This window comes from Zychaea mexicana (genome assembly GCF_025766255.1).
Source record: "Zychaea mexicana strain RSA 1403 chromosome Unknown BDB00scaffold_9, whole genome shotgun sequence".
In the NCBI taxonomy this organism is placed as follows: domain Eukaryota; kingdom Fungi; phylum Mucoromycota; class Mucoromycetes; order Mucorales; family Lichtheimiaceae; genus Zychaea; species Zychaea mexicana.
Genome location: NW_026516672.1, coordinates 584,529 through 697,752, shown reverse-complemented (window position 1 = coordinate 697,752; position 113,224 = coordinate 584,529). Strand labels below are relative to the sequence as shown.

The window sequence follows — 113,224 nt, the reverse complement described above, 5'->3', positions numbered from 1 at the left end:
TGATACCTGGTAGCAGCTGGGTAACACTGGGGTCTATCATCGTCCCTCTCTTGGTTTGCGTAGAGTTCTTTATTTTTTCTTTGATACACTTTTCTCAAGGGTGGAGCCCAAGCCTACGTCCTTGGAGGAAGGCCCGAGTAAGTTAATATAGTGGCACAAATGTGGCGAAGTAGGGATGTTTGGAAAGAACTCTGTGTAAAGATGATTGTATATTTTGCGTGTAACTAGTTTAATAAGTTTTTCAAAATGTGTACTAGATCCACACTATATGTATAGCTGATAGCGCGAATACCCCTTCGCTGGAGAAGCTTATGATGTACGAATGAAAACCAGCTTCGGCAGTTATTGGGAGTATGTCTGAACAGAGCAGGTCGCGTATACAACAAACTTATGATATACAAACAAAGAATTTATAAAGTACGACAATAAGCAGCGGTGGCTATAATCTAGTGCATTGATCGATCGTTACTATATTCCATCATTCGGACTGCTCATTAGAGCATCTGCAACAGTGATTTTAAAAAAATGTTGGGAAGACTTTCAATGAAACTCTGTGCGGCGTTCTATCCCTAGATCGCTTTCATAGGAGCCGCCGAAAATTCGCGTTGAGGAATTTCGGGTTTCACATTGTCCCGCACCAGAAACGCGAACACCCATTATCAACCTGAGATAAATACTCAACTGGACACATCCAGATGTATACACCAACAAACATCACTTTTTCCATATTTATATATGATCCTATAGGAATTAAAATTTAGCTGACCTAAAGTATGAGATAGCAGAAAGATGATGTGTATAGTAAAAGAAAAGTAGTTGCTCTAGAACCATCATTAGATGATTAACAAACGCGAAAGAGTGTATGGAGTCTGAATTTTTTTGACCCTGGAAAGAAGTGGCTTGGGTGTTTTCTTCCTCTTCCCTGCTCTTTCTCCAACTCTTTTTTTTATTAATTGCAGAATGAACTCTGGACATCGTAACCAACCGAACTCTACTTTACCAACTGTCACTGAAGCACTTAGTGCTGGCAATTTTGACTACAACAACAACTATCTTTGCAAGAGATGCTGCAGTGAGAAGCCTGGAATGGATTTCAGTGGTAATACTAGACCGTATAGAACCTGTGTGGCCTGCCGTACTAGAGACACTCCACCCGAAATTGTTCCGTTGGATGACATGGTAATGTTGGACTCTTTATATGATTATTATCCTGCTGCAGATGATACAGTAAGTACATATATGTATTTTAAATTTTTTCCACTAAATTCTTGATCATTTACTACATGGTATGTAGAACGATCATTTCTATTGTTATGTAATGGTTGAACTGTATATGGAATCGATATCGATTGATCAATTGATCGAGCGAATCTTGGATGAGGTGATCAGTTGCAATGGGCATCGATATATGCTGAAGAACGAGGGGGCCCCTGAGCAAGCATTCAATCTAACCCTGATTGGAATGCGCTGGCCTCTGCATTTGCTTCTGCAAGTTCCGAAGACAGAAAAATCACGTCCAACACCGTCTCAATGGATTCGCCAGAGAGCAAAGCGCATAAGCTTTCATCAGAAGACAAAAAATTGATAACAGCAATGTACAAAAGATTGGATGAAGAAAGAATGTGGCGTCTGAGTATGGGGACAATTGTCGAAAAGCAAATGGAGAAAGTTGCAGCGATGTGCAATCATGAACAGTAAGTAATGATAGCGTTTTCTTCCACTACGCTATAACCTTGTGCTCGGTATATCTTAACTTTGCTTTGCATTTGTTTAGCTTATCTCACTCGCTCATTTTGGATCCGCAAGACAATGTTTGGGCCCTTGTCTTCACTGAGAAGGAGATCCAAGAAATAAAAAGTCATCAAGCACCGAAGCTGAAGACCATGCCTGATGAAATGAACGAATACATTGCCAAATATAAAGGTTTAGTAAGTTGGCCACGATCAACTTCATTCTCAACGCTAGAAACCAGCTGTTATAAAGCGAGCTTGATTGCTGACTCATTTCGCTCTATACATTTTTGATAGGTCGAACTAGAGGCAATTGAAGAAGTTAATGCCCAACACAGGTTCAGTCGATTGAAAGAACCATACTTGCATTGGATGAGCACGTCCATTGCCAAAGTACTCGACTTGCTTTATTATAATTATCTTGGTAAAGAGCGTAGTGAATCCGATCTACTGAAACATGTGTGGACCATCATCGACTGCTGCTTCTACCATGATACCATCGATGTCTTCTCGTAAGTTCAGCTTATATGCATGAAGGGCATTGAGGGCGGTGATATAGAACAGTCAGCTCATAAATATCTATTATAGCGGGGAGCAGAAAAGCAAGAGCACGAACAACCGAGTCAACAATGACCGTTCAGTAGCAGCACAAGAGCCATGCCAACGCAGAAAAGTTGGTTCAAAAACTGACTTATTGTTTGCCACTGACGTCGTTGAGCTTGGAACTGCGGAAGCCGGAAAAGACACTGATATCAATAGCACAAAGATGATATCAGAATCCGGGTTTAAAACACCCAAAGTCCTAAAGGACATGTTGTATCATATGGTGAAGGAAACACCAGCAAAACTCTGAGCGGTGCGAACATGTAGGTTCACTCTTGCCGGTAAGTTTTTTAGCTAGCTAGTATTCAACTGATCAAAGTATTGTAAGATTACACTCTTGCTCAACGGTTTTTGTATGCTAGGTACAGCATTGATGGCACACATCCTTGATTGTCCAGCTGGCTATGTGTGTCGCGTCAACTCTCTTGATCGATGGTTATATTTTCCAAGCAGTGAAAGTGACTTTGTCACACGTATCGCCGCGCTATTTAAGATCATCTGGAATGTGAAAGAGATGTTGAAAGACGTCGTTAAAAATATCAACAGCACCGATATCGATTTTTCTTTTGGCATCTCGCCTTCCAGTATCATGATACCACCCTGTTTCACGCCCACCAACAGTAAGCGCAAGGCAACAGGAAGCTCGTCCACAAACATGTCACTAAAGAAACCCAAATCTACCGTTTAATCCTCATACCTCCTGTATATACCTTCATCCCATATGTCTTTAAAACTTCTCCTCTATTATATAACTGCCTGTATATATATTCATCCAGTATGTCTTCAAACTTCTTCTCTATATATGACCTCCTTATTATGTTTATGCCACTATTTTCATTAAAAGTTTGCTTGATTATCTTTGTTTGTACAGTGAACCCCCGCTTTTTGCAACAGCGGGAATACTGTCAAAAAAGTTGCAAAATCTGGGATCTGCAAAATGTGAATATGTTGCATAAGTGGGATCGATAAGCTGGCAATCACATCTTTCCTTATTTAGTTTAAAGCTCTTAAATAATAGAATACAATAAGAAGTTAGGTAAGTGTCGTCTATCATCTGAACAAATTGTTGTGAGCTTCCTTAATTTAGAATAGAAATCAGGGCCTTTTTTTGTTTAGCGTTGCACCAACAGGGATAGTGCTACTCTTCGGCATCATACGTGCTGCAGCACTGAACAAAAACAACAATAAACACTGCATCTTTTGTTATAAGCAGTACGTGCCAAGCTTTTCCTTACTTCACTAAAAGAGCAGTTAGATGATGTGCTGCCTGCTACTACATGGTTTAATGTTGTACTGTAGTCACATAACAAGAATGTATGTACATACTCTGAAGAATTCTGGTATGTTCTAATGATGTGATGATCTACTCATAGGTCCGGAGGAACCAGTTAGTAACTATGTAGCATGGTACAGATTACTTAGCAACGCCTTGACTGTAATGACTTCTCTCCATGGTGATAAGCATGACGAGAGGCATCTTCTTGCAAGTTGTGTTTGTAGTAAAGGCTGATAAATAATAAAAAAGATTGTCATAAGTCATGTAAAGGCTCATATAAAAGATGAAATCCAGTTAGTGATAGACAGGGTCATAGATGTCAGTTCTGTACTTTTACCTATACGTAAAAATGTGTATAATCAGGAATGCTACGCCTGTTCTTAACAAACGTTTGTCGGATGAGCTCCAATTATGAGCGGTAGAACAGTCGAGTTTATAGTTACATAAGCGTGATATATATTGTAACAACGTAGAAAAAGTGGGAAGTATATTCCATGTCTTTCTTTCTAAGGAAAATAGATTGATATGACTTTAAGTAATCTTTAAATGATCACATTCTTATTCTGGTTGAGTACTGTATAAATAAGATACATTAGCGTGGTAAAAGAACTCACATCCAATGTTTGAGAGAGTATTGCGCTTGGTCGGGGAGCTGATAACAACGCTGTTGCCGAAATACTCAAAACGTATGCATCTGGAAGAATGGCGCAAGCGTGTAGAAACGAAAAACTTCGTTCTTTAACTGCCAACAACGAATGTAAAGATTTGTCTGTGAGTAAATGACTTGCCTTTTCTCTGACATATGTAGCCTTTGTTTTTAAGAATAATATATCGGTGGCATGGTGGCACCCAATGTCCACCGTTCACATAAGGTTATTAAGCCGCAAACTGGCCCCATGCACATTCAGAAAACTGGTGAATCCTAGCAGCTACTACTAAGACTGACAGTCCAGTGTTCTTTCGTTTGGGCGAGCATTATGTCAACTTCTTGACGCGGCTCATCATAGCCCTTTAATAAAACACTTTCAACTAATACTGAATGTGACGTGATAGGTGACAACACAGGTCAAGGGCACACTTTAAGCTCAGCAAGACGACCAAACGAATTTCGTCCCGAGTTGTAGACACCGGATCCTCATTCTGCTATCCCGCCATGCCCCATCACCTCGTCCGGACTCCAGTGTGGCGATCATCAGCACCTTATTTACTCGAGCATTATTAATACCTATATGATCGTAACACATATGATATAATTATCGGCAGATTCTTTCTCTCCTCCGCTGCCACTTTTTATCCTCCCCTCGGTCTCTTTTATGTATCATAGTCATGTTGTTCTTTGTAACAAGCATAAACATCAACATTCAAGTACATTCCTGCGTGTCTCTCTCGACCTTTCGAATCCTTTAATTTTCTCTTTCAAAAACAATAACTGCCACTTTCTTTCGTGTATATTTGTATAGGAAAGAAAATACTAATATGTCTCCTATATAAATATAAGGAGTCAAGATTTTCCTGATAGCTGGCTGAGAAGCTCTGTACAGTCGACTTGTAAACCGCATAGGATAATTCCGAAATGTTGTCATGTATTATTCCACTACTTGGACTAGCTATCAGCAGTAGGCGGGAGAACACGGTTCTTACATGATTCATCTACTTTGCTAAGGCTTCACACAGTTTAGCAGTGGAGGAGTTAAGTACTTTAATTTCATTTCCTTTGTTAGTAGAAGTAAAGAGTAATAGTAAAAAATGGTATTTATGGAAAAAAAACTTTAAAAATGATGGACATGTGTGAAGAAAGAGTGAGAAGAGAAAGAGATAGAAGAAAACGTGCAAGATTTATGCTTTTGTTCGGACGCGATAATTGACACACTTGTCCACATCCGGTAATCCTTCCACCATCTCGATAACCAAAGGATTAGAGAATCCATAATACTCTGGCCCTGAAATGGCATTTGCAGATTCTCTATGTCGGACCTCGTTGGCTCGTTTAATCACTAATGCCCAAGCACCTGTTGGTGTGCGTGCAGACATCTCTTCATCTGGAGCATCCGCAGCTCGAATTGTAAACTACATAAATGTTTTTTTTACCAATTTGAGCTACCCTAGTATTCTTTTTTGTAGCGAAAATTAAGGTAATCGTGATTTCAGTATATAGTTTACCAATGGAGTTTCTCCACCATCCTGAACTTTGCAAGTGTATGTTGTTTGATTTCTAGGATCCACCATGCTCATGTAAGTTCTGTTTAAAACATCAGCAGTGGATCAGTAAGTACATATTTCGTTCGAGATATACGATAAACAGATCATCTGCATCATCGTTTTCTCTACCTTTCAACACAGTAGCCGACGGGCCAAATATATCGCTCGCTATGGAATGATGTACGATCATACACGACCTTGCCAAGTTCTAAAACGTTCAATGAAGCGATCTGGAAAGGAAGTATCACACTTCCGTTCTCGTCTCGTGGTACCTCGATTGGTTTTCGTCGTGATGATGCTGCTCGTTTCAGTTTGGGCGCAGGCTCCACTTTGACTGCACAACCACACAAGCGTATCATGCGTTAGTTCCTGATTCACTTTCATTTTTCTTTACACATATGTAACGCAATATAATTCACTTTTTCTTTTACCCATTTCTTCATCTTCATCCAAAAGTTGATCTTCTTCATCTTCGTCTTCCACTCCTGCTCCTTCAATATCTGCTTCTTCAATCTCTTCGTCTTCGTCATCCTGACTCGTTTCCATAGCATCACCATTGGTTGCTTGGCTATCGTTGGATTTGGCTTGCATAAGGCGTCTATATAAAGAAGAACAGTTTCGTTGATACTTTCTGTATTCTCCATGAAGTATGGCTATTTGCTTTTACTTTTTCTCCTTTTTTAGTGCTTGCACTTTACGGTTGGCACGGTCTACCGATAACTGGGCCGACTTGTGTTTCTATATATTGCAGATAAAACGATAAGCATGTGTATAATATATGTGAGTGTCAAAAACTATCTACTGTCCCATTCATTTGATGCCAAAAACAAACATACTGCAATGAATTCGAGAATTTTTCGTTTCATTCGTCTGTATTTCCGTAAACGATCGTCTTGCCAATTGCCATCAGTCTGAATGGCGACATCGACACCATGTTGAACTGTCATTTTGTAATTCAGTAACGGTACTTTTTTTTGACGCGCTTCCCGACGCGAGAAAAAAGATTTCGAATGGAGCGTACCCCGACCCAACAATCACCTAAGAGCAAGTCCAGCGGACTCGCTAAATCACCAATTTCGCTAAATTTAACAGAAAATAATAGCTAGTTGACACTCCAGCGGACTCGCTAAAAGAACTTGTAAAATTAAAGGATAGCTATTGTCGGACACAAAGTCTGTCAAAGTTGACAGACTTTGATAGACTCGCTAAAGATTTTTCTTGTGAGTCCGCTATTGCTAGTCAGCAATAGCTAGTCCGCTGTAAAAATTGACTCGCCAAAAGAATAATTGGGATAGCGAGTGGTGAAAATAGAGGAAAATTTAGCGAGTCCGCTGGACTTGCTCTAATTGTTTCAGATTGGCTAATTTCACGCCTCACATGCAATTTGATATGCTTATACACACATACTCTGCTTCGGTGAAATCACTTTCTAATATGCGTATCACTAGCACCCGCAGGTTCAGCTGGTATGAGCATATAGTCAGTGACAGCTCGTGATTAAGGAAGATGACCTATATAACGTGAGCATAGTAGTAAATGGATGTAATATGGCACCTGCCTTCTTTTCTTCAGTGTTTATTGCTCACTAGAGTGAAACTTTTATTGTTGGAAGTGCCAGAACAACTATTTACTAGTAAAGCATCGAGAGAGACCATCTAGTTGATAAGCACATTATCAATTTATATCCCTTTCCAAAAAAAGCAAATTGAAATCGACAAGCTTCGTCTTCGACCAAAGCTTCGGCATCAAGTCTTGATATTGTCCAGCTTGAAACAAGGTATTTCTTGAAGTGGCAGTTGAATAAAGGGTGATTTTATTTATAGTGATGCTGTCATAATTAAGAACAGTAGTTGCGTTTGATGGTGAATACTTGCTTGCTTATGTTGATCCAGAAAAAAAGATTTCGGATACGGCCATGTATTGGTACATCATTCATTGTCTTACGAGTTTCTGAGTAAACAGCTTGTGTTGAGTAAACAGTTGGATCACAATTTACTCGGATCGATCATTCGTGCCTTTGTTACGGTACTCTAGTGGTCTGCTATTCAGGTGATACATGATCGTTAATCATTCTTGGATATCTGCAGGATCACGGGCCAATAAGGAAGAAATAAGTAGTAGCAAAGTTTAACTAGTGATGCGCTAGTTTCACTTATCAATTATTGTCAATGATTTTGAGCTGTTCGAGTTGGTACAATACAACCTGTTGTAGTGGAAAATTCGTAGCTGCAATAATAAAAGCATTACTTCAGATCAAAACACCTAATTTTTGCCTCTCCAAGTTCAATCTCCCTCGCACCCTCATTGGGTTAGTCACCAATGCCTCACGGCAAGTGCTTTCGCCGCCTTAGCAACTGCTTCCACCGTATTAGCAAATGCTTTTGCCGCATTAGCATTTAACAACCCAATAATACCATTGCCAGAGACAAAAGGGCACCAATTAGTATAAAGAACCTTTCTCTTTTCATTCAATAGCACTTCAGCTCATATCTTATCCTTTTCTTTTACAACGTTTCATCATAATAAAGCAATCTCTTAACTGCTGGTTTTTCGTACGTAAACATTCCCGAATCTTGAACTCCCACTTCCCATCAGAATAGCTTTGATAGCTTATTTAAGGCCCATAAATTGCCTTTTCCCTTTTATTCACACTTCATTTGCGTCGTATCCAGAATCTAGCCGCCACTCTACAATACCATACTTTTATTCAATAGGTAAAAGGAATCTTTAAATTGACTGTCTTTGATCCATGGTGTCCAAATTCATATACATAGCATAAATTTACCCAACAAACCCAAGCTCAAACTATGTGGGTTCTATGTCGCTTCGTAGTCGAAATGGACATGACACAAAAGTGCAGCTGAAACGTACTGTTTGACAACAAACAATGGTGGGGTGGTACGCTGATTTTGACGGATGCTAAAGGGCGCGTAGGCACGTCTTCTCGACCCGGAGCGTCCGTTGATTGGGTGAGCTCCCCATTTGCCCGTTCTCTAAGTTTAGGCTTTCTCTCACTTTGCACTATCTCGCCTTTTTTCCCTTTCCCTTTTTCTTTCCAGAAACGATTCCGTTCTTTTTCGATTGAACAATGGAAAGTTTTTTTTCGCCGTCGAATGCTGCTGTCTATGGTAAGCTTTTATTTTCTCTTTCTTTTTTTATTATATAACATAGAAACAACAGTTTTTAATATTTGTTGGGGGAGAGCCTTCGGTGTAATTGTGGTCGTTAAGAAGAATTCCTGAAGCGATTCACCTTTTGCTAGTGTTATAACTATTGTGTTCTGTTTCATTGTCATAAAAAAATAACTAAAATTAGATGACGACTCGCAGACGACGACGACCAGCAGCTCATTGCAGAGCTGGATCAGCTGGTTCTGTTCATTGACAGGACACGAATATTATGCCGAAGTACCAGACGATTTCATTGAAGACGATTTCAACTTGACGGGGTTATCAGCACTTGTGCCATATTACAATGAAGCGTTGGAAATGATCTTGGATGTGGAACCAGAGGAAATCTCGGACGAGGACGAACGGGCAGACGAGCCGACGGAAGAAGAACAGGAAGAGGAGGAAGATGATGGGTTTTGGAAAGAAAATACGGCAGTTGTGTCGCGCGGCGGCGGCAGCGAACGGAGGGATCGTGTTCATCCAAGCGTCGTCGAGCCTTATGCCGCCATGTTGTATGGACTAATCCATCAACGCTATCTACTGACACGTAATGGTCTGCGCTTGATGGCTGAACGTTATGCTGCAGAACAGTTTGGTTTTTGTCCTCGTGTTTATTGTGGTCGCTGCCCAGTCATCCCGTGCGGTCGCTATGATGAAGCCGGACGCGAAAGCGTACGCCTCTATTGCCCGCGTTGCATGGATCTGTATAATCCGCCTAGCTCTATATTCCAAAATGTCGATGGTAACAACTACTTGGAGAACTTATTTCTTATCTCCCTCTCGATCTATCCCTCTTATTCTCTCCCACGCTTTCCCTATACTCTCCACAGCCCCTTGGATGCAAGGACCCTTTCTCTCGTTATTTAATCTATCACTTCTTGATACAGCATATACTCATACGATATATTTTGACATTTATAGGCGCTCATTTTGGTACGACGTATGCCCATCTACTCTTCCAATCATTCTATGAGCTGGTGCCGGCTCCACGAGCAAGCATCTATCAACCACGAATCTTTGGATTCCGGGTAAACGAGCGATCACGGGTAGGGCCACGCATGCAATGGCTACGGATGCGTCCCCCAGAGTATCTGACGGATGCTGACGACGGGGAAGATGACGACGATGACCATGTGGATATAGAAGATGTGGGCGAGGAAGAAGACGAGCCAGTATTTACACATGATGTGGTGGGTAAGGTAGAAATGCAATTGGATGTTGCCATCGTCTGCTGATACACTCTGTTGTTGTTTTTCATCCCCTATTATTATTACTTGTTTTTATGTTAGCCATCGCAGGCGGTGGAGCAGCAGCAGCAGCACCAACAACAACGGCAACAGCGAGATGATGACCGACTTACTCGGTTGACCCATCAAATTGAAGGCTGGCGAATGAGGGATTCGGGTCTGAATAGTTTCTTTCGACGGTGGATCTGATGGGTTGCTTTATGCTCTCTTCCACTCTTTTGTCTTCTTTTTTCTCTCTCTTTCTCAAGTACGCCACATATCCCCGTTCTCCCCACACATACGCAACACTTTTTACATATTCACACACATATAACCTTTTTTCTTCCTTTTTAAAACTTCCAACCTCCTTTATAACGTACCTATACTTTTGTTTTTTCTTTCTTTCTTGCCCTCTCCCTTTATCTCCCCCCGACAAGAGGATGTATAATATAGCGCTATTTCCCAACTACCACAGCCAATAACGCACCTACCAAGTGCTGCGAAATGTACAGGATCCTTGCTAAATGGTATTATCAAATAAATAGTTCCATCATCACTGATTTGTCATATCAGAACGTCCTTTGCGGAAAAGGGCGAGGTGTTGAATGAACAGAAGAAATGTCGGCTATGTAACATTGTTGTATCTAAACATGGTTATTTATATACTTGTATAGGCATACATGTAGCTGGTACAACCAATTTATATTATACATGCGCAAAAAACGAAAGAAGGAATCATCAGTATCATAATGATTATCCATGCACTTTCTTATGTTCCTTTGACTAAACAATAATAAGCAAGAAAGCGGTATTATGTAATAATAACATTGTTGACTACTACGCTTAGCATGTAGACGATCAGATTAGGCCACAGTAACTGTCACGAAAGTTATCAAGTATAACCTCCAAGCTATCAAAATTTTTAAAAATATCAGCCATGGAATTGGATCTAGGTGTCGGTTTGATAAAGAAGGCATATCTAGACTTATTAGTAAACATTCCCACCTAGGAAAGCGAGCTATGTATGAGATTGAAACAATGAAAGAAGTAAAATGAGTAGCTCATTTTAATTTCACCTAGAAGGTGGTGATACATCTGTCGTCAACATTTGCAGAAACACTCGTCAGCCGTGTGTTGAAAGAAGTGTGTAAATATGTAAGTACATGTCTAACCTAGTTGATTGGCAAGGTTATGAATGTGTTTGCGAAAGCATGCTGTCTTTGTACTTATTAGTAAACGCTAATGAAAGTTGGGATCCTTCACCTCTTCTAATATTATAAGCGTTTTTAGAATACGATAATAGAACAAATATGATTGTACTACAGAAGTTTCCGAGAAGCATCATGTAGTAATGATTAGACTCATAGTAGTTATTGAAGTAAGGTTATACTGTACATTATTGAATAACAGCTCTATTATGATCATTTAACTGACTTAATGCCTTGTTTCTTTCTCGGGGTTCTTGCCGAGTCAAGGATAGAAGACTGCGTTATCAGAACGTATTTTACTAGCAGTAACTGATCATTTCTTTGTTTTGTAAAGTTCAGTATCAATGCTTAACGCCAATGATTGCAGAGAGAGATGCTATAGTACCGGTAAGAATCCAAACCAGGCCTATTTACTTGATTTAATCGGTCACACCCTTCATCTTTTTCATTGTATTCTAATCGGCTCACACATAGAACTTATATACCAATCAAAATCTACATCACTATACCTTTTCTGTATGCATTATATAGTATATGGCTGGCCCTCTGTTTTTACCTCGCGTAATTCATATGGATGTGTTTATGATTCAAATCGATCATCGCTTCTTTTGCTACTAGAGCGATACAAAAAGGTCCACATGAGCGATCTGCAATAATCATTCCTCATTTGGTCTCTTTTCAAAGCATGCACAGTATGCAGTTGATAGTTACAACTTACAATACATCCGACGTCGTTCATGTGTGCACATGTAAGTACGCGTAAGTGACGCTAATTAGTACTACACAACAATAGTTCGTGGCCGAGTAGAGAAAACGTCACTTTATGAATGTATTTCTCGTTTGCACCCCTTCCCTTCGTCTCCTTAATGAGATGATGGCATGCTAATTATCTGAAAAGTAGAAGCCCGAGCAAGTAAAGTTTTTTTTTAGTTCGCTGAAATGATTATCCCTTTTAGCGCTAAATGGTAGAACGAACCCTTCTTTAATACTGATTTCTGGATGACTCAACACTTGGTAAAACATCAGTACATAGCAGTACCGAGCGAGTCACCTGTCGTTGTCGTTGTTGTCGGTGAGTCGGAGGCTGGTTGTATCATATCCGCATCCATCCTTCCCCCTTTCCTCTCTCGTATGTCAGGTCTCCCTTTAATTCGCTGCCACAATCGGCAATAGCAAATTAATTTGTGGGCTTTTTTTGTGTTCTCGTCCCTTTCCTCTCCTGACCTATTAATTATTTATCTCTGACTGTCTTTTTTCCTATATCTTCTACTCTCCTTTTCTTTTTTCCCTTTCTATTCAATGAGCTTGGCGACATGAGCACAATGACACCGAGCAAAGACGAACCAATTTTACCACCTACCGAGGAACAACAACAACAGCAAGTAACAGAAGTAGCAGCAGCAGAAGACGATCAGGCATTGTCTACCGTTGCCATTGCCGTCATTTGCGTTTGTGTCGTTGTTGGCGTAGCTCTATTAGTGGGCTTTATTTTGATACTACGCCGCATGCGACGAAGACGTAACGCGCACAATGCTGGATTCGTTACGTTTGACGACGCACAATCATGGCAAAAAGCATCCATGTCCTTTAGTGGCGAGCATCAGCACCACTATCACCCGCCACCACCACCAGAAACACACGACCTTGTATTCAACTCAATATTGGAGCACCCCCCACGAGCGCCTGCTTCTTCGCATCAGACCAGTAGCAAAAACAGCAACTCCTTGTCCACGACAAGCATGATGTTTGAAGACGGGTACGAGAAGTCAGAAGAAGACGATAAGATTCTCATGTCGCTGGCTCGACAGAAGGATTGGACTCAACTGTATCGCCCATTAACGCCTTCTCAACTCGAACAACAACAACGTCCGCATCGCATTTCAAACAGCTCATCGTATCATGTCTGGTGAAGAACTATAGTTCTTCTCCGCTGTCAATCTACCTTCGCCCCCCACCCCTTTGTCCTCTTCTTCATGTACCATAGCCCATCATCACATGTTCCATTTTAACAATCATTCCCAGTCCTCTCGCCCTTTCCGTGTATCCTTTCGATTACTTCCGCTCTCATTGTATATAACTCTTTCTTTTTGTTCTCTCCCTCGTGCCCCTTGTGTTCCTCGTGTGATTGAATAATCTGTCAAAAACAAACAAACGAACAATAAGAGTTTCCTTTTTAGCTCCATTTTCTTTGTTCAAGTGCCGCATCATCTTTTTTTTTTTTTTTTGCTTGCGTTCATTTTCTCCTTTTATACTACGCTGTATAGTATTACACACTGTACACGTTGTACATTCTAAAATGGCCGACCAAGATGATTCACTATGGCAGCCTGTAACCCATGGCAACCGTGGTAGTGACCAAAGAGCAGTGTCATCACAACAACAACAACAATGGTCACAACGAGAAGTTCCGCGATGGCAACATATCCGAACACCAGCCGAGCAACAGGATACTGAAAACTCGCTTCGTGCCTTAGGTACTATGAATACTACTTGGTAATAGCAAATAATAATAATAGTAATAGTAGTCATAAACTGCCCGTGCTCATAAAACCGGGAGCGTCCCTCTTCATTTATCCCGCTTCTCTTTGCAAGAATCAATGTTGGCACGGCTGAAGTCAAGACCAGTGAGAACGAGACCCACACAAGAATCATCAACGTTTATCCAGGAGCAACAAGAAGCATGGCACGACGATGATGATTCTTCTATCGATGCATCCTCAGTAAGAGAAGGAGAAGATGCAATGACAGCAGCAGAAGAGGATCATGAAGGACTTTATTTACTATGGAGGGAACGTGCCCAAAGTGGAAGTCAAGAAGAGGCATCCTTACTGGATAAAGCGCTTCAACGTCAAAAACTAGAGCAGGAGTATACATGGCCATGGACCCTGGCCTGGATCCCTCGGTGTTGTTCATGCTGTCTCGGCTCCTCTTCATCATCGTCTTAAAATGGGTCTTGTTATTGGCTATTCCCTTCATGGTGCTGCTGTTGCTGTTGCTGTTGCTGTTGGTGAGATTCCCACAATTGCGATTCCAAAAATATTCTTGTCGATTCTTTCTCGCTACTACTGCTACTGTTACTATTACATACACATTACATCCAATATAATAGAACAATGGATATTGACATTAGCCCTGTCCGGTGACTACGTGTGCATGTAATAAGGGGGCTGGACTGGATTGGGTGAATGGGAATAGTAAATACCTTGCAGATCGAAACAGGGGCTTACCCGTTCGTGCCGTCATCGCCGCCGTTGCCGTCGTTGTCGACGGTGTTGTTGTCGTGGTCGGTAAAGAGAAGATTGCAAATGAGAGCAGGATGATCTGATATTTTGGCACAGGTTAATGTTAAATGCTGGGTCCGCTGTACTTGTTAATTCTCTGTGCACATCCCCACCTCTCCTCTCTTCTTCGATGTGGTCCCGTTCACTCTTTTTTTTTTTTACTCCACCCAAACTTCCGATCCGGAACTAACACAGCTCATGCGATATCCTTTCCGTTATCACCTTCCCCCTTGAATCTGTTCCAACTTACCATAAGGACCATACTCGTAGTCGCAGAAGACTTTTGTTGATCAAATGCAAGCGTTAGTGATTTTACGCGAGATTCTAGTTCGGACACTTGAGCCTTGAGGGCCTCGTTTTGTTCTTCCAGTGCAGTGACATGCTCTCGTTTTCGTTTGCGGGACAAAAGTGCTGCAGCTCGGTTTTTGATCAGCCGTTCCTGTCGCTTGGCCAGTGCGGCTGCTGCCTTTTCGTCCTCGCTAAGACGGCTACTGCCACTGTTGTTGCTAAAATTATTAATGTTACAGTTGTTTTTGCTTTTGATGTTCTTGTTGTTGCTGCTGCTGCTGCTGCTGCCGTCGTTGCTGCCTTTGTCGGAGGTGCTAGTATTCATATTGTTGTCAGCTGGTTCAGGGGTCGCTATCGACCTTGTCGGCAGTGGATTAGGGAGAGAGTCTGTTGTTGGCGTGTTGCTTCTGGCTGTTGCGATCAAAGATACCGTTGCTGTATTAGGCGCAGCCACCATCGGTGCAGGTGCAATAGCTTGTGTGGTAGCAGACGATGGACTGATTTCGCGTTTCTTGCGACCTCGTTTCCTTTTTGGTCGTGGAGATATGGAAGTTCTTTCCTGTTGTTGAAGAGAAGCCGATGAGATCAACTGTTGCTCCTGTTCCTGCTGTTGTTGTTGTACGACAGATGTGTTAAATGGCTGGAAGTAGGGCACAAGTGGCGACTGTTGCTGATGGTGGGTTGGGTGGTGATGGGCGTGTTGCATGGATGGTGGTGGCAAAGATGCAAACAACTCTGGTGGTGGTGGAGGTAACGGTAAACATGAAGAAGATGACATCCCCCTTGTAGCATAATAGGATGGATCAATTCCAGTTGCTGCTGCTAGTGATGCTGTAGGGACAGATGAAAACACTGTTCCCCCATGCTGATGTCTTGCTGCTGCTGCTGCTGCTGCTACAGCGGCAAAATAATTACAGGACCAGATGCTATTGTCATCTTCATCCACGCCCGTAGGTGTAAGAACGATGCTATCATTGCTGCCTTTTCGAGGGCTAGAGGTGCTGCTGTTGTCCGAACATGATGATGAAGAGGTATTGGACATACAGTCCGTGTTCAAATACGACATGAACAGATCCTCTTGATCTTGCTGTTGCTGCGTTGCCGGTTCAGACTTGATACGTGGTGAATAATCCATGGGAGTATAGATTAGTAGGTTGGTATATACAAAAGAGAGAAAAAGAGAGAGAAATAAGGGGTGAAAAGAGACTTTTTCTTATTCTTTTGAGAGCTGTCAGAAAAAAGTTTTATTTAAAAGGGGGTAGGACCAAACAGTTATGCAGGACATCGTCCGAATTGGTGCATATATTGAGAGTATTTTGTTCAGTTTCCTCTGGAATTCATCAAAATCACCCAAAAGCGAAGAGAGTCAGCATCTGGCAACATCATATCACGACGATCACATACACACAGGTACGTACCTACCCCACGCATTACAGATGTATCATTGTGTTGTCGTTATCACATATGCTCGTTAGTTTGCAACAGCATGTGGCGGTATGTCTGGCATGTTTCACGAATGGATCGAAGCGATGTCTTGAGTTCTGTAAGCATAGGCGACTGTGTTTGTGTTCGTGATTGATCTACAATCCAAGCAGTCTTGTCCTTGTACGCACTACATGGGTTAAGTAAATTACATGATTATGATGAAGTATGGTATGGTTTGGAGTCATCCATTATATATGTTTGTGTTAAGAATTGCATATATAATAAGTCGCTATATGGGTGCATATTAATCAGGGGGGCGTATGTGTCGTGTTCCATGTACTTTTTTCTAATCTTATATTCGCTAATATACTCAGCACCGTCTCTTTTCTTTGATGAAAACAGGTATTCACCAGGGATTCATGAAAAAAAAGGATACACGCATGACGCTTGTGGATCATTGTGATGTGTTGCAAATTTGAGACCAAACGTGTTACAAACCACATAGATATCCTGGACGCAGAATTCAATCACCAGATCTTCTTTGAGCGGTGGCGTAAAATGCTGTAATTAATAAAGGTTAGACCAGACGATTAGCTTTTGTTCACACACAACACTTACACAGCATCTTTATAGAAACAGAAGCAGAAAAGCTCGAATGGCTATTTATACTTTACTTTAGGGTGGCAAACCTTATACGGGAACAATTCGGTTTCGCTGGGATATTCAAATGTAAGCCTCGCTCGATCTGTATACTGACGTACTGTCTCAAGCAGCTGGAGCAAAGAGGTTAGCAAGCAGTTATAGAATACTAGTACTTCCATGCGGTTGTATTAGTAGTGTGCAGTGTGTAGCAGCATTGTTTATGAGAATGTCATGCTATCATCACAGCCCGCACTACTGCTGTTATTCTTTTTAAGCTCACAATGACAATACATACTTCGACCATGGTTTGTTTTGTCAACAAGGACGGTGTTGTGGACATGATACATTCGGCAGCCAATATCATGTAATTATTGCCTTGCTGAATTTGTTCAAGGAAATATGGATAGGCTGGAGTGATCATCGCCTTGGACTGGGTGTCTTGATGATTAGCCAACCGCACCGTGAGTTCCTGCACAAACAGTTATTTCTTTTAATCGATGCTCCCACACGTAGAGGCAATCACACCCCCTTTTTTTATTGCAAGACGGCGCACACTTTAGCATTTTCCTCGTCTAAATGTCTATTTACGTGCATACGCATATACAACACACGCTTAAACGAAGAAAAACATACTGCTTTTGTGATATACGGGCCGCTCAACGAGATGTATCCCTTCAGCGACTCGTTTCTAACAAAATGCGTAGTGTACCATGCCATATGCAAGATTAGTAAATTTGAGTGTTCTGTACGGGGCGCTAACAGCCACCGGAATGCAATTGATCCGAGAAAATCAAAATCAAGGGACAGCTACTACATGACAGGTTGCTTACTTGGTAGATGACAGTGGCAAAGAATCGGTTTTACCTGGAAAAATAGTAAATGCCGATGATCGCACACAGATCAAACAAAAGGAAACGCCTTCTGTCTATCTCACCCTGTCTCTCTACATGTGTATCTCTCTTTCGCTCTCTCTCTCTCTCTCTCTCTCTCAAGACTCTTACTTTGTTTTGACAGAATGTTTAAGCTCGTCTGATATTTTCGGGGAGAGAGACGATGTTGATATACGAAGATAACAAGCAAGGCGGATCGTTAAAAACGCTTCTTTCCTTTACTTCTCAGCTAAACTTGGCAAAAACTTACCTCCAACTGGGATTTTAAACGTTCAAGTACAGACGGCATAATGTCATTCAAAAGCCATTGTTCTTGCAACATCTGTGGGGATTCACACGAGGATTGGGATTAGGTAGTAATGGGAAACAATTGAGCACCAGAGTAGACCAATAACTGGTCAGTAGTGTATGTTATGCTTTCGTCACGTAGTACGCGTGTGGCTATCTTATTTATTTATTTTTACCGTTGTAGTAGTAGCAGTATCGCACTTTGTCTTTCGGGGCATGATGATGATTAGAACTATAATAGCGGGCGAATAAAGAAACAATTAAATGCAGTGAGGTGATTGGTAGTAGTAGCACAAGTGCGAGCGTGGGTGTGATGCGCTTTCATTATTCGCAGTCTAATGGAAATAATCCCCAAGTATGGTTTTATGATTTAGTGTGCACCTCCTTTTTTTACATTCGTACACAGGTTCAGCAAACATTACAGCAGCAGCAACATGATGAATCATGCAGCATAATTACTCGTTAACCTTAGTCACGGTGTCCTATATATATGTAGTAAATGATAATAATGATAATTGCCTTTATATTCTTCGTTGTTTAAGCAGCAAACAATTTTCGAATCATATCTCTTTCTTTTGCAACTTGAACCCTTACTCTCGTTTTCTCTCTCCTATCTAGTGTACTTCACGGATATCAAGACCAATATGTCCTATCAACTGCTAAACCGACCCAATGCAGCAGTAGCAGATACCAGCAATAACAGCGAACAGGAGAAGCGGTTACTATCCAGCAATGGAAGTAATGCAGACTTATTATCTGCCGAAGAAGAATCCCGCATTCCACATCGGCACCATAACCATCATCACAGTCTCAAAGGTCATGTTGAAGAACATTTCTCGAGACCCGAGCTTGTACGTGATTGTATTCTCGGGTTATCCGACGGACTAACTGTCCCTTTCGCTCTCGCAGCCGGTCTGTCGAGCTTGGGTGACAGTCGTATTGTGATTTTCGGTGGATTAGCTGGTAAGTGAATAACACAGATGAGATTGAGATGGTATTAGAATCTCTTCTTACTCGACCAACCATCACAGGAATATGCTAATCGAGACTCGTGCCAACTCTTTTTTAGAGCTGGTCTCAGGTGCCATTTCTATGGGTCTTGGTGGTTATTTGGCAGCAAAATCAGATGCAGACCATTATATTACCGAGCGACAACGAGAAGGTAATGCATCCAAGCAAAAAAGTTCTCGGGAAACACATGTTTTTTTTATAAATAGTCGGTTTTGACGGGAGTCTTATGATATACATGTAATACTTACTGAGATCTTTCTAGAGCGAGAAGTGGAACTATATCCTGATGAAGAGGAAGAAGAAATCGTCGAGCTGTTCGAGCCCTATGGCTTAGACCGTGAATCAATGGAGCCGATGCTGGCACGGTTCAGAGAAAACACACAGAAGTTTGTTGATTTCATGATGAAGTTTGAGTTGAACTTGGAAATGCCAGACCCTCACCGGAGCTGGGTAAATGTTTTCTCCTTCTTGTTTAGATTAAACACATGAAACATATTTTAGTTTTGTAACCAATATTGGAATGAAACCACCCCTCTAATAGATTTCGGCAGCGACAATTGGGTTATCCTATCTGTTTGGCGGCTTGATTCCGCTTCTTCCGTATATCATCATCGTGGACACTACAGACGCCTTATTCTCATCTATTGTGGTGACATCCATGACATTGTTTGCATTCGGCTATATCAAGAGCATCTATCTAAGACCTGCCCAAGCAGTCATGGGCGCTTTCCAGACGCTGGCAATCGGCGCTGTTGCAGCGGGGTGTAGTTATGGTATTGTTGCACTTGTCAACTCAACCAATGCACCCGCTTCTTCTGGAGTACCTTCTTACGGTGCATCTGTCTCTTTTCACTAAATTTTTTAAAATTGTAAAGTAGTAATCAAATAAAAAATACAAAACAAAACAGACAAAAATCAATACCACTCTTTCCAGCTCTTGCTATACCGCGCGCCCTGCCCTGCAGCCGATAGACAGCAAACTTTTTGCCACATGTAGTACAAATGGTTTTGCGTCGATCCTAAAGTCTTGGCAGCAGTGCCCCAAAACGGTAAAAGTCATCTCCGCATTGCGCTTCTACAGCAACAGCCTTTTTGTTTCGTTCCTCTTTTCTTTCATACAGCACTTACCACCTTCATTATACTTTCTTTCTTTTCTTTCATATCCATTCCTCTCCTTTCTTGAACATACATATACACTCCTCGTACACTTAATATAATATACATAATAAAAGAAGGCTCTTATGTCTCTGAGCTGGCGACGACGACGAAAACCATGGCCGACTTTTTTACTACTTCTCGCAATCGCCATTAGCGCACGGTCATTAATAACAATAGCAGCAGCAACGGCATCACGACCATCACCAATAGCAATGGCAACGCCCTCTACGTTCTGTGTGCATCATCAACATTCTACCAGCAGAATCCGGCACGCGATCCGACCCTGTCCCGAGCGATCTCATAAACGACGGGATTCGCAACCACAGCAAGAATCAGAAGCCAAAATGGTAATCAACTATACATGTCATGCAAGTAACGACGATGAGTGTGCCAAAGTACAAAGTTTGCTCGCCAAAGCAAGCGAAATCATCACATCCGTTCTCAAGTTTGAGACTCCGGTACATGTCAATGCTTCGTACTTGCCGTTTTGCCAGAAACTCGGGCAATGTCAAGATTCCAGCGGCACGGTTAGCACAGGTATGTAGAGACAGTGCATTGTTGCTGTGGAGCGAGGAAGGTTTTACAACACGGCTGCTACCATCACTACTTAAAATTGAACTATAATTTATATGCTAGAATACTTACCTGAGTCGTAAATTAAATTAGGACAAGCATATCCATCAGTATCCTATCTTATGCAAGAAGAAAACAGCATCAGAATGTATCCACAGGCATTGCTTAAGCAATACACCAACTTATCCGCCCAGGTCGACTGGTACGAATATGACATGAATGCACAATTCAATAGCGAGATTGATTGGTACTTTGAGGTATGTACAAATTCAAATTTTTATTGTTTATATTGTTCTTCTTCCTCGCTTGCCGAAATAACATTATCATCACCATCAACAGGATGACGCAAATTCGATCGATAAAGATAAAACCGATCTATTATTGACCATAATTCACGAACTTATACATGGCTTGGGCTTTGTCAGTGCATGGAGCGACGACACGCATGAGCGCTTTTCCATCTACGATCCAGAAATGAAAAAGTTCTTGACGCCAATGCCGCTGGATCCACCGAACGAACTACCCGATGTCAGTGCAGCTGTGAATTCTGAATCTGGCGTACAACCATTCTGGGGTTTCGTCGATTTCCCACTGGACAAGTTCTTTTACGCCCATAACAAAGTGCACTTGGCAGGTGTCACAAAGCTACTAAATCAATGGGGCGACGGCAACGTCATGTTTGCTACAATCCTTGACATGGTCAATGCATGGGTAGGCGATACTAATTTTCGCGAGCAAGCCGAAAAATTGTATCGAAGTGCTACCACGCGGGGTGACATAACCATTGTGATCGACGACGAGCAAGTCATGGTCATGGAAACATCCCTAGCTCCTTTTCAAGATGGATCATCCTTGACACATGCAGATGAATCGGCCTATGCTAGCACAGCCGATTATTTAATGTGTTATAGCGCCATGCGTGGCGTCAGCTTAGCAGACTTGTCGAAAATCCACAAATTGGGACCGATAGGCCCATCGCTCGTCCGTATCATGGCTGCCATGGGTTACCATATCCAATCTTCGTATAATAATGGCTCCATTCCACAAACCGTTCAGTCAAATATCACATTCTGGGTACCGCCGATTGATCTAGTCGGCACATCCACCAATCCTTCACCTGCTGTCAGCGTTAATGCCAACGGCCCTGCTCATATACCCTCTGCATCTGCCACCCCTTCTTCATCTTCTTCATTGTTATCTGCTTGTTGTACCGAGCTACCGCTGCTGCTCTGCCTATTCTCAACCTTTGTATTTTTTTCTGTTTCTAATAGTCACTCCTCTCTCGCTCCCTTAATTCCATAATCATCCATCGTTTGTACTTTAATTGTTTTTGTGCTTTGTAATATATTGCGGGAATTTTTCTTGGCTATGATGACTTAGCACTGCTCTTTTCCGCAATTCCTTATTTACATGGTTTGTTTTTCTGACGTCGTCAGTTTCAAATATACAGCTCCAAAACCACATCACTATTTTGGTACCAATAGCTTGTACACGTAGCAAAAATGGTGGGCTTGGCTCCCCAAACCAGTAAAATAAGGAAGGACTACAGAAATTCCACTGTTTGCATAATAAATGTCTAAAACGAGGAAATATCTTTATATGATCTTCATTCATTTGTTATTAAGGAAACGTAGATGCTTCCATCGCACGTGGTACTAAGTAGTATATTCTATAAGCCAGATCAATTGACATACATATTTGATCTATACTCGTGATAATCGAGTAGGACCTTTACAACAATCATGTGAAATGATATGCTACCCAGAGAAAGGATTATAGACACACTCTCAACAGCTTTACTGCAGAGGTGCTGGGATTCTTCTTTCGCTATTGTATTCCCACTGTCTCGCTAACTAGGACACCATACCAAACTTTTTTTAATAGTAGTATATCAACGTTGATATATAAGCGAAGTATCTCAAAGAAAGCGAGAGGAGCTCTTTTTCATCAGAAAAAGCAGTACAGCATGTACAAGCAGCTTTTTTGATATGACCAATTACAACTACTTGTAGTGTGATTGATATTCTATTAGAATCATTTGCCATTAAAGAAGTTGCCTCAAGCGTTGACGTTGCCAACGACCGTAGTTGGAGGGCTCTTAGCTTAAGACGACTGGTAGAAATCAGAGAAAATTGAATGCCTGTTGAGAACAGCCCACAGCTCATTGAAAGCCCCCTGATCAAGATGAAGTTCCCAAAGCATAATATAAGAAGATAATCGCTTTATATATACAGCCTTTAAAACGCTGTGTCTAGCTTTAGCTTACTTATTGGTGTATTGTAGGCTATGATACCATCAAAATTGATAGCGAAAAAGATGTATTAAGAATCAGAGGAGAGTTAAAAGCGCCAGAGTATGAGATTATAATATACCATAATCTGAAGCGTAATATTGAGTGAGCTTGTGTTTAGCTAATATCTCAAAGCTTTGGAGGATCTACGTGGCGCCTTGTAGAATATATAAAATACAACTTATCCTACATTGAGTAAGCACCGCTATAAATCATCTGTATGTGCAAAAACCTCAGAGCTATCCAAGAACACTGCTAACCCAGCGAGCTTCTGTGATAGGATAGTTCTCCTGACCATTGAGAGTCGCTCTATCGACGTTGTGTCTTAGAAGGTCTTCCTGGACGACGCCATTACATTTGAAATAAACTGGTAAGTTGCAGGGATGTCTTTTTTTTTTGGATCATGCCAGTTTTTATGCGCGACGAAAAGCACGCTACGATCTTGATCCAGGTTTCAAGGCATATAAATGGGACACGATATATCGACACGTGGAAGCCAAACAAGGTTTATACACATTCGAAGACATAATCCACTCCTCTGCCTGAGTACCGTCATGACGAACTTCTCACATTAATGCGCCTCGCGCTGTTTTTTTTTTGGCACAGTGTGACGAATTATGAAAATAAATATGGGAGCAATATCGGTATATAATACTAGGCTAAAGTACCGTTTTCTTAATGTTGTTTAAGTGGCACTCTTGCTGCTCTACAGTAGCAGCAACGCGTTGAGGCCGAAAAGTCTTTGATGGAAAAGGTGTTGCCAGTGTGCGTACTACAAATCGTGCAAGCGATAAGGTCGACATCGGAGAGAGTGAAGAGAAGGCAAGTTTAGATTGTAGATTTGCGAGCTACACGGACTGTATGTGGGCATAGGTTAGCTGGACGTGGTTGAGCCACAGCTAATTAAGCAGGACCTTTGCTAGGGCAAGATCACAAGAAGTGCTCATCCAAATAAAGAAAAGATGGTTTCTGTGCTCTTTAATATGTTCCAAAATACTCGGATACAGAAAACGGAAACATCTGCTTTCCATCTTTATCGAAATGAAATGGCCCGTAGCATTTTCGACAGAAGAAGCACGGTGATGAACCACTCATCATGTCGTCAGTCGTCATGAACCTTGTTTTAAGATCACAGTTAATCATTTCTTGTAGTAAGGTCCGTGCAACTTTTAAAAACACAGATACTTACTCTGCTGGGTATACTGAGCACATGGAACACTTGAAACGCATGTACTGTGAATTAAATGTCGTATAAGGATACTCGGAGCGCTTTTTGGGATCTTGACTACATTGCATTCTACGTTTTATACATCAACGTTATCATCGATTTTAGCTTATCCCTTGGATGATGTTGCAGAAAAAGTAGTAGAAACAGACGAGTTCATCTTATGTAAGTACTTACCGGACATCACGAACCATGATCACGTGTTGACATCCGTCTTGATGCAAAAATTGGTATGGATGATTGATTCTGATCTGCAACTCTTCAAACGTAACATCTTCCATCGATTGCCGGGTATATTCTGCAAGTCCCTCCTGCTTGTATCGCTCGTTTTCCATGACCCATTTCCGTATGGGCTCGCTATAATCAGGTTCAGCGTCCAATCCAGCCTTTTCAGCACGCGTATCGACGTAAAACACATCTTCAATAAAAAGATAACTGGCAGACAGTTTCGTGTTGATTGTGTTGAGTATTGCCCCTTCTGTTTCCTTGTCTTTCCGGTTGCGATTCGCTGCAAAGTCCTTCATGCAATAAATGGCGTCACGAAGCTCGGTTAGTTTCTGGGAGCCCAATACATTGAATTCGCGAACGCGGCGGTCAGCTTTTCGCGGATGATAAATAGCAATCGTAAGAATGACTTCGTTAGTCAAGTCTATTTCCTGTTCTTGTTCTTCGCTTTCCGGTCCATTGATTCCTCCAATTTCATCAACATCGTCGTCGTCGTCGTCGTCGTCATCATCCGAAAAATCGTCTGTCTGGGCTCGTTTGCCCTTTGCCTTTTTCTGTTTCTTTGTCTTTTTATTTTCTTTGCTATCGTTGATCTTGTGCTAGATCCATAGGAGTAGTGATTGTGTGTAAGAGTCGAGAAATAGTATCGAAAGAAAAGACATGTATATGCTGGAAAAAGCAAGAGCATACCTTCACTCTGTTAAAGCTTGCATAATTAAGTGGAACTCGTTGTCTTGGAAGCAAGTCCACAATATGTGCAGGACTAGCAAAAAGAACCCTTATCTTTAGTTTCTTCCTCACTCAGGATATTCGCATGTTCGCCAAAGAAAACATAGTGATTGACCCTACTTACTTCAAGGATTGTAGCGGACTCGTCTTGATCTGCTCTGCCATATCCATATATAAACGTGTCAACTGAGTTTTCGGAATATCAGGATTATCCAAGTCTTGCGGTTGCTCAAATGTTACATCCCGATCAACAGCCGTATGAAAATCGTCCTCCTCCTCTTCTAATTCTTCGGCTGCATTCGCTTCTCCAAAACTTGTCGAGTTACTTTCTTGTGGCTTTAATCCAGGAAGCACTAGTTCAGGATGTAAAATGCGGGTAAGCCGACTCATGCCTTCTGTATCTAAAAGCGTGGATGACGACGACGGCGAAGACGAATTTGACGACAATTGTTGCAGCTGTCGTGATACAGTTGGTGATGTTGACAGTGATCCGGTTGGCGTTGTAGTGCTGGGCGTAAAATAAGGCGTCTGTGTGTTAAGTGTTGTATAGTTGGAATATAGCTCGTGCAATGCACCCGGTGCATTGTTCTGTGCCACGAACTTGCGTCGTTTAGGAACAATTGGATTAATATATTTGTGGTTGCCGACATCATCGTTTTTTTCCATTTCTTGCAATAACCGTTCGTCTTCTTCCAGTAGCGTTCGATTCGGCATAACATCTTTGGCTTGTGGTTTTTTGGTAACGATCTGATCTTCCTCGGTTCGAATGCGTCGTCGCAGCCAGGAATTAACTTCAGTTTCTTTGTACCGTTTCAGTAGTTCGAATAAGGTCGTATCGTCAAAGAATTTAGACGCGCTTTTCAAACATTCTACATCGAACCTATCAATCATATCACAAGTGAAACTTGCATGAGTTCAATCGCAAGACGAATCTTTTGCCTGAAGTCACTGTTAGAAAAAAGAAATACTGACAATGCTTCATCGACCACGGCATTGAGCATTTCAACATCAATGTACGCTTTTTCGTGCTGTTCTTGTTGTTTAATGAGTTCAATATGGCTACGTTTAAATTCGCCTACATCGATCTTTGACATTTTTTTGAGTTGCAAAAGAAACACCTGTAGAATTTCTCGCTCTCTGCGTACAAAAAGAAACTTCTGGCGAATCGGATTCTAATCCGGCCTTTTCACATATGCATTCGTGTGTATAAACTCACTCCAAATTGGTTTGAAAATTCTAGACAGCCATGACGTTTGTTTCCATGGTAGTCATTGAAAGCTATGTTGTTTATCATCTAATCATGCGCTTGCTTCCAAGAGAAAAGAAACCACTTGGTATATGTACTACTACTCTGTTGCCTCCTTGCACGGGGATCATTGAAGTTTTCAATCTATGCATATTACGGAACGAAAATCGTCTATTTGCTCATGATGATTAGCTCAAAGTTTATTCACCATTTGAACTATTGGAGTATTACTCAAGCAATCTGTTATACTTAATTTGACATTATCATGACTATGCATAAAGTCATGTACTCTTTGTATTGTGATGGTGCTTATAAACTCCTGGTCCCGCTTGTGATCAATAGGTTCATTGAACACAAGAAACTCTAGCTTTTTAACGTGCCGAAGCACAGTTCGTAGTGTTGTCGAAGGGCAGCCATGCACGGCTAAAAATATTATATCAGGGGGAAAACACAGTACTGTTTCCACTACAGGTGCGCCAAGCCAAGCGGAATTAAATGGTCGTTCGCATGGACCGTGTCACTTGTACCTGTTTTAAAAATTCGACTGCTATTAGCTCCTGTTACTATCAGGAGAATGCACCTGTCAAACATAAGGGCGTCTGTCACTGTACCAAAAAAGTTGTGAGATTAAGCATGGTCATTATCAATAATATTGTTTGTCCCTCGCTTGCCCTTTTCAACGGCGAAAGAATCAGCTTCCCTCTTTCCCATCGGAAAGTTGTTTCTAAATATAAGGAGAAGCTGTTGAAGGAGAGCAACAGAGAAGAAAGGAAGAAATCTACGCGTTGTACAAGCTGCTCCGAGCTTTTTTTCGACATAAAGTATATGCACAGGAACAAGTACACTTAGAAAATCTGCTGCTCTTCTTACCGAGCACTAAGAATATGAGGATAAAAGTTGGTCTGTAAAGTTTCAATTGCAGAACGTTTCGAGAGATTACAGTATATCTTGATATGCTATGTAGCATGATTTAGTACACTCAAAAGTTTTCCTTGTTACCAAAGAATATGTGAAGAATAGTTAAATATACTCATCATTAAACTCAACCTCAAGAGGTTACGTTAAGTGCATGACCATAGAGAAGCAAGAGTATATTTTATATGAACTAGAGCTGTAGGACGCTAAGTAAGGTTTCAAAGAAGAAGATTGATGCTATTGAGGTCTCTGTTTAGGGTGTCAACGTTAAGGATAGGCTGGCTGTAGTGTCAACTCGTCTCGGAATAATGGCTCTTGCCAAGTTATTTAGACCTTCAGAAAGCAGAGAATTAATACTTTTTGCTAGCTTTTTAATTCATTACATGAGGAATATAAGACAAATCTCTTCAGCGACTGCTCAACCCAAGCCGATAGATGTTTTATAGCTGAATTGCTTAGATTTAGTTGAATAAAACAAAGAATAATGAGAGATAAGCACTAAACTAGAGATGCAAAAATGAAGTGTCAATGGAATGGCTTTTAATGATGAGAATGAGTAACATTATATAAGGAGAGGAGGGGAGAGAAAGGACAGATATGGACAAATATGCAAAAAAAAGTTAGTTATAAGGGGAGGAGGCTAGGGGAGAGGAGAGAGAAGAACAAATAATAATAATAATAGAATATATCAATAAATTATATATATATAATAATTAATATAATTCGAAATTTGATATAGAAATTCTATAAATCTTTTTTTCATTATATGTTTATAGTTTTATAATATTGAATTTAGAGAAAAAAACTATTTTATTTTTAAAATTTTTTTTACCATTTAAATAAAAAGATATCAAAAATATATTGTTCATAGTGAATGAAAAATTAGAAAGTAAATAATAAATCTTTTATTAATTGAAACCAGCACAACGGTAGTGAGCACACCTTCCTAACATGACGAGCTTGCTGACGAGATGTTCTTGATTTTGAAATAAAAAGGTGTAAGTTGCAGGTAGATGGCAAGCTTATACGAGTATAAACTAAATTAAAACTTTTCTTTTTAAATTATAATTAAATATATAATTGTTAATTATTAATAATTTATCAGAGAGGACAGACATAGACAGATATACAAAGGAAAGTTAGTTGTGAAGTTCTTCAGAGGGTCGCTTTTTCTTTGTTGTCTGCAACACGCCATCTGATCGTCAAGTAGGCCAGCAGGGTCTCTCCTTTTTCCTTTTGTCCTTTTTTTAAGTTGAGTAGCTTTGATTTTGTCGGCAACGATGACAGCAAGAGTTTTGGCTTGTAAGAGACAATGAAAGAGGACAGGGAACGAACCAAGATCAGATTGTTGGGACATGACATGATATTGTAGCTTCCAATTTGAATCATGCGGTATAATACTTGAGCCTTCATAGTGCCAACTAGTCTTGGACCAATGGTTGTTGCCAAGCTATTTGGACCCTCGAAAGCAGTTTACAAGACAATTTTCTTCAGCGACCGCCCAACCCAAGCCGATAGACGTTTTATACTGTAGCTGAGTTGTTTAGGTTAAGTTGATGGTACAGGAGTAACTTGAACCTTGGAGAGTTGGAAGCCTTCTTCCGTCACACTGAACAACTTTTTTCAGTCTCTTCCTCTTTTCTCTCTGTTCCTTACCAACCTCGTCTCCTTTATTTACACTTATACCAATACTTTAAATAAACACCTAACATGCGCCTGCGCATGTTGTTGGTCCTTTTCTTCCTGCTCGTGCTTCTGGGCATTCTTGGGTTTGCTCCCATTGATTTGCAAGGCAAGATCAACGACAAGGTTCTCCATTACTTTGCTTTCACGATCCTCGCCATCTGCCTATACTTCTTGTGGGATCTGTCGTATAAACGAAACCTAATATTGGCAGGCATCGTCCTGTACTCCTTTGCCATTATAAGCGAATGTGTTCAAGGGCTTTTACCGGTAAGAGACGAGTAAACGGGTTTTTTTCCTTGTTACGATTATCCTTATAGTTGTCATTACAGCTTTGGAATAAAACTATGACATCTACTTTTTACAAAAAATCGTTACTTACATATGCATGGTATTTTCTATTTGCCTAATGATAATTATCATCCAACTTTTACTGTTATACAGTACCGTACGTTCGATGGATACGATATCTTGGCTAATGTGTTGGGCGGCTCAACAGGTCTGTTGAGTGCGTTTTTAATTGATTATTTCTTTACTTCTCGGCAAGAGCACAAGCGGCGATGGGGTGGCAAACGAGAAGCCGAATACCAACGAGCATTAATGGACGAAATGGATTTGGGCGAAGAGGAAATAGAGAGCGATGATGATCGATATAATAACCATGTCGACGAGGAACGACGACGCATGCTGCCGTGAAAAATGATCTTGAAATAAGTACATACTAGTAATCAATAATTATAATCGTATCAATACCCCCTTCCACACACACACACACACACACACACACAAATAGTACCACCTTAGTTTATCAATCGTAATATTTAATAAAATCGTGTAATAAAACCGTAACTACAGAAGATCAAACACAAATGCACAAAGGGGATGAATATAAAAGAAAAAGCGGTGGTATAGATAGGTCGAAAGACGAGGTCAGCGGCGAAAATGGGCTGGAGCTGTCCCTGTTGAATTGCAACAATGCTTAACATCAGTAAGCAATGGTGATGACAATATAGTACCTACTGGTATATCCAGAATTATCTTTGGGTGCGAAGTTACGATAATCGAACCGTATAAACATCTATATACATAAGTAAGAACAATGCATAGTCACATTGCTTGCATAGCAACGAGGAAAAACACATACCATGATCAGCTTTCGACAACTCATGCAGTGTAAGATGAAACCATGCTTTACTGTCTGGGAACAGCGCACACAGTAATGCTGTCCCTTCTAATCACAAAAACTCTCCCCCATACATATACCGCAAAGAGTGGTAAGTGCATCTTCTCACGGAGAATGTACAAACGAGTACACGTCTATCCCATCATTGGCAGACCTTCTAACATAAATTTTTTACAAAGAGTATGCCTTTATTCGTAGGAATCATGGAGCTGTAGGCCCCGCCGGTAACTGAGGCTTGTGGAAAACAAGGGAGGGCGACCTCCCTTGGTTTTGATGAATGCAGGACCCCAAACAAGCCGGTCGTTTACAAGCAGCGTTAGACAAACTTGCATTCTATTATTTTTTTACAATAAGCTCTATTGATTTTGCTTTGTTTACACTTTCACTCTTGTAAAAGATGTGCCTCGACATGTGTTTGTAGTTTTTCTGAACAAGGGCTGATCGATTGACTACCATACAGTAATAAGCGTGACTTTCCTAATAATTAATACGGTCTTTGCACTTGATCGTTGCTGGCATTACTGTTACTGATGATGCTTTCTCTCTAAATCATTCACGAAACGAGTGCTTTGTGCCTTCCTAGCATGCTTTCATGAACCGTTCGATTCTTTTGCTTCCTGGCTATTCAACTAAAAAAGCTGGTAACAGTAAACTGTTTCGCACAGATCACCTTGCATGTACGGGGATCAGCACACATATTCCACGATTTATCGCAGCTTATTGGTGTGTAAACAGTATGTATACACACGCCAGGTTATTGACACAGTAAATGGGGCCATAGCTACTTCGCGGCAACGATCAGTGCATGCACAAAAGAGTGCTTACGCGTTTCCTATCTTTGGTATATCATACCAGAAGCCGAGTATAAGGAGGTAATATGTAGCATAGCAGATTATTCTTCATGAGACAGCTGTTATTGTAAGCGTTAGGTACCGTTATCGACCACATCATACATAGCGGCTAGATTATACGCTTACTACATGTTCCTCACTTACATGTCTTATTATTATAGCTATGGGTACTACCACCAGTGATAGTAAACGTTGTGAGTGTCCTAAGAGTGCTGCAGGGCTATAGACATAGACTTGTAGGTTAGCTCCATTGCAACGTATGTACCAATGCGAGTGTAACAATCACAACCCGGAACTGTCGGAAATGGCTCAATCCTGCACGTCGGATCTTGCGGGCCGGTCAATTGACTGGTTGGCTAACTTGGTTGAGCGCCGAGACTTTTTAAGAGAAAGAAGAGTGAGGAGTATGTGTAACAAGTACAAGGGCCAAAAGAAAAAAGAAAGTTCTCTCTTTTTTTGTTTTTTATCTCTTTTCCTCCTCCTCTCTTCCAATTCGTTCGAATTGTTACATGGACTTTTCAAACCTGATAGATCTGTCAAGTCTACAAAATCGCACGGACACTCCTGTTGGGACTTCCAAGTTTCCGTTCGACCTTTGTCCTGGAATCTTTGCTTGCAATGACCATCCACTTCCGGGCACACCTTTGTACAATTCGAAATCGGTGACCGGACTTCCTGCACAGCTTGTTCTTTGCGGTTCCGTAGGACTTTTATGTTTTCTGACCTTTTGCTTTGCACGAACTCGGTACGAAACAACTGAATCAAATTGAAAAGGACGTGTGTGTTCTTTACTTAGTATTCTCTTCCTTGTTTCTTTTATAACTATATTAGATGGATGTCAATGTACTCGCCCCGACTACGCATGAAAAAGTAAATGGATGAAGATGATGTCGATGCTCGAAATGTACACAGGGCAATCGAGGGAACACAAACTGGTTAATCACTCGTAACGATAAAATGCATTATCTAGACATGCACCAGCAAAGCTGCCAACGTCGTTTCTGGGATGGATATGGCCAGTAATCAAAACTCCGCACTCTGTCGTGTTGGAGAAAGTGGGTCTTGATGCCGTCGTCGTAAGTCTCTTCAAGGTGGTCACAGATGTACACGCTTATCGAGTCGGTCATCTAACAAAGAGAATCTCTGCGGATTGCGTGGAGGGTAGATGCTTCAATTTCTTTTGATGGGTGTTAAATTATTTGGTTTATGCGGCTTTTTTGGCACCGTCGTGCTGCTGCCTGTCAGCCGCATGGGCGGCGATCTACTGGGCAATTCGACCGATCCGGAAACCCCAGAAGAAGACGAACAAGAGATTTCGTACTACTCGCCCTCTTATCTATGGGTGTACCTCTTTTTCACATACTTTTTCTGCTTTGCGACGTTTTATTTTACGTTTCTCAATTATCGCGACTACGTTCGACTACGACGCCAATTCCTGCTGCGAGTAGCAAAGAAACTGCCATCACGCACCGTGCTGGTTACTGGCATTCCACAACATCTCCGCTCAGATCGCCAGCTTGCCACCTATTTCGAGCAACTGGGCATTGGTGTGGTAGAGTCTGTGCACGTTGTTCGTCACGTCGATCGTTTGATGGACTATATCAAGGAACGTGCGATGTACCTGCGGTTACTGGAGAGTGCGTATACAAAATACTGGGGCAACCCGTGCAAGGATACATCGTATGATCCAGAGCAACTGCTAAGCGAAGCTGAACGGGACAATTCTTTACTGAAGCCAGTCGATTGGGCACCGGATACTTTGGCGAACACCAAAGCAACTACGACTATAACAGCGTCAGGTAGTAGTCATAGCAACGGCGGATCTAGCACAGCACTGCCGTCGTATAGCAACCACACGAACAACAGCAAAAAACAGAAACGTCCCATGATACGGCCTGGTTTTATGGGACTCTTGGGCAAGCCTGTCGATGCCATTGAATATTACACAAAGAAATACAACGAAATAGACGAGATTGTACAAAAGGCACGCAAACACGGCAAGTTCGTTCCTACCAGTGTTGGTTTTGTCACTTTTGAGCATAGTGTTAGCGCAGTAAGTCTCTACCAAAAGCTATATCATTAATTTTTGAGGACCCATCATGACTAATCACCGTTTTTTTTTGACATTCTAAATTTATGCAATATTAGTGTGTTGCTGCTCAGGTGCTCATAGACTCGACGCCGTTCCGATTACATGCAGAATTGGCTGCAGAGCCACGTAATGTGCTGTGGGAGAATATCGCAATGCACGGACGCGAGCGGACGATCCGCAAAGTAGTGATCTTCTGTATCTTGATGTTCCTCGTCTTTTTCTGGGTTTTTCCAATATCCTACTTTTCGGCACTGACCAGTGAACGATCGCTACAAAACTATTTCCCTTGGTTGATGGATTTGGCGTCCAAAAACAAGATACTCCATCAGATTGTTGTGGGTTTCTTACCAACCCTCGCTGTGGTTGTGTTTATGGCTATTCTGCCCGTCATTGTGAATGGTAAAAACCATCTTTCTTTTTTAGTCGTACCCGAGTTCAGGGCTGCCGATTACTCATGTTTTTAATATTTGATAGTCCTCAGTGTCATTGAAGGATTTCAATCCAGAAGCGAAGCAGAGGAGTCCAGTTTCAGCAAGTATGTGATATGACACCTGTGTATAGGGTGAAAGGAGACTAATGTGCAAGAAAACATTTCCATAGGCACTTTTTCTTTTTGTTGTTCAATCTACTGCTCGTATTTACAGTCACAAGCACGCTTTTTAAGACACTGACGGATATGATCGAGGATCCCAAGCAGATCGCTAATATACTCGCATCCAGTTTGGGACAGGTGTGTAAAATTGCAACGCTAAGATATAATGGATAACATGCAACCGAAACTGACAGACACACGCGCACTTGTTACACTCTAGGTCGCACCATTTTTCGTCAACTACACCGTGCTGCAATGTTTGATGTTGTAAGTATTATCTCATATTATCTCCGGTTGTTTTGCACATCGATTTTATTCATGCGACTTTGCTTTAGGCTCCCATTGCAAATGCTACAAATAGGTGCTGTGATTCTCCAATTGTTCTGGCGCTTGCTTTGCAGAACCCCTCGTGATTATGCAGAAGTGTCGGCACCACGCATGTTCAACTACGGCTGGGGCTATCCTGCGCCAGTGTTTATGTTTATTGTACTGCTAGTCTATTCAACAAGTGCACCAATCATTCTTATCTTTGGTACGCTGTACTATTGCTTCGCCTACGTCGTATTCAAATATCAGCTCCTTTATGGTAGGCACTGGGTTGGAAAGAGAGAATCGGTGGTGGGTAAAGGTAATATTTATACGTTTTTTGGGTCCTTTCACTAACATAACAATACAATAAGTATTCTTTCATCCATACGAAGTCGCCGGACGCATGTGGCCGCGCATCTTTTCCCGTATCATCATCGGTCTACTGCTCTTTGAGACCATGTCTAGCGGATTATTTTTGCTTCGAAAAGCGTATCCGCTCGCTGTCTTGTGCTGGCCTCTGATACTAATAACTATTGTTTTTAAACTGACCATGGACGCTGCCTACCTGCGCAGCACACGTGTGTTACCCCTCCAGTTACTCACCCAACGACTCGGCATTGCCGAGACCACCGTGGTCGATACGCCCACCGTAGTGGCTCCACCACCCAATGGCAGTAACAATGTTGACCCACAACCTTCGACGTCCGAGCGAAGCACACGGCTCTCCTTTGCCCGCGATCTTCCTAACCGAACGACGCTTCGAAGACGGCGTACAGTTCTGGATCAAGACGATTATGTTGCAGCGCCTACGGTTCACACTGATTACCGTCAGCCGCCCATGACGCTTGTGGACGGCATTCTCAACAAGGGTATGAAGAAATACGGTCATCCAGCACTGCAAGGGCAATTGCCGCACCTCTGGTTACCTGTGTCAGCCAAGAGTTATCGACGCTCAAGTCATTATTCTGAAGATACCACGAAACCTGTGCGATTCATGTCAAATGGTAGTGTATGCAGCAGTCCTATTTCGCCTTTTGCCGAGCCTTCATTGTTGTCTTTTAATGAAGTAGATGAGAACAACGAGCGTCAACCGTTGCTATATTCGACGTCCCCTCAAAATGGTGTTCCTGTGCAGCAGCAGCAACAGCAACAGCAACAGCTCGGAGAAGAAGCCCTGATAGAGGACGAGGAAGCAAGTAGCGTGGATTCATCCTCCTCCGAAGAAGACGAAACGGCAGCCCGTGCAATGTATTATCATCATCCGGAGCGACGGTCTCGTGCGGTTTTACCCAATAGCTTCAGCAGCTACAATAGCAGGAATAACTACGGAGCAGTTTAAAAAGAATACCCCCTCCTAGCTTTTTGCAGTATGAGAATATGTGCTATACCCATTAGGTGCAACTATCACTGCAGTAGGAATACCGAACCTACTATAACCTATTTTCGACAACAGAAAACAAAGCACAAACTGTAAACAATGTTATATCTTATGTATCACCATCGATCAAGTTGTCTTTTATCCTCCGATGTATTGAATTTTGAGAATTTGTGTGTATACGTATGATTTTCGGATTTGTAAGGAGAAGATTTGTTCAACAAAAAGCTACCAATAAGCGATATAGACAATCAGATACCGCTCATAAAATGTGCGTATGTACAACTCACTCTAATTCATGGATGGCCAAGACTAGAAGGTTGTACTTCGTCTGTTCATGAAGAAGTAACTCCATCATGATAAATGATCCAAAATAAGTTCAAGCAGCGTCATAGACTGCATATATATATATATATATATGATGTAAAGAATAGAAATAAAATAACATGCTAGCTGAAATAGATCAGCGACATAATAGAGTGATGAGGAGGAGAGGGGCGATGACAATGCGTGATTGACACCTCCTTAGGCAATTGTGGATTTCCAGCCTATCGCAAGCTATGCATTGATATTAAGACGAGGAGCAAGGTAACTCAGCGAGTCCGTAAGTCCGAAATGAAGTTCCGTGAAAATCAGAAGCTGCATGCTACATGGTCGTGTAGTATGTAGATATGCCTAATAAATGATGCCTTTGACAAAGAACATACATCTATGTGCTATATATAAAAGTAATGATCCTTTTAATTGTACGCTTGCAGAAAAGATGAATGAAAACAACGGCGTGCGGGATGGCCTTGAATTGAATCATCCATTATATCAGGACTTTCTATAATATCATAACATAGCAATGGCTAGACATGGTGTCACGTACTACCATTCAAAGAGGAAAGCAAAAGTCTTTGAACGACGCATATAAGATTTGACTAACGTGTAGGATATGGCAACAGTGCACACGTACCAGTCTCAACAAAAAGCACTTGCTTCTCCTGCATTTGTGACCCGACGAGGGGAAGCTGTGATTGGATTTGATTTTGAGTATAGCCCTCACATGCACTTTACCAAGTATGATAACAGCGAGGGTGGATTCATGCAGCTAGTGCAGCGCTGGTGCTACGTTGACGACGACACAATACACGCTTACTGTTACCAGCGAGATGCAACAATGCAAAAGGAAAGGGTTATTAATATATTGACAAAGAAGACGACATAGTGTGGTGCTGCGTGGCAGGTCATATCTTTTAGGCCTCTTCTGCACCTCATAAAAGAGAGACGGAAAAGGGAAAGGAGAGGGGGCAGGAGCCATAGAAAAGAGGGAGAAGGGACATTTTCAGATGGAAATATATGGGGAAACCGAAGACGAGTGTGTGTCCTATGAGCCGAGTGAGCCTACACTCCGCAAGAGAAAACGTTGGACAGCACACCACATACCATCACACAGCACACATCCTCTGTAAAACTTGAAATGCCTTGTCTCCCTCAACCACACCCATACACACTGCACCTACACACTTGCACTCACACCTTTATCCATCCAACCAACCCCCCCTTTAAACCAGTAAGCTCTTTTTCCCTCTTTCTCCTTTTGCAATTACCTACTCTCTTTCTCTGTTTCTTTTCCTTTCCCTTCTGCTTTCCTCAACTCTTGCTACGATCCACGTTCTCTTCCTTCATATCTCTACTTATCCACGCTTCCTTTTTACGACTTCCAATGACATCTGCCGTACGCGGTGGTGCTCCCCACTGGCAACAACAGCACCACCATCATCATAATCATAATCATCACCACAACCGATGGGAGGACAACGGATATCGCGAAATCCATATTGACGACGACGACAACAACAACAACATAAATGATAGCGACACCGGCAACTACATCATCGATCACGGACGGCGACCTGTTGAACGAGACATTGGGGAAGAGGAAGAAGAAGAGGATGACATGATTATTGAAGACGCCTCGTCCATGTCCTCTTCTCCCAGTATCCCTGACGAGAATATCAATTTCGACCTTGTTTATGCGCTCCACACGTTTGTTGCTACCGTCGAAGGACAGGCGTCGGTTGTCAAGGGCGATGCATTGATTCTAATGGAAGACACCAACATTTACTGGTGGCTCGTCGAAGTGCTGAAAACCCGTGAAGTCGGTTATATTCCAGCAGAGAACATTGAGGTATATATATAGTGTACAATTCAGCCGAGCCAGAAAAAGAAAACAAGTTTGGGAAAATGTCAAAATGAAAAACGTGCAACTTAACATCAAAAATTATGCTTTTTTATGCGGCTATTTGTTTAGACACCATATGAACGACTAGCACGTCTGAACAAGCATCGAAACGTGGAAATCACGTCGCCTTCTGAAGCAAACGAGTTTATTCCTCGCGAGAGAAAGTCACACAAAAATGTGACCATTGCAACAGGCGCAAGTGCTACGCGAGTCATTCATTACGAAGTCGAGTCAGAAGACGAGGAAGAGGTTGGATACGAAGATGGCGCTGACGAAGAGGAAGACGAGGATGAAGAGGATGACGATGCGTTTGAAGATGCGCATCAGGATATCACGGATACTCCGGGCCATCACAGCCACAGCCACGACCATCTCCTCCATACATCATCTGTACAACAGCAGCATGAGCCTCGTCATCACTACCACAACCACCATCAGCGGTCAGATCAGGACGACAACGTTCATAATCCGAGTTTGTTGGCCGTACCTGAAGCAGCGGAGCCAGCAGAAGAACTTCGGGTGTTTGCAGGCAACATTGGTCAGGCGCCACTTTTCCAGACATTCTCAATCGACCTTTCCACCACCGCCGATGTGTTGGTCCAAGAGGCTGCGATCCGGTTCGACCTGCACAATCGACCAGAGTACGCCGAAGGCACTATTGAATACTACATTGCTGTGCAAGGCTTGGATGGTGGTATGTTCTTCTCACGCATCTTTTACACATACACATGCACTCGTCTGCACTGTGCAAGTGTCTAATTTCCTCCCCGCTGTGATAGATGATTACGTGCTGGCACCTCAAGATAAACCGCTTTCCATTTTCAAGACCTTGACAGCGCCGTTGACTACACCGATGCCTTCTGTGTCACACATCCGTCGGACATCACCCCAACAGCAACAGCAACAACAGCAACAGCAACAGCAGCACCAGCAGCAACAGCCGGGAATAGGAGCTGCTGCTTCTGCCGCCGGTACCTCCTCGTCATCTGCCAAAAACGAGGGGCGCTCGTCACGCCGGGCCAGATCCAGCAGTTTTAGCAACTACGAGCAAACATCCTACGACGAGGACTCTGTGATCCGTTTCTACCTTCATCGACGCATCAAGCGTGCAAACGAGCAGGAGGGCATATTCTACATTAAGGTCTCCCTGTATCCGGACGAAGGCGGCAGCAGCCCCAGTATGCCACCTGCTAGCACCAATGCGCCGGCTTTTACGACGAATCCTACACCGCCTTCTACGGGCAAGAAGAAGAAGCTGATGGCGAGTCGTCAACAAGAGATTGACCGCATCGACAAGATTATGGCTGTCAAGCAGGAGCAACAGATCGGCTCAGTGATCGCCATGGCTCTGGAAAAATTCCACGTGCCTGACGCCGAAGCTGAAGGATATTACCCCCAGCAGCAGCAGCAGCAGCAAATGACGATGGGTCCAACCGACCGGTGCTTGACCAAGTACCGCATGTCGGTCCGAGCAAACGGGATCGAAACACGCTTGGATCCTCGCGACCACATGGCCTCAGCGCTTCATAAACAGCAGGCACATGGGCCAGTGACAAGCGACCTCTTGTTTATTCTGCGCAGGACAGATGACTCGCATCATCAACAGCAGCAACAGCAACAGCAGCAGCAGCACGATCATCCACCTCCTTTGCTGTCACCCGTGGGAGGCAACAAGTTTAACCACCACCACCACCACCGCGGCGACAGCAATGACTTTGTGATGCCCGAAGAGCGACGGCCTAGCATCCTCGACATTTTAATGGACTCGCCACGCTCGACTGAGCCCCGGCGACCCAGCTTCATGAACTCACCCACGACGCCAGTAGACGATCGCCGCCCATCGATCCCCAGCAGCCTGGCCAGCAACACTACAGCGGCTACTACCAATAATACCACTGCGAATAGTCAGGAACGCAAATCATCCCTGACCCCATCCTGTCAGCAAGGAGCGAGCAGTAGCTCGCTGTCCCCTCCGCCTATTTCTGGATTTCGACGGACTTCGGTCATGTCTGGAACCGGCTCTGTCTATTCTGACTGCGCTTCTGCTGCTTCTGCTGCCCATCCTGGCTCTACGACCATGGACCATTCTTCCAGCTGGGACGGCGTTGCTTCTTCCCCTTCTTCCTACATTGCCCGCTCTGCCTCACTCCAACCCGGTGACACTGCTTCCACTGCCGCACAACAAGCCATGCAACGCTCCACCACCACCACCAACAACAACAACAACAACAACAGCAACAGCAACGCCAGCAGAAAGGAAAGCTCGTTCAAGCAACAGCTCAAACGTCTTGTCGGCTGGGGCTCCAAGAGCAAAAAGACACCTCCACCGCCGCTCGAGTCGCCAAGCAGTAGCAGTCTGCATATGATGCAACAGAACGGATCGTCGCTCAGTGTCAAGCCCACCCCGTCGTCGCCATTCTTGGATAACACAGCGTCACAAGTCAGTATCGTCTCTGCGCCCCCGACTCCACTTACGCCTACGCCTGGCAAGAACAATGCCTCTTCGTCCTCCTTGCCAGGTGTCCACAACAAGGCCCTGTCACCGAGACGGGCCGACCATCCACTGCCATCGACTCCTGTCGAGCGATCGCAGACACCAGCCTCGTCGGCGCCGTTCTCGCCTGTTGTTGCTGCGGCTGCTTCTGCAAGCGGTTCAAGTATGATTGATCCAGCAGTGGCCGAAGAAAGTCAGGTATCGTCCCTCTCTTCACTCTCGTCAGACGACGAGGATGACGACGAAGTCGACGTTGGTAAAGAGCCTGTCGATCTCAGTGATGATTCAGATGAGGACTCTCTAAGTGACGAGGACGACGAAGACGACGACCCTCCCAAGCCTCCACCTAAGCAGCAAAACAGTGAACAGGTCTCGGACATCCAAGCGCAGTACACCATGTGGATGGACAGCCAGCGATCGGACCAACCAGGTGAATCCAGACGGGCCAGCAAAACGGAATGTGAACCTCCCGAACAGCAACCACAGCAACAACCACAGCAGCAACCACAGCAACAGCAACAGCAGCAGCAACAAGAAATTACTTCGTCACCGTCTTCCACATTAACAGCATCAAGCGGCACAGCCACCTCACTCGCATCGACTTCATGTACTAGCAGTAATAACAATACCAAAGCAATAACTACAACTACAACTAATGATAAAGTGGCCGACGAGAGCAAACCCGCACCACCTCCTGTTGCTACGGCTGCGTCTGCTCCGGGTGCTCCCCAACAACCAACGAAGCCCTCATCAGACGTAGACGACCTGTTTCTACTGGTGACACGCGGCGTCGATTTTCTGCAGAGCCGAGAGAGTTCTAAATGGGAAGACGAAGGTGGCTACGAGTTCCATCCATGGAATCGACCCGACGGATCCTTTGCAGTACGCAAGAAATCCCAAGTCACCCTTGTTGCAGAGGAGGCAGCATCAATACAGCAACAAGCTACTGCTGAGCAGTCATCGTCCACGTCTGCTACAGAATCCTCATCTGAGGAAGATGCAGCACAAGAGGATACATCTTCATCAACTACTGCCAATAGTAAACAAACCGAACAAGAAAACGGATCACAAAAAGAACGATCAAATAGTACAAGTAGTAAACTATCATCCACGCGACAGCAGCAGCAAATGGGACGACGTCCTGGGGCTGCTACTGCTACTGCAACTGCTACTGCAACTGCAGTCTCAGCACCGGCACCCAATGAAGCTTATATTGATGAGGTAAGGCAGTTTTGATCTTTGGACTGTGTATCTTTTATCGTATTCTGATATATTTTTTCCACTTCGTTTCAATAGCAGGAGCTCCAGCGCATTGTTGCCGCCCACATTGTCTTTTGATCTACATATACCGCCACTTCATTCTTCTCTGATATCTCCCTTCTTCATCCGAGCTTGATTTATACTAATATTACAATTTTTTATACCAAAAAATTCCCAAACAACCTACAGTTCTACTACACTAACATATAAAATAAATATTACCATCGAGTGCAATATGATTATTGATGTGATTACAAGTATGGATTCGTTCCGTGTCGTCGTTCCTCGACGAAATCCTATCGTCTCTATACTTGTTAATATTAGGCTTCTCGTTCGCCACCCCATCGCCGTCTGCGTTCTCATCGAAAAGAGCGAAAAAAAATCGCACTTAACATGTTGGCCAAGTTATAGTGTCTAGTAATAAAGATTCGAAAGATGTCTTTTGATACAGACAGGGAGATAGAGAGATATATGACATGCATATGTAAGTAATTATCTTTTTAAGGAGTAACAAGCTCTAAAGTTCTAACTCCAAAGTTGTAATGACAACCACAAGGACTGTCACAGCAAGGAATGTTAACAGAGACTCAATATTCTCTTATACTTTGAAGACGTTGGATTCATTCGCTTTTAGTGACACTGGTATTCAGGACGATGTCCGCCAATAGCAGGTTTCTGTTATAACGATTTACTGAAGGATCGTAATGGAGGACCTTTGTGCAGTGTGAATCAATGGGAGTGAATCCAACATTGCCCAAAGCAGGGAGCAGGGAGAAAAGGACCAACAAAAGGCGCAGGCGCATATTTAAGTAGTTTATTAGGGCTTTGCCATAAGTGAATTAAAGGGGTAGAGAAAAGGTGGTTTCATTACGCTAGCCAGTTTTAGCCTGTGAAACTGTTGATTTGCATTTACCCTGACTGAGCGCTGAAAACGTGATGGTAGTTCAGACGTATAAGCATCGCCCTAGAGGAGCTTTCTGGAGATGATAATGAAGGATAGTTTTCAAGTACGGCAAGGTATATAAGTGCGTATGTATTTAGAGAGATTTACGATGGTGAGAAATTTCCAGTAAAAATATAAACTGTAAATAGTGTGTATAGTATGGACTTAAAACAGGCGTGGTAAAGAAAACTCTATGTATGAGGATTAATGTGATCTGGAAGGCCTTATCTAAAGGCCGTATGTAATCAAAGAAGTACATCAGTAGGTAGGTGCTCACGACTTGCAGCTGGTCATGCCCAAAATGAACGTTGTGTTCTATTTGGACCTAGAAGTAAGGTTCACATTGACACCAGTGGCATTTTTGAGATGGAAAAGTGATAACGCGCTCGAAGTCTAAATTGGGACATTCTTGGACAATTACTGTTGCTTTTGCCGTAGTATTCAGTTCAGGTAGTGGAAAAAAATGGGCGTATATATCATCCGAGTTTACTTCAGGAAATTCAGGGTGGTACGAACGGCATCGTTTCCTTGGTATAGGTTCAATAGCCTATGTATATCCTATATACAGTATAGCGATTTTTTCTGTGAATGTAGCCCAAAGTACACCAAATGAATTGTGTTCCTGTGAGCAAGTAGCGTGCTGTGCCCTGATCGTCCAATAGCTGACATCGTTGGTGGCTTGAATTACATACTTGACGTGCCGTACCTCTTCTTCGTCCAAATATTGAAAGATGTCATCGATATGATTCTTGTCCAGTCCATCTGAATCGTCTTGGTCGTGTAGCTTTAGGGAGCAGTGATAGCCATCGTCGATTGCTAGTTGTGAGACACGCCGTTGTACGGTCAAGAGTACAGTGTGATTGCGAATCCCGTGTCGCTTCAATTTCGGGTTGAAAAGTGTTTTAGCATGAGCGATAATGTGGAAACCCATGTCATATTGCTCACCTTCTATGACCACATTACCAGTAGTAAGCGGGTCAGCCCATGGATGTCGCAGCATGTAAGAGGAAGTTGGGCTTCATACTCCTCGTAATAGAAAAATACGCCCGAGATTTTTCTGTACCATCAACCGTAAAAACGCGTCTGTGTCGGGCTGATAAGCTAAACTTAATTGTCTGGCCTTTATACCCGGCGTGATTTAGAGTTTTGGTATAGATTAAAAAAGAGGTCTAATAAAGCGAGAGAACAGGGACAATACAACGGCTCACATTCTCAATATCACACCAGCTTAACCTAGCCCTCTCAGTCAATGAGGTCGAAATTATTATCGAGTGAAGCGCATTAAACCTGACTGAGAAAAGAAGAAAAAGCGATGGCATATAGTTGAGGCATATATAACTGTTATCAAACAAGAACTTACCGTGCATGGCACGGATCCCTATTTTTACATTTGCTAAACAGATGACCAGAAAGCGTAATAGTTTTCAAGTATCAGCGCGCATAATAAGTATTGAGGAGATTGATAGCGTGTTTGCATGTTTAGCAAAGAAAGAGATGTATAATACACGCATGTTGAGAAAAGACATTGAGGAAGCTCAGTGACACTATCATCAACAAGTGCAAGCATAGACAGCTCTAGAGTTACTTTCCAATGGTTTACTTTTCAGCTCTATATCAGACCGGATTGATGGGTAATGAGACGTGTAGTCGACTTTGCTACGTATTTAAGACCGTCCAAATATTCAAGTAAGCAGTCCATATCAAATGATCCTAAAGCGATGGATGACCAACATTATCGACCTCTTGCTTATATACTTTGATAAGCCAGCACAATATGTGGGTTTGAATCTCACAGTCTTAACCCGCAAATATCTTTCCATCTGCTGTAGCTTGTAGTAGCAGCAAGAATCCACTCGGATTGTAACGCCCCTTCATGATCCCTCTCGCACATGTATTGTTGATAGCAGAGTTATGTTCATATCTTCCATAAAAATGTCCTTTTAGATCCACAATCATCATTTTCACGTGTCTGCATTAACTATCGGGTTGTTGAAACACCGCCTAGTCACTACTGCATACACGTCCACAATCCGTATTTACAGCCTCGCCTATATTCCAATGAAAGAGACTTCTCCAAGTTTCAAGAGAAGGGTGGGAAATAAGCCTTGTGGGGTCTGTACGACCTGGCCGTCAATTACTCGGCGTTTGATTGATGATGACGACGGAGGATGCAGAAATAAAATAGATGACTCGTGTGAAACCCTAACAAAGTCCGAAAAAAAATATATACTCGTAAGCTTTGTTCCAGACAGGATATTTATACGATATTAGAAAGTTGGTCGACAGCATACATCAACTATCTGTATATATTATAAGCGTTTGCTTGTGTATTGTTCCTGGAGGGAGGGAAAATGGAGAGCTTCCCATCCTCGACTGTCCGTATGCTTGTAATATATATGATATCTATTTTCGTTTCTTGTTTTGATGACAAAAAGAGTGGAGAGAACACCAACAATAGTACACAGGAAGAGAAAGGGGTGATGATGATTAAAAATAGCAGCAGCAGCAGCAGCAGTGGTAGTAGTAGTAGTAGTAGTAGTAGAGGAACTTTTGAATTCTTGTCGTCTGTCTTGCTTCCTTGCTCTTTCTACACTCGGGTGCACTCCATATGTGTCTTCTTTGGATCCATTGGTAACGCGCAGAAGAAGCCCAGCTTTTGCATTTGCGAGAACATTTGTGTATCTAGCATATCATTAACATAGAGAGTGAATATGCCGTGATGTCTTTTGGCAAGAGCTCATCTCCACTTTGCTCCCCTGCCATCCCTCGCTCCAAACAAACAAAGACCCTTACACTCCAGGTTCAACTTCAAGCACTCCTCTTGACCATTGGGCAACTGGCGGCAGATCTGGCCTTTGTACTGGTCGATGTTGTAGCTGTTTTGCGGTGCAACTTCGACAAACTTATTGATGCGTTCGAGCTCGTTACTTGTGTCAGACATGATATTGTATCTCGATCCCGTAATAGAAAAAAAAAAGAAAAGTAAAAAATGGAAAGTAGAAGAAAAACCAGTGTATACCCCGCCACACGCGGGGGCCCCAAAGGTGGATCGTTAGAAAAGTCACGGAACGCGACGTCATTGCATGAAGCAAAAAAGGAAGGCAGATCCCCCCCCACCCACACAGCAAGGTTTTATGCGGCTCACCTTTGTTTCCGTGATGATTGTTGATAAAAACATTCGAGTCGATTCATCATCGCTTATTATCAGTACTAGAACTTTTGTTGTCAGTAGCGCACTTCCTGCATTACTTTAAATTGACGCTAATATAGATAGCATTGCTGCGTTTACGCTGTTAGCGACTTTTTAAAAGGTCACAAGCAGGATTTACACAGAATCGATGCAATCCTAGTGTCTCGAATAATAATTGGGTTGAAGGAATATAGTTCGCGTGCTCAATTATATTCGCAAATAACAAGTAGTCTGGGGAAAGAAGGATGGTATGGTTGTTTTACCTTTAACAACGAAATGATCGAGTAGCCTAGCAACACTCGTTGTCATGATTATCCACTCAGTACGGAAAAAACATACATGGTACTTTAAAAACTGTTTCCAGTGAATCGAACAAAGAAGCTGTCAAAACTTGCTTAAAAGTATAATGTTGCCTTTGCTTGTACAATGTTCACACATTCCATTGCTATTAAATCCACTCAAACTAAAGAGTTATTTTCTTTTTTAAGTAGAAAAAGGTAACATTAGAATACGCCACCTTTATTATATCGATGTATTAGGCTTGTTTTGAACAAGTGTATACAGCAAACAGAGAACAGTCGTGGCCTCACAGCATAATGGTACGAAGGCACCAAACCTGTGAGCCAATGAAATTTCAACTGGCAATTTTTGTGACAGCGACCCGGTTGCCCTAAACAACTTGCTTATCCAGGGTGCCACTACTTCTAACCGAACACCTCCATTCCGCCAACTAAATGTTCTTCACACGTCCATTGCTTCAAGCCGCCAAGAAGGTACATGGAGTTAAACAACTTTAATTACTTATAAGCTGCTCTTAGGAAAGCCGAACCATTAACATTGTCTACAAAATACTTGCATCAATGAATAATTAGGCCACCACTGGCTTGACCGGCATTTCTGTTCACCCCAACCCACGCCCACACCTTATCCAAACATACAACAAGACGCTTGAAGCTCTGTCACGTCTTCCTACACACGCTGTCTACCGCCAGTCTACAGAATCACTCACTCAACACCGCTTGGCTGTCATCGAAGCCACTGAGGACGTTACGCAAATCGAAGAAGCAATCAACAATGGTCAAATTGAAGAACTGATTATTCAAGCCGAAGACGAACTCAAGCTGATTGGCAAGATGGAGGAATGGAAGCCATGGGAGCCACTTGAAGTGCCCATTCCTAAGGGCCAGTGGCAATACAACAGAGAATAGATTTATCATTACAACTATAATAAAAAATAGCCGGGACTATATATACATTACAATTTATAGGATGGGACAAACGCGTATAGATGTAGATAAATGTTCTTTATTCCATTTGTTCCAAGGTAGTTGCAATATCACGCCAGATGTCGGCGCCCTATATTTATAAAAACAAATCCATCAAAGTCGAGATTGTTAATATTATCATCAACCATCACTTGAAAACGAACCACATATAATCCCGGATTTGCCATGTTTTTGTCCTACATACCCGTTGGAAAAATTCAACCTTGGATTCTGTATAATTCCCAAGTGCAACGCGCATTTCTTCCGCCTTGCTTCGAGCAAGAAATTCATCTTCGCGTCTGACTTGTTCAGAAAATGCAGTAGAGACCTCATGTGTCTGTTCAATGGCGTCTTGAAGCTAAAAGGTCCGTAAACTCAGTTTTTCTTTCCGGGGCTAATCCATACGGTTCCAACTATGACCATTCCTTCCTTGTCTCGCTTAAGTCTTTTTACCTCACGAATACGATCGTCTAGCCGAAGGACTTTCTCGCGTTTTATCTTGTCAGCATCCGCCCCGCGGACTTCGTTGATTTTACCAGTAAAGTATCCTGCAATATTATATGCGCCGTCACCTGATCGTGGATGGAGTGTCCGTTCGCGTTCAGCAATGGTCTGTTGAAGATAATCCGATAGTTCTTCAAAGTCAAGTTGCTTTTGATCGCGTAATTTCAATACGCCCTAGCATTTTGAATACAGGAAACCATTTCTATTAAGTATACAATTATACATATTGTGCATTTGAAGAATGTTACAGAGTTTACCTTCATCACGCTATAATATGACATGTAGTCATGGATTTCACCAAGCCATAAGCCATCATGCGTGTTCTGCAACAACACAACCACAAACATTAGAAATAATATTGTTTGACTCTTACACAAGATCAAAGACTCAACTTACCATCTTTTTCATTTCATTCGAGTATTCATCCAACAAAGCAGCAAATTTGGAAAGTGGTAACTCTATATCTGCTTCATGCTTCACTAACCCACGAACACTTTGAGCAAACTCATCGTAATCGTGACTCAGCTCTGCATTAGTCAACAGAGAAGAGAGAGAGGAACGAGCATTCTTTAGATTTCTTTTGATAGTCAAAAACGATCCATTGATTATTTTCTAGATACTATACCATCAGTCCGTTTGTTCGTCCGCGCAAGTGTCTTTTCAAGCAGGTTCAAATTCTCTTCAAGACGGTCGGTACGTTCTCTCATTTGGACAAAATGTTCGTCTCGTTTACGGATTTTGACGAATGCATTTAGTAAGGAATCTCCGATGGTATCAATCACGGTTTCTTGTCCTTCGCGTAGTGCACGAGCTGAGGCATCATTCTAACACATCACACGCATAATGTTGTAAGATATGAAATTATATCACGACCTAATATTATTAGGGGGCAGCTATTTTTCTCATAACACGACTAAACGCCAAGTTGTAACTTACAAAATCTGAAGATTCCAAAAACTTGACAAAGAATTCGGATCGTCGTAGAATGGGATGCCGAGCGATACGTTGTAAGAATCTTTGAAGGCTATATTAAATTATATCCACTCTGACTTTAGTAACCAAAAACAGCATAAATTTCATGCAAAGGATAAGATATATAGAGTTTTCTGTTTTATACCTTATCCGTCGTCGCTCAACAAAATCTGAACCGAACCGATCTCCTTTCACATACTCTGGTAACAAAATATGAAGAGAGACAAAGGTTCATTTTCCTGTACTGCTACAACATGCAACATCTATACTAGAATCGATCATGACTTACCCATTCGATGCTTATCAGGAAGAGGAGGAACAAAACAAGCTGGATAATGGGTATATAAGACATTGTAGAGCCAAACGAAGTCCTGGAATCTTCTGCGAAACGATGATTTCTATGAATAAAGTGTTAGCTTCGAGATCATGAATCGCCACAGCCTTTCCTTGCCATTATACCCTCCCCCTCTCCATTTCTTATAAACATACCGCAGAAGCAATGCAATATGTGATATAAGCTCCTTCATTCTCTTTACGGGGATCGACTACAAGAATACTTTTCCAATTCAAATCGTTGTTGGTCGCAGAGGTTTCTCCTTCTGTTGCTGTTATAGTGGCAGTAGTAGGCGTAGCTGACGACGACGACGACGACGAAGCAGCAGTCGCTCGATCTGGGTTGAAGTAATACGTCGAGTTGTTTGTAGTGTAGTTATTTGTTGTCGGCTTATTAACGTCGCTAAGACCAAGATCGAGCGGATCGTCCGAAATGTCGACATTAACGTGTGCTGCTTCCTCTTCCTCTTCTTTTTCTTCTTCTTCCTCTTCACGCACAAACAAGGTACTCTGTAGGGGTTATTCGATAGAAATATATGAGTGTACATATCCTTATTGTTATTGTTTCCAAAATGGTTGGCTGGAACGAACAATGTCGAAACAAAAGATATGAATACCTTTTTCAATTCTTCCGGTTCGTTTGATAATGCTTGGCTTAAAGTCTTGTCCATATCTGAAAGTGGGTCGAGGATTGCTGGGTCATGATCAAGTGTTGCGGTAGACTGGTGTAAGCTCTTGGCATTGTTTTTGTTATTATCTTGCATGTCCCAGGTAACATTATTAAATTCTTCTGAATCTGTCATGGTTTTTTTCTTTTGAAATGTACGCACACACACACACACACACAAAGAAAGTAGGGTAAAATAGGAAAGTTGCAGTATAATGTGCGCTGCGCAGGAACTCTCTTTCTCTTCCTCTCAGCCAAGCATTAATTTACCAGCTGTTTCTTGTCACACGGTTCAAATTCCACACTACGTAAGTCTGGTCTTGCCTAAAAAAGACGACAAAACAACAGGCTTATGTAGGCTATTCTCAAAAAGTGTCTGTATCTGATCATAGCGTTTAAAATAGTGAATACAAGAGAATTGGCAAATTAAGACGGCTGCATTATATATGGACAAGAGCATAAATATCTATGCACGACGGAACGCTAAGTGCAGCATAAAGAGCAATACAATGCCCAATGCGCCGTCAGAAGTAAATAAAGTGGTATACAGCGCTCCACTCTGCAAGTGTCCCTACAAACAATTTGAAATTAAATAAATTATGTAATGCTTGATGTTGATCAACAACAATTCAGCTAAAGACATCACAACTACACTCTGCTGTTGTACTCTGTGAGCATACATACTGTACATAATGTGCTTTTCACCTTTGATAATAATGGTTTGATAAAAAAAACCCCCCGGGATAGGTTTCTCGGGTACATCATGTGGGAAGCAATGTGGGATTTCCGTATTATTGAAAGTTGTTGTTGTATAATATTTGTAGGGTAATGTACTGATGTTGTGTTTTGATGATGCGTGAAGAAATGAAAAGGAAGAAAATGGTGTGTGTGTGTGTATGTGTGAAGCAAGAAGTGGTTGGATAAGTACTTGTTATCGTTGTGTGTAAATAATAGTAGTAATATTAGCAATATCCTAACAAACAAGAAAAAAGCTGATAAAAGGCAGGTTTATATTATAATAGCAAAAGAGGCTTTCTCTCTATACGAGTGCAAAAGCGGCCGTAGCAGCAGCGATAGAGACACAGAAGAAAGGAACCGAGAATGACGAGGAGGGAGTCGTCTTAACAGCGCTGGCAGCAAAGATACTTTTGGAACCGTCAACTGAAGCTCCATCACCCAAAGAACTGCCGCTCGTTTTACCCCCTGTGCCCGTGCTAGGCGAATTGGCAGCTGCGGCCGACCGAATCTCAATGGGCACCTCCAACTCCGTGTTGGTTGACTTGTCCTTAAAAACGACATTGTACTTGCCAGGCCTGACAGTCTGAGGAATCTTGAAATTGATCGAATGTTCATAGTAGGTCATATTGCCCGCATGCTTTGCGGAGGCTTCGGTCTTGGATACATCAGCGTTTTCGGCGATAGTGATATCTTGTTGTTGCTGGGTCGAATTGCCGCTGGCGACAGTTGTTCCTGATGACGAAGATGACGATAGTGATGATCCTGTTGCCGAAGCGACTGCAGCTGGGGCGGCAACTGCAGAAGGTTCTGCTTTTGCATCCCCAGCGCCAGTCCTAGAAGCTGGCGAAACAGCACTAGCATCGGTGGATACAGCCTTAAGGACGATTTGCAATTTAAGAGCTGTGTATAGTAATGATAGGTTAGCATTCTTGTTTCTTGCATTTTCTCTTTTTTCTTCTCACACACTCTGTCTCGTGCTTGTAATAGCTGGTACATCAAAATCAGTATTAGGGGAAGAAATGATTACATGAGCTGTCAACGTCGGAGAAGAGACGATAAGTGCAAGGAAGAATTTGATCTACGACATATGGGCCATCTGTTACCGGGCTAGTAACATTGTAATTCCTTGTTGGTGCTGTTACTTGTGCTGAAACACACTGCATTGACAGCAAAGCAAATGCAAGGAAAGCGACGGATTTCATCATCAAGATTATTATGCAGAGAAGAGAGCCGAGAGAAAAAGGATGAAGAAGAGAAGAAGGGGATGAGAGACTTCTTTTGATATTTAAAGCTTTTACTCTTTTTCTCCATCCATAGATGAGTTGAGAAAAAGGAGCATAAGAGTACCAACAAATTTGGGAAATAGGGGATCACCCCGTGTGTATGTGTATGTGTTCAGTCATGTAGTATATATGTTTTGACCCTGGTCTTTTACAGCTATCATCATCATCGTCCATGTACAATGAACTTCTTGTTGGCCGCCTGCTTCTCTCTTTCAATATTCAGTAAGTAGTGAAAACAACTAACGAGCGAGGGAGAGAAAGAGAGTGTGTATAGAGAAAAAGAAGACTATTTTACGCCCAGCTGCGGCCGAGAACCCTACATTCAAAAAAGAATAACTATGCGGTGGTATTATGGAGAACCAGCACCCCCTGGGTAGTAGACATATACACCAGCTGTGTTTGCTGATGATGGTTCACTCTGAAGCAAAGTTCCTTCTCTTACTTTTTAAAAGTCAGGAAGATTAGACAGGTTGGGGTGATTGTTGTAGAGAAGAGTTCTTCATTGTTATCAGAAGTACGTCGTCTGGCTATCGTCATCATACAGATAATATGTATTGTATAGATAGTTGTCCTTGCTGATAAGTATAAATATAAGCTGAGTGGCCCGTGTGTTTTTATCTCTCTCTCTCTCTCCAAAAAAAAGAGAGGGCCACTGCTGCTTGGTTAGCCGCACTCGCTAATAGCCAGATTCTGCTATGACCCGATGTTATAAGCAGTCAACATTTCAAAGTATGCATGTGCATGCTGCAGTATAGTCACAGTGTGCAGTTCTAAAACCGGAGCCATTTCTATATCCAAACGCCATCTATCATAACAAGACATGTATAGAAAAACAAGAAATCTTTTATACGTGTAGTGTTTACAACCGTGGCTGAATTGTAACAAGTATATAAGCAGAACAATCAAGCATTGTTGGCAACACAACAACAACAACAACAGTTATATAGAGCATTTACAGAACGAAACAACAGTACAGTTTCTTGGAGTAACAATGCTGATACGTATAGAATATTTGTACTTTTCTATCCGGATACTGGAATAACAAACACTTGCTATTGTCATTGCGCCATTCTTAGCCGATCAAAGTGTTGTCGAAGCGAATAGGAAGACCACAACATGGTATCGTGGCTGATCTGTGGGAAACCCAGCAACACGGAAAGTAGACCTTCCAAAGTCCGAGACAGAATGAAAAAATACTCAGCATTTGCTTTTCGGGTCGCACACCGTGTATATCTGTCGTTTATCGCCAGGCAGTAATTTTCCCGCGCATGGCTAATACCACCATTCTTACGCGACGTAGAACAGACGGTAGTGCGGGGTGGTGACCACAAATTGTCAAAATACCTTCCGTGGGTTGAGTGGCTCCTAGGATACCGCGTCTCTTTTAGGAACCTAGCCGAGGGAAGTTATTCTAAATGCGCAGATCAATTTAAATAGGAACGTAAGCTACCAGCGGCGATTGTCTAGTTGATAGGCCGTGTCGGGCACTGAAAAAAAGCAAACACTGCTTGCCATTATCTATCAAAGAGAAAAAAAAAAATATTTTCAGGTCGCTGGCCTTTTTTATTTATAGGACAGCCTTTCTCTCTCCTTTCCCTCCTTTTTTTCTGCAACTTGTCTTTGACTTCTAATTCTCTTTCTCTTTCTCTCTCTATTTCTTTTCCACCGTCAAAAGAAAACACAAAAAAACTCGACATTCCATGAGCAGCAGCAGGGCAGCAAAGCAGGTCTTCAAGTCATTACCATCGCTTCCAGGCCTGCCTACGACAACATGCACCAAAGCACGTTGCGCCAGTTCAGTCCGCTCCTTGTCCGCTCGCTCTCGCCATCGACCTCAAATCGTCCTTACATGCTTCCGCAAAACTCATCAGACACGTCTCTACTATGATTATGCCATTCACCGCCAACAAACAGCCACGCCACTGCCTTCAATCCCTCCTTCCTCTTATTATCACAACCAACTTCCTTTCTTTGACTTTTTCGCCGCCACAAAACCGAAGCCCTCTTATCTTTTTGCATCTGGTGCGACCGGCTTTGCAAAGCGCGGTCGCCCTCAACACAACCATTATGATCCTACTGCTCCTTCTGACTCGTATTATCAAAGCGTCCAGGTCGGTGAAGATGCATACTTTGTCCGTTCGGATGCCCTTGGCGTAGCAGATGGCGTAGGCGGCTGGGCGGGAACTCTTGGTAAAATATCTTTTTTCTTCGCCCGGAATTTTCCGTCATTTCCCTTTTGCATTTTTCTTGTGTAACTCAACTAACAAAACGCCCTGTCGTTTCATTATACTGCTGGTATAGGCGCCAACCCAGCATTGTACTCTAGAAAGCTCATGCACCATGCCCATTCTGAGCTGGAGCGCTTCGATAATGTGGATGACGATTGTTTTGCGCACTATGACGAAGCCCACCCTGTCGATATCCTCCAGCGCAGCTACGACCTCTCCCTACGGGAAGCCCGTCGTGAGGGGGTGATCGGCTCGTCCACTGCATGTGTTGCCCTCCTGCGTAACGATGAGCTGCGCGTGGCCAATCTCGGTGATTGTGGCATCTCAGTCATCCGTCAGAACAGCTACATCTTCCGTAACGAAGAGCAACAGCATGCCTTTAACTTTCCATACCAGCTGGGCACCAACTCGCCTGATAAACCTAAGGATGCTCAGGTAAAATCAGCTACTCATATGCTCTCCTTGCCGATAAAAGATGCAGGATAGCAATTAACACCATCGATTCTATAGACCTTCGATATCAAGGTTGAAAAGGGCGACATTGTAATTCTTGGCACGGATGGCCTGTTTGACAATCTGTTTGACAAGGAAATACTGGCGATCGTTAAAGCCCACGTGAACGCATATACCATTCCTGGCTCTGGCCAGCGTCCACCACGGCTCCTCAACTTCAACCCGCAAAAGCTCTCTGACGCACTGGCTGCTCGTGCCCGTGTTGTCAGCGAAGACCGTCGCAACTTGGACAGTCCCTTCCAGACACAAGCAATCAACGAAGGATATTTCCACCAAGGGGGCAAATCCGATGATATCAGTGTCGTTGTTGCCGTAATCAATGACAGCGAGGACTCTCCCGACCGTCGACTTTAATTTACACTCGCCACACCTCACCGCACCTCACCACGACATATCTTAATTATTATGGGAAACGGCTCTTCTTGTCTTCCTGGACCTAATCTTCATCCCTCCCTCTTCTGCTTCTAATCCTATAATCACTCACCCAAAACCACTCTTACTCGCATGCATTCTCATTCAACATACACCCCATCTCAGTACATACTCTTCTTATCATTACTCAACTTCATTATTTTGCATATTTATTTTTCTCCCTATTAAAACTACTAGTAAAATGACTTTTTTTATGGTTAAACCTGTTTTACTCTGAAAACGTCCTATGATCTACTTTAGATTGGGGGATCCAAAGCCATGCGGGCCCAGTAGCGTTGCTGGATCAAAGCCTTTTTGAAGCCTTCAGTAAGTGCCGATGCATGTTGACCGACCAACACACCCTCCTTTTCACCGCCTTCGACCTTGGCGAGCTTGAGTAACTCGGCACCCGCACCAGAGGCGCCAACGGGCTTGCAGTGACGGAAGGCATCAAGGACAAACACGACGGGCTCATCGTAAGGGAAAGAGCTCTGCTTTGAAGTCAACTTCTTGATCGCCTCCGCACCATCAGGCACATAAACTGCGTCATAAAGCACTGAGCTTGCAGTGGTGTATGTTTGCGTGATCTCGAGACCGTCCACATTGCCCAAAGCCGGACCGACATATTCGACATAGGCCCCTTCCTTTTTCAAAAAGTCATACATGTCCGAAGCATCCTTGGCGTCTGTGCCAGGTGCCGTAAGAATGGCAACGGTCTTGGTTCTGATGTGGGGAGGATGGGGTCGTTCCTCAATGGATAAGCCGACGGACTTGTGACCTGGGTTGTCGGCGACCTTGTCGGGCAACGGGACATTGACGGCAAATGCCACGCGACGAGCCAAGCTGTTGTCCACATGGTTGAGGACATCGATCATGCGCTTACGGACGCCCAAGTCAATGGATTTGCCGACTTCGAAGCGCAAGCCATCGACGGTCTGTTGCTTCTCATAATCCGTCAACGAGTTCCAGTAGATCTGGGCGTGCGAGTAATGGTCTTCAACCGTAGGCACTTGCTCGCGGATCTTGGTGACGCCGTCTATCTTTTCAGGATACTCCATGTAGCCGCCTTGGGATGGCTCAGCAATCTCGGGTGCGTTACCCTGGAGATGGTTCGGATAGTATGTCACATCGCCCTTGTGGATCGTTGACTGCATGAATCCGTCGCGCTGGTTGTTGTGGACGGCATTCACAGGACGGTTGATGGGCAGCTGCATAAAGTTGGCAGAATTCATACGATTCAATTGGGTGTCTACATAACTCATCAAACGGCCTTGCAGCAAAGAGTCGTTGGTAAAGCCTATGCCGCGCACCACATTGGATACGCAAAAGGTGACTTGTTCCGTCTCGGCGAAGAAGTTATCAACGTTGCGGTTCAACGTCATCTTGCCCAAGGGAGTTACAGGCACGACTGACTCGGGCACAATCTTGGTCGGGTCGAGCAAGTATGGATGCTTGTCTGCATCTTCTTCTTTGATAATTTGCACGCCCAACTCGTACTCGGGATAGTCGCCCTTTTCAATGGCTGTGTAGAGATCCGTACGGTGGAAGTCAATGTTCTTGCCTTGGATCTTTTGGGCTTCGTCCCACAAGAGGTTGGAAAGACCCTGCAATGGCTTCCAGTGGAACTTGACGAATACTGCCTTGCCTTGTTCGTTGATCAAGCGGAAACTGTATACCATGGTATGGCCAACAACTGCTTAATAAAATGAATAGATGACTTTGTTATGTAGGCACTTACGTGTGGACACCAAAACCATCTACTTGACGGAAACTCTTGGTAAGACCACGACCACTCAAAGCCCAAAGGACAGTGTGGACCGTTTCGGGGAAGCTGCAATAATAGTCAGTGTATAAAGCTCTACGCAGACTTCTAGTTTTCGGAGAAAACCCCTACCTTCCAAAAAAGTCATAAGCAGTGTCATGAGCAGTACCGGCTTGAGGGACTTCAGTACTTGCGTGGGGCTTGCCAGAATGGATGATCTAAAATTGATGTTAACAAACAATAGTCAGTAAGTGGCGGTAGACAAAGGATTATAAAAATAGCCTTATGCTGACTTACATCAGGGAACTTGATGGCATCTATTGTTGTTATTAAAACAGACAACATTCATGCATGAGTTCTCTCTCTCTCTCTCTGTGAGATTAAGTTGCTGTATCACTTAATGAAAAATAGATTACTTTACCATGCACGAAGAACGGAGCAATGACGTTGCCAACTAATTAGTTTTAACAAAAAGACGGAAAATTTCCGTCATCGTCAATGTGAGCTCAAGATGAAATCAATCCTTGTTTTTGAAACAAAACGAGCCGAGACAATGGTTTTATTTGCTTCTTACCCAAGTCAAAGAGACCCTCATCGGTGTAGAAACGGGTGGCAAAACCACGGACATCTCTGACAGTATCGGGCGAACCACGCGAGCCCAACACCGTTGAAAAACGCACAAAGACGGGCGTCTTCTTTCCCGTATTGCGCAAGAAGTCGGAGGCAGTCAAGTCAGACCAGTCCTTGTACGCTTCAAAAAAACCATGGGCGCCAACACCACGAGCATGCACAACACGTTCTGGGATTCTTTCGTGATCTATATGATATAGAAGATGGCATGACCATGAGTTTCTTTCTCTCTCTCTATATATGTATATCAGCGTGGCTGAAAGGCTCTAGTATTCAGTTCTTACCAAAGTGCATTATTTTCTCGCGGAAGGCAAAATCTTGCAACAAGGCTGGCCCTTGACACCCGGCTTTAAGCGTGTTTCTGTTGTCAGCCTTGGTGCCAAAGCTGGTGGTCTCTTGAGTGTTCTTGTGGTCAATCGAGAATGCTTCGAATCGCTTTCTGACAGCCTCTTCACCGCTGCCACATTTCTTGGCTGTGTCGTTTTGAAAAGCAGCTTGATCACACATTATTCACTTTATAGTTTTTGTTATAGAGAGAGAGGTAAGAAGTAGTAGTGCAAGTTGTCTAGAAGAGGAAGAAGGATAAAAGGCTCTGGAGTGGAACATGAATGAGCGCCTCTTTTATACGGCGAGCTCATAAAAACAAGGTGAATCAAGTCAGGTTAAGGTGAATAAATGATGACGTTTTGCTGCATCCTCAAGAGGGATGTTTAAGCATAGATTCTATCATGCTGATAATGACGACAACGATGATGATGATGGCTATAATGTACATAGCAGCGAGTTGCTGTCGTCGTCGTCGTCGTCGTCGTCGTCGCAACATCCGCGTTTGTCATCTTGGCAACCGCATTTATCACCATGGGTACTACTGCATAACAGATGAGGCTATGTATTTCCAAAGTTAGTAATGACATGGAATGTGTCTGGAACCATGATGATTCAGCGAGGTGAAAAACAAGACAAACACGTCGGCGGATTTGGGAACACACACCTTCTCGAGTGAAGCGCGACATCCAGGCACAATAACTTATTTCGTTCCCGACGATCCTCTTTTAGTGAAATGCAACGCTATTGGCCGACAGGCTATTTTTACAAATTTAAAGCCTTTCCCTGTTTCGTTGTGTACCTTTGTGCTTTCTCGAAACCAGCCCTTTTCTCCCTTTTACTTTTATTTTTTCAAGTGTTTAAAACATATGCACCATGTCGAGCAGCTTTCCACCACATCCGCCTCCGCATGAAGGCATTCCCAACAGTGAAGCCAACTTTAGAGAGAGTCATCACCAACACCAGCAACAGCAGCAGCCTCAGCCCGCGCCGTCAAAGACAATAACCCGAACAAAGACAGTAAAGAACAATTTGGGCAATGCAGGCAATAAGATGCGCGGTCTTTTTGGAAAAAAGCAACATAAAGACACGGACAATGGGCATAAAGTGGCGGGTCCACGCGAAGAGCCTCGCTCATTTTCTTCAGCAAACAGCCAACGCGGTTGGGATCGGGCATCCATCCCGGCATCGTTACAGGAGGATCCACTCGACCGCCCAGCCTCGCAGGCTACTTCGTACTATGGCGAAAGAAGTGGCGGGCTTGTGGATAGCAGTAATGGTAGGTTATACATATATTGTTCGTACGACAGGGGAAGGTTATTATTTTTGGGGGGAGGTCCAGAAGCGAAAGTATAATCAAGCAGGGACAAGCGTCATATAGCGAAAAAGCAAGAGTGAAAGAGGGGGGGGGTTAGAGGACGAGTAGCCCACCTTCTCTTTTTTTGCCTTCTCCTTCTCCCTTTCTCATCAGTTTGCTCATCCAACTTCCCTAATACCTCTTTTCCATAGTTCGTTTAGACGATAATTCACCCGAACCTCGACCTTCATCAGTTCTCGACATGTTAGCAGCTGCAACAGATGATGCCCGACCCTTGGATCCCACAGCAGCAGCCGATGACCTGCACAATCACTACAACAGCGAAGACCTGTCGCCCGAAGCCCAAGAGCTTTTGCGCGAATTAGAGCAAGTGAATCAAGCCATTGCCCGGATGCAAAAGGAAGTTATGGCCGAAGCTGAAAAGAAGCAAGGCTTACAGTTCCAGCTTGAAGAAACCAAACGTCAGGTTCAGACACAAGAGCAAGAATATGCTCAGATCGAACATCGATTCTTTGATCACACACGCGCTATTCGAGCCACGGACGACGATCTTTCCACTATCCGCGATACGTTCAAGCTGTTGAAATACTCGATCGCGCGCATTATCATGACCCTCAACAAGAAGGCCGACAAGCAGACGGCAACAGACAAGTTCGCACACAAATGGCCTCATCTCGGTGTCACCGAGCTTGAGCCGTCGCATATCAACTTGTTGGCAGAAAAGCTGGTCCACGAGCACTTGGTACAGCATATCTTCCGATGTCCGTTGTATCCTGGTCTGGAAATCAACGATGCCTATGAGTCGGTAACGCAGTGGCTCACTGCCCACGGCTCCGAGTTCCCGGTGCGTCTTCGACAGCAACTGGCTGCCATTGTGGCCAAGAGTGGAAAGGACACAGAATTGTATCAGGCGGGCCAGGTTGAAAGAAAAAAGGTTATTGATTTGATCTACAACGATCTGGCCGACGTTTACGAACCCTTCTTGCGCGAAAACGACGCCAGTGTGGATGAGGAGAAGCGCTATTATGCCAAGGTGACCGATATTGTAGACAAGGCAATGAAGTTGGCTATTGCTATGCGTGGACAGGAGGTTGATATTTCGACGCTGGATACCAAGGAAGGCGAAGAAGAGTTTGATGAAGAAACCATGGTGGATGTCAAGGGCAAGACTTCCGGAATTGTCCGATTCTGCATTTGCCCTGCGTTTGTGGGAGGTGACGGAGAACATGGCTTCCTCGAAAAAGGCAAGGTCGTCATTGCCTAGACGCATATACAGACACACATACACAGAACTACGTCCCTCCGCCTCTTATAATAACTCTGCTATCACACACACACACACACACCATTAGCACACGTCCCCACATATAAGCTTTCCTCCTCTCTCCAGACTCCTACTACGTTTAGTCTTTTTTATTCCTCTCTCAACAGACCGCATAGCTCAGAATCTTCCATTTATTAACGTATACTCCAACTCCTCTTCTTTCTCGTTCTATCTCATATCTATATCCTACTTTGTACCAAAAAGAAACACGACCAACCTCCTTTGTAATGTATTTTTTTCTCTCTCTCGCCCCCTTTTTTTGGAATTTTGATGATGCACATGGATTTTGTGTCGCATATTTATTATAGGCCTCTGTACCACAAACAACAACTGCTCTAATTGAATTATGAGCTCTCCGTATTGAAGACTTTGGTAATATACAATGGTATTAGCTGCCGGTTCTGCTTATTGCTTGGCGCTACAGTTTCCGTCCTTCGATGATAGTTTGCATGTAGTCTGGTAGTCTTTGGCAATCAACTAGAAGAAGCTCGTGGCGATGACATACTCTAGGGGGACACAAAACGTGCTCCAGTGAGAAGCGTGTACGACTTCGTTCCTAGATTTTCGCCTGCTTATTGTTATGTTCTGGTCTCCTGCTTATCGATACAGACTATTATTTTCTGCAGACCTAGCACACAACGGTGAACCGCTGTTCTGTAATGCTTCTTGACAAGTTTGCGTGTCTGGTCATATCGCATAACAAAAGCATTACTTTTTTTTCTCACTTGATCGTAGTTTCGAGTGAAATACATACATACATACATACAAGTACGCGTTGATACAACAGAATGTAATGTGCTCTATCAACTACGGATGTTCCGGTACATATGCTCTAAGAGGAGCTCAGTTGGTTGAAGTGCCTTTTGGGATCTTGTACATTCACACGAGACTAGATGCTAAAAGACAGTCAATAAAGCTTCCGTGTTTCGATCCCACATAACCTTTTCATCTGGACCAGTCATCCTAACAAACGTTTGTCATCGGCTCATAATATGATTCAGTTGGTATGGAAGCAGAATGCATAAAGGATGGAGACTCTATAATCAAACTTCTGAAGCCCGTTTATCGCATCTCTTGCCTTCTCTTCTTCTTTACGAATACCACAAGCATTCTTTTCAATCAAAATGCACATACAAAGAAACTGCACTTTCCTTGTTTTTCAAGCAAGGCAATCATCCTTTGATGCCAAGGAATAGGTCTGCTGTCGTGATCATCTTCTCCAAGCTGCCGTTTCTCATAGTCATGTTCGTCCTCTTTTGTTGCCCTTGTTGCTGTCAAGTTTGCCTGTGCCTACTACTATGGTATAATGTGCCATCATCGTATAGCACTAAACGGTAAATGCAACGTTCCAAAAACACTTGCTTCCCTCATACTTACTCTTTACCCTTACTTCCTTCCGATCCCCACTTAGCTCAACTTTCAACAAGCTTCCTGATTGTTCCTTTATTCTTCTTCTCTCATCATATCTCAAGGGCTAGGTTGATTATCCTGCTCCTTGGCATCTAATATCAGTCTTACCCGTCTTTCAACCTGCAAATTCTCAGCAAAGGAAGGAGTGGGCTGGAAAGAAAAGGGGGATGGATTATTGGATGGACAGTGGCGATTACACGAAACGGACGGCGGTCTCCAATGCTTCACAGCTGGTGTAAGGATTGACAGTGAATACGTGCTTCTACTGGTTGGTGTTGAAATTAGGATGGTGATGGCTTCAGTGGCTGTGATATGAGAGAGAGTTTGTCAAAAATGCTGAATGTTTTGTTTCTTTGTTCTATAGTTCATAAGACTTCTATCGGGATGCTTTATAATTGGCTCGCCTTCTGTTTCTAATACCTTGCTTATTTGAAAAAATGCGCTTGTTCTTTTTGTTGGATTGGATGGGGCGGATTGGGGGGCGCGGTCAATGGTTGAGGGCTTATGTATTCATTCCCACTATAAGACTTTTACTATAGTCATTATTCTGTTCGTGCAAGACTCTATTCTATGAATGGTCATTATCTATTCAAGGCTTGGCACACCAGCTCCTCTGGTCAGTACACATGGTACACACTCGTGGTTTCTCTCTTTCCTTTTTGTTCTCTACCACCATGAGTCGCTAGTCCATGCCGGACAATCAAGACCGCACGGCCTTTACCAAGGCATCAATACGGAGTACAGACCACCAAGCCAGCAAGATCTGCATCAAACTATGGACATTCAAGAAGGAAGACAACCCTAAAGAATCGTCAGACAATACCATATGTACCGTCCCATAAGAATCATCCATCGCTGGCTATTCGCCGGACCAAACACGCTGTCCTGACCTTCTCGGAACAAGATCAGTTTCTGGATGTATGTTATAATACTGGGTTAAGCGGACAGCATGCTCTGGTAACCCCAGGGATGTCAGTTCTCCAAAAAAAAAAGCTCGTTCGTCATTTATCGTTCAGATCGCGCTCTTCAATTAGCAGCCTCAAAGCTCAAATCAATCCTATTGTACTCAAAAGAGAGGGACAGCGTGTGCATAGTAAAGTTTATTCTGATCGTAAAATAAATGGCGCGTGTGAGCATTTAACAGAGGGTGTCTAGAAGCTTGATGAGCTAAAATCTTGACCGAAAACAATCGAAAAAGGTTTGTGGTGGTGCGGATATCAAAAGTTAATTGTAAGCGGTCAAGTGTGAAAGGTCGATGGGTATGGCTAATTGAAAGCACCAGTTAGCACTATATCACATCACTACTTATATCACACAGTACATTGAAACATTCTGCAGAAAGCTTCACTTACAACAGCCAGTTTCTGCTCCTGTGGGGTATCGTCGCAGCTTTTTTTCGAATGGTGGAGGTGGTGGGAAATCCTTTTGCGAATGGAAAGTCCATTTGCCCGCTTCGGTTTGTGGAGGCTCGGGAATCTCGACGTCAAAGGAGGCATACGTTGACTGAACAGGAATCGTGCTCAATCGCAAGTGTGGGGATTCCATGTTGCTTCCACTGGCGTTGTTGTTCGTAGCAGGTGAAGAAGGTGGAGGAGTTCCTCGTGTGGGAGGTGGTGGTGGTACTGAGCGCCGCATGGCTCGTCGTTGATAAAATAAAATGCGAGAGAGAGAAACGATTTAAAGCACCCAGCAGCCTGCCAAATAAAAAACCACTAAAATAGCAAATAGGCAGCACTCCGACCCTGAACGACTCGAACACACTTGTCTGGTTTTAGGTTAAAACAATATGGAGAATGTGCTTCAGTGGGATGAGAACAAGGTGAACAAATGGTTGGCATCAATAGGATACTCGGCTTATGAAAAGCAATTCAAAGGTATTTCTGTTATCGAACCCCATTGTTTATATTAAAATGGCTCACTCAGTTGCTGTTTTCTCGCAAAATAGAACACGGCATCACTGGAGATGTTTTAATCAATCTTGATCACGAAACGCTCAAGGATTTATCCATGCACTCGGTTGGACAGCGAATGGACATTCTTAAACACATATATACCCTCAAAGCCCTTTGGCGCATACCGTTAAACGAATGGGATTACGTTCCTCCGAGTAAGTCATATTGTTATTATTTTGTAAGAAAAAAACGTTCTAAGTGTATTAATTTGTAACTTAAACCCGAAACAAACGGACGATAGCTGTTTTATATGAAAATGTAACATATCACTGAGCATATTTTGTTTGAATAACTTGTTGTGGATACTCATTAATATGTATGTTGTCTATGTGGAACGGCATTCAATACGCATATAGGATTGGCTCGGACAAAACGGGATGGCTGATTATCGAAAAATCGAGGCTGCATTTCAAGAACGAGGTGAGTAATCCATGCCTCAGGCGTGAGGAAGAATCACATACTCATGTGTATGTCTATCCTAGATGGACATTTAAAACAACTTACCGAAGACTTCGGCCGAGTGACTTATGAATTACACCGACTACGTGAAGAAATGAATCGAATGTTCAAGGATAAAAAGGTAACAAGAATAAAAGAAAGAAGAGTTGCCTTGGAGCGAATAATACTACGATCAAGCGATTTATGAATGATTCAATGGTTATACAGCCTCTTCCTACGTTTGAGATCGACAAATCACCTTCGACACCGCCTATCATGCAAAAAAGCCACTCTCATTTTGTAAATGGCGTGCAGCACAAGTCAGGGCACCTGCTGACTCCTCCTACTTCAACGTTACACGCAGCAACAGACTATTTCAACAATGGCGCCACATCTTCTTCCTCGTCACACCACGACAAATCATCCTGTTCAAGAACCCCGAGCGACGAGGTAATTGACATTCCTTCAGCGCTGTGATTTGACAAAAGTTGGTCATTTGTGTTTATCATTTTTTACGCAGCCTCATCATCAGCTCAAATACTCGCCGAGCGTGACGATAAACGATGGCGGCGCTATCAAAGTATACGGCGAGAAGTTATCCAACAGCTCCAAAGTCGAGCTAGAGTCATCCAAAAATGTACGGCTTTTGCTAGATGATCCGTGCTCCAAAGTTATCACTTCTGCGTTGAAAAAATATAACGTCATGGACGACTGGCAGCAGTATTCCTTGTGGATCCAGTACGGTAGTCATGATAACATGCAAGGTAACCTGTTGCTAGTTTTATAATCTTCCGTGTCTGCAACGACTCTTATTGAGAATGCTTGTAGAACGAGCGTTGGGATACGATGAAAAACCGCTAAGGATATCGCAAAAATTAAAGGAGGCGAAACAAAATCCGGTATTTGTGTTGAAGCATGTAAAGGATAACAAGCCATTCATTCCATCACAAGCGCAATCAACAGCGTTTACGTCACCACGACCAGCGCCACGGCCAACACCTCCATCATACATTGTCGACGACGACCAGCATAGCCACAGCAGCAACGCGCGATCTGCTCATCCTCAACATAGCACCAGTAGTGGAAGCAATAGTAGCAAAAAAGGGCAATTGGATCATCCAAAGACAGCGATCACGTACGGTCGCGTCGAATATGAAGTAGTTGTCCCCGTCATGTCATCCTCTATATCTACGCCCACGCCCTCGACTTCGTCAGCAACAAACACACCACCTTCGTCATCCACTACTACGGCCACTAATAATACTCTGACAAACTCATCCGAAACATCTTCTTCACAAGCACCATCAGCACCAGCACCAGCACCTACGACCAATACTCCATCCGCCACCACAACAGTGACCCCGCCAGCTGTCAAGCGCGCGGGTACTATAAATAGAAAACCTTCGGATAATTTTCTTAGTGAACTTGGCCTCGAGAGCGGTATAGCCAACGCAATCTACACAATCATGATGGACCAGAATAATAATCAAAACGACAAATGATCTCTCTATACAAAGCATCATTTGGACTATATATATTTTATACATTGTCAACGTAATTTTGTCTATGCTATTTTTGGAAACTACTATCGATACACACAGAGAGAGAGTGTGTCGTTGCTATTATGCAACGCACGACAGCGATAGCAGGGGTTTCAGATTTCGAAAACCTCGAACTATAAAAAATACCAATGCCATAGCAATTGACTCGTTCTTGGTTCATTTCTCTTCAACGTTATGTCATTTCAACCTGGTACGAGCACGGCCACAGGCGCAGCAGCAGCAGCTGATGAAAGCAAGCTTCGCTCCCTTGCCCAACTTATGAAGACGAAACGCATTCGCATTGGTGAGAAGGAAGCCAATGATGCGAAAGAGTTACTCAAGAAGCTTTTCTCGGCTCAAAGTGACGACGAGCGACAAACCTATGCCCAGCAAGCGGCTGAGTATGCCAACAACTATGGTGTGCGCGCACTCAAGACCTGCCACTTGTATAGCGCTGTGTCGTCCGAGCTGTTTGCTAAAAAGATCAAGTCACCGCAAGTTCTTGCAGCCATGGACACCGTCAACTTTTTGATCGATTCAAACGACGTGCTTCATGGCCAACTCGAGCCACATTTGGCCACCTTGATTGCTCCTCTCTTGGACCTTCAAGGCGACAAGCAGCAAAAGACCAAGGATACGGCTGTAGAGCTTGCCATGAGACTGGTAACACATCTAAATCCCACGGCAACCCGACCCATCATTCATGTCTGTTTTGGTGGTCTTGAAAACTCGCGCAAGTGGCCGACAAAGATGCTATCCTTGAAAATCATCGAGGAGCTTGCCCAGAAAAATCCCATGCAATTGCTGGCGTGTATTCCAGACATCATCCCGATCGTGTCCGACTGCATGTGGGACACCAAGGCTGAGGTCAAGAAGGCCGCAACAAAGTGCATGAGCACCTGCTGTAATCTCTTGGATAACAAGGATATTGAACGATTCATCCCCGCTGTGATCGAGTGTATCAACCATCCAGACAATGTACCAGAAACAATTCACCAGCTCGGTGCGACTACATTTGTTCAAGAAGTCGATGCTGCCACGCTCGCACTCATGGTACCCTTGCTTGCTCGTGGCTTACGCGAGCGACAAACAGCTATCAAGCGCAAATCGGCCGTGATCATCGACAACATGAGTAAGCTCGTCGACGACCCAGATGTGGCCGCACCTTTCTTGCCTGTTCTTCTCCCTGCTTTGGACAATGTCAAGGATGTTGTCGCTGATCCCGAATGCCGTAGTCAGGTGGAAAAGGCTTTGGCCACTCTGAAACGCGTCGGTGGTGGCGAACAGACTGTATTGAGTATCACAGAAAAGCGCGACAAGGTGACAAAGACATTGGATCACTTGATGCCAACCAAGCTTGATGGTTTTTGGGCACCTGTACGAAAGTACATGGTCGAGCTCGCTGTGGCATTGTCTTTAGCCAAGGATTTTAGCAAGAAATCGTGGGTGGATGCGATCGCTCCTCATGCTGGCACGTGGCTACTCGTTTCTGGTCGTGAGTCCGGTGACTGGGGAGAGGAACAAGAAAAGGAATCCGAAAAGCTCGCTTTAGCTGCGTTGTCACATTGCGAAGAGGCGGTCGCAGTACATACCGGCGAAGAAGAAGACGACGACGAAGGCGAAGAGCTGTGCAACTGCGAATTCTCCCTTGCCTACGGTGCCAAAATTCTGCTGAACCGCACTGCATTGAAGCTCAAGCGAGGCCGTCGCTACGGTTTATGTGGGCCCAACGGATGCGGCAAGTCAACGTTGATGCGTGCGATTGCAAACGAACAGCTGGAAGGCTTTCCTCCCAAGTCGGTATTGAAAACCGTGTATGTCGAACATGACATTGATGGCTCCGAAGCCGATACTGGGCTGGTCGACTTTATTGCCCAATCCAAGGGCGTCGAATACAGCAACAAGGATGAGATTGCCAAGATTTTGAGAGACTACGGTTTTAGCGAAGACATGGTCAAGTACCAAAACATTGGCTCGCTCTCTGGTGGCTGGAAGATGAAGCTTGCTCTGGCGCGTGCTATGCTTATGAATGCTGATATTCTGTTGCTGGACGAGCCAACCAACCACTTGGACGTTGTCAATGTCGCGTGGCTTGAAAACTATTTGCTCGGACTCAAGCATGTCACATCCATCATTGTATCCCACGACTCTGGTTTCTTGGATCATGTCTGCTCGGACATTATTCACTACGAAGGAAACTACAAGCTCAAGCGCTACAAGGGCAACTTATCTGAATTCGTAAAAAAAGTGCCTCGCGCTCAGTCGTATTACTCGCTTGAAGCTGCACAGATTACTTTCCGGTTCCCTGAACCAGGTTATCTCGAAGGTGTTAAGACCAAGGAACGTGCTATTCTCAAGATGAAGGATGTCGACTTTCAGTATCCTGGTAGCTCGCGCAAGCAGCTCAAAAACATCACCATGCAATGCTCACTTTCGAGCCGTGTTGCTGTCATCGGTCCCAACGGCGCCGGCAAGTCTACGCTGATCAAGCTGCTGACGGGCGAAGTCGAGCCTCAGAGCGGTACTGTCTGGAAGCATCCCAACTTGCGCATTGCCTATGTCGCCCAGCACGCCTTCCACCACATTGAAAAGCATTTGGATATCACTCCTAATGAATATATCCAGTGGCGTTATGCTACCGGTGAAGACCGTGAAGAACTCGAAAAGGTCGATCGTGTCGTCACCGAAGAGGAGGAGAAGCAAATGTCACAAGCGTTCGTGATCGATGGTGAAAAGCGCGTGGTGGAAGAAATTGTGGGTCGGCGCAAGCTGAAGCAGAGCTACGAGTACGAAGTCCATTGGGTTGGCAAGTCGTCTATTGAAAACAGCTGGATCCCGCGCAATCGACTCGAGGCCATGGGTTTCGGTAAAAAGATTGCAGAGGTCGATGCTCAAGAAGCCCACAAGATGGGCTTGACTCGACCTTTGACTGCTAAGGAAATTGAAAAACACTTGACCGAAGTCGGCTTGGAGCCAGAGTTTGCCACTCACTCGCGTATTCGTGGTCTTTCGGGTGGACAAAAGGTCAAGCTCGTGATAGGTGCTGCCATGTGGAACAGACCACATATGCTGGTGTTGGACGAACCGACCAACTACCTGGACCGTGAATCACTGGGTGCGCTGGCAAGTGCGATTCGCGAGTACGGCGGCGGTGTCGTGATTGTTACTCACAACCGAGAGTTCTCAGAGGCACTTTGTTCTGAAGTATGGAAGGTTGACGATGGTAATCTTGTCGCTTCCGGACACAATTGGGTATCCGGTCAAGGTACAACAGTAGTCAAGGAAGAAGAGCAAGAGGATATGGTCGATGCTCAAGGAAATACAATCAAGGCTGTCAAGAAGAAGGAGAAGTTGAGCTCCAAAGAACTGCGTAAAAAGAAGAAGGAGCGTATGGAGCGCAGAAAGCGCGGTGAAGAAGTGTATTCGGATGAAGACGAGTGGTAAACTTGTCTCTGTCATCCATTTGTTCCTTACTATGTTTCAATACTACATACTGTTCTCTTTCGCTTTGTTGCTCTTTCCATTTAATGCGAAAAAAATTTGTTATAATAAATTCTATTAATCATTCAATTTATCTGTACATATCATGCATAGTTAGTGTATGTAATTGCTGGAAAACGTAAATGCATACTGTAACGGATCCGGAAGATGATGCATGGTGGCGTTTTACACATGAATTTTACGCTTAAGTCTTCTTCAACCGAAATGATGGCATATCCTGAACTCCGCTACCTGCGCAATCCACAATTCTCCTTGAACCGATCCGTGCATTAAGTACTCCGGTTTCCTTGAGATGTACAATAGTACCCCATTTGGTGTATTTCGACATAATGGACCTGTATTAGAATAAGTTTATAAAGGAGACTACTTTCGCACATAATATAATCAATACAAAGGCAAAGATATATACTCACATAAAACGATGGGGAGGTACTTAAGTAGCAGCAGCACGTTATGGAGTAACGTAAACTTACCAACGCATTGGTACATAGAGAAAAATACATTTTACCCTTTCTTCAAATATGCGCAGAAGCCATATAACAAGTCTTTAGGTCCATCCGCCTGAAATGATAGGGGTTTGATAATTAATTATAGCTATTACAGTATCACCTACTATCACAGGTGCTCAGTGCCGAAAAAAGTGCTGCAGGGAATGCAGCATAGGATGAGAAAAAATCGATAGAAGAATTCTGAGGATGCTTCTCTAACAGTTGTAAGAAATCAACATTACTGCAGCTACCCACAACTAAATACTATATCTCTACGAAAAAAAAAAAGATTCAAAAGGGCAGCGAGCGACAGAAAGGGGTGGGGTTCAAGGGAGCGAGATGAACCTTAATATACTGCATGATCCGGTACCTGCTAAAACTGATGATAAGATTCATCGCATTCCTTTCGAAACAAGATCGGCGATACACACTCTGCCGTGACATGCTTATAGTCAGACATGAAAGCCGTCAAGTAAAACAATTCTGTTGCACACAATCTATACATACATCATGCGATTTTTACAGCGGGTTTCTATTTTGATGTCTCAAATCGTCTGATCCAATGCACTGATTGATTATACGCACGTTTTTGCTGATGTATCTCCTTGAGATAAATATGAGAGGAGTGTCTGGATCCTCTCCGGAATTTACTGCTTCCTGCATGCCGTTTTCCATCATCATGCACATATTCAGCCATCGCTTACATCCAGCAAAACCTTGACGATCTTAGTTTCACTATCAACATCAAAAACGATCAATCATAATATGTGCTCTGATATCTGCTAAACCATTTTTGCATACTGGAGTATATGATTGACAGCTGAATACACCAATATCAGCATAATTATCAGACGACAGTATTATTTACGTCAAAGAGAGCTTTCCCCGAAATTTGAATGGCGTATGTGCATATTACTTAACCCAATCCAGCTTCCCCTAATTGGAATCCCTGGCTAGAAAAACTGTACCCGCAAATAGAACTCTTCGGTTTCTTTTTATTCATAATGCTGCTGGCCACTTCCTTAATGATGATAAGTATACAGCATGTACAATGAATTGCTGCATAGCAGTGCGGAATACAGACACACTAGATCCCGCTTGTTTAAGGAATCAGCTATAAAAGCAAGGGTCATTTTCTTGTTTCTTTCCCGAGAATAATATACGGCTACTACCATAACTACTATCATCACACTAAACCGCACATTACATTAAACATGCACCGCCTCATTTCTCTATCAATTGCAGCTCTCATGCTTTCCTCGGCCATGACGGCCTATGCACTACCTACTACCCGGGGATGTGGATCGTCCGCCGATCAATCATGCACCCAAGGCGGTGTTTCCAAATCAGCATCAATCGTTCAGAGCAATCTTCAACAACAATCTGCTTCTCTAACTGGCGCCTCGCAAACGCTGTACAAGAGGCGGGCACATGACGAGGCTGATGAAAACGAACGGGATGAAAATGAAAAAGACGAGGACGAGAATGAGAAAGATGAAAACGAGGCTGATGAAGATGAAAGGGACGAGAACGAGGATGAAGAAGACGAGGATGAGAGGGATTAACACTGATGTGTATCTACATAGAGAAAGTCTCATGCTATAACTAATTATCTATCTACTTGCTGTCTCAATGGTGTGCATGCTGCGATTGATGTAAATATTCTCTTCAATAAATATAAATTACACATACATATAATAGAAAAACAAACATCATCATCAGCAATCTGTGTCGACTTTTTTACAATTCAGATGGATGATGTAATGATATCACTAGCAATATTAGTGCGCTAGCTTATATGAATATCGAATGAATCTGCCTGGATAATGCAAAACATGCAGTGCGACTTTTGTAAACACAACATACAGTACGATTTTAGTCCTTTTCGCTACACACAGTACAGTTACCGTCCAATTTTTGTCACTGATCAAGTATAAATGTGTCTCCTGTGTTTCCGGCGACCCAGTGCTCTTCCATCTACTGTATCCCGACTTCCCGCTTTTATTGCATTTCTTAACAGTACTTCTCTTGTATTTGGGTCTTGGTCCTCTAAAAAAATGTGTCTCCTGATCTATCTTTTCCAAAGCTGGATTTCGATGTCTTTGCTGTAGTAAAAATAGGTGTTTGGTTTTCTCAGAGATGGATGATAAGTGTTAGGAGTTAAAAACTGCTGCGGTTTGAAACAAGGAGTATGGATGATGAAAAATTTGTCGCCTAACTGATAGATAAGAGATAAATACGCATAAATACACACTTTGTAGTCTTTGCCGAAAAAGAAGCGCGAAAAGGAAAATGTGTGAATGAACCTTTTCTGTCGAGGGGCTGTCTAGAGCAAAATTACCAGTGCATATATTCTGTAAGCGACATCACTGCTGTTTATAAGTACGCTCTTTATGCAACAAACACATAGTGAAAAATTGCTTGATGAAAAGAAAATCGTTCAAATATACAATAGACGAAGAGCGGTGGCCCCACTCATAAATAATTTCTAAAATTTCTATGCCAACTCCCTACCTACACTCTCAATTCTGTCAGTGTACACTCAATAAATACACATGTGGCTGCTCAAGATGATACACACAACCTTCAAAGATTTAAGCCTATTAAGTGAAGCTTTGCCTATTGGTACTTTTAAAACTTCTAGCAAAACGCAAAAGGATGGTAATTTCCACCATACCCTTCATAATCATTTCTTTATCATATATATTTCTTCATGAATAGCTGCCTATTTTTCTAATATAGCCTAGGCTTTCAATATTATATAGTTTGACACGAAGACGTTTCATCTTTTGTCCCTCGACATGCACGTTCTCCTTTATCTGCTTTCACTTCTGCTGCCTCTACTGCCTCTGCTGTCTCTTCTGTCCCTTAGCTTTATACATGATGCAGCAGCAATAAGGAGAGAAAACATGTTTGGCTCAAGTATGTATTGCACTAACCTTATTTGTCTCTCCCTTTATGTACTCTTAAGAAGCACGGAGAAGTGAAAAGGGGTAGGCGGTCCGGGAGGTGGGGGTGGGGGAGAACAGAGCTCAAGAGAGAATGGGGAAACTCTTCACAAAGTATTATTTGCTGATAACATTCTATTGTGTTTTGCGGCGAGTATATAAAAGCCTGACACTTCTAAGTAGCTTTGCTTTTTCTTCTTCACTACAAAAAACATTTCCTCATCCATAATGCGTTTTTTACTCTCAGTAGCTGCTTTGGCGCTTTTCTCTGCAACTTTGGTTCTTGCTGAATCATCCGGTAACTATCTCCAAAAAACATCCCCCTTCTTGCCTTTTTCTCTGACAGAAAGCTCGCGTAAATGATTACTAACACAATACCCGACAATTATTGCTCATTAATTTGTAATAGCTAATGGTCAGGCCCCCAATACTGAAAAGGCTGCCGTAGCCGGAGGACACGATGCCGGTCTTGGTGCAGTCAAGGCTCAAGCTGTTGTTGGCAACGTTCAAGGTTTGGGTGGAGGTAAAAGTACCTCTGCTAAAGAGAAGAGACGCGAGGAAGAAGATGGAGAAGAGCATCGTGAATCAGATGAGCCAGATCACGACGACCATGGCGATCGGCAAGAAGAATTGGAAGATAAACTCGAAGATGATCCTTAAATAACTAGAAGAGAGAACGCAATGTAATTTCTTCAAGCCCTTTTTCCGTTTTACGATCCCCCTCCATCAAGTTTTATACCTCTGCTATTATTTGGACTGGACAAGAATAATGTTATAAATTTTTACAAGTTTATGACTGTTTAATCAGAGATCATATCATACATGGATTTTTGAATCTGCTGTTTGATAAAGAAAGGCGTAATAATACTAAAGCTCAAATGTCGAGTTGGTCATAAGTGAAGATTGAATATGATATTCAATAGTACTTAAAAAAAGCTATCTAAAAAGCTTTGTCTAGCAAACAGTTTTTCTTGAAGCTTGTCGCGTAACTCTCATAGCTTAGAAGGGAAACTTTGTGTAATCTCTTCATGTCCATCGCAGGCCAAGAAACATGAAACAGTATCAACATGATGAATTTTTTCTCTGGTCTTCAATGGTACTGCTAGGCGGCAAGCAGTCGCTGTTTCACCGGATGCTTCTTGGTCTTCCATTGTCTATTCATTTAGTGTATCTTTATCTATCGTGTATGTGGAGAAAAGGTCAATTCGGCCAGGTTAATGTATTGGATAACAGGCTATGTGAATTACGTGATTCATCATGAGAATCAAGTAGAATAGAATATTGAAAAAAAGGTCAATCCAACCAGAAAATGTATCAGATATTAGGCTATGTGAATTACATGATCCATATGGTGACAATTTCATGAGCGTTGGTAATCCGCTTAACATCAAGATGTGTCTGGATAAAGAAATATCCGTACATGGGAGTTTGTCCTAGCATCCGTTAACTTTCACAATCCTTTATTTTCACCAACAAATCGGGAATTTATAGTTTGAAATTAACGGGGGTCGACTGTACATCAGAAACGTATAGTTAGAGGGTTTCAGCAACATGTTAATTTTAAAACGAAGCATACGGTGTGTCATACATATGAGAGACGATACCATGAGCAAAACTGATAGCTTAAATAAGCAATGGCAGAAGCTCCTGTCTATATTTTTATGCCTAAATAACGAACAGTAGATTATGATCTTGGTACAATAGATTTGTGTAGTGAATGTTCTTAAATTAAACTACAGTACTGCACTGTACTACATTTCATTGCTCATATATAACAAGAACCGAACACTAGCTCAAGCTTGGAAATATGCAATAACGTCGTAACCTGTGCTGCTACCATATCGTGTGACTCTGGCATCATCACTCATTATAGTTCTTGCAGAATACACAATAGGTAAACATGCTCGTCGCCTTTATATACGGCATATATACACGTGGATATCCTGACGCCGTCGGGACATAATCAAATAAGATACAATGTTTGTTTAGTAAATGATAATACTAAAACAATCGCTAAACCCATTGTTTGTTTGGTAACCGTCCCTGTTTTTACCTTTTAAAAACACATGTACATATGTAGCATTATTAGCAGTACATATAGAAAGTCAGCATATGAAAGAACAGTGATTCTACTCTCATGTCATAGCTTTGTTGATAGCATACTTGTCATATATGACATGTGCCATGCGATTTATGGAAGTCGAGATCACAGATTAGTTCTCCAAACCACATGGAACTTCTGCATGATCAAGATATACTTGTTGTCTTCCAGGGGTGGGATTGTATTCTTGTATGATACTATTGGCTGTTTGTTTATCATTCTCAAGTTGGAAAGTGAAATGCACACAATACCAGTAGAGCGGGCATATTCTAGGATGAATAGTAGGCTTTTTCATACATCCGATTCAAAGCAAAAAGGAGTGCTTTTTATCTTTGCCTTCTTCAGCAATCACATTAGGAAAAAATATTCGAAAAATATTCAAATATGCATAAAAGTATTCAGAAAATATTCTAATGTGCAGAAAATATATAAAAATATTAAAATATATCAGATTATTCAAAGCGAGTGGTCAGGAAGAGGCGAAAATTTTCTTGAGTGCCTGACGCGTTTCTTCGTTTTTCGTTTTGCGTCTTTCTTTTCTCCTTTGTCCCCAAACAATTCCTACCCAATCAACGCCTCATACAACGTGCAACCATGTCGCAACCAAACGATCAATCTTTAACTTTGTTTACCACCTTTATGGCTACTATTGCGGATTTCAAAACAGCCGTTCTTCAAGAATCCCAAAAACAACAGAACATGATTAGCGACCTACAAGCAAAGCTTGAGGTTATTGATGACCGTGTGCATTCCTTGCAGTACAGCGTTGATGCATTGCGCAATCAGTGGCAAGAAGAAATTCCTGGACTAAACGCGGCCGCATTCACTGATTAGCCAATTTACCCACGCGCCAACTCGGATGACAAACCGATGGTGAATCTCACCATCTAAAGAACAGTAGAGCGTCCACTTAACTCGAAAGATGCGCCCCGTCAATTCTCGTGGGACCTATACGAAATTCTTGGCGAAAAAGTGCTCAAGGAACAGTGGAATCCGTCGCATCTTGCAATTTTAAAAAAAAATATTGTTCCTTTTGTTAACGCCCAAGCTGTCAACATGCGCACCAAGCATAATCTATTAGAAACAACAACTTGGTCAGACTTATTCAAACTTCAGCAACGCCAAGCAATTATATTCCTGGAGGATTCTGTAAAGGACGAGTTTCCCTGGTGTGCTTGCACCGGTTACTGGGGTGCAAGACTGATTATGGTGCGCTCCTTCCAGAACACTAAGCAAGGTAAAGATATAACTCTATTTTTTACAATACACCGCTCCTTTCATTCATTTCGTTATATTTCCTGCAATATTGTACAGTTGATTAATTAAATATAACAGCCACGACTGGGAACATCACAGCTCATCTTATCAAAATAGCTCGGCTTTGACATCAGAACAAGACCAAGATGGAGTTGAGAGGTAGGCTTTTATCTTAAATATTTGAGAGTAACTAATTTGATGTAAGCGGCAGTTCATATGACATCAGCATCAACCACAATGTGAATGATAAACATGATCAACAAGAGGAAATTGAGGACGTGAACGAATATGAAGAGCTGCATCTTGGTGCAGACATGTCAAGGGAAGAGGAGGATACACCATTGAAGTTGCGTCGCCAAAAAGGACGGCAAGAACCACAACAACAACAACAACAACAACAACAACAACAACAACAACAACAACGACAACGACAACGACAACGACAACGACAACGACAGCAACGATCAACTGATCTACAGACCGCTGTGATGGGTATAAGGAAGCATGCTAGTAGTGTGGAGGGATCTGAAGGTAAACTTTGCAATGTTAGCTTTTATACTTGCTTGTTTAAACCAAACACCGTACAAATTCAAAATACATGTAGCGCAAGCTACCCCACCTAAGAAACAGCGTGGACGAACCGCGAGAGAAACTATTCCCGAGCAGAACAGCTCAGCAACAAAGAGACGCCCTGGACGTCCTGAAAAGCGCGTGTTTTAGGGTCATATAATTGAAAGTATATGTTTAGTAGCAGTATTTGGTTATGATGTTGTAATCTGCGTTTGCGTTTTGATAAACACTTATTCAATAAAATTGGCTCGTATGGTGGATCATTACAACAGACTCTTTTGCTTCAATATATATACAAAGAACTTATTTGAATAATCAAAAATATTCGTCCTGAGTTTCATAAATATTCGAAAAATATTCATATTTCGTGCATTTTGAATATAATATTTCCTGAATACTTTTCGAATATTTTTTTTCTAATGTGAATAAGCAGGTAATTAGAGAATAAAACATCCATGCAGCTCAAGTTTGCGGACATCCGAAGAGAATAATACACTGGATTTGAGAAAACAGGGTTCCTATGATCGAAACTTTAACGTCGATGAACAAAGGAAAACGCATTTCTTCGTTTACTCTATTTCGCAGCATACAGTAAGAAGATCAGTCTCTCTTAACCTACCCGGAAAGGAGTAATAACATGACTGCACACCTAACTGAGAATATGGCTTAAAAAGTTGTTTAAGGGCTCGCGTGTTAGCACAGGAACCGAGGAGCCGAGAACATTTCATGTAGAAAATAATTGTATATAGATTTTAACATATCCGTGTTGTCGAGGGACTGGTGGTGGTGATGACAATTTTCCATGTCACTCATTATTCCACGCGCCATAAGCGGGAACATCAAGCGGCTGGTGCTAGGAAAAGGTATTGGTTGGAAAAAAATAATGACCCAGCTGCAGATCTTGCGATGAATAATTGTCAATCTCAAATTAACAAAGTCATGGGTTTCAAAATAGCGGTTCCCTTTTGATCTGCACTCTTTCTTGATGCTTTCTTCTCCTATGTAACAGAGAGTGCCGATTCCCCTGAAAGGCAGGGTTTCTTTATTCTCTTAAATCTTTTACAGTTGTGGTGCCTTGTCTGGCCCCTCCTCTCTAATCGAGACACACCACGAGAAAGCCCTCATGAATAAACTACATATTTACGTAATACATGGAGCATATGCATCTCTGATTTCAGGTACAATACATAAATAAGCCTGTATATAAAAGACCAAACTGTCCATTAGTGGATAGGTAATTTCAATCAACACAACGACAATAAAACTCTCCAACCCTTAAAATTACAGTCTGCAAAAATTGCTAGGAAAAAACCTCATCTTTTAACCCGAAGAAGACAGAATGCCACCAACTGTTATAACCATCAAACCTTTGAATCTCGAGGGTGGGCAATGGTAACAAGCTTCTGTAAATCTATATTGATTGATTTTACAAAGATTATTGTAACTAACGTGTCCTGTAACAATAGTGCCTGGTGCGGAAAGTATGGCCACAAGCGACCGAGTTGCCCGTTTCTCAAATAAAATGCTCAATTGTGCTTTTCTTCGTTTTACACGAAAATCGAAGAGGTGTATTCAGATATATCATACCCAGCCACAATAACTTTTGCATACTTGCTCGATCGCATTCTTCCTCTGCTATATTCAATAACCCATCTCAACACTTACTTCACTGAAGCTCATCTAGATATTACGCCGCCTATGAATCTCTTTTTCGTTATCGATATCGCTTGCACATTTTGTTCATTTTTTTATGCTTTCATTCACTGATCCAGCCACATATCTCCTGCTGACATTCCACATACAAATATACACAGTCATACACACATACACACATACACATTTCCACCAGCACCATTCATTTCGATACTTCGACTTGGTTTCTTTTTTTAGGAAACATTTTTCATTTGTTCTATGCTTTTATATATTGTTTGTCCCTTATTCCAATCACTTGCATGCATTCTCTACTACTATAATAGCAATAATCGTATTATCTTTAAACATCTGCATCAGTTGATTGCTTCTTCTCGTCTTTTTTTAGCGAGTTTATACAATATTGATCTAGAGTCGCTGCAAGATCATATTACCATTTTATGATTTTGCATATTTTCCAACGATGGGTGATGGTAATCACGATGAGACCCAGTAACGAAAAAGAATGAAAGAGCAAGGCATACGGCTCAGATGTCATGCGAGCAGGTCGAGAGTATCACACTCTGAGGCTTTGTAGAATCCATTGTTGAATTTTGTCCATGGGGCTTGTTTCAGTGGTAGCATCGACACAAAGTTAGTAAGGTTCTTCTACATTAAAATCCTTATGGTTTTCTGTACTCCTGCAAGAACTTGCGCTCTACCACATATCGATGCATCTTAGATAGCATGTAATATATTCTGTCTCTACAATGACCACTAGTATCATTTTCCTCTGAGTGATCGATAAAGTCATCAGCAACAGGGGTATCTTCCGCACGCCGCGATGGTCATCACCCGTGCAGGCATTGCAGTACTGACAAGTCCGCTGGGATCTGAGGAGTCGTTGTCGCGTGGTTGGCGGCGACGCATGTGAAGTGCAAACTGTTGTATGTACATATTTTGACATCAATTTATAGCGCGTTATACCTTTCATAAATCTTATCCATTAACGTTTTTTGTCATGATCCATGTTGTTTTTAAAGAGCACCTTAATGGCACTATCGCAACGATAAACATAGCTGCACTCATAGTTTATGTATGGTATGAAATATTCGTATACGCGCAGTATGCTGCAAACTACGGAGAGCGTCTTTCTATAGACAGACAGATTGATCTAGTCATCATGTCACTAAAACTGAGTTGATTGCCGATTATGAACAGCGGAGGTTAAGAACAGTTTCGAGACGCACGACTATAACAGCGGAGCACACGACGCTTGTCCCTTTCCTTAACTTCTTAACACCTCAGCATCTGCTCTGTCCGCATTCTTTAAGTTGTTATTTTAAGGCGTTGGGTACGTGTTTTCTATACTAGAGCTCTTTCATCTGCTCGAATTTCGCTTGTAATTCTAACATATCCTTTTGTCCTGATTCGTGTTTATGTATACAACTGTTTTATTAGTGTTTTCGAGATGCAGATGCTTACCAAGGTAATGATGACAACAAATTCAGTTAACCAGTTCCAACATCACGAACTATGGAAAGCCTGTTTTTGCTTTTCAGGGATTTGCGTTTGCCTCAACAGATTCTGATTACCTTAAAAAAGAGTCTGAGAGTTTAAAAGGCTACGCTGGGACTGGAAGGCGTCAGGAGAAAACATCAGTTTCAAAATATAGTTTATGCGTTACTTGGAATATTGACAAGAGCTTTTCTATAGTTCGAAAGCAAAAGTAATAGATGTAAAGGGCTCGCGTTCCACCCTAAGCGACCATGGATTTTAGCCTCCTTGCATAACGGCTCAATCCAGCTATGGGACTATCGGATGGGGACGCTGTTGGAACGTTTTGACGAACACGATGGTATATACACAACATGTATTTTTGGAAGCTTTCCTTATATGTATTTTTGGACGTGGATATTAAACAAGGCTTTCTGTCTTATAGGACCTGTGCGCGGTATTGCATTTCATCCAACACAGCCGCTGTTTGTATCTGGTGGCGACGACTACAAAATCAAAGTCTGGAACTACAAAACGCGTCGTTGCTTATTTACGTTGAACGGGCACTTGGATTATGTCAGAACTGTCTTTTTCCATCCTGAGCATCCATGGATCATTTCGGCCTCTGATGATCAGACAATCCGTATTTGGAACTGGCAATCTAGAAGCTGTATCGCCATTTTGACAGGTCATAACCATTATGTCATGTGCGCGCAATTCCATCCCAAGAATGATCTTGTTGTATCAGCTTCGATGGATCAGACCGTGCGTGTGTGGGATATTTCAGGTATATAGCAAAGAGAACAATACCAGAGGAGATTAAGGAGTGGATTGATCAATATGTGTCAATGAAAGAGCTGGTTCATTGACAAGTAGAATGTCCTTTATAGGTTTGCGCAAAAAGAATCAGGCACCAACGGCAATGACTTTCGAAGATCCATTTTCGCGACAAAATCCACAGAGTGATTTATTTGGATCAACTGATGTGATGGTGAAATATGTGCTTGAAGGACATGATCATGGTGTGAACTGGGCTTCGTTCCATCCCACTTTGCCTCTCATTGTGTCAGCTGGGGATGATCGTCAAGTAAAGCTTTGGCGTATGAGTGGTAAATATCGGATGTGTATGATATCAAGGAGATTGACATAGGGTGCTGATTTTCTTTTATACAGAAACCAAGGCTTGGGAAGTAGATAGCTGCCGCGGTCACTTCAGCAATGTTTCTAGCGCTATTTTCCATCCACGTCACGAGCTCATTTTGTCTAATGGCGAGGATAAGTCTATTCGCGTCTGGGATATGACGAAGCGCACGGCCATTGCAACTTTTCGTAGAGATCACGATCGGTTTTGGGCTCTCACATCGCATCCCGAACTCAACCTGTTCGCAGCAGGTCACGATAACGGTTTGATTGTTTTTAAACTTGAACGCGAACGACCAGCCCACCAAGTCCATCAAACCCAACTGTATTATATTAAGGATAAAATCCTCCATGTGCACGATCTTGCTAGCAGCGCTGATCAAGAGATTCTGAGCGTACGCAAGTTGGGATCGCAATACGTCAACCCACGCACTCTTTCATATAACCCAGCTGAACGTGCGGTGCTTGTCACTTCGGTATGTCGAAACATGCATGTGATAACCACCCCAAAGCGGAATGATACACGTTCAATTGCTTACAAGAGGTGTACATACTCTCACTATATAGTCTCAAGATGGTGGTATCTACGAACTTTTCCCGCTGCCAAAAAATCTGTCTGGTAGTCTCAAGGAACCTGCTGATGAATCGAAGCGTGGAACAGGCCACGCCGCACTCTTTATCGCAAGAAACCGATTTGCCGTTTTGGATACTCTTAATCAGCAAATACAAATCCGCGATTTGACCAACACTGTGACAAAATCATTCAAAACTCCTGGTCCCGTCGCCGAAATTTTCTACGCAGGCGCTAACAGCCTATTGATGTCTACACCCACATCAGTCATCTTATTCGATATTCAACAAAGACGCACCGTCGCGGAACTTCCAGTCGGATCTGTCAAATACGTCGTTTGGTCTCAGGATATGTCAATGGTTGCATTGCTAAACAAGCATAGTACGTCGAAAAAAATGTCTTGATGTCTAATAAGGATGTTTATGGTAATACTTGCGATTCTTTTGATTAGCTATTACGCTCGCCGATAAGAACTTGAAGCAAGCATGCCAAATTCATGAAACGATTCGCATCAAGAGCGGCACATGGGACGACTCTGGTGTCTTAATCTATTGCACCTTAAATCATATTAAATACGCGCTTCCACAAGGGTAGGTTTTACAGAGAACATCTGTTTAGATTGAAACGATACTAATATGGCTCTAAATTAGCGACAATGGTATTATTCGCACTTTGGATCAACCCGTATACCTTACCCGTATCAAGGGCAAAACACTTTTCATCCTGGATCGTGACGGTAATTCTAGAAGCATGACTATTGATCCCACTGAATACCGCTTTAAGCTTGCTTTGGTCAAGAAGCAATACGAAGAAGTATTGCACATCATCCGTAATTCAAACTTGGTTGGCCAAGCTATTATTGCTTATCTACAGAAGAAGGGCTATCCAGAGGTGAGAAACATTTATGAACAATTGTGTCATATGCAGCAGTAACCTCGCTAACGCTAGATTTCTGTAGATCGCACTCCACTTTGTTAGAGACAATCAGACACGGTTCGAACTTGCTTTGGAATGTGGTAATCTGGACATCGCTTTAGAGACCGCACAGGCTTTGGACAAGGCAGAGTGCTGGACTAAGCTCGGCTCTGAAGCTTTGAGACAGGGCAACTATAAGGTATGAAAAAGATATTGTTTTATAATCGAATCTTGATACTAACATGAAATAATAGGTTGTTGAGATGGCATACCAACGAACCAAGAGCTATGATAGTCTTTCGTTCCTATACCTTACTTCCGGTAACGAAACCAATTTGCGCCAAATGCTGAAAATTGCCGAACTACGCGAAGACCCGATGTCTAGATTCCAAAACGCCCTTTACTTGGGCGATTACCCAGAACGTGCACGCTTGCTCAAGGATGTGGATCAATGTATGTGGATGCTTCATTTAAAAAACTGTTAACCAGTGTAACTGACTTACAAATCACAGTGCCTCTTGCGTATCTCACCGCCAAATCGCGTGGTCTCACTGAAGAGGCCGAAGCCATTCTTGCTGCTGCAGGCAAAACTGAGAGCGACATCTCACTACCAGTAACACCAGCTGATCTACCCTCTCCTCCTAAGCCCGTTGTTCAGCTAGAGGATCCAAATTGGCCATTGCTGACCGTTTCAAAGAGCTTCTTCGAGGGTGCTTTTGCCAAGGAACAAAATGGAGCAGTCAACTCCGTGGCAGCGCCTTCTTTCTCTTACGATGAAGGAGACATTGAAGAAGCTGGTGGAGCATGGGGTGACGACGATAACGACGACTTTGGTATAACTTCAACAAGCAAACAGGATGATGGAAATGACCTGTTAGATCTCAACGGACGAGCTGATGGATTGGACGATGGCGAAGAAGGTGGCGGTTGGGATTTGGATGATGATATCAAAGCAGATCTGGATGCTGAGATCAGCCAAGCAGCAGCACAAGCAACAGCCGAGTTTGTCGCACCGACGCCAGGCACCAACGAAAGCAATATCTGGACACAGAACTCGCCACTGGCAGCAGATCACATCGCTTCTGGTTCTTACGAAAGTGCAATGCAAGCTCTGAACCGTCAAGTCGGTATCGTCAACTTTGAACCCCTCAAACCATACTTTTTATCTATATATCAAGCATCGCGTGTCACAGTCTCGCCCTTGGCGTCCAACCCTGCGCTATCATTCTGCCTGCGCCGCAATCCTGAAGAATCCAATTCGCGAGCAAGTCTTCCAGCAGTCGTTTACAATTTCCAAAACATTGTATCCACACAATTGCAAGCGGCGTACAAGGCATTCACCTCTGGTCGTCTCGCAGCTGCAGAAACACAATTCAAGGTCATTTTACGATCCATCCTGTTTACGGTGGTGTCTAGTCAAAGCGATGCCGACGAAGTAGCCCAGCTCATCGATATCTGTCGCGAGTACCTTGTCGGTTTGTCTCTGGAACAAAAGCGCCGTACGCTGACAGCTTCGGAACCAAAACGAGCCCTCGAAATGGCCGCTTACTTTACACACTGCCAGCTCCAGACACCTCATTCACAACTTGCACTTCGACAGGCCAGCAAACAGGCATTCAAGCTCAAGAACTTTAGTACAGCATCCCAATTCTCGCGCCGGTTGCTTGAACTGGCTCCTCCAAAGACCGTAGCAGACGAAGCCCGCCAAATCCAATCCGTCTGTGAACGTAACTTGCACGATGAAATTGATTTGGCGTATGATCAATACAATCCATTCGTCGTCTGCAGTATTTCCTATGAACCGATCTACAAGGGCTCGCCCAAGTCTGACTGTCCATTCTGCCATGCCTCATACAAGCCGGAATCAGAAGGCAAACTGTGTACAGTCTGTGAGGTTGCCCAAATTGGCGCCAATGCTACCGGTCTTCGCGTAATGATTTAATTTTCTTTCTATGTGTCCTTATCATAAAATTATTTTTCTGTTTTCTTGCCACATTAGACCTTTAAATATACAATAATTTTTTTAAAGTATGAAACAAATTGTATTAACTAGAAATTATTATCTATTATCATTTTAAATGCCCATTTTGGGTCCGTATGGACAAACTGATACAATCTGAGAATCTATTAAATGTGGGTAACCGGGTATTTCTGCTTGGTGATGTAATCCGATCCGTAAGTATGGTTCAATGAAGAGCGGGCAAGTGTAAAGTATGAACCCCCATGTCAGGAAACTGCCAAGCGCAGTCGGTACGCGAAAGAGACTCTGTGCGGATATAACTGCTGCAGCACCCTGTATCAGGAAAAAGAGAGATTGATATCCACCGATGCCGGGGCGATTTACATACTCGGTGTATCCAAACATACACAGTAATATATAATCATGCATAAAGCCAGAGACAGCGAAGACCCCCAATGTTCCAAAAGCACGGCCGAATTGCTTGTTTTGGGGGAACATAGCACGGATTGGATCATAAACAAGTCCCTGAAAGGCCCATCGAAAGATTTGGTGCCAGCGTCTACAAGAACGATCATTACGTTAGTTAATATGTAATTTGTCACTCCCTAATTACTCAAGCTTACTAACAAAAAAGTAATAAGAATTAACAAACACAATACTTGCTTCGACCACAATTCATGAATTGACGATGCAAGCCAAGGTTTCTGAAATAGCGGTGGACGTTGCACGAAATCGCGCGCTGCCGCATGTCTTTGTTTGAGGCTGTTTGGAAACAGAATAGCTCTGATTGACAACTCCACTCCATACCATAAAAGCACGAAGGTTGGAAAGATGATAACATGGGAAATAAGGGCAATACCGGCAACTCCGTAATACCACAGTGTTCTCGGAGAGATATGCTGTGGCCCTTCATTAAGCAGTACGTTTAAGTAGGGTGCGTGCAAGGGATCCTGGCATACTCTTAAAAACCCATCCAATGCTGACATTATGGGCACTGATATCAAAACGTACAAACAGCCCTTGAGGAGCCACAGAAACGCATCTCGTCGCATAGCAGTGGAGTCGTCGCCCTGCTGCTGTTGCTGGGTAACCGAGCTACTGTCATTCGATTCCTGTTTGTTCCACCGTGACAAGACATTGTAAAAAGGCTCAATCCGGGTTCCTGGCGGTGCACTGCGTCGATCGAGAATGAAATGAGCCATGCCAAAACTTAAAAAGCTCGCAAGGGTTGCATTAACAGCGAAATCGATCTGGTCGCCACCCTGAGCATCATAAAGGATCGGTACGGCTAATTCCAGAACAATCACGGAGCACAGAAGCAAGTCGTTGCTGTATTGTTGTTCTTGTTCTTGTTGTTTTCGGTCGACCGTATCATGTCGTGTGAGAAGATAAAATAGGATGCTTGGTACTGCACAGCCACCATAGAGTCCTAATCGGTCTAGAATAAAAGTTGTTACTGAGCTCATGGCGGGCATAACATGCGGAGGATGGGAGGGGGAGGAGGGAGAAAAGAAGACCAGGGCACCCAGCCTCGTGATGTTGTATACCACAAGCCTTTAGCCTTATCCAGCGAGGTTAGTACTTTACTTCATGCATTGCATTTTGCACCCGTATACTTTACTTTGTCGTGTCGATTGTACTTAATGCAGTTGGAGGTTCAAGTGAGCAAGAAAACTTTGATCTCACCGGCTGTATTTCTTTTCTTGTTTCTGACCCCTGAACAACGAATGGGAAATGCTTATATCAAATCGACCAGTGGACGGACGAGCTGCTGTCGTATCTTTACTGCGCAGATAACCTGGTGTAGGTGAATTCATTTATATGGCAGTAACTTTACACTGCTAAATAGTTCGTTGTTAACGAAAGTGATGCTTCAATCGCCCATCGCCTAGAAGCTCTTCTACGTAGATTAGGGTCATCGCATCGTTTTTTTTCCAGTACCGACTCCTTGCCAACGCTATACGCTTACCAGGCATCCATCTCCTTACAAAAAGAGAAAACCCCTTAGATCGACAAGCTGGTCGCACTGAGTTTATCTGTATGGAATTCGGAGAGCGACCAGTTTGGATCAGCAACCGGCGCTAGTTCGATATAATCATGATGTTGGTGGCAAAGTGGGCAAAGTCGCCAGTTAAACTTTGTTTGCCGCATATCAACTCCAAAGGATTTGAAGAAGAATGAAGGCGTATACAAACCGCCAATGTGCGTTTTAGAACAACAGATGACCGTAATCCGTTGAAAGCGAATTATTTCTTATACTCTAGCCCTAATTTGGTGATGGCTATCACGCACTACATTATTGGAATGATTAGTTACCAAGCCTTTTTTCTTTAGTTGGATCTTTTTCTTTTCGTACATGAAGTAATCCTGCACGTAGCTACTTACAGACCAACAAGCAAAAGACAAAGAACTCCTTCTTTCCCGCCTTGCCCGCCTTACCCGCCTTACGATATTTTAGGGGAAGGTCTAAAATTCTCCTTATGCAGCTTCACTCGTCGTCGATTATAAAAGAAGCTCGGTTTCATGATTTTTCGTCATTGATCCGTCTACCGTTCATCTACACTATAATTGCAATGCGTTTCACTACTCCTATTGTCCTCGCTACATTAGCCGTCCTTGCTAGCGTTCAAGCCTTACCCGCTAATACTGGCGAAGCCCACACTGCCGAAAACAAGCATGGAGTTGAAGGAACGGAGAAAGCTCAAGGTTATCAAAAGCCATCTGAAAAGGATGTTGATATCCCAGATATAGACGTCAAGATCCCACCAGAAGGTGTGAAAGACAGACTCGAGGATGCTGACCTGGATGATTTAATCAACCATTGCTTGGACGATCCCGAACTTGATGAATGCCTTGATATCGACTTTGATATCACCGAGTGCCTTGAAGAGAATTCGCGCGAAGAATGTTTCGAAGAACTCAGAGAGCTGCTCGAGGAACCCTAGATTTTTTCTATATGTCATTTCTATATAAACATTGTGATAACTGTTATGTTTGAGTAATATATTTTCGTTTTTTTATTTCCTTTTGTCAAGTATATGCTTTTTTTTTACTGATAGTAATGATAGTAGTAGTAAAAAATAAAAATATTTGTAGTACCCATATCATACATACCAATTAGTTACTTTGGGCTATGTAATTCCGATCACTAACTTTTTTAAGTTGACACTTTTTACCGTGTCAGACAACTGGTATAGACGCATATTTGAAGTGGAGCATATAGTAGCATGTGCAGTTTATAAAACTATGCATGAGAACAAGAATTATCGTTCTCCGACCTCAACCCCCTTCTTTTTGTATTCTTCTTCGGGGGCGGGGAACCAGATGATGCCTGCTTGTCATTTATAATCATCCATCATTTAAGGAGTTGATCGATTACCATTTTAACCATCATGTCTCGGGCAGTATGTATTTAGAAAGCACGGCATAGACTTCATGGATACAATCTAGATAGAAAGAAGATGCACGAGCCAGCCCCTTTCGGTTGCAGTTGGCATATCAAGCTCGGGGACAACAATTGCACAAAAAGCAGTAGCAAGTTTACAATTCTTCTTTTGCAAATATCCCAGCCATATTTCAGAACGTCTGGAGATTAAGCAAGTTTGACAGCCTATACTGGAAGCTCGGGATTTGATGTTCATTCACAGTAATACTTATCGGTAATTAGAATATAAATGAACAGAAAAAAACAATTTGATGAAATTTCACAAAAAATGTCCTCCTCCATCTAAAAAAGCACGCAATATATGAAAATAGGGAGTTGGATCAACATCTCCTTTACGTGGTATATTAATAGAAGAGTATATATATATGTATCTGTGTATATAAAGATACTATCATCTTCTTCCTCTTCGTTTTTTTTCCTTGACGTGAAATTGACATAACTTCCCTTTACATTCGTTTTTATTAAATTCTACCCAAATACCCTTTCCAATCCTTATATCATTTTCTTATATTATACTGGCTATAATAAGCTGTACGTACCACTATGCGTCCACCAAAATTTCTGTCACTTTCCATTGCAGCGCTCGCACTACTTTCCGTAGTCAAGAGCTTGCCCCTCGATCCAGCACCTGCTACTAATCCTGGAACACCTAATATCCTCGGCAATCTCCTTATCCAAGATCCCACAAGCTCACAAAACACTAGGCACCCAAGCCCAGTTTTGCATGGCTCAGATGGCGTTGAAGAAGCCGACGGAGAAGAAGAAGAAAAGAAAAAGGGCAACTTGGGTGACGATGATAACGATAATGGCAACGACAACGACAACGACGACGACGACGACGACGATGATGATGATGATGAAGAAGAAGAAGACGACGACGACGACGACGAAGACGACGACGACGAAGAAGATGACGACGGTGACAAGGATGATGAAGACGATGGTGACGAGAATAAAAATTCGTTGTCGAAACCGTCTGATGACGTGAAGTTGAGCATTCCTGGTCTCAAGCGTCAGGCACCAACTGATGTTGTTTCCGGTGCAACAAACATGCAAGCTCAGCAGCCAGTCCAAGAAGGCATGCCTTACGATCAGGTACCACAACAGACACCACCAAAAAAGCAGCACCACAAAGAGGAAGTCGATGGCGACGATGACAACGACGACGACGACGACGACGATAACGATGACGATGATAACGATGATAACGATGACGACGTTGACGATGACGACGTAGAAGACGAAAAAGATGACAAAGATCAAGATACCGTGTTGAAGGCTGTATTGAGCAAGCGTCGTGCTGACGAAGATACTCCATCTGAGAAAGAGCCACCCTCTACGCATCACAAGCCCACGCAAGATGAAGGAGAAAAGGAAAATGAAGGCTCCTCTAAGCACAAAGATAGCAGCAACAAAGACCATAACTCGGAAAGCAAAGCGACCGAGCAGGATGGAAAAGCAAAGCATGCCTCCAAAACCAAGGAAGAAGACAGTGCTACCAGCGAGAAGGCTCCTAATGAGCACCATCATAAACCGTCTACTCACACTAAGAAGAACGAGAAGGCTTTACACAATGAAAATTCTGACAAGGAAAAATCGGATGATCATGCCGGCAAAAAGGCCCCCGAGAACAATCCCAACGCAGACGTATTCCAAAAAGAGGAGGATGACCTTGAAGCCGAGATCAAGGCAGCTCAAGAAGCAATGGCAAAAGAATTTTCATCCAAGAAGGCGTTTGCTGACCCTATGGCAGAAGAAAAAGCCAAGCCTAAAAAAAATTCTTTCGAAGACAAGGCGTCCACTGAACACAAGGCAACAGAAAAATCCGAACATAAGAAAGGGGCATCTGAGGACAAGTCATCCGCTGATATCAAGACAACCTCCGAATCCAAGGCAGCACCAGAACACAAGGAAAAGGCCATTGCAGCCCAATCATCATCGAACGAATCAACAAAGGCGAATGAAGCCAGTGATGAAAACGTTAAACACCACTCCAAAGCAAAATCGCAGACTACTGATGATGGTGCTATGGAGCCTTCGTCTGAAAAGGAGCACAAGGCACATTTGACCGATTTGCATGCTGAGCACAATGCAAAGATGAAGGAGCTTTACGCGGCACCTGCTTCCTACGAAGCTTCCTATGAAGATACGGATGAAGAAGATGAAGCTCAAGATGAAGAAGATGATGAAGAAGAACCTGATGAAGAAGAAGAAGATGAGGACGAGCCTGACGAAGAAGAAGAAGACGAAGACGAGGAGGACGAAGATGAGGAGGACGAAGACGAGGAGGACGAAGATGAAGAGGATGAGGATGAGGATGAGGACGACGACGACGATGAGGATGAGGTTAAGGATGACAACGACAACGACAACGATGAAAATGAAGAAGAACACGAAAAGGAGGAAAACGAAAAGGAGGAAAACGAAAAAGAGGAGGTCGAAAAGGAGGAAATAGAAAAGCCCGCGAAGAAATCAAAAAAGGTTGAGCACAAGGAGCACAAGGAGCATAAGGAGCACAAGGAACACAAGGAGCACAAGGAGCACAAGGAGCCCAAGGAGCACAAGGAGCACAAGGAGCAAGTGAATACCAACAAACAGGAAAAGCATCTTAGCAATGCAGATAACAACTGGATTTAAAGTCGTAGTTTAGTTAGTTACTCTTTCGTGCAATACAAGCATCATTCATGCTATTATCATCTTCTTTCATATATCTCATATTACCTATACTGTAGTACTTGATGCCCAGCACGATTACAACTCTGTTAAAGTTTCAAAGTTCTTGTTCCTTCTTCTACATATATGGCTCTTATAAATTTTATTACTGTAACAGGAAATATTTTAACTTTTTTTGCATAACTCCTTTGGACGGCCGTCTCCCTCATATAAAACCAAGGACTTTTTACGACTTTCTTTACTGGTACATCTGCCTGTATTTCAGCAAACGCACCTTTAACTTTAGAAAGAATGCCGTATGGTAATCTTATCCGCTCCGTTGTTCTTAGTAACGTTTATTGAAACTTCATTTTGCATATACAACGACTATTGAAGCTACATGGAATGAAGCATCTATAGCAATGTCCATTTTTCAGAGTTCTATTGCCTCTTTTGCTTTGTGAAAAATATAGTGGCTTGCATCGCAAATTTTGTTTTCACAGCAATATGTACATCAAAAAAGCAGAAAATTAAGGAAGATTGGGTATCAATTATCCGTAGGCTGCCATCACTTCTTCCCAAAAAGTTATTGCATAAATGCACGTTTGTTATTATGTTGCTTTCCCAAACAACAATACTGCACAGATGTAGATTTTATATTATCGTTAAGAACTCTCTTTATTCTCTATGATTATTTCTGGAATCGTAATAGTGAGCTTGGTTCGGGTGTACTTATATATGAATCGTTGTATATAATGTTTCTTTTGTTCGTATGATCCATCACTACAGCCGGAACGCCTCGTTCCAATCAGTTGTAGTGGAGTTCGTTGCAAAAAAGTGTATGATTGATGAAGAATTGCATATGTAAATCCTGCATCAAAAGAACGGTAAATTGATCGTTGGTCAAATATCATATGCATGCTGTCCTATCTTCTCCGCAAGCATTTTCTCTTTTTTCTTCCTCTTTACTATTTCCTCATCGTCCGTGCTGCTGTTTCCCCACACTAGTCATGAAGGACATCTGCAACGAATCCTCGACGAGGTCACCTATCAGAGAGCCAGAACAAACAAGTACAGGTGGCAAGCTGCCACCTTCTTATGAGCCACTTGAAACCGAAGCTATGGAAACAGCCGCCGAACCGCTGAGAAGATTACGAGCGTATACGCCAGCAGAAAAAAAGCTTTTGAAAAAAATTATATTTGCAGTCATGCCGCTCGTTTGTACAGTTCAATATGTTCAAGTATGCTTGCTTTGGCCCAAGAGATTTCTGATTTTAAGATTGTTGTTGCGCATATGATAGCAAAAAAACTTATCGTAGTAGTACACCTAGATCACTGACAAATTTACACTCAATTCTGCCGGTGTGATGGGGATATACAGAGATGCTTCGATCACTCATGATCAGTTTAGTCTCCTCGGCTCGGTGTTCTTTGTGGGATTTCTAGTCTTTCAGGCATGTATGATAACAAAAACTAGTAAAAGGTGTCATGCTGCATGTACGATTATTTGGTGTCATCCTAACCGCATTAATTGGGATAATAGTTTCCCAACACTTACTTACTCCAGTGTTTGCCGGTTTCCAAATATTTTGGAACGATAAGTATGTTGTTAGAAATTGATTTGCCGGTCATATAAGTCGAGAGCACTACATATATGAGTAATGCTGCAGCAACATGATGTAGTAACACTTTTGTTCTCTTCTATTATTCTATAGTTGCGCTATGGGGTGTAGTCCTGATGTGCATGTCACTCGGAGAAAATTTCTCCGAGCTCGCTGGACTTCGGTTTTTGCTAGGACTGTTGGAAGCAACGAGTGCGCCAACGATCCTACTGGTGATCAACTTGTATTTTCGGCGAAGGGAGCAAACAATTTGCATTGCAGCAATGCAGCTCTCTAGCGAAGTTGCCGTTATATTTAGTCATTTGATCATTTACGGATTCGGATATATGGATAACCTTCATGGTGTAAGCGCATGGAAATGGTACGATGGCGCTATTATAGTGACAAATTGTTGTCTCATTTACTGGTGACTAACAGCTTATATCAAAAACTAAACTGTACTTTGCATAGGAACTTCATCATCTGGGGAATCGTCACGGTCTTCATCGGTGTCTGCGTATTCATATTTTTGCCGGATCAAAAGGAGTCGCGCTGGTTCCGTTTGACGCCTACTGAAAAGGAGATCGTCAAGGAACGTGTTTGTGACACAGGCATGGTTCGTGACAAACTGTTCAAGTTATCGCATGTCGTGGAGTCAGTCAAAGAAACTAGATTGTACTGCTATTGTTCTATCGCGCTGCTGCTATGCTTACAGAATGGCTGCGTTTCCTTGTACAGTTCCCAGATTTTCCGCGATTCCGGATTTTCGGTATGTTACTGTTGCTATTGTTTGTTAATAGAACTGACGTCATTCCCAACAGGCAATAATCCAAAAGAGCTAAACCTTTAAATTTCGCGTGATAATACTTGCTCTAGAAACTCGATTCTGTCATCTTAAACGTGCCTAGAGGCGTGAGCGCCATTATCCTCATGGTCATAGCTGGGTATATCAGTCAGCGATACAATGACACATGTCGCGTTGGTGCGGGCATGGTGGGTGTCTTTTTTATCGGAGCATTGATCCTGGCCACCGTCCATAATGGCAATATTCGTCTTTTGGGAGTCTACCTATCTACTATGCTGCCAGCGTATGTCCTGATGCAATCGTCATGTGCCAAGAACGTTATCGGATATACGAAAAAAACGTTTTACAACGCGTGTATTTACGTAGCCATATGTATAGGCAACTTTGTTGGCCCATTATTCATGAGAGAAAATGAAGCGCCATTTTACACGAGTGGTATGGTCGGATATATGATCGCAGATGCAATCGCAATTACTCTTTTCATTTACGTTTATTGGTGGCACAAACGAGAGAATCAACGTCGGCAGCAGTTGAAGAGTGGAGGAAGGATTCCACTTGCGCCGCCAAACGACAGAGACGAATTGGATCTTACTGATAAAGAGGATTTGGCATTTGTTTATACGTACTAATGATATCAAAACTTTGCATCTTTGGGAACAGTACCTTTGTATCCTTCGATTTACCATCAATAAAAATTGGGATTACAAACGAACAACCTGTGCCATACACTGCGTAAAATGATGGTATTAACTTGGGCAGTTTGCATTATTTTACAGTATCATCTTCTTTATTATTAAAATCTTTAAAAGTTAGCTGAAAAATCCAAAAAAGGAAACTCTCATCCATGTAAATTCACAGACAGAAAAAGAGAAAGTAAATACTTACGCAAAGCATTCCCCAAATTCATGGGGGACCTCGGCCGCACTTTTTACCCGTGGGCTCGGGGAATTTGAAAATGAAGCAGGACTTACGCCCGGAGGCTGCCTGAGTAAAAAAACAGCCGTTCGCGTGAAACGATGCAACATCCGAAGATGGGTCGAGACAGAGGCTACTAGGAACTGCGAGAGAAAAGCAAAGGGGGACGGGAGGGGAGGGGGATAAACTATATGAAATACGCAATAGACGCTTTTAACGACTTCCTGGGTCAGAGCAAGGGGAGGAGGGGAAGGGGGATAAATTATATAAAGAACGCAAAGAAGAAGATGAGGCTTTTAAGTACTTCCTCAGGTCCAAGTCAAAGCAAAAAGCACACGCCACCGTCCAGATGGATGGATAGATCTTGACCACTGCCGATAGACTACTTGACAGGTCGGCTTCTAGGAGCGGGATGACAGTGGAGCATCAATCTTGACCAGCTTGGAGGTGTCTGTGCACTACCGCCATTCCGAGAAACAAAAGAGACGAATAGTTAATGGGAAACTGTCAAACCACACACACAAGATTCTATCGTGCTATACTTACCCATACTTCTACGATGAGACACAGGATAACCGAACACCCAGCCAGTGTAGAGCAGAGAATCACAGCCAGAACAGAAACACTTCTTCTAGCTGGATAAAAAAAAGATTATTAGAGGGCTGCACCCACTGTGCTATCTTTATTTTTTGACACGGCATTACCATCCTCCTCCATCCCAAGCTGACTTACATTTGTTTTGTCGTTTCACAGCAAAGTTATAGACAGAGAGAGATGGGGTCTAAGCCAATCCAAGTTCAAACAGATCACCGCAGAGCCATCCTCTATTAGAAAAACGAAAACATCTATGAGCAGCTGCATACACTTTTTGACATGTCACGGCAGACATCTTCCTGGTTCTTCAAACACGCAAAGACAAACACAAGCACAGCGATACTTACTATTATGACATCCTTGGCTTGGAGGAAGAGAGCCTTGAGTTAGAGAGAGGAAAAGCAAGAAGGGGATGACCAATTCTGAAAAAAGAATAAGAGAAGAAAGGGGAGGAGAGAAAGAAAACTTTTTTGAGAGACTGCCATATTGCATACGTCATGGTCAGGAGCCCTTTCCCGTCACGCTGCTGTACACACTGCACACCTTTGACGCGTCATCCCCAACACCCATGTCATCCTACTCACCTATCATACCAATGTTCAAGTCCCCTTTTGCTTATACTTACTATCTGTTATTTGTCCGCAGGACACAATTAACCCAACCAGCATAAAGCGAAAGAATGACCATAAGCAGACTGTTCCAAAAATGCAGCTACTTTTGACACGTCATGGCATCAGCACCCCCAACAGACACTCGACTTCTCTCCAGCCCATGCTCACATTTCATTCCCTACCGTACTTACAGTTGTTGCGTGTGCTTAAGGGTGGGGTGCAAAAACAAAACGAACCAACCATTTCAAAAAATCAGAATCCTACAGTAGTAGCAGAGAAGAAAGGAGGATAACATTAGCGACTGTATGCTGTACACACACTTCTTTAGACACGTCGAAATTCATATCTTCTTTCGTATATCACATCCACATGCAAAACCTCAGAGTACACTTCACACTTTCCATATTGTACTGTACTTACTCTTGCATCTGCGCTTTGAGAGCCAACGTGAGGGGGAGATGGACCAGGTTAAGACGAGAAGAAGGTTTGTGTCAAAATGAAAGAAAGTGAGATAAACGGATTTTGAGATACTCACAACCGGTTTCATACGCTCTTCTCACTCACAATTATAACCATTCACTCTTCGATCCTCTAATCCGTTCCAATGATACTCGCGTTGAATAGCTTTGGTTTAGAAAAGTTGACGAGGAGGCAGAAGAGCCCCATGATTGCTGCGGCCGCACGGTTATATAGTAGTAATGAACACGGCATTTGAGCCAGTTCAATCTATCCAATCAGATTGCTCTCTCACGTTTATGACGCGCCGAAATGTGTGGCTCCTCCAGATCAGAAAATCTACATGAATGTATGACTATGTGAGTAGACGAGTATCGCATCGAGGAAAGACTCAAGGGAATAACCGTCATTAGCACGATGTGAAGCTCACTTCAAATCCTTCATCATCCGAGAAGTGCCATCGCTTTAAACACGCTGAATACAAGTACCGATACAAGTATCAACGTATACAGGAGTACCCAAGATCTCATGAGACACGACGATCCCGCGCTTGCCGATGTTCCATTTGGTGGAAAAACTATGGTCCTTGGTGTTGACTTTTGCCAGGTACTCAACATTGAATACTCTCCTCTACTTTGCATTCTTTTGTTAGTGAGCGGTAATACTTACGTTAAAGTATCTACATCAAAACTGGTGATAGGTCCTTCCTGTGATACCAAATGCATTTCGCTCGCAAATCGTACAGCAGTGTCTAAATCGTTCATCCATTTGGCCCAGCGTCATCATCCACCACCTTGATACCAACATGCGCGTCCAACAGGCTGCCAATACCGATGATGCAAACGAGCTTGGCCAGTCTATGCAATATTTACTTTGCATTGTTGATGGTGCTGAGCTGTTGGTGCCAAGCGGAACTTGCACACCCATAGTGGACTCTGAAATAAGACACGGCTGATTGTACGCTCTCTCCAACGATATGGACTTGAAGCTGAGATAGCCACTGGAACTCATGCTGGCAACATCGTCTTGATCCCTCGCATAACTTTAACACCATCACAAAGACGCTCTCCCATTCTCTTCAAACGCACCCAATTCCCTGTTCGCCTGGCATTTGCAATGAACATCAATAAGGCACAGAGACAAACTTTTAACACTGTTGGCCTCTACTTACCTGAACCTCCTTTCAAACACCACGGTCTACTTTATGTAGCCATGTCGCGCGTCCACACCCCTTCTTCCATCAGAATCATGCTAGATCCTGAGAACTCAAGTATCGCGGGTCAGCAAGGCCAAAACACCCGAAATGTTGTTTTCCATGAAGTCCTTCTCTAATACTTTTTATCGCCTATTCTTTTTTACCTTCTAATAAATATCACTACATACATTATCTTTTTCTACACTTAGTTTCGCGTTGCATTTAAGCTGGAGATAGTTAAGTATCCAACTTTGACGACTTTCTATGATAGATTACTTCTCACTGCACAATGATCTTGCTTTTGTTTTTTGAAAACAGACAATAAGCATTTAATACCAAAACATTGATCCATTCTCGCTCCACAGGGGCGTTTGGGGGTCAAGGGGGGAACCCCCTTGCGACGCGTTTTCGTTGAATGACACGGAGCGAAGCGGAGGGGCTCATTCATCCGAGCGAAGCGGGGCAGGTGGATGTTGATATTTTGTAAACATGAACTTCAGCAACATTATCTTTCTTAGCATACAACCTCTATATCGCGTTCAGTAACACCGGTATTTTATATCATTCTTATCTATAATTTTTAATGGCTTCAATTTACACCATACATGATAAAACGCTTTAATAGGACCATTCTTACAGGGCGTGTGATTTTCCCCTTCTCATTTATTCCAGAGACGGTCTTTGTCACCAGCAGTCGGATAAGTACATAGTGCAACAATTACACGAGAACGCCAGCATGTAGAACCTGTAGTTGTACGCAATCCCATAAATTCATACTGGGTAATAAAAAGAAAAGATACTATACTAGCGTACTATACGCTATGTAACGTTGAACGAATTTTATCGTATAAGCAAGTCCCTGTCATTTGAGAAAAGCACTTTTTTTGTTTAATGACACAGACATATGGCTCTCGGTTTTCTACCGTGGCTACTGGTATAAAGTTGCACCTCCGAGGATTGTGATATCGCAATCATTGCAAAATCAAAAAAAAACCGAAGTCCTTATCACAGAAAAACTAAAGGACTAGGCGCTACCAAAGCTGTAGAAAAAATATAGGATCACCAGATTTTTCGAAACCACAACAAGTCGTTCAATTTGCATAACGCGCTCCTCCATTATTATTATTAGTATTTTTGGAGTTTCGTAGCGAAAGACGATTCTTTTTGGGCAAAAAGATGTAAGCAATGAGCTTGCAGAGCATATAGAAGTTGTCTAGTTGATGATAACATCGATACAATTAAAGCAGCGGTGAAGCTTGCTTTCTTAAAGTCGTATATACTTCATGCCATAGTGTATATAGGAGATTAACGATATGATATATAAAATTAAATTTCAAGCGTTCTAACCTCAAATGACAATAGATCCGGTCAGGACAAGTGTACATGGTCCTATATACCTTACTGTTTTATGGCGCTCATAATGAAAGAAAGAGGCCAAGCACGATGGTGTTTTACAGCTTATCAATAATATTGCCAGTTACGTATCAACGCAACATAAAATACAAATCTGTATTACTTAAAATGGCAGAGTGTGTAGTGTAGGCGGGAACAGACAAAATCTAAATAGTGGTCATCTGCTGTTTCACTCATATCTATCTTATCCTGTCGTTGACAATGGAGTAGGTCCATTATACACCGAGGCGACGGAGAAATTGTTCTTAAGCAAAGTGGTTCGCTCAAGCTAAAACTTACAACCAATGGACGGCAATGGGGTTTTTCGGACAGGGCCGCTTCCTATTATGAAGTCGTGTGAAACACAGCACCGGCCGAAGTCATGGCTACAGCATCCATAGTAACACAAGAATTTTCACAGCAATTGATCCGACATTATTCTGTTATCTTTTCTCCTTTTCAGACGAACAAAAACGTTATCCTAGAATAAGCTGTCAGTAGTCCCAAATAATACAGACTCCCTCAAACAAGCATTTCTTAGCTCAATTTCAAGTGATACTGTGCTGATTGCATGCAGGAGCTTTGTCATGGCCTATAGATATATGATGCTAACAGTGAGAATAATATAAATATTAGAGTTTGATGATACCAGAGATGTGAATAAGTAGGTGGGTAATTTTGGTGGAATACAAAGTGATGGGGCTGCCCAGCACAGGGACACACACATACTTACATTCCTGCGTCATTGCACACACTGATAGTGTCGACAAAAGAGCAGATAGCAGCATCCAAGTACAGTAGTGGCCCATTACTGCTGAACATTAGTTCTGCACTGATATAAATATCAAAAAGATCATTTTTCCCAGAGCAACTACTTCTTTAGTCTTCGTTTTCTTTTTCCTATTTTCTTTCTACTTAACACTTCCATAAAAAAAACTATTTTCAGAAATTGCTTTTCATGGGGAAAGAGGAGAAAACCACTGTTGAAGTGAGCGATGCTGTTGATCTCGAAAAAGTATCATCGAATATTGAATCAGGTGAAAAAAGTGCAAGCAACAAGTTCGTATATTCCCCGGAAGAGAAGAAATTGGTTAGAAAAATCAATTTTGCTACCGTTCCGTTTATATGTGCGATTCTGTTTATCCAGGTAATCAGCATTGTCAACTTGAGCATGACAATAATACTGATGATGCGAAGAGTTATGTATAACTAAATACCACAGAATTTGTATCATGTAGTTTATCGATAAGAGCACATTGAACTTCTCAGCCGTTCTTGGGTTATACGAGGATACCAGTTAGTAACCACTGGAAGAAGAAGTGGTTTTTTGTTTGAAATGTATCGTAACGGTGACAATGACGGGTTATAATTATAGGAATCACTGGCACAGAATTTAGTTGGCTTGGTAGTATCTTTTATGTTGGGTAAGTGATTTTCTCTACAATTATGCTTGTCTCCTTAAGTACCCTTGAAATCTAAAACTAACATCAACTCAACATAAATTTTGTCAGCTATCTTGCTTTTCAGGTAGTGTAATTACTACAAACTGATATGGTAGTGAAAATTCAAAGCATCTTTAAACGAACCTCTTCTTTTGCTAGATTCCGAACCAATATTTTCTTCAGCGACTACCAATATCCAAATACCTTGGCTCCATCCTTGTCGTGTGGGGTGCTTGCTTAGCATGTATGGCTGAAGCCAATAACTTTGCCCAACTGGCTGGTTTGCGTTTCCTTCTCGGATTTTGGGAAGCTTCGACGTATCCGTGTATGTAGAAAAGCAACAATGAATTGAAAAGTATACGTGTGTATTCTGATAACCTCTTATTATTACATCATATAGCAATTTTTTTGCTCATCAGCACCATTTATCGACGAAGCGAACAGGTTGTATGGTTTGGGACCATGTTTATCTGTAACTCTGTTGCGACTAGCTTTGGCGGCTTGATTGGGTCAGTGACCTTTCTTAAATAGATCTAGTTGAAGCTTGATAGTCAAAAAGTGGTCGCTTATAATGACACGATGTGATTGAAATATTAATTTACTATTATGGTAGATTCGGAATGGGTCATATGGATGGTTTACATGGACTCAGTGCTTGGCAATGGTGTAGTAAGTAGCTGCATGTATGTATAATGTGTGGGCATCACTATTTACTTTGTCTTTTGTATCGAAAGTGCTTATCTGGGGTGTTATCACATCGGCCTTGGGCTTTGTCTATTTCTTTCTTTTGCCCGATCGAGCGAAATCTCGTTGGTACAAGCTCACTATCGAAGAAGAGAAGATTGTGGACGATCGCACACGGGATAATACTGTGGTACAGAACAAGGTTATTAAGCGTGAGCACATTTTTGAAGCTTTACGCGAACCAAGATTTTACTGCTATATCACGATTTCATTCCTTCTCAACCTGCAGAATGGATGCGTTACGATTTTTTCATCTCAAATTATTAAAAGCATGGGATTCACGGTTAGAACATTCTTTTTCATATTACTTTTGCTACTAACTATGTGCATAGTTACGCTCACATATATATTAACAACCACCACCATCACTAAACCGCTGCATACTACCGTAGAACCTCGAGTCGATTTTGCTTAACATTCCGAAGGGCTTTAGTACAATTCTTCTTTTGGTTATGTCCGTAACCCTTAGTCGCCGCTTCAACGAGAATGGCTATGTTGGAGCTCTCATGAGCATAGTATCTTTCTTTGGTGCTCTTTTCCTTACAGTGATTCCAACAGGTGGTGCTATGCTCGTTGGTATCTTTCTCTCCGCCACATCACCTCCTTACACGCTGCTCCAAACGATGATCTCGAACAATGTTACCGGCTATACCAAAAAGATCTTTTACACCGGTGGTAATTTGGTGGCCTATTGGTAAAAAGACTATTGGAAAATGAAATACCGTAGATTTCTTATGTTAAAGTCCTTCTATCGAATCGTAGTATTGGCAATTTTGTGGGTCCTTTGATGATGGTTGAAACTCAAGGTAAGAAAAACCTCTACCACGCACACGAAGTAAAACATGATACTACTTACTTCTCTTCAAAACATATCTTACCCTTCAAATCAATACAGCTCCAAGATACACCGGTGGAATGATCGGATATATGGTTCGTGTATATAACCAGCATAGTATTAGTAGATTGCTTAAATCGCTCACCTCATTTCTTATTTCTAAAAATTCAATAGGTCGCAGACGTGTTAGCAGCAGCCTTATTTGTGTATGTGCGTCGGTCGCTTGCTGCTGAAAATAGACGCAGACAAAAACTCAAGGAAGGAGGCCAGGTACCCCCATCTCCCGAAAACAGAGAAGCCGTTGATTTGACAGATGTTGAAGACCTCCACTTTGATTATCGTCCATAAGTTTAAACATCATACATATAACTCCCATTTTCTCTCTGTGTTTTTTGATATGTATTAACAGCACATTGTTAATCCATTCGCTGTAATTTGCTTTTGCACCAATAAAGCAATCGCTGCTCGCTTACTTTCTGCATTTTGCGTTGAGACTGCTTTAGAATATTATATACTTCGTTGTGTTACATAATTTCCAGGTACAACACTGAAGTGGCGACGGCGGTTTGCTTCATTTCACTTTGCCCTCGGTGAGGAAATACGTACAGTACCGCCATTTCGCCGAGTGGACCATGCTTGCTAAAATAAATCCGCCGAAGTATAATGATATCATAGATTCTTATTCTATTTTGTTAACTGGTTGCTGAAATCATAAATATGTTGAGCTATCGTTAATCCTGGGAGGACTTGGCAGTATCTTCGCTTATACATGTGTTTCACTTTTAAATTTCAAGTTTTACCAATAAAACCCTATTTTAGTGTATTACAGCATATAGAACGTTTAAACGATCTTTATTCGACAACATAATATATTTAAAATGGGGGAAATTACGAAGCAATTACATAAGAGTTTGTTAGTGATGACATATATCCATAGAAGATAGGGGTGATATGTATACATTTCTTTAAATACTACTACAACAGTGAAATAATAGAAACATTCTAAAGACGGTATCGGTATGATAAGTCTTCTTTGTCTGTTAAGTCTAGTAACTCGCGATTGGGAGGCGGTGGTGAAATTAATCCCTTTTCTTCGAGATGCTTTCGTCGATTATTCTCCTTATTTTGAGACCAACGAACGTACAAGAACATGAGAGCGGTTAAAAAGTCGGCCACAATAAAACCTATCATTGCCGGAGTATATCTAGGTGCTGATAACATTAAGGATAATAAGTTAATGTTCAGAGTTGAAATGACGTCGATTTTTTTTGTGAAGTGAAGAGGTGAGATATGGGCTTACCTGTGTGGCCAACCATCATAATAGGGCCAACAAAATTGCCCAAACAAAAGGCGACAATGTTCGCGCTCGTATAGAAAATCTTTTTTGTATATCCACCAACATTGCTCGAGATGTACGTCTGTAGTAGAGTGTAAGCTGGACTTGTGGTGCTCAAATACAATCCAAGCAACTGAACAGGACCGAGTGGAAGAACGAGCAACAGAATGGCACCAAGGAGTGGGAGGATACAACTAATGATTGCTATGATTCCAATTTCCTGGAAGCGATGACTGAGGACAGTAGCGATTGCAACAAAAAGTACAATACTAGCACCATATGGGATATTCAAAATAACCGATGTCAATGACTAGAGAGAACGTGATGAAAGGTAAAATGTGTTCAAAAACATCGTCATTCAAAATAATATAAAGTAGCGTGTTAGGTGAGGAAAAGGATATTCACTTACACTGAAACCCATACGGTTAATAATTTGCGAGGCAAAAGTTGAAATGGCACCATTTTGGAGGTTGAGGAAAAGGGAACAGAAGAAAAAGCAGTATAAACGAGGCTCTTTGAGGGCTTCAAGAATATGGTCTCTTTTGATTTCTCGGTTCTGGACAACTGCATTGTCGCGCGTGCGCTCGTCCACAATTTTTTCTTCTTCAGGCGTGAGACGAAACCATCGCGACTTTGGCTTGTCCGCAAGAAATAAATAGAACGGGAAACCCAAAAAGAAAGTGACAATGCCAAAAATAATCATGGCCCTAATAATGATAACGAACTTGACGGTTAATGCAGTCTGCTGATGCAGGTAGCTGAAGTATGATAGCAAAATTTTCTGCAGGAAGCATATACCATTTCCATGCACGGATATTAAGATGACCATCCATGTGTCCTATGCCGTAAGCTATGATGCTTCCAATACAGATGGCTGCAGCGTTCGTAGCAAACATAGTGCCGAACCAAATAACTTGCTCAGAACGTCGGTACAATGTACTAATAAGCAAAAAGATCTATATGTGCGTAAGTATATCTGAACAAATAGTGACCTAATGTACCACAATGATTCTGCAGTACTTACCGCTGGATAAGTGCATCCTTCCCAGAACCCGAGAAGGAAGCGCAAACCAGCTAATTCGGCAAAATTTCTACCGAGCGCATGGCACCCTAAGGTGACACCCCAGATCATAAGGATCACGCCAAGGTACTTGGAGATAGGCACACGTTGTAACAAATACTGGTTTGGTAGCTGAATTGCTAGATAACCAATGTAAAAAAGACTGCCTAACCAGCCGAATTCGTCGTGCGTAATTCCCGTATCCTCGTAAATGCCAAATAGTGCGCTTACGGTCAAGGTTGATTTGTCAATGAACTAATATATAAACATTGACCGTCAAAACACAAGAAAAGTGCTGCCTAAATCGCCATATATATGTGTATTTTATGTTGTCGTCATCCGATCGAGCTTAATACCTGGACAAACAGAATCATGATAACCAAAGGCATGAAAACCCAGTTGATCTTTTTGACCAGTTTCCTCTCCTCAGGAGATTTGATGAAACGTGTATCGCCATTATCTGCATTTGTTCCTTTTTCTAATGACGACGAAACTTCATATTTCTCGTCCGCCGTTGGTTCATGCGTAGACTTCTCCATGGTTTAACCCGATCTTTTGCTATAGGAGGTGCGCGATGATGATTATATGCCGTTGGGGAAAAAAGGTAAAGACAGTAAAATAAAGTGCTGCGAGTGAGCAAGTATAAAAGGGGAAAATTGGTGGTCGGGAAGTCAGGATATTTATACTAAATCGGCGTCTTTATGTATTTCGCCTTTCATATGTGTTTCGGGAAAGCTTTTAGTGCTGTTCCCGAGATTACCAGACCATTTTTGTCGGCCCTCTTCGTACCTCTTGCTTGTTTCTTATACTCTACTCACCGATCTTTATGGATGCATGCCTTTCACAAGTGCTGTTCACACCCGATATATAATTGCAGCAACAATAAGGGATAACTGTACGCTTTCTCTAACTTTGTGCTGACGTGGTCTTGTATTGAGAAAAGGATAGCGGTTAATGCTGAATACCATGCACTCGGTAGCACCGGTATAAGGTTACACAATGAGGATACAAACGCCTAGAGATTTTTAAGTCTCCGAGTTGATCTTGGTGCAATGAAAAGCTCAGCAACAAAAGTAATTGCGTTGTAACCTTTAAACAATACTGCAGCACTCTGAGAAAAAGGCTATTCCCACCGTTTGTGTGACAGCTCTATCTCCTTGGTCTTCGGTGACGGGGTGGGCAATCACAAAGATAGAGGTTTCGGTAATATGCCAAGTGGTCCTTGTGTGCATTGATTAGCACACACAGTGGTACGAATAAGGTGGTCTGTATGTGAAGACACATAAACTTCGTTGCACAAACATTCGCTGCGACATATGAATCATTTCGGCAAGGTGGTCATTTCACCATTGAGGGACAGTTTCTTAGTCGTTACACACATTATGATGATCTCCTATTTACTATATATGGCTAGCAAAGATAGCACTGTACCCGCATTGTTTCCCCGCCCATCCTTTTGACTGCGTCTATAGTTTCTCGACGATGTTGTGTTGTAAGTCTTAAAACGATAAGCTATCTAGACCTTCGAGAAAATATCAATAAAACAACCAACAAGGCAGCACTCGAGAAGATTAGCTAAAGGAATTCTGAAGGTGGGGCCATTGATAGCATAGCCGAATTTTTATTCTTTTCTTTCACATTGAGCACTGAAAGAAGAGTTGTACCATTCAAGTATTGAATTTAGTTCTGGCATGAGAGAAAATGTCCAGGTACATTGTAGGACAGCGAGATTCGCCTCACTTTCTCCCTTGTACACGTCTATCATGGCCCGCTTAAGAATGTGGGGAAAGCATAACCTTGTCCCATTGCTTTGATTACCTTTTAAGAAGAAGCTCTTGTACTTTCTGATCTCTTTAATTTAAAGAACGTCAAGAAAACCGCTTCAAATAAAATCACGTCAGAACGCCGCCCTCGTGCGAATTCCGCATATGCTTTGTGGGCGTTAAGCCTCACGATACAGTACTTTGCCATCCGCGGACCTGCAGTTTATAATGCGATATAACAGCTTTCAAATCGAGCGCTGCCAAAAAAAATCAATCTGTATAATTTATTCTTAATCAATATATGTATTTGTGGCTGTTTTTATCATCACATTCGACTGTTGTTTAACGCTGCATTTAAAATCACCGGTGAATAAAGGTGCTAATGTAAGTAAAAAAGAAGTTGTGTCACGAGCTTCAGCTCATGTTTAGCTAGTCACTATTGCGATATATATTATCTACACCAAGGTCGTCTTCTATGATCTATCGCTATCGCAATTTCCGATCATATTCTACACCTTTTGCATACGCTACTTTCACCCGCACCCTGTCTTAATGCACTCATAGATCATCTTTTCTGTCAAGTTCGTGATCCACAAGCCTGTCGGTGCATAATGCATCAGCAGTTTTACAAGGCTTTAGTTTTCGGACTTCTGCCAGTTGATTGATGCACATGGTTCTTGGATCCAAAAGGCTCTTATTTCTCTTCATCGAAATTAACTCTGATTTTCCGTCGGTTGTTCGCGGATTACAGTATAATCATCGATCCTAGGAGTAAAGGATAGATTAACTTTGGTATGGGCTCACCCGAAAGTATCATAACATTATCTGTGGCAAGCTACGACGACAACTCAACTGACTGCGCCGCCCTCGTATCATAACCAGTAATCATTTAAAGTCTAAGTTTACCGTTTGGGCCTTTTCAGGCCTTACAGGGTCTTGGAAGGTCGCTTTAGGTGTCTTAAAGGCTACAAACGGCACTTTATATCTTGCAGATGATAATGCCGTAGAGGGAACACCCATTCACGGACGAGCAAAATAAATGAACGCATAGGTCAACACCATTTTAATAATCCCGCAAACGCTGATTAAAGCTGAAGTGAACTCAAAACTATAAACCGTTTCTACTTTAATTAATAGATAACAAGGGAAACAAAACTCTTCGCATTGTCAAGCATCGCTCGTGTAATTATAGCAACTTGACAATGTCATTGTATATATCATCAAGAGCGTAACCACAAAATTATATTGATCGACTCTCAGATAGACAATGCAATCTTCCAAGCTTACAAACGAAAGTAACGTCGATCGAAATGATATCGACACGCCACCTTTACAATGTAGTTCAACGAATTTCATTGAGAACGTTAATAGGATACAGAAAGCGAGATTATGCTTCTTCGAGCTCCAGGAGTATCGGGAAGTTACCAAGCGGGGTCATTGAAGTAATAAACGTAACTTGGCTTGGCAAAATAAAAAAAAACCGAATCAAGATGTGAACCACAAAAGACATTGTGAGTAATAGTGTAGAAAGGGTAATATTTCTGACCAATTAGACACGGTCCTATCATGTTAGTGTTCTGTATACATCGCAAGAAATGTCTGCACAATCACGGATAAACACTCAACCGTTTCCGCAGTTCGAATATAAACGATCACGAGCCAAAAACGTGAAATGGTCATCGCAAAGCGAGGTGTTCATCTAGAGCTTCGTTTTTTTCCACCATTGATCTTCCCACTGCCAAGTTGTAGCCCACTTGAAAAATCTTTTTCTAAATTCTTCTAATTACAGTTATACTGAGGCTGGCGACCATTTAGTACTTTCGTCAGCGATGTAGATATAAGATCATGCTTATGTGGATTCCTTTTTGTTATGAAACTGCTTGTTTAAATGTACCCTAGAAGATGGCTGCGTCTACGAGGGCTTTTTTAGAAATTCATGATGACTGGATAGCTATCGTATTTGTTCGCAGTATAATGGTGTAGGAGTATAGCGTTTGTAAATCATGCATTGCTGTAGATAAATTTCAAAACAAAATGGTTATAGAGTTGGCCTATAAGCATGGGTACATTAGCGTGGTCAAGCTGTTTGGTTGGTTGATTGTTGCTGCGAGAATACAGAATGGTAGTAAAAAAGCGTCGCAGCAGTTTGTTGAAAGTGGTGTTGTATTTTTGTAATCTTTGATCAATGTGAAGTTCTGTTTCTATTTACTGCGAGTGGTAGAACGCGTTAAGTGATTCACCTGTAACTCTTGCCTTTTTTCTTATCCTCGTATCATCGCCGCTTAGCGTGCTTATATTATTTCTTATACAAACCCAATAGTTTTGTTGATTCGTCATAGCAGGTGCTTTTAACTTGGGCCAGTTAGTAATCAATAATGGGTCATACTCCAGCTGTTAACAAGGCTTCGAAAGCGTTCAAAAAGAGCTAGCTGATAAACAATAAAGTGTTTTCATAACAAGACGATGGGTTATGCACGACAGTTAGATACTGCATCGAAAAATCACATACAGGGATCTTCTGTTGAACAACAATGAGAATGCCTTTAGGAGAAGTGTATGTGCTACAGACCAGCTGCTGGTTAGACATCGCATACCTCTTTTGATGTAAGTTACAGCTGTACCCCGGTTTTTGCAACCGAGGGTTTTCCGATTTTTTTTTGCAAAATGTGAGGATTTGCAAGTAACGGGGTAAACAATTCTGCTTCAAATAGACACTGGATAAGTCATCCTATAAACACTAGCTCATTGTTTATCTGTCAGAGTTGATGTACGATACGTTCTGTGGGATTACACAGCTCTAAATGTTACTACTTGCATATATAAGACCGTTCTTTAATTGAAGCTGTCTAGTGCAGTAACCGTATCATTTTATTCCTCGATAATACGCAACAGATGCTTCTTTCAGTTGATATTGAAGAAATTGAAGCTGTTTTTACCCCGATAACGTGCAAATCGTATAAACTCATTTGCAAGTTGCAAATTTGCGAAAGTACTAAGTTTTTTTTGAATTTCTCAAAAAAAAGTTGCAGATATACGAGGAATTGCAAACCCAGGGGTTGCAAAAACCGGGGTACAACTGTACCGTCATCGGGATTTGATAAGAATCGGTTCTAAAAGGCTGTTGGTCTAATCATGCGCCCTTGTGTCTGATAATAAGGTGTCGACGTTACACCCGATCACTGATTAGATATACTATTTGTGGCATTGGACTTGTGATGAGAACCAGCTCCTTGTATATTGTAGGGCCCACAGCCTCCAAATAGATAAAATCATTAAACATTTCACACAGAATATGAGGAATTAAAACGAAATAATAATATTGACGAGAGATCATGTGGAATTAGTGCTAAGGAAAAATATACAAAAGCATGCACAGTATAATACATGTTATCTACATGTAATGAATGGTAAAGGACAAAGTGTAATAATGTACAAAGGGGTTGGAGAACCTTAAAATGTAAACCGATAAGATACGAGTAGTATAATCTAAGGACGATACACAAAGTTCATATCCTGCTTGTCAGTGAGATCCAGCTCTTCACGGTTCGCAGCAGGTGGCGGTATCTGGCCTTCCTTTCTGAGCTTCTCGCGACGCTTGTTCTCGCGATTGAGCGACCAGCGGACATACAAGAACAAGATAATAGCAAGAATATCGGCTGCCATATAACCAGAGAGACCACCAATGTAGCGAGGAGCTGTGTGCTCAACCATCATTAAAGGTCCCACAAAATTTCCAATACTATGGTTTAAAAAGTACTGTAAGCATAGGAATCTTTGGTATGCAATGTACAAGAGCCTGCTTACCAATAGGCCACCAAGTTGCCACCGGTGTAAAAAATCTTCTTGGTATAACCTGTAACATTGTTGGAGATGGACGTCTGGAGCATGACGTAAATTGGACTGCTAGCTGACAAGTAAAGACCTGCAAGCTTGGCACCTCCGTAAGGAATAACGGCAAGAAGCAAGGCACCGAGGAAAGTGATAAAACCCATGACCGCAGCAACGTAGCCAATCTCATCGTAGCGTTTGCTGGCATACGTAGTGAAAGCGAGTAGGATACCAATAGCAACACCGTAAGGAATATTTAGCAGAATAGAATCAAGGTCCTATATCGAATGATGATAACACAGCATTATTCGATATATATCAGTACACTAGGGATTGCTTTATCTGTTACTTTGAGAGGCTACTTACACTAAAACCCATTTGCGAAATAATCTGAGAGCTAAAGATTGTCACGGCGCCGTTTTGAAGGTTGACAAGGAAAGAAATCCCAAGGTAGCAATAGAATCGAGGATCCTTAAAAGCTTCAAAGATATGGTCCATGTTGATATCCTTATTTTGTACAACGGTGTTATCACGAAGACGATCGTCCACAATAAGTTCTTCTTCCGGAGTCAAACGGAACCAGCGAGACTTGGGCTTGTCGGCTAAAAAGAAGAAGAACGCAATACCAAGAGCAAAGGTAACGACACCCCAGATAATCACTGTTGTAAGAAAAGGTAAAGGATTGGTATTTAATATCATTAGAATTTCACAGCTGTTGTTATCGCAACTTACTGCACCTATAAATTGAGTAGATAAGTAAGTATGTCATCAAATATATTCGAAGAAAACTTGAATTGCCAAATGAAGGTGTACATACCACTGCCAAGCGCTGATGCCTCGAGCGCCATGCATGCTTCTGATGCCATAACCAATCAAGCCACCAATGGATGTTGCTGCAGCGTTACAGATAAACATTGTAGAGAACCAGACAACCTGTTCTTGGCGGCGATAGAGGGTGCTGATGAGTAAAAAAATACAGGGATATGTAGAGGCTTCCCAGAAACCAAGAAGGAATCGAAGACCGGCCAGTTGCTCGAAGTTCTTGCCGAGGGCCATACAAGCAAGACACACACCCCAAACAGTGAGAATAGAACCGAGGTATTTAGACATTGGCAGGCGTTGAAGGAAGTACTGGTTAGGGATCTGTTTTACAAAAGTAATCTATGTTAGTCACACAAAAGCATAATTTTTTCCCTGCATATGTATGTCTAGCTGTGTCACTGACCTGGAAGGCTAAATAACTACGTAAATATCGACGACATCACATATGTTAGGTGTATGCTACAGTACAATACTCTGGGCTTGGTGTTGAATTTTTTTTTAAAAAAAAGTGCATACCCCACGTAAAAAATGGATCCAAGCCAACTGAACTGGTCTTGAGTGATGTGCGTATCCTCGTAAATGCCCATGACGGCAGCATAGTTCAGCGTTGACTTATCGATGAACTAATACGAAGAAACGATAAATTTAATCAGTCTCGGCGAGCGATTAGCTAAAATTCTGCACGCACAGTTCCTATCACGCTTTACCTGAACAAAAAGAATTCCACAGACCAAGGGCATGACCGTCCAATTTATTCTTCGAACAAGTTTGCGTTCTTCAGGGGAGTAGACAAACTTTACAGGCTTCCCACTTTCCAAAGAGGACGCATAATCGTGGGTGATATAGGAAGCGACCTTTTCTTTTGTTTCTGGCGAGGACATCAGACAATGTTTTCTGAAAAAAGGGTATCTGTGTATGATTAATGGAGAATTTTAGAGAAAGGGTGGGAATGCGTACATGATAGCAGGCTTATATAGCTTTTTTCGTACAGCTAACATTGAAATCGGTGCCATTATTGTTTTGCCATCCCAAAGATATGGCCTAATACGGCCCTCCCCGAGATCGGTTGACTTGGCACGCACTTCACATTGCAGGAAATACAACGATGATAAAGGTATGTGTTTATTATAATAAGGTTTATTACTACTTATCACGTCCTATATTCCGGTTCAAAGGAACACAATCGACGATAGTTGTTGTTAATCGCCGCTCAAGAATAGTTTTTTTTTCAATCGTCCTTTTACTCTATTAAAACAAATCCGCTTGATTTTATCCTCTCTGCGATCTGCATTTATTCGTGTCAGTTAGTGATATCTATTAGGTTGTGTGTGTCATACGAGAAAAAAAAGTCCCAAGGTGGGGTAATCATAGCAAATCCAGAGAAGACAACCCGTACCACGACGACTTCCCCGCTGCTGGACTTGAATATCTACCAGATGCTAAAGCCGCGGGTTTCGGCTGTGGAAACAACGTTCATGTCTTTTGGCGCACCTCTTTTAGTAGTGGCGAAAAAATACGAACACTCAGTGGTGCCTATTATGGTAGTCGTTAGAGCAGCCCGGAATTTCTAGAGTTCTACAAAAGGACAGTTAGCGGGCTCGGATAAGAAGAAAGCATGGGAATGAAAGAAAGACAGTTGAACCGAAGGTTCAAATGCATAGATTTGACCCTAACTTTTGACGAATATGATCTTTTGACATGTTTTCAAATTGATAAGAAGCATTTTTCGATCTGAAATTTGATTGCCTAGCGTGGACGAAAGTAGATTTATACGGTAATATATGCAGATTACCCATCCATGGGTGGGTTAAGTTTGGACACTGAGAGATATATGTACGCTTTTTCCCCGCCTAATCTTTTGGTCACACAAAAGATAGGACGAATAAGATTCTACTGGATTACAAAAGTCGTTAGGCGGCATAATGAATATCGCTGAATATAATAGCGCCAAAAAGATTGGACACCATATCATATCTCTACATGTAGTGCTTTTGATACAGGAAGAGATAGCGGGGTTAGACGGTTTTTTTCCTCGTTTGAAGCTTTTAGTAGATTTTGATATGCTGGGTACCTGTTTCGCTTAATTATGAGCAGTAATCAGGCTCCTGCTTGCCAGTATTGTGCTGCCGTTACAGAGTATAGATTTATTGAAAGAAATACACTTCTACACAGTGGACGTACCATTTATGGCAGTGGTTGTGTACATGTGAGCAATAACGGTCGCGTTTCCGTAGATTACGGCTTTTGTTTCACAACAGTATCTGTGGGCCAACAGAACTCATCATTCCCCAATATTGATAAGTTTGTTCCGACAATAGAACCGAAGGAAAACATCATGCGGCAGATTGAGAAGCAAGATATGATTTGAATAATACATATGATATGATAGAAAATTATTTAGCTTGCCGTCATTACATACATGACCCAGGGAACTATTAACGGTCATGATGTAGTGGTAACGAAAAATTAATCCAAAAGGCTTTTGCTACTTCATGGCAGCAGCTGTTACGTTTCGCTATGCAATACTGGAAAATGTCTTTTAAACTGCTGCTCTTTTTGATTTTTTAGCTTGCGAAGAATGACCAGGTTGTGTGACAATATGATGCAACTCTAGTTATGTACAAGGCCATTGTTTTCTACGATCACCATATTGAGCTGTCAAATTAATTGTCTTCAAGATTCACCCGGATATCATAGTTTCTCTTCCGAAAGACAAAAAGTAGTTTGGCACATTACAGTACTGTCATAAATTGGACATGATATTGGTTGTGATATAGAAGATGATAAACGCTTCATGGCAACATATCAAATCCCACGCACACAAATCTTATATCATATCGGAACTGTAATGGCTTTTGGTGTAACGATAACCTGCAAATTACTTAAAGGTATATTAAAGTGCAAGGCTTTGCAGCGTGCCCTTCAAGGGATCATTTTTCAAAATGACTCGAGGCTCAGGTTGATCTCTAGCAGCTATATGTAGGCGAGAATCTGGGGGTATCCATTGCAGTTGGTCACAATGTTATGACGGTACTCATAAAGATGAATACTAGCATCCCAAAAGTCCAAATTCCCGTTTGTTGTCATTTACTCCCGTTTGTGGCCGTTAGGACACCTAAAACGACCTTTCAAGGCCCTGTAAGATCCCAAAAGGCCCAAACGGTTATCCGCGATTTTGTGTGAGAGGTTGAGGATTAGTATGCTTCTTTAATTAGCGCACAGTAAGAGCACTCACTTGGACTTTCTTTTAGTAAATGTCATGTACCCGCTTTTACAAATTCATTGTACAAACTAAGACGGTGTACGTACGCAGAGAAGGAAGGAGTAATGATGACCTCTCATTCGCTTGTTGAAGTACGAATCGAAAACATTACATTAAGCATGATATTCCTATCCCGCTGAAAATGCATCTGTGTAATTATCAGAGATTTGATTCAATGCGCGACAGCGTATAATTCTTCATGTATCTTAATGTACTTCTCGCCAAAATATCTGCCACAAAGACCTTTGGACCTTAAAATGATAAATGATCATCAAAGCAGATCAAGAGATATATCAGCCTAATCAGCCAAAAATAGAACAAGCAAGCTTTTCAACGTGCCGCTTCCAACACTTCATTCTGAGCAAGAATAGTCTATTACTCCATGCATGGGCTATTCTGTAAAAAGCTAGATTCTGCTTTATAGAAAACGATTGAAGCTTCACCACTCTTCTGGTGCGAAAAAGTGTGAGGATGTCATA

At 42.4% G+C, this 113,224-nt stretch overlaps 32 protein-coding genes across 32 annotated transcripts; 21 read left to right on the top strand and 11 right to left on the bottom strand.

Moving 5' to 3' along the window:
• The first annotated feature begins 1,401 nt into the window (after nt 1–1,401).
• On the top strand, nt 1,402–2,659 carry BDB00DRAFT_629023 (uncharacterized protein). The gene is made up of 4 exons (XM_053118087.1): nt 1,402–1,694; nt 1,775–1,928; nt 2,028–2,242; nt 2,319–2,659. Exons 1-4 carry the CDS (start codon nt 1,531–1,533, stop codon nt 2,581–2,583), a joined length of 798 nt encoding a protein of 265 aa, XP_052983820.1. The 5' UTR covers nt 1,402–1,530; the 3' UTR covers nt 2,584–2,659.
• Nucleotides 2,660–5,132: 2,473 nt separating this feature from the next.
• BDB00DRAFT_805071 (F/Y-rich N-terminus-domain-containing protein) lies at nt 5,133–6,843 on the bottom strand. The gene is made up of 6 exons (XM_053122157.1): nt 6,645–6,843; nt 6,476–6,546; nt 6,240–6,406; nt 5,938–6,142; nt 5,770–5,848; nt 5,133–5,676 (listed from the first exon to the last, which is right to left on the bottom strand). The coding sequence occupies exons 1-6, from the start codon at nt 6,753–6,755 to the stop codon at nt 5,446–5,448; spliced, it is 864 nt and encodes a 287-aa protein (XP_052983819.1). The 5' UTR covers nt 6,756–6,843; the 3' UTR covers nt 5,133–5,445.
• A 1,928-nt stretch (nt 6,844–8,771) lies between these two features.
• BDB00DRAFT_805065 (casein kinase II regulatory subunit-domain-containing protein) lies at nt 8,772–10,760 on the top strand. The gene is made up of 4 exons (XM_053122156.1): nt 8,772–8,936; nt 9,124–9,720; nt 9,900–10,168; nt 10,268–10,760. The coding sequence occupies exons 1-4, from the start codon at nt 8,897–8,899 to the stop codon at nt 10,412–10,414; spliced, it is 1,053 nt and encodes a 350-aa protein (XP_052983818.1). The 5' UTR covers nt 8,772–8,896; the 3' UTR covers nt 10,415–10,760.
• Nucleotides 10,761–12,527: 1,767 nt separating this feature from the next.
• On the top strand, nt 12,528–13,637 carry BDB00DRAFT_805062 (uncharacterized protein). Its single transcript, XM_053122155.1, has one exon. The coding sequence runs from the start codon at nt 12,726–12,728 to the stop codon at nt 13,320–13,322; it is 597 nt and encodes a 198-aa protein (XP_052983817.1). The 5' UTR covers nt 12,528–12,725; the 3' UTR covers nt 13,323–13,637.
• On the top strand, nt 13,608–14,559 carry BDB00DRAFT_628901 (uncharacterized protein). The gene is made up of 2 exons (XM_053118086.1): nt 13,608–13,886; nt 14,005–14,559. Exons 1-2 carry the CDS (start codon nt 13,709–13,711, stop codon nt 14,355–14,357), a joined length of 531 nt encoding a protein of 176 aa, XP_052983816.1. The 5' UTR covers nt 13,608–13,708; the 3' UTR covers nt 14,358–14,559.
• Nucleotides 14,560–15,195: 636 nt separating this feature from the next.
• BDB00DRAFT_805055 (uncharacterized protein) lies at nt 15,196–15,909 on the top strand. The gene has a single exon (XM_053122154.1). The coding sequence runs from the start codon at nt 15,212–15,214 to the stop codon at nt 15,548–15,550; it is 339 nt and encodes a 112-aa protein (XP_052983815.1). The 5' UTR covers nt 15,196–15,211; the 3' UTR covers nt 15,551–15,909.
• A 214-nt stretch (nt 15,910–16,123) lies between these two features.
• Nucleotides 16,124–18,537, bottom strand: BDB00DRAFT_628824 (RAVE subunit 2/Rogdi). Its single transcript, XM_053118085.1, has 10 exons — nt 18,403–18,537; nt 18,189–18,332; nt 18,050–18,077; nt 17,879–17,912; nt 17,682–17,736; nt 17,344–17,517; nt 17,081–17,179; nt 16,843–16,967; nt 16,400–16,593; nt 16,124–16,311 (listed from the first exon to the last, which is right to left on the bottom strand). The coding sequence occupies exons 2-9, from the start codon at nt 18,258–18,260 to the stop codon at nt 16,440–16,442; spliced, it is 741 nt and encodes a 246-aa protein (XP_052983814.1). The 5' UTR covers nt 18,261–18,332; nt 18,403–18,537; the 3' UTR covers nt 16,124–16,311; nt 16,400–16,439.
• A 333-nt stretch (nt 18,538–18,870) lies between these two features.
• BDB00DRAFT_756610 (VIT family-domain-containing protein) lies at nt 18,871–20,093 on the top strand (the record flags this gene model as incomplete). Its single annotated transcript, XM_053118917.1, has 4 exons — nt 18,871–19,189; nt 19,296–19,388; nt 19,500–19,687; nt 19,779–20,093. 4 exons carry the CDS (start codon nt 18,871–18,873, stop codon nt 20,091–20,093), a joined length of 915 nt encoding a protein of 304 aa, XP_052983813.1.
• A 68-nt stretch (nt 20,094–20,161) lies between these two features.
• Nucleotides 20,162–22,270, top strand: BDB00DRAFT_951721 (uncharacterized protein; the record flags this gene model as incomplete). The annotated part of the gene is made up of 3 exons (XM_053129589.1): nt 20,162–20,932; nt 21,062–21,225; nt 21,308–22,270. The coding sequence occupies exons 1-3, from the start codon at nt 20,479–20,481 to the stop codon at nt 22,268–22,270; spliced, it is 1,581 nt and encodes a 526-aa protein (XP_052983812.1). The 5' UTR covers nt 20,162–20,478.
• Nucleotides 22,271–24,236: 1,966 nt separating this feature from the next.
• BDB00DRAFT_868582 (snRNA-activating protein of 50kDa MW C terminal-domain-containing protein) lies at nt 24,237–26,531 on the bottom strand (the record flags this gene model as incomplete). The annotated part of the gene is made up of 6 exons (XM_053126487.1): nt 24,237–24,375; nt 24,448–24,555; nt 24,661–25,307; nt 25,399–25,471; nt 25,562–26,317; nt 26,410–26,531. 6 exons carry the CDS (start codon nt 26,529–26,531, stop codon nt 24,237–24,239), a joined length of 1,845 nt encoding a protein of 614 aa, XP_052983811.1.
• Nucleotides 26,532–29,308: 2,777 nt separating this feature from the next.
• BDB00DRAFT_784865 (uncharacterized protein) lies at nt 29,309–29,977 on the top strand (the record flags this gene model as incomplete). Its single annotated transcript, XM_053120496.1, has 2 exons — nt 29,309–29,551; nt 29,726–29,977. The coding sequence occupies 2 exons, from the start codon at nt 29,309–29,311 to the stop codon at nt 29,975–29,977; spliced, it is 495 nt and encodes a 164-aa protein (XP_052983810.1).
• A 1,601-nt stretch (nt 29,978–31,578) lies between these two features.
• Nucleotides 31,579–35,999, top strand: BDB00DRAFT_628628 (uncharacterized protein). The gene is made up of 11 exons (XM_053118084.1): nt 31,579–32,060; nt 32,147–32,185; nt 32,286–32,391; nt 32,481–33,368; nt 33,464–33,806; nt 33,882–33,942; nt 34,008–34,137; nt 34,220–34,266; nt 34,335–34,585; nt 34,680–35,312; nt 35,379–35,999. Exons 1-11 carry the CDS (start codon nt 31,825–31,827, stop codon nt 35,645–35,647), a joined length of 3,003 nt encoding a protein of 1,000 aa, XP_052983809.1. The 5' UTR covers nt 31,579–31,824; the 3' UTR covers nt 35,648–35,999.
• A 1,392-nt stretch (nt 36,000–37,391) lies between these two features.
• On the top strand, nt 37,392–41,742 carry BDB00DRAFT_868579 (uncharacterized protein; the record flags this gene model as incomplete). The annotated part of the gene is made up of 4 exons (XM_053126486.1): nt 37,392–37,856; nt 37,980–38,604; nt 38,690–41,625; nt 41,701–41,742. The coding sequence occupies 4 exons, from the start codon at nt 37,392–37,394 to the stop codon at nt 41,740–41,742; spliced, it is 4,068 nt and encodes a 1,355-aa protein (XP_052983808.1).
• Nucleotides 41,743–44,717: 2,975 nt separating this feature from the next.
• BDB00DRAFT_628533 (uncharacterized protein) lies at nt 44,718–45,561 on the bottom strand. The gene is made up of 3 exons (XM_053118083.1): nt 45,401–45,561; nt 44,899–45,289; nt 44,718–44,809 (listed from the first exon to the last, which is right to left on the bottom strand). The coding sequence occupies exons 1-2, from the start codon at nt 45,546–45,548 to the stop codon at nt 45,195–45,197; spliced, it is 243 nt and encodes an 80-aa protein (XP_052983807.1). The 5' UTR covers nt 45,549–45,561; the 3' UTR covers nt 44,718–44,809; nt 44,899–45,194.
• Nucleotides 45,562–46,494: 933 nt separating this feature from the next.
• On the top strand, nt 46,495–47,041 carry BDB00DRAFT_805008 (ETC complex I subunit conserved region-domain-containing protein). Its single transcript, XM_053122153.1, has 2 exons — nt 46,495–46,570; nt 46,670–47,041. The coding sequence occupies exons 1-2, from the start codon at nt 46,532–46,534 to the stop codon at nt 47,003–47,005; spliced, it is 375 nt and encodes a 124-aa protein (XP_052983806.1). The 5' UTR covers nt 46,495–46,531; the 3' UTR covers nt 47,006–47,041.
• Nucleotides 47,042–49,782, bottom strand: BDB00DRAFT_805002 (uncharacterized protein). The gene is made up of 11 exons (XM_053122152.1): nt 49,489–49,782; nt 49,028–49,381; nt 48,828–48,936; nt 48,684–48,738; nt 48,503–48,590; nt 48,192–48,390; nt 47,963–48,093; nt 47,824–47,889; nt 47,516–47,740; nt 47,268–47,420; nt 47,042–47,153 (listed from the first exon to the last, which is right to left on the bottom strand). Exons 1-11 carry the CDS (start codon nt 49,672–49,674, stop codon nt 47,103–47,105), a joined length of 1,617 nt encoding a protein of 538 aa, XP_052983805.1. The 5' UTR covers nt 49,675–49,782; the 3' UTR covers nt 47,042–47,102.
• A 795-nt stretch (nt 49,783–50,577) lies between these two features.
• BDB00DRAFT_756678 (uncharacterized protein) lies at nt 50,578–51,478 on the bottom strand (the record flags this gene model as incomplete). Its single annotated transcript, XM_053118921.1, has 3 exons — nt 50,578–50,976; nt 51,127–51,176; nt 51,304–51,478. The coding sequence occupies 3 exons, from the start codon at nt 51,476–51,478 to the stop codon at nt 50,578–50,580; spliced, it is 624 nt and encodes a 207-aa protein (XP_052983804.1).
• Nucleotides 51,479–53,083: 1,605 nt separating this feature from the next.
• Nucleotides 53,084–54,951, top strand: BDB00DRAFT_804993 (phosphatase 2C-like domain-containing protein). The gene is made up of 3 exons (XM_053122151.1): nt 53,084–53,749; nt 53,861–54,222; nt 54,298–54,951. The coding sequence occupies exons 1-3, from the start codon at nt 53,260–53,262 to the stop codon at nt 54,652–54,654; spliced, it is 1,209 nt and encodes a 402-aa protein (XP_052983803.1). The 5' UTR covers nt 53,084–53,259; the 3' UTR covers nt 54,655–54,951.
• Nucleotides 54,952–56,777, bottom strand: BDB00DRAFT_804990 (catalase-like domain-containing protein). The gene has a single exon (XM_053122150.1). The coding sequence runs from the start codon at nt 56,388–56,390 to the stop codon at nt 54,969–54,971; it is 1,422 nt and encodes a 473-aa protein (XP_052983802.1). The 5' UTR covers nt 56,391–56,777; the 3' UTR covers nt 54,952–54,968.
• A 1,628-nt stretch (nt 56,778–58,405) lies between these two features.
• On the top strand, nt 58,406–60,009 carry BDB00DRAFT_750975 (uncharacterized protein; the record flags this gene model as incomplete). Its single annotated transcript, XM_053118615.1, has 2 exons — nt 58,406–58,589; nt 59,072–60,009. Coding segments are annotated over 2 exons (1,122 nt in total), but the record flags the coding sequence as incomplete, so codon positions are not given.
• A 2,694-nt stretch (nt 60,010–62,703) lies between these two features.
• Nucleotides 62,704–63,024, bottom strand: BDB00DRAFT_756600 (uncharacterized protein; the record flags this gene model as incomplete). Its single annotated transcript, XM_053118916.1, has 2 exons — nt 62,704–62,744; nt 62,832–63,024. The coding sequence occupies 2 exons, from the start codon at nt 63,022–63,024 to the stop codon at nt 62,704–62,706; spliced, it is 234 nt and encodes a 77-aa protein (XP_052983800.1).
• A 124-nt stretch (nt 63,025–63,148) lies between these two features.
• Nucleotides 63,149–68,984, top strand: BDB00DRAFT_936333 (uncharacterized protein). Its single transcript, XM_053129227.1, has 9 exons — nt 63,149–63,353; nt 63,425–63,586; nt 63,673–63,689; nt 63,788–63,851; nt 63,914–64,011; nt 64,098–64,319; nt 64,390–64,633; nt 64,854–65,252; nt 65,640–68,984. The coding sequence occupies exons 1-9, from the start codon at nt 63,266–63,268 to the stop codon at nt 68,852–68,854; spliced, it is 4,509 nt and encodes a 1,502-aa protein (XP_052983799.1). The 5' UTR covers nt 63,149–63,265; the 3' UTR covers nt 68,855–68,984.
• A 1,579-nt stretch (nt 68,985–70,563) lies between these two features.
• Nucleotides 70,564–71,010, top strand: BDB00DRAFT_804976 (uncharacterized protein). Its single transcript, XM_053122149.1, has one exon. The coding sequence runs from the start codon at nt 70,614–70,616 to the stop codon at nt 70,962–70,964; it is 351 nt and encodes a 116-aa protein (XP_052983798.1). The 5' UTR covers nt 70,564–70,613; the 3' UTR covers nt 70,965–71,010.
• Nucleotides 71,011–72,565: 1,555 nt separating this feature from the next.
• On the top strand, nt 72,566–73,109 carry BDB00DRAFT_804975 (uncharacterized protein). The gene is made up of 2 exons (XM_053122148.1): nt 72,566–72,645; nt 72,757–73,109. Exons 1-2 carry the CDS (start codon nt 72,576–72,578, stop codon nt 73,005–73,007), a joined length of 321 nt encoding a protein of 106 aa, XP_052983797.1. The 5' UTR covers nt 72,566–72,575; the 3' UTR covers nt 73,008–73,109.
• Nucleotides 73,110–76,123: 3,014 nt separating this feature from the next.
• BDB00DRAFT_804970 (uncharacterized protein) lies at nt 76,124–76,541 on the top strand. The gene is made up of 2 exons (XM_053122147.1): nt 76,124–76,236; nt 76,310–76,541. Exons 1-2 carry the CDS (start codon nt 76,194–76,196, stop codon nt 76,423–76,425), a joined length of 159 nt encoding a protein of 52 aa, XP_052983796.1. The 5' UTR covers nt 76,124–76,193; the 3' UTR covers nt 76,426–76,541.
• A 2,631-nt stretch (nt 76,542–79,172) lies between these two features.
• BDB00DRAFT_628015 (coatomer protein alpha subunit) lies at nt 79,173–84,190 on the top strand. Its single transcript, XM_053118081.1, has 12 exons — nt 79,173–79,258; nt 79,366–79,393; nt 79,621–79,762; nt 79,847–80,188; nt 80,292–80,510; nt 80,575–81,017; nt 81,109–81,493; nt 81,564–81,702; nt 81,763–82,003; nt 82,071–82,226; nt 82,282–82,480; nt 82,540–84,190. The coding sequence occupies exons 2-12, from the start codon at nt 79,376–79,378 to the stop codon at nt 83,967–83,969; spliced, it is 3,714 nt and encodes a 1,237-aa protein (XP_052983795.1). The 5' UTR covers nt 79,173–79,258; nt 79,366–79,375; the 3' UTR covers nt 83,970–84,190.
• BDB00DRAFT_628045 (membrane bound O-acyl transferase family-domain-containing protein) lies at nt 84,036–85,295 on the bottom strand. The gene is made up of 3 exons (XM_053118082.1): nt 84,999–85,295; nt 84,651–84,894; nt 84,036–84,546 (listed from the first exon to the last, which is right to left on the bottom strand). Exons 1-3 carry the CDS (start codon nt 85,123–85,125, stop codon nt 84,102–84,104), a joined length of 816 nt encoding a protein of 271 aa, XP_052983794.1. The 5' UTR covers nt 85,126–85,295; the 3' UTR covers nt 84,036–84,101.
• Nucleotides 85,296–86,537: 1,242 nt separating this feature from the next.
• Nucleotides 86,538–87,017, top strand: BDB00DRAFT_804963 (uncharacterized protein). Its single transcript, XM_053122146.1, has one exon. The coding sequence runs from the start codon at nt 86,561–86,563 to the stop codon at nt 86,930–86,932; it is 372 nt and encodes a 123-aa protein (XP_052983793.1). The 5' UTR covers nt 86,538–86,560; the 3' UTR covers nt 86,933–87,017.
• A 4,188-nt stretch (nt 87,018–91,205) lies between these two features.
• BDB00DRAFT_756524 (major facilitator superfamily domain-containing protein) lies at nt 91,206–93,119 on the top strand (the record flags this gene model as incomplete). The annotated part of the gene is made up of 6 exons (XM_053118912.1): nt 91,206–91,325; nt 91,416–91,529; nt 91,628–91,685; nt 91,800–92,067; nt 92,157–92,454; nt 92,562–93,119. The coding sequence occupies 6 exons, from the start codon at nt 91,206–91,208 to the stop codon at nt 93,117–93,119; spliced, it is 1,416 nt and encodes a 471-aa protein (XP_052983792.1).
• A 5,492-nt stretch (nt 93,120–98,611) lies between these two features.
• Nucleotides 98,612–101,022, top strand: BDB00DRAFT_756683 (major facilitator superfamily domain-containing protein; the record flags this gene model as incomplete). Its single annotated transcript, XM_053118922.1, has 12 exons — nt 98,612–98,800; nt 98,892–98,949; nt 99,029–99,077; nt 99,165–99,183; nt 99,255–99,420; nt 99,496–99,604; nt 99,709–99,764; nt 99,830–100,122; nt 100,232–100,533; nt 100,602–100,645; nt 100,735–100,769; nt 100,849–101,022. 12 exons carry the CDS (start codon nt 98,612–98,614, stop codon nt 101,020–101,022), a joined length of 1,494 nt encoding a protein of 497 aa, XP_052983791.1.
• Nucleotides 101,023–101,522: 500 nt separating this feature from the next.
• Nucleotides 101,523–103,703, bottom strand: BDB00DRAFT_804937 (major facilitator superfamily domain-containing protein). Its single transcript, XM_053122145.1, has 6 exons — nt 103,427–103,703; nt 103,035–103,325; nt 102,809–102,966; nt 102,420–102,717; nt 101,975–102,320; nt 101,523–101,885 (listed from the first exon to the last, which is right to left on the bottom strand). Exons 1-6 carry the CDS (start codon nt 103,607–103,609, stop codon nt 101,677–101,679), a joined length of 1,485 nt encoding a protein of 494 aa, XP_052983790.1. The 5' UTR covers nt 103,610–103,703; the 3' UTR covers nt 101,523–101,676.
• Nucleotides 103,704–108,319: 4,616 nt separating this feature from the next.
• On the bottom strand, nt 108,320–110,364 carry BDB00DRAFT_868556 (major facilitator superfamily domain-containing protein; the record flags this gene model as incomplete). The annotated part of the gene is made up of 7 exons (XM_053126485.1): nt 108,320–108,572; nt 108,638–108,939; nt 109,028–109,388; nt 109,479–109,804; nt 109,887–109,902; nt 110,000–110,106; nt 110,191–110,364. The coding sequence occupies 7 exons, from the start codon at nt 110,362–110,364 to the stop codon at nt 108,320–108,322; spliced, it is 1,539 nt and encodes a 512-aa protein (XP_052983789.1).
• Between the last annotated feature and the right edge of the window lie 2,860 nt (nt 110,365–113,224).

Coding starts and splice junctions, on each gene's coding strand:
- BDB00DRAFT_629023 (XM_053118087.1), top strand. CDS start 1,531: ATGGATTCGCCAGAGAGCAAAGCGCATAAGCTTTCATCAGAAGACAAA. Junction 1,695..1,774: donor GCGATGTGCAATCATGAACA/GTAAGTAATGAT, acceptor GCATTTGTTTAG/CTTATCTCACTCGCTCATTT. Junction 2,243..2,318: donor GATACCATCGATGTCTTCTC/GTAAGTTCAGCT, acceptor TATCTATTATAG/CGGGGAGCAGAAAAGCAAGA.
- BDB00DRAFT_805071 (XM_053122157.1), bottom strand. CDS start 6,755: ATGACAGTTCAACATGGTGTCGATGTCGCCATTCAGACTGATGGCAAT. Junction 6,547..6,644: donor AAATTCTCGAATTCATTGCA/GTATGTTTGTTT, acceptor TGCAATATATAG/AAACACAAGTCGGCCCAGTT. Junction 6,407..6,475: donor GCACTAAAAAAGGAGAAAAA/GTAAAAGCAAAT, acceptor TTCTTTATATAG/ACGCCTTATGCAAGCCAAAT.
- BDB00DRAFT_805065 (XM_053122156.1), top strand. CDS start 8,897: ATGGAAAGTTTTTTTTCGCCGTCGAATGCTGCTGTCTATG. Junction 8,937..9,123: donor GTCGAATGCTGCTGTCTATG/GTAAGCTTTTAT, acceptor AACTAAAATTAG/ATGACGACTCGCAGACGACG. Junction 9,721..9,899: donor TATATTCCAAAATGTCGATG/GTAACAACTACT, acceptor TGACATTTATAG/GCGCTCATTTTGGTACGACG.
- BDB00DRAFT_805062 (XM_053122155.1), top strand. CDS start 12,726: ATGAGCACAATGACACCGAGCAAAGACGAACCAATTTTACCACCTACC.
- BDB00DRAFT_628901 (XM_053118086.1), top strand. CDS start 13,709: ATGGCCGACCAAGATGATTCACTATGGCAGCCTGTAACCCATGGCAAC. Junction 13,887..14,004: donor AAACTCGCTTCGTGCCTTAG/GTACTATGAATA, acceptor TCTCTTTGCAAG/AATCAATGTTGGCACGGCTG.
- BDB00DRAFT_805055 (XM_053122154.1), top strand. CDS start 15,212: ATGTTACAGTTGTTTTTGCTTTTGATGTTCTTGTTGTTGCTGCTGCTG.
- BDB00DRAFT_628824 (XM_053118085.1), bottom strand. CDS start 18,260: ATGTTGCAAGAACAATGGCTTTTGAATGACATTATGCCGTCTGTACTT. Junction 18,078..18,188: donor GTTTAAAATCCCAGTTGGAG/GTAAGTTTTTGC, acceptor CGAAAATATCAG/ACGAGCTTAAACATTCTGTC. Junction 17,180..17,343: donor CAAAACAAACCATGGTCGAA/GTATGTATTGTC, acceptor TCTTTGCTCCAG/CTGCTTGAGACAGTACGTCA.
- BDB00DRAFT_628628 (XM_053118084.1), top strand. CDS start 31,825: ATGGACTTTTCAAACCTGATAGATCTGTCAAGTCTACAAAATCGCACG. Junction 32,392..32,480: donor TGGGTCTTGATGCCGTCGTC/GTAAGTCTCTTC, acceptor CGTGGAGGGTAG/ATGCTTCAATTTCTTTTGAT. Junction 34,267..34,334: donor GTGCTGCAATGTTTGATGTT/GTAAGTATTATC, acceptor ACTTTGCTTTAG/GCTCCCATTGCAAATGCTAC.
- BDB00DRAFT_628533 (XM_053118083.1), bottom strand. CDS start 45,548: ATGTCTGACACAAGTAACGAGCTCGAACGCATCAATAAGTTTGTCGAA. Junction 45,290..45,400: donor CTTGAAGTTGAACCTGGAGT/GTAAGGGTCTTT, acceptor ATGATATGCTAG/ATACACAAATGTTCTCGCAA.
- BDB00DRAFT_805008 (XM_053122153.1), top strand. CDS start 46,532: ATGTTCTTCACACGTCCATTGCTTCAAGCCGCCAAGAAG. Junction 46,571..46,669: donor TGCTTCAAGCCGCCAAGAAG/GTACATGGAGTT, acceptor ATGAATAATTAG/GCCACCACTGGCTTGACCGG.
- BDB00DRAFT_805002 (XM_053122152.1), bottom strand. CDS start 49,674: ATGACAGATTCAGAAGAATTTAATAATGTTACCTGGGACATGCAAGAT. Junction 48,591..48,683: donor GTTGAGCGACGACGGATAAG/GTATAAAACAGA, acceptor AATTTAATATAG/CCTTCAAAGATTCTTACAAC. Junction 47,741..47,823: donor CATATTATAGCGTGATGAAG/GTAAACTCTGTA, acceptor TCAAAATGCTAG/GGCGTATTGAAATTACGCGA.
- BDB00DRAFT_804993 (XM_053122151.1), top strand. CDS start 53,260: ATGAGCAGCAGCAGGGCAGCAAAGCAGGTCTTCAAGTCATTACCATCG. Junction 53,750..53,860: donor CGGCTGGGCGGGAACTCTTG/GTAAAATATCTT, acceptor CTGCTGGTATAG/GCGCCAACCCAGCATTGTAC. Junction 54,223..54,297: donor ATAAACCTAAGGATGCTCAG/GTAAAATCAGCT, acceptor TCGATTCTATAG/ACCTTCGATATCAAGGTTGA.
- BDB00DRAFT_804990 (XM_053122150.1), bottom strand. CDS start 56,390: ATGGTATACAGTTTCCGCTTGATCAACGAACAAGGCAAGGCAGTATTC.
- BDB00DRAFT_936333 (XM_053129227.1), top strand. CDS start 63,266: ATGGAGAATGTGCTTCAGTGGGATGAGAACAAGGTGAACAAATGGTTG. Junction 63,852..63,913: donor GGCTGCATTTCAAGAACGAG/GTGAGTAATCCA, acceptor TGTCTATCCTAG/ATGGACATTTAAAACAACTT. Junction 65,253..65,639: donor GCCAGCTGTCAAGCGCGCGG/GTACTATAAATA, acceptor GCACGGCCACAG/GCGCAGCAGCAGCAGCTGAT.
- BDB00DRAFT_804976 (XM_053122149.1), top strand. CDS start 70,614: ATGCACCGCCTCATTTCTCTATCAATTGCAGCTCTCATGCTTTCCTCG.
- BDB00DRAFT_804975 (XM_053122148.1), top strand. CDS start 72,576: ATGCGTTTTTTACTCTCAGTAGCTGCTTTGGCGCTTTTCTCTGCAACT. Junction 72,646..72,756: donor GGTTCTTGCTGAATCATCCG/GTAACTATCTCC, acceptor AATTTGTAATAG/CTAATGGTCAGGCCCCCAAT.
- BDB00DRAFT_804970 (XM_053122147.1), top strand. CDS start 76,194: ATGGGTATAAGGAAGCATGCTAGTAGTGTGGAGGGATCTGAAG. Junction 76,237..76,309: donor TAGTGTGGAGGGATCTGAAG/GTAAACTTTGCA, acceptor AAATACATGTAG/CGCAAGCTACCCCACCTAAG.
- BDB00DRAFT_628015 (XM_053118081.1), top strand. Junction 82,004..82,070: donor AGAAGAAGGGCTATCCAGAG/GTGAGAAACATT, acceptor AGATTTCTGTAG/ATCGCACTCCACTTTGTTAG. Junction 82,227..82,281: donor TGAGACAGGGCAACTATAAG/GTATGAAAAAGA, acceptor ATGAAATAATAG/GTTGTTGAGATGGCATACCA.
- BDB00DRAFT_628045 (XM_053118082.1), bottom strand. CDS start 85,125: ATGTCTTGTCACGGTGGAACAAACAGGAATCGAATGACAGTAGCTCGG. Junction 84,895..84,998: donor TGGCTCCTCAAGGGCTGTTT/GTACGTTTTGAT, acceptor TGCTTAATGAAG/GGCCACAGCATATCTCTCCG. Junction 84,547..84,650: donor ATTCATGAATTGTGGTCGAA/GCAAGTATTGTG, acceptor TCGTTCTTGTAG/ACGCTGGCACCAAATCTTTC.
- BDB00DRAFT_804963 (XM_053122146.1), top strand. CDS start 86,561: ATGCGTTTCACTACTCCTATTGTCCTCGCTACATTAGCCGTCCTTGCT.
- BDB00DRAFT_804937 (XM_053122145.1), bottom strand. CDS start 103,609: ATGGAGAAGTCTACGCATGAACCAACGGCGGACGAGAAATATGAAGTT. Junction 103,326..103,426: donor TCATGATTCTGTTTGTCCAG/GTATTAAGCTCG, acceptor TTTATATATTAG/TTCATTGACAAATCAACCTT. Junction 102,967..103,034: donor AAGGATGCACTTATCCAGCG/GTAAGTACTGCA, acceptor ACGCACATATAG/ATCTTTTTGCTTATTAGTAC.